Source organism: Pholis gunnellus (genome assembly GCF_910591455.1).
Source record: "Pholis gunnellus genome assembly, chromosome: 10".
Classification (NCBI taxonomy): Eukaryota; Metazoa; Chordata; class Actinopteri; order Perciformes; family Pholidae; genus Pholis; species Pholis gunnellus.
The window spans coordinates 9524541-9666215 of record NC_136537.1 but is presented as its reverse complement, the minus strand read 5'-3'; the positions used below and the strand labels follow the sequence as shown (position 1 = coordinate 9666215).

At 43.1% G+C, this 141675-nt stretch overlaps 8 protein-coding genes across 12 annotated transcripts; 5 read left to right on the top strand and 3 right to left on the bottom strand.

The window, feature by feature from the left end:
• Positions 1 to 22004: 22004 nt before the first annotated feature.
• On the bottom strand, positions 22005 to 23324 carry gpr151 (G protein-coupled receptor 151; the record flags this gene model as incomplete). Its single annotated transcript, XM_079167940.1, has 1 exon — positions 22005 to 23324. The coding sequence occupies one exon, from the start codon at positions 23322 to 23324 to the stop codon at positions 22005 to 22007; it is 1320 nt and encodes a 439-aa protein (XP_079024066.1).
• Positions 23325 to 26053: 2729 nt separating this feature from the next.
• On the bottom strand, positions 26054 to 62222 carry ppp2r2ba (protein phosphatase 2, regulatory subunit B, beta a; the record flags this gene model as incomplete). 2 transcript variants are annotated; one of them, XM_079167702.1, is made up of 10 exons in its annotated part: positions 26054 to 26209; positions 26591 to 26714; positions 26797 to 26888; positions 27450 to 27619; positions 29773 to 29937; positions 30145 to 30322; positions 32758 to 32870; positions 33809 to 33974; positions 34747 to 34844; positions 62091 to 62222. In XM_079167702.1, 10 exons carry the CDS (start codon positions 62167 to 62169, stop codon positions 26054 to 26056), a joined length of 1341 nt encoding a protein of 446 aa, XP_079023828.1. The 2 variants fall into 2 exon arrangements, with proteins under 2 accessions (XP_079023828.1, XP_079023829.1); XM_079167703.1 differs by lacking the exon at positions 62091 to 62222 and adding an exon at positions 42533 to 42602.
• Positions 62223 to 63242: 1020 nt separating this feature from the next.
• rpl26 (ribosomal protein L26) lies at positions 63243 to 67151 on the top strand. Its single transcript, XM_079167704.1, has 4 exons — positions 63243 to 63311; positions 64014 to 64185; positions 64278 to 64418; positions 66986 to 67151. The coding sequence occupies exons 2-4, from the start codon at positions 64018 to 64020 to the stop codon at positions 67112 to 67114; spliced, it is 438 nt and encodes a 145-aa protein (XP_079023830.1). The 5' UTR covers positions 63243 to 63311; positions 64014 to 64017; the 3' UTR covers positions 67115 to 67151.
• Positions 67152 to 68640: 1489 nt separating this feature from the next.
• On the top strand, positions 68641 to 70758 carry atp6v0e1 (ATPase H+ transporting V0 subunit e1). Of its 2 annotated transcripts, none has more exons than XM_079167036.1 (4): positions 68641 to 68849; positions 69327 to 69374; positions 70164 to 70279; positions 70397 to 70758. In XM_079167036.1, the coding sequence occupies exons 1-3, from the start codon at positions 68746 to 68748 to the stop codon at positions 70255 to 70257; spliced, it is 246 nt and encodes an 81-aa protein (XP_079023162.1). In that variant the 5' UTR covers positions 68641 to 68745; the 3' UTR covers positions 70258 to 70279; positions 70397 to 70758. The 2 variants fall into 2 exon arrangements, with proteins under 2 accessions (XP_079023162.1, XP_079023161.1); XM_079167035.1 differs by having other exon boundaries at positions 68642 to 68849; positions 70394 to 70758.
• A 387-nt stretch (positions 70759 to 71145) lies between these two features.
• On the top strand, positions 71146 to 73471 carry LOC306702292 (vesicle transport protein SEC20-like; the record flags this gene model as incomplete). Its single annotated transcript, XM_079167873.1, has 5 exons — positions 71146 to 71226; positions 72166 to 72258; positions 72383 to 72474; positions 72925 to 73043; positions 73183 to 73471. The coding sequence occupies 5 exons, from the start codon at positions 71146 to 71148 to the stop codon at positions 73377 to 73379; spliced, it is 582 nt and encodes a 193-aa protein (XP_079023999.1). The 3' UTR covers positions 73380 to 73471.
• Positions 73472 to 76252: 2781 nt separating this feature from the next.
• nkx2.5 (NK2 homeobox 5) lies at positions 76253 to 77729 on the bottom strand (the record flags this gene model as incomplete). The annotated part of the gene is made up of 2 exons (XM_079167094.1): positions 76253 to 76866; positions 77378 to 77729. The coding sequence occupies 2 exons, from the start codon at positions 77727 to 77729 to the stop codon at positions 76253 to 76255; spliced, it is 966 nt and encodes a 321-aa protein (XP_079023220.1).
• A 40339-nt stretch (positions 77730 to 118068) lies between these two features.
• Positions 118069 to 124407, top strand: stc2a (stanniocalcin 2a). Its single transcript, XM_079167747.1, has 4 exons — positions 118069 to 118357; positions 120214 to 120356; positions 120988 to 121199; positions 121438 to 124407. The coding sequence occupies exons 1-4, from the start codon at positions 118219 to 118221 to the stop codon at positions 121799 to 121801; spliced, it is 858 nt and encodes a 285-aa protein (XP_079023873.1). The 5' UTR covers positions 118069 to 118218; the 3' UTR covers positions 121802 to 124407.
• A 3878-nt stretch (positions 124408 to 128285) lies between these two features.
• Positions 128286 to 136756, top strand: LOC306701639 (cytoplasmic polyadenylation element-binding protein 4-like). 3 transcript variants are annotated; one of them, XM_079167002.1, is made up of 12 exons: positions 128286 to 128384; positions 129359 to 130478; positions 130585 to 130683; positions 131385 to 131478; positions 132924 to 132974; positions 134235 to 134258; positions 134630 to 134806; positions 135036 to 135125; positions 135235 to 135353; positions 135956 to 136070; positions 136159 to 136340; positions 136514 to 136756. In XM_079167002.1, the coding sequence occupies exons 2-12, from the start codon at positions 129414 to 129416 to the stop codon at positions 136739 to 136741; spliced, it is 2244 nt and encodes a 747-aa protein (XP_079023128.1). In that variant the 5' UTR covers positions 128286 to 128384; positions 129359 to 129413; the 3' UTR covers positions 136742 to 136756. The 3 variants fall into 3 exon arrangements, with proteins under 3 accessions (XP_079023128.1, XP_079023130.1, XP_079023129.1); XM_079167003.1 differs by lacking the exon at positions 128286 to 128384 and adding an exon at positions 128772 to 128861; XM_079167004.1 differs by lacking the exon at positions 134235 to 134258.
• The last annotated feature ends 4919 nt before the right edge of the window (positions 136757 to 141675 follow it).

Here is a 141675-nt window from a genome sequence, read left to right as displayed (position 1 = left end):
GAGTAATGAAAAAAATAATGTGTGCATTATAGAAGAGAACAGAGCTTTATTGTTCTGAGCCATAGCCTTAATGGAAATCTATTAGATACAACACAGCATTGTAAGTACTTAGGAATTAGTAGCTAGCAGATTGTCTTAGCTTACTCACTAACAAAAACATTTAAACTGGATGCTTGTACCAGAACAGAGCATGTTTCACTTTTTAAAACAAAAAAGCAATATACAGTATATCCTCAGATAACCATGACACCAGATCACAGGATGCATTAGTTACATTTCCTGAACTGGCCAATACTGTTTTCCAGTATTATGCTGAAGTTATAGACATTAATTCTTCTGAGGGACTTTGAGGGTCTACTGTGTAATATATTTAATAATACCTGTGACTGTTTTCATGAGTGTATGTGTGTGATGACTGCTTTGTGTGACTGAATTCTGTTGTTGTATCTTATATTTATGTAATTTGTACTCAGGTCTGCCTTTGAAAGGAATCTAGATCAGAGTCAGATGATCAGTTTCTTACTTGTATTTCCAGCACTCTTTCATCATTGTATACATTGGCTCTGGACATGCTGTTGGACACTCCATGCGGTTCCCACTGTCAATGAAGCGCATCACCTCCGGTCCTTTCATTTTCTAGACAAAATTGGGACACAAAAAGAGCTGCAATTCAAGCTAATATGTACAACTGATAGATGACTTTGATGGTGCTCTGCAGAAACACTTGGTACGTTGTAAGGTTTCAGAGAGACCTGTTGAAAAGAAACTTCTACAGGTTTTACTCCTCCGGGTACTCCGGGGACAAAGATAACATGTTGTGAGCGTGATGCCCACCAATGTGTTGTCACATGTGTGTTATGTATTTTTGTCTGTCTCCCCCCCTCTCCCTCCTATTTTCATTAAATAAATTTGAGACCTTGAAAATGTTCCTCGATTTGGGTCGCGGATTGTCATGAAGGCGTGATGGTGGGTCCCGCAGTCAGACCAGTTGAGAACCACTGATATAGAGCACTTCAGGGGTCAAGAGAGTTGAAATAAATGATGAGAGGTGAACAGCCAAAACAGAACCTGTTTCACTGCTGGCTGGCGATTATCCTGGCTGCCATGTCTCAGCCAGAATAGGCCCGTGTCTATAGTGCCAGATTTGGCCCAGATTCGGCATCCATCAACGGGCCAGATCCCGTTTCAGTGCTGGCTGCCGATTAACCCGGCTGACATGTCTCAGCCAGAATAGGCCCGCGTCGATAATGCCAGATTGGGCCCGGATTTGGCAAAAATGAAATGGGCCAAAGCTGGCTCACATTTGGCCGCATCGAGCCGGAACACAGCCGAGTCAGCCGACACTCAGCCGCATTACGGCCGAGTCCGCTGGCTACCTGGGTAGCTACAGTTAAAAAGTGAGAAATTAAGCCAGCTGTGTCTTGCACTATAGTACCTTTTTTTTTCTCTGCTCTATCGTTTCTGCTAACATGCTTGGTTAAAATAGGTAAATTGTTTGACCATAATAATTCCTTAACAGCTGAACAGGACTTTGTGGTTTGTGCATAATATTTTGGGAGAAAAAAACGTTTTCATTTTGAGTTAAATGTAATTCACATCCTGGCCACTTGGGAGCAGCGCAACAACCTGGAAGCACAACATGGACTCATCACATCATAATGTTGAGATGGCGAACATGCGAGCAAACTGTTGCTTATGTTCACATGCAGTCTTTGCACACGAGGCAGAAGCAGAGCGACATTGACATCCATTTGGAGTCGTGTTTTTGGCCACCTTGAGAATATAAGTCTATCAGTCACTCGACGTTTAGTTCTGTTTCAGTGTCCACCAACTACTGACCCTTTAGCAAGTTTAGCTGCTAAATGGTGACCCACTGTTCACCTGCTTGTTGCTAACTTGTTCCTGTCTGCTGGTTGGTGCCAGATAACAGGTGATGTGCAGTGGGTTTATCACAGCTTTTCCACTTAGACGGCAACCTTAAGACTGATCCACAGTAACTAACTAGTTGGCACACTAACTAAAAGAATGAGCTAAGAGATGTTAAAACGGTCTGTAAAGCTGAAGGCAACAGCAGAGTCTGATGTAACTAGTTCTCTTTGGCTTCATCACTAAACGTGAGACATTTATTTACCAAATGAGAGTGGTACATTCAAATCACTTCCTTGTTTATTTGTGGTTGTTTCGGAGGCCTTCGATAATCAACCGATAGTGTATAGTATGTGTAAATGACACCCCCTCTTAGCACTGCTGGAAATGCCGAAAGGTGCCTGCCCTTTAGATCTCCACATCCTTCACTGAGATGAAAGCTCTCTGATTTATTTTAATCAAAAGGCTGCTAAATACCAAGGCCAGACCCCCTGAACCAACCTTCCTCCAACACAACAGCCACACACACATACACACACACACACACACACACACACACTTTCTGGTTGACTCTCTGCAGAGCCAGGTGATCGTCCAAAGGGAGGGGAAGGTAGCTGTGACTCGGGCTACATCCACACCGATACGTTTTCGTTTAAAACCGGGGTTTACAAAAAAAATCCATACTAGCATGACTGGAAATGCGGGTGCCAGTGTAAACAGGTAGATGTGTTGCTAAATTACAAAAAAATACATTTGGAATTTAACTGCACAACAGCTGCTATTATAGACAACAAGGTCAGCAACGCCTGTAATCAGTTGTCCATGTTAAATCAACCACTGGTAGTTGAACGATAATCAAGGCTGTTGTTGGTTATTTTCTTCCAGAAAAGGGTCACGTGCTAGGGGCGTCACGAATCAGGGAAGGACACGTCAAAGACTGCAAAGTCTGGTCTGGTTTGATGAGTTTTATCATTTAAGTTTAACCTGAAACATGGAGCCTAATGAATTAATTCCAGTGTTCAAGAGAAACCATAATCATATTCTGGGTTATTTAATAATGATCACAATCACAATTTCAAAACGTACAGACACAAATAAATCATAAATAAGTAAAACGCATTCCGCCGGTAGAAATCGATCCTGCGTTTATAAACAGAACACAGTTTGTTAAAGAGAACACACCTCTACTCTGACAGTGATGATTACTGTGTGTATTTATTAGTTATTAGTATTATTAGTTACTATTATTAAGTACAGTGATAATTACTGTGTGTCTATTAGTTTTTAGTATTATTAGTTACTATTATTAAGTACAGTGATGATTAATGTGTGTCTATTAGTTTTTAGTATTATTAGTTACTATTATTAAGTACAGTGATGATTAATGTGTGTCTATTAGTTTTTAGTATTATTAGTTACTATTATTAAGTACAGTGATCATGTATACAGACACACACTTATCAAAAGGCTGATCAGCAGCCGCCGTCATCAGAAACAGTCGCTTCACGTGACGCAACTGAGGAAAGGACGTCTCATGTCTCTTAAAAAAATATTTCCTCGTTTCCTCTCTCCTCGCATGGTTTGCTTACGTCTCTCCATGCATCCCTGGTGGGAGGGACTAAGACGCAAGGAAAGGACGCAAGTGAGGGAGACGGGGATGCAATTAAGAGACTTGGGATGTACCCTACGTCATCGTTTCCAATCTTATGCAATTCGGCCTGTCCACACTACGAGGTTTTCAAACTTATCCATCCTTGGGAGCGTTTTAAACGTATCCATTTTCGGTGCTCTAAAACTCCACACTAGGCTCCTCACGACCTAGTGTGGACGCTCAGTGTAAACGTAGCAAAAGATATGCGTTTTAAATTGGAAACGTAGTAGTGTGGACATGGCCCCGGCGGGAGACGTGGCATTGGCAGGCAAAGGTTTTAGCAAGTGGCTTAATTGCAGCCAGCCTCTCCTGCTGAGTATAATTAGTGTTAGCTGGCATGTCACTTCCTGTGAAATTTCATTTATTAGAGATGACGATTGGCTGAGAGAGATAAAACACAGGGGTGACACCCCCGCCTCCCCTCCCAGCGGGAGGGGAGCACAGCCAGGAGGGCAGTGAGGAGAGGATCTCACCTGCTGAAAGCTCCCCTGCTTTGTATAATGACCTAATTAAGCCTGACTTGTTTTTCCACTTGTAATGTTGATTGCCACACTCGTTTCTTCACTAATTTTCTCTCAATCTGTCCCTCCTTTCTCCTAAGCTTTATTTTTATCGTGAGCTTCATCATCAGTCTCTTCATTATAACTTTTTTACAAGTAGACTTTTTATTGGAGATGCTAAATATTCTGTAGAAAAAAAATTTACCAATACCCGCAGTGTCAACTAAGAGCAAACATCAGCTGATGCATCAATGTATATGCATCTTAGCAGTACTATGCATTACTACTACTTCCTCCAGGGGGTTTAAGAATAAATATCTACATACTGATACAATGTAAAATATTGTGTTCCAACTATATAATTAGTTTTAATTAGTTAGTTAGTTAGAAGCGAGGACCTGCAACTTGCCCACAGAAAGTCGTGTTGTGGAATATTTCTATGTAGATGCGGGATAAGAGTTGATTAAATAAACAGAGTCTGATGAATGCTCAAAGTAGTAAGAGTCAATTTAATGCTTGCAAGCAGGAGAGCGAACACACAGACACGTATCTCAGTGAACTGTGCAAACACTGTCAACGAAGTACAAGGCACATCATATTTTATGCATACTAGAAATCAAGCCTTTAGTTACATGAAAGGAAAGGGAGTATAGGTTTTTGGACACGGGTTGATTTGTTCTGCTCATTATTTTGAGTCTTCAAGGTGCGTTCAACTGGGAGTCAGTTTCATACAGAGGTCAGAAACAATGTTTCCTTTCATCTTCTTCTCGTGTGTGCATATGGACAACCTTGGAAGATAGGACGTTGGTTTCATGAACTAATTAACTACCTCTGTAGGACTGCAGTGATCTTTTCCTGTATCTCTGTACTTTCCCATCAGTAGAACAACATCTTTCAAAACATCCCAAGATACTAAAATATATTTTACCATTATTATACTTAATACATATTTTACCATTACAGTCGTTAGTTGCACTTTGACCTAACGAGGTCCAGCTGTGAAAATGCCTTGTCACCCTGCACACCTGCATTCTGCTGATTACACTCAAGTTGTATCTGGGCAGAGCTGTGCTTCACTCACAAAACTACACAGAGGCTGTGGCTGAAATCAGTCCCTATTCTCAGGACCATGTTAACTTTCCATGAATGCACCAATTGTTTGTGAGTTCTATGGGTAAAATAGTGGAGCAAATAGTGAATTAGAGATTTCGGACACTGCCAGTGTGATACATTTGTAAGTTTTCCTGTCCTAACCGGTCAACTAAACTAAGAGGAAAGCATGAGGGAGCTGCCTGTCAGGCGGTCATGGTCGAATTAGACACAATAACCGAAAACAGTTATGGTCCTAGCAAGCAATTTTGCGTTTAAAAGACGTAGACCTGACGTCTAGGCTATAAGATATATAAGAAGGATACATTTGGGCTGTCAGTGAAAGTTTAGTAGACATCTAACCATAAACCAACTTGCCCCGATACAGATTGTTTTGTTTATTAGCACTCCAGCATAGCTGGGAGATAGATCAATTTAAACAGTTAATTTGAATTCATGGTTTAGCACGATGTTTAATAAATTAATGTAACATGGAACTTGGTGAAAGTTAATAATAATAATTACTTTGTTGTTTGTCATTTGTTTTAAAGGGGGGGGGGGGGGAAAACCCGATACAAATCGTAAATAGCATGTGATGTGAAAAAATCGGAGGGGTTTTATTTTTAAGCGATATTTCCTGTATCTTTTTAAGGGCACCCAACTCTACTCCTGTTTCCAGGATAATTTAATTAAACGCTTGCTTGCACTTCAGCTCATCACTTTTTCTCCTGACATTTTCTTGTGAGTGCACAATCGGTGCTGCAGGTGCAACTCTCCACAGAGATGAGAAGGACGCGAGATGTCTCACTCCTTAGCTTCTTCCATCGTCATCTCCAGAAAAAAATGTCTCCTTGCAGCTGCACGAAAATACAATTAATTAATTGTGGCAAGACTAAGAGAAACAAATACAAAAATTGGTTTTAAATCTTTGGCGAAACATTTCGGTTTGCCATTGTTAAGCTGAATTAAAAGTGTGATTACAAACTTGCAATCAAACAGTGTTGATGCGCATTCCCTTCATCTCGTCACTTTTTGGTTAATCCAGCAAAACCGTAACCTAAAAAGTTGTTTATGAACCTAGTCTTTACCTTAAGCCAAGATTAAACCTACAAGAGACCCAATTGCTGGCATGGCTGTAACCACGATTAGACTTCCATGAAGTTTTTCAAATGACTTTAGCCTATACTGTTAAATAAAGATGTACACCCATGATTAGGTCTATATCGCAATATACAGTATCATAATAATAATTGATAACTGATATGTATATCATTTTTTCAATAAATAAATAGTCTATATGAAATAGCCACATGGTAAAGCCACATTTTACATTCTGCATTTTGTGCAAAATGAACATAACGTAGTTTTTTCGTTCTGGTTTTAATCCTGCTGCTTTGTTTACATTTGGTGTCATTGCAATGTACAAGTAATGGACATGTAGTGTGATTCATACCAATCGAAAATATGCCTCTACCCATTTTATTATTGTCTGGGGGTGTGCATGGCTTCTCCACAGATCATTTTATTTATCTATTAACCGTTGGTCACGTTCAACAGAGAAACTGTTCCTACACAAGCAGCCACAAACAAAACATTGTGTTGACGCATATCTGTGTAGTCCGTCATTACGATGAATAACAAAAAAGGTACGTTGTGCTGGTTAATGACGACGGATAGCCTGCACTACAAATGTGCCTGTTGTGGGTACCGGCGTGTACTTTACAGAAGAATGTTTTCTGTTCAGTATCTAACTTTTTGTTGCCAAACCGGGTCCAAATGACAGAGATATCCTCCGTTTAGGTACAAGCTCTTCTTGTTTGGACCGTTTGCTTTCATGTGTAAGGATCAGAACTTAAAGCATCGCCCTAATTACGTAAATATTGCCGTAACGCAGATCGGCCCTAGATCCACAATAAAAAAACATTGAGAAAAATATTTTTTTATATTGTCATAACGCCCAGCCTTAGCCAGCACACATGTGTGTGTAAACCATATGGTACAAACAATGAAAAAGATGCTGCCGTATTTACACCGAGATGACGTTATGTTGAGTGTTGATGGAGCTGCTACAATGTTAGCATAGCATAGTACCGATCGATCCGAGCTCCATTGAGAAAACAAAACTACTTACCGACCTTAAGACTTACCGAAACTTGTTTTCTCATTGGACCTCGGATCAATCGGTGCTTGGCTATGCTAACATTGTAGCAGCTATTTATTTCATGATTCAACAACGGCAGGACGTCAGTGATGACAGGAGAAACATCTCAATGCTGATAGGCTATCACGCCACAGCGTTATGCCATTTTTTATCCGAAGTTCAACAATTTCAACTCATGTCGCCACGCCAAACGCGCCACGCCATCGCAAATTTGCGTCACTCCAGTCCCATTGGGGCGCTTTGGCGATTGACGCTGCAGCACGATAGCCTATCAGCGTTGAGATGCTACCCCTGTCATCACTGACGTCCTGCTGTTGTTGATTCAGGAAATAAATACTGTATCCCTCTGCTTTCACTCAGAGCTCTACGATACCTCCTATCAATAGAGAACGGACCAAACTATGTGTATAAATGTGTGTGTAAACAATATGGTACAAACAATGAAAAAGATGCTGCCGTATTTACACCGAGATGACGTTATGTTGAGTGTTGATAGAGCTGCTACAATGTTAGCATAGCATAGTACCAATCGATCCGAACTCCATTGAGAAAACAAAACTACTTACCGACCTTAAGACTTACCGAAACTTGTTTTCTCATTGGAGCTCGGATCGATCGGTGCTAGGCTATGCTAACATGGTAGCAGCTATTTATTTCATGATTCAACAACGGCAGGACGTCAGTGATGACAGGAGAAACATCTCAACGCTGATAGGCTGTCATGCCATTTTATATCCGAAGTTCAACAATTTCAACTCATGTCGCCACGCCAAACGCGCCACGCCATCGCAAATTTGCGTCACTCCAGTCCCATTGGGGCGCTTTGGCGATTGACGCTGCAGCACGATAGCCTATCAGCGTTGAGATGCTACCCCTGTCATCACTGACGTCCTGCCGTTGTTGAATCAGGAAATAAATACTGTATCCCTCTGCATTCACCCAGAAGCTTTACGATACCTCCTATCAATAGAGAACGGACCAAACTATGTGTATAAATGTGTGTGTAAACAATATGGTACAAACAATGAAAAAGATGCTGCCGTATTTACACCGAGATGACGTTATGTTGAGTGTTGATGGAGCTGCTACAATGTTAGCATAGCATAGTACCGATCGATCCGAGCTTCATTGAGGAAACAAAACTACTTACCGACCTTAAGACTTACCGAAACTTGTTTTCTCATTGGACCTCGGATCAATCGGTGCTAGTCTATGCTAACATTGTGGCAGCTATTTATTTCATGATTCAACAACGGCAGGACGTCAGTGATGACAGGAGAAACATCTCAATGCTGATAGGCTATCACGCCACAGCGTTATGCCATTTTTTATCCGAAGTTCAACAATTTCAACTCATGTCGCCACGCCAAACGCGCCACGCCATCGCAAATTTGCGTCACTCCAGTCCCATTGGGGCGCTTTGGCGATTGACGCTGCAGCACGATAGCCTATCAGCATTGAGATGCTACCCCTGTCATCACTGACGTCCTGCCGTTGTTGAATCAGGAAATAAATACTGTATCCCTCTGCGTTCACCTAGAGCTCTACGATACGTCCTAGCAATAGAGAACGGACCAAACTATGTGTATAAATGTGTGTGTAAACCATATGGTACCAACAATGAAAAAGATGCTGCCGTATTTACATCGAGATGACGTTATGATGAGTGTTGATGGAGCTGCTACAATGTTAGCATAGCATAGTACCAATCGATCCGAACTCCATTGAGGAAACAAAACTACTTACCGACCTTAAGACTTACCGAAACTTGTTTTCTCATTGGACCTCGGATCAATCGGTGCTAGTCTATGCTAACATTGTGGCAGCTATTTATTTCCTGATTCAACAACGGCAGGACGTCAGTGATGACAGGAGAAACATCTCAACGCTGATAGGCTATCACGCCACAGCGTCATGCCATTTTATATCCGAAGTTCAACAATTTCAACTCATGTCGCCACGCCAAACGCGCCACGCCATCGCAAATTTGCGTCACTCCAGTCCCATTGGGTCGCTTTGGCGATTGACGCTGCAGCACGATAGCCTATCAGCGTTGAGATGCTACCCCTGTCATCACTGACGTCCTGCCGTTGTTGAATCAGGAAATAAATACTGTATCCCTCTGCGTTCACCTAGAGCTCTACGATACGTCCTAGCAATAGAGAACGGACCAAACTATGTCTATAAATGTGTGTGTAAACCATATGGTACAAACAATGAAAAAGATGCTGCCGTATTTACATCGAGATGACGTTATGTTGAGTGTTGATGGAGCTGCTACAATGTTAGCATAGCATAGTACCGATCGATCCGAGCTTCATTGAGGAAACAAAACTACTTACCGACCTTAAGACTTACCGAAACTTGTTTTCTCATTGGACCTCGGATCAATCGGTGCTAGTCTATGCTAACATTGTGGCAGCTATTTATTTCCTGATTCAACAACGGCAGGACGTCAGTGATGACAGGAGAAACATCTCAACGCTGATAGGCTATCACGCCACAGCGTTATGCCATTTTTTATCCGAAGTTCAACAATTTCAACTCATGTCGCCACGCCAAACGCGCCACGCCATCGCAAATTTGCGTCACTCCAGTCCCATTGGGGCGCTTTGGCGATTGACGCTGCAGCACGATAGCCTATCAGCGTTGAGATGCTACCCCTGTCATCACTGACGTCCTGCCGTTGTTGATTCAGGAAATAAATACTGTATCCCTCTGCGTTCACCCAGAGCTCTACGATACCTCCTATCAATAGAGAACGGACCAAACTATGTGTATAAATGTGTGTTTAAACAATATGGTACAAACAATGAAAAAGATGCTGCCGTATTTACACCGAGATGACGTTATGTTGAGTGTTGATAGAGCTGCTACAATGTTAGCATAGCATAGTACCAATCGATCCGAACTCCATTGAGAAAACAAAACTACTTACCGACCTTAAGACTTACCGAAACTTGTTTTCTCATTGGAGCTCGGATCGATCGGTGCTAGGCTATGCTAACATGGTAGCAGCTATTTATTTCATGATTCAACAACGGCAGGACGTCAGTGATGACAGGAGAAACATCTCAACGCTGATAGGCTGTCATGCCATTTTATATCCGAAGTTCAACAATTTCAACTCATGTCGCCACGCCAAACGCGCCACGCCATCGCAAATTTGCGTCACTCCAGTCCCATTGGGGCGCTTTGGCGATTGACGCTGCAGCACGATAGCCTATCAGCGTTGAGATGCTACCCCTGTCATCACTGACGTCCTGCCGTTGTTGAATCAGGAAATAAATACTGTATCCCTCTGCATTCACCCAGAAGCTTTACGATACCTCCTATCAATAGAGAACGGACCAAACTATGTGTATAAATGTGTGTGTAAACAATATGGTACAAACAATGAAAAAGATGCTGCCGTATTTACACCGAGATGACGTTATGTTGAGTGTTGATGGAGCTGCTACAATGTTAGCATAGCATAGTACCGATCGATCCGAGCTTCATTGAGGAAACAAAACTACTTACCGACCTTAAGACTTACCGAAACTTGTTTTCTCATTGGACCTCGGATCAATCGGTGCTAGTCTATGCTAACATTGTGGCAGCTATTTATTTCATGATTCAACAACGGCAGGACGTCAGTGATGACAGGAGAAACATCTCAATGCTGATAGGCTATCACGCCACAGCGTTATGCCATTTTTTATCCGAAGTTCAACAATTTCAACTCATGTCGCCACGCCAAACGCGCCACGCCATCGCAAATTTGCGTCACTCCAGTCCCATTGGGGCGCTTTGGCGATTGACGCTGCAGCACGATAGCCTATCAGCATTGAGATGCTACCCCTGTCATCACTGACGTCCTGCCGTTGTTGAATCAGGAAATAAATACTGTATCCCTCTGCGTTCACCTAGAGCTCTACGATACGTCCTAGCAATAGAGAACGGACCAAACTATGTGTATAAATGTGTGTGTAAACCATATGGTACCAACAATGAAAAAGATGCTGCCGTATTTACATCGAGATGACGTTATGATGAGTGTTGATGGAGCTGCTACAATGTTAGCATAGCATAGTACCAATCGATCCGAACTCCATTGAGGAAACAAAACTACTTACCGACCTTAAGACTTACCGAAACTTGTTTTCTCATTGGACCTCGGATCAATCGGTGCTAGTCTATGCTAACATTGTGGCAGCTATTTATTTCCTGATTCAACAACGGCAGGACGTCAGTGATGACAGGAGAAACATCTCAACGCTGATAGGCTATCACGCCACAGCGTCATGCCATTTTATATCCGAAGTTCAACAATTTCAACTCATGTCGCCACGCCAAACGCGCCACGCCATCGCAAATTTGCGTCACTCCAGTCCCATTGGGTCGCTTTGGCGATTGACGCTGCAGCACGATAGCCTATCAGCGTTGAGATGCTACCCCTGTCATCACTGACGTCCTGCCGTTGTTGAATCAGGAAATAAATACTGTATCCCTCTGCGTTCACCTAGAGCTCTACGATACGTCCTAGCAATAGAGAACGGACCAAACTATGTCTATAAATGTGTGTGTAAACCATATGGTACAAACAATGAAAAAGATGCTGCCGTATTTACATCGAGATGACGTTATGTTGAGTGTTGATGGAGCTGCTACAATGTTAGCATAGCATAGTACCGATCGATCCGAGCTTCATTGAGGAAACAAAACTACTTACCGACCTTAAGACTTACCGAAACTTGTTTTCTCATTGGACCTCGGATCAATCGGTGCTAGTCTATGCTAACATTGTGGCAGCTATTTATTTCCTGATTCAACAACGGCAGGACGTCAGTGATGACAGGAGAAACATCTCAACGCTGATAGGCTATCACGCCACAGCGTTATGCCATTTTTTATCCGAAGTTCAACAATTTCAACTCCTGTCGCCACGCCAAACGCGCCACGCCATCGCAAATTTGCGTCACTCCAGTCCCATTGGGGCGCTTTGGCGATTGACGCTGCAGCACGATAGCCTATCAGCGTTGAGATGCTACCCCTGTCATCACTGACGTCCTGCCGTTGTTGATTCAGGAAATAAATACTGTATCCCTCTGCGTTCACCCAGAGCTCTACGATACCTCCTATCAATAGAGAACGGACCAAACTATGTGTATAAATGTGTGTTTAAACAATATGGTACAAACAATGAAAAAGATGCTGCCGTATTTACACCGAGATGACGTTATGTTGAGTGTTGATAGAGCTGCTACAATGTTAGCATAGCATAGTACCAATCGATCCGAACTCCATTGAGAAAACAAAACTACTTACCGACCTTAAGACTTACCGAAACATGTTTTCTCATTGGAGCTCGGATCGATCGGTGCTAGTCTATGCTAACATGGTAGCAGCTATTTATTTCATGATTCAACAACGGCAGGACGTCAGTGATGACAGGAGAAACATCTCAATGCTGATAGGCTATCACGCCACAGCATTATGCCATTTTTTATCCGAAGTTCAACAATTTCAACTCATGTCGCCACGCCAAACACGCCACGCCATCGCAAATTTGCGTCACTCCAGTCCCATTGGGGCGCTTTGGCGATTGACGCTGCAGCACGATAGCCTATCAGCGTTGAGATGCTACCCCTGTCATCACTGACGTCCTGCCGTTGTTGAATCAGGAAATAAATACTGTATCCCTCTGCGTTCACCTAGAGCTCTACGATACGTCCTAGCAATAGAGAACGGACCAAACTATGTGTATAAATGTGTGTGTAAACCATATGGTACCAACAATGAAAAAGATGCTGCCGTATTTACATCGAGATGACGTTATGATGAGTGTTGATGGAGCTGCTACAATGTTAGCATAGCATAGTACCAATCAATCCGAACTCCATTGAGGAAACAAAGCTACTTACCGACCTTAAGACTTACCGAAACTTGTTTTCTCATTGGACCTCGGATCAATCGGTGCTAGTCTATGCTAACATTGTGGCAGCTATTTATTTCCTGATTCAACAACGGCAGGACGTCAGTGATGACAGGAGAAACATCTCAACGCTGATAGGCTATCACGCCACAGCGTCATGCCATTTTATATCCGAAGTTCAACAATTTCAACTTATGTCGCCACGCCAAACGCGCCACGCCATCGCAAATTTGCGTCACTCCAGTCCCATTGGGGCGCTTTGGCGATTGACGCTGCAGCACGATAGCCTATCAGCGTTGAGATGCTACCCCTGTCATCACTGACGTCCTGCCGTTGTTGAATCAGGAAATAAATACTGTATCCCTCTGCGTTCACCTAGAGCTCTACGATACCTCCTAGCAATAGAGAACGGACCAAACTATGTGTATAAATGTGTGTGTAAACAATATGGTACAAACAATGAAAAAGATGCTGCCGTATTTACACCAAGATGACGTTATGTTGAGTGTTGATAGAGCTGCTACAATGTTAGCATAGCATAGTACCAATCGATCCGAACTCCATTGAGAAACAAAACTACTTACCGACCTTAAGACTTACCGAAACTTGTTTTCTCATTGGACCTCAGATCGATCGGTGCTAGGCTATGCTAACATTGTAGCAGCTATTTATTTCATGATTCAACAACGGCAGGACGTCAGTGATGACAGGAGAAACATCTCAACGCTGATAGGCTATCACGCCACAGCGTCATGCCATTTTATATCCGAAGTTCAACAATTTCAACTCATGTCGCCACGCCAAACGCGCCACGCCATCGCAAATTTGCGTCACTCCAGTCCCATTGGGGCGCTTTGGCGATTGACGCTGCAGCACGATAGCCTATCAGCGTTGAGATGCTACCCCTGTCATCACTGACGTCCTGCCGTTGTTGAATCAGGAAATAAATGCTGTATCCCTCTGCGTTCACCTAGAGCTCTATGATACGTCCTAGCAATAGAGAACGGACCAAACTATGTGTATAAATGTGTGTGTAAACCATATGGTACAAACAATGAAAAAGATGCTGCCGTATTTACATCGAGATGACGTTATGTTGAGTGTTGATGGAGCTGCTACAATGTTAGCATAGCATAGTACCGATCGATCCGAGCTTCATTGAGGAAACAAAACTACTTACCGACCTTAAGACTTACCGAAACTTGTTTTCTCATTGGACCTCGGATCAATCGGTGCTAGTCTATGCAAACATTGTGGCAGCTATTTATTTCATGATTCAACAACGGCAGGACGTCAGTGATGACAGGAGAAACATCTCAACGCTGATAGGCTATCACGCCACAGCGTTATGCCATTTTTTATCCAAAGTTCAACAATTTCAACTCATGTCGCCACGCCAAACGCGCCACGCCATCGCAAATTTGCGTCACTCCAGTCCCATTGGGGCGCTTTGGCGATTGACGCTGCAGCACGATAGCCTATCAGCGTTGAGATGCTACCCCTGTCATCACTGACGTCCTGCCGTTGTTGAATCAGGAAATAAATACTGTATCCCTCTGCGTTCACCTAGAGCTCTACGATACCTCCTAGCAATAGAGAACGGACCAAACTATGTGTATAAATGTGTGTGTAAACAATATGGTACAAACAATGAAAAAGATGCTGCCGTATTTACACCAAGATGACGTTATGTTGAGTGTTGATAGAGCTGCTACAATGTTAGCATAGCATAGTACCAATCGATCCGAACTCCATTGAGAAAACAAAACTACTAACCGACCTTAAGACTTACCGAAACTTGTTTTCTCATTGGAGCTCGGATCAATCGGTGCTAGGCTATGCTAACATGGTAGCAGCTATTTATTTCATGATTCAACAACGGCAGGACGTCAGTGATGACAGGAGAAACATCTCAACGCTGATAGGCTATCACGCCACAGCGTCATGCCATTTTATATCCGAAGTTCAACAATTTCAACTCATGTCGCCACGCCAAACGCGCCACGCCATCGCAAATTTGCGTCACTCCAGTCCCATTGGGGCGCTTTGGCGATTGACGCTGCAGCACGATAGCCTATCAGCGTTGAGATGCTACCCCTGTCATCACTGACGTCCTGCCGTTGTTGATTCAGGAAATAAATACTGTATCCCTCTGCGTTCACCCAGAGCTCTACGATACCTCCTATCAATAGAGAACGGACCAAACTATGTGTATAAATGTGTGTTTAAACAATATGGTACAAACAATGAAAAAGATGCTGCCGTATTTACACCGAGATGACGTTATGTTGAGTGTTGATAGAGCTGCTACAATGTTAGCATAGCATAGTACCAATCGATCCGAACTCCATTGAGAAAACAAAACTACTTACCGACCTTAAGACTTACCGAAACTTGTTTTCTCATTGGACCTCGGATCGATCGGTGCTAGGCTATGCTAACATGGTAGCAGCTATTTATTTCATGATTCAACAACGGCAGGACGTCAGTGATGACAGGAGAAACATCTCAACGCTGATAGGCTATCACGCCACAGCGTCATGCCATTTTATATCCGAAGTTCAACAATTTCAACTCATGTCGCCACGCCAAACGCGCCACGCCATCGCAAATTTGCGTCACTCCAGTCCCATTGGGGCGCTTTGGCGATTGACGCTGCAGCACGATAGCCTATCAGCGTTGAGATGCTACCCCTGTCATCACTGACGTCCTGCCGTTGTTGAATCAGGAAATAAATACTGTATCCCTCTGCGTTCACCCACAATGTTAGCATAGCATAGTACCGATCGATCCGAGCTCCATTCAACAGTTGAAAAGTTCAACAATTTCAACTCATGTCGCCACTATACACAACTATTACAAGCAATTAGAAGATGTACCACAATATCACGTATTTTTACGCACTCCGCTTCGATATACCAACACAAAGCTACAAGCTAACACGGACCACCAATACATTGCAGAGCATGAGAATCCGACACAGAAACCAGAGATATCTTCAGAATTTCTCTCCGTGAAACCAGTACACCAGCCTTAAGACTTTCCAAAGAAATAAAAATAGTACTTAACGAGTTTGAGAGTGGGTCCGGTTTGGTCCTTGAGAGTGGGTCCGGCTTGGTCCTCCTGCCTTGCTGTCCTGTGGTCTTCTGAGATCTGCTCTGGTCTGTGCACTGTCTTTTGCAACTGCAGGGCTATGTGACGCTCAGAACGTTACAGGGGGCTTTGTGACGCTGAGAACGCTGCGAAAGGGCTTTATGACCTCAGGTGTTCTAGAATGTTGCTTGCGCAACTGTCACGAGACACAGAAATGCAAGCACGCACACAAAAAACACACAAGCACGCGCACACGATTAGTGCATGCGCGCATGCTAAAATACGTACACGAAATGGATTGTAATGCTCGTTCGACATAAATCAGGCGTGCGCTGAATCGATCACCGTCATATCACGTTACCATGAAAACGACAACAAATATGATGTATAACTGTGGGTATATTTGAACGTCTTCCAGGCTCTTTCCTCACAAGATGAGAGGTGATTTAATATCATCTATTTACTCGTTTTTGTCAAAACAGCTTCAATAACAAAATCAAATATTTGATGAATAAATAAATAAATATCCTCTTATGTTTTGTTCCACCTTTAACCCTTAATGTTTCTGTGTACATGTAATATGACGGGCTGAACACACGTGAGTCGTCCTCTTTGTTTACCTTTTTTTGTACGTCTCCATGCGTCCACCGGTGTTTAACGTCACATTGCAATGATTTGTGGGTAATTTCCTTAGGCTAAGTACGGAAAGGGTTCATAAAGGGCTCAAGATGTCTGCAAGAGAGCCCTCAAACACTCGATGATTTGACAGTGGGACATGTCTCAGCAGAGCTGGGGCGCTGGAGAAAGCGCCCACAGGAGGCGGGTCTAGGAAGCAATTTAGCCAATTGCTGATTAAAGATGTAAATGTGTGACATACAATTTAGCCAATCAGCGTCCTCAAATAGATTCCGCTTTGTGCAAAATCTGTAGCGCCCCAAATTGCGCATTCTCGTCAGGAGTAGTCTAGTTTCCTGAAATTGATCGGATTGCCCTACCTAGAAAATGTTCCACCAGCCGCCACTGCCTAATACAAAGGTTCACCATAGACAACAGTGCATTCAGTCAAGCAATACATTATGTCTTACAATTAACAGTATATATGGATAATTAAATATGGCTGAATAAATTAAATGAATAAATCAATCAATGCTGAAATAAGTGCATAAATAGATACATATTAAATAGATAATAAAAGATATCAAAGCTCGAAGAAATTCATATTTAGAATTTCCTTTGTTGTACTCCTGTTTTAATATATTGTTTTAAATAGAACTAAAACGAATAACTCAGTAATTGTATAATGGATATTAGTATGGCATGAATAAATGTCAATAATAGATTACAAATTTGCAAGGACTAAACACAGTAATGCACAATGTATTTTACACTGACAGATTATTTTATTCATTCGATGCACAAACATAGACATTTTTTATGTAATTTATCAAGATGACAAATTGTCACTGGGATTGTAATTTGTTATCGAGCCAGAACAAGATTAAAACGTTATGCAAAAATGTAAATAGGCAACTTTACAGATCAACTTTTAAACATGATACATTCGTTATATTACACCGATTTTGTCTCAGTAGATGTTATCCCAGCTGAAGTCACAATTATCCTTAAAAAAAAGCTTATCAAACTCCTCTTGGTCTTACTTCTCCACAGCAGGGCCAAGAAGGACTGACCAGGACCAGATTCCAGAGTATCAATGTGACCATAAAGCTCACATGGTCAATAATCTGATGCCCGAAGGAGGAAATAAGGCAACCTGAGGGCTACTGACAAACGACGTCTCACCACACATGTAGAAAACAAAGACCTAGAGTTACGAACAAACCAGGACTGGCTACCCCACATGCTGAAGAAGAGAGAGTGGAGGGATATCTTTTTAAAGTGCTGTGCTTTGTCAGGTCAACTCCTCCTGCATGTTCCTCAGTAAACACACCTGTCTTTTCTGTGTATAATTGTACAATTTAAAAGGATACTTTAAAATGAGCAACCACTCCACCTGGTGTTTTTTTATTTACAAGGATAAATCATATTTAATTATTCATATCTTGGACACAGCTTTAAAATTGAAAACATAGCCACTTATTCATTTCAATCAGGAGAGACAAGTCAGATGAAGAAAAGATAATTGTTTATTATTAACAGATGATATGTGGTGAAGTCTTGACAGTCTTTGTCTTTGACTCTGCAGGGAGATTTGTAATCGAGGGGCGTCTGCCCTGAGCAGCAGCAGGATAAATCCCCCCTTGGAGTCCAGACACTGGTGGTGGTGGCTGAAGAGGCTGATAGAATGATGAGTTGATGAAGATGATGAATCTGTGAGGGCTGATTGGAGATGGCGAGGTGGAGGCGTGCGTAACAGCAGCATGAACGTACTGAAGGTAGAGAGACAATCATATTTAAAAGAGACAACAGCAAGATGATAGGCTAACAATGTAAATGTTTCGTTGTGCCATTGGATAGAGGAGACCAGCTGATCTAAACAGCTGATATGATGATTGACAGCCCGACCAATGACAGCAAGGAAATAATGAGTGAGCATGCGTGAGGAGGGATTGGCAGATGTAGGCCCTATGAGAAATAAACTACGGTCTTAGGCATGCAAGAGTATAGTCTTCCTGACTGAACTTAAGCTAGAGCTTCATTTGTGCTACCACATGCGATGTCTTACTGGAATCCTTTGTGATACATCAAATATAAAATAACTAGTAGAGCACTCGGAGAGGGCAAACCTCTGCTCAAGGTCATTTCCACAAGTGAAAAATAATGCCTATATCCTGTGATTCGAATCCGGTCCAAAACTTAATGGCTTCCTCCTTCGCCCATGCTACATCCTTCCACCAAGTTTCATGAGAATCATTACTCGGCTGACAAACAGACACACACATACTGAGCCGAAAACATAACCTCCTTGGCTGTGGTCATTATAATTGTTTCAGCTCTAAACTAGTGAACAGCTGTTTACAAATCTGTGCCAACATTTTTTTTTATTTGTGGAAAGTGTCTAAACTCTGTCACAAATCAGGATTATGTTCTACTTGCACCATTTATAAATGCAGAAATGCGTATATGCTTGTTTCAGTGCATGCGCACGTTATAAATGCGCGCCATCTTGTTTTTCTGCAATCAGAAGTGATGGGGTGGGGCTAAGAACAACCTAATGAAAAACATTTTTAATCAACCAAAATGTTTGACTTTTCATAAACTAAAAACACTCCGTCAACGGGTTAAAGTTCTAACATCAAATCAGGGACAACGTTCAGACTGGACAATGCCGTGACCTGTCAATCACAAAGTAGCCCCGCCCTCAAGCATACCCTGCTTTATTGTCTATTTTACTAAACAAAATTCAGATTAATTTTATTTTATTTTAATGTTATCATTTACACCTGTTCTGTTCCTACTGTGAGAGATGTCTTGTGTGTCTTATGTGCATGATGGTACAAAGTGAGCAAAGGATTTGCCAGTCAAGCGCTTGCCCACTGTTCCTGGTTTAATCAGGCAAAACAAGTGAAAACACTGGGGCTGCTGGACCAGAGGCATGCAGCTTTTAATATGTCTTAAATACAGGATGGCCTGGATTGCTCCAGTTGTTTACCAGTGATTAGGAGCTTCAGGCCTTTACACTTAAATTGGATAAAATCCCACAACTGCGGATTTACTGGCTCATTTAACAGAGTAAATGCCAGAGGTGCCAAACAGTACCGGCTGTATGTAGTGGCCACATAGTGTATTTAAACATAGTACCATTAATGTTCACAGTTGCTGTTTTTTGTGGTATTCCTGTACAATAACCTTTCATCATTTCTCTATTTAAACAGGGAAGGTTAAAACTGCAGTCCAACAATGAGTGCATATTTTTTTGCCTTCAGTGTTTAAGGCCGGGTCACAACCCGAGGGATTGATGGGCGTTGATATAGTTAAGTGTTGCTCTGATTGAGGTACTTGCCTCTGGCAATAAAAGGTCAACATAAATGATTAATGAAAGGAAAATGTCACAAGGGAGGGGAGGGAGTAAAAAGAGGTGTACGGTAACTTGGGAATGACTCATATCTTCTCATTTAATTTTATACTTTTACATTTTATTATGCCAGCCTTATACATTTTACACCATGTCATGCAGTATTGGTCTTTGATTAGATTGAAAAGTAGCACTGTTTACATGTGGCTTCATTGTTCATCAAAGACGGGCTGCTGTTACATCACACAGTAAAATCGATCCCAGATCAGCTCAGGCACAGTTTCCTCTATGTTGACGATCCCTTTAATTGTGAGGTTTTGACCTGTTATGCGTATTCAGATCAATGCTTGGAGAATTCCTTATGAGACTCCTACAGAGGTGAGTTCACTGACAGTACTCTGTCTGAGTTCAGACAAAAGCTCCTTTCCTCTAATTAGAACCCTTGGCAATTGTAATGAATGCCCTTATGAAAATATATTCAATGACCTAATGCCAGCAGGAGACCATCCGTTAAAGTCTGATCCATCTTATTAAGACTCTACTGCACTGGTGTGTCTATGTACAGGACTGTCTCAGAAAATTAGAATATTGTGATAATCCCCATACGTGTGATTTAGTTTACTGAACCAAGCTGAGTGTTTTTCAAGGCTCAGGAAACCCTTGCAGGTGTTTCGAGTTAATTAGACGATTCAAGTGATTAGTTGAATACCCTACTAGTATACTTTTTCATGATATTCTAATATTTAGAGATAGGATATTTGAGTTTTCTTAAGCTGTAAGCCATAATCAGCAATATTAAAAGAATAAAAGGCTTGCAATATTTCAGTTGATTTGTAATGAATCCAGAATGCATGACATTTTTGTTTTTTTAATTGCATTACACAAAATAAAGAACTTTATCACAATATTCTAATTTTCTGAGACAGTCCTGTATGTGTGTGTCATTGATTGAAACAATTACACGAAAATTCCAGACTGAACTGAACACGGATACATTAAAAAAAAGCTGTTGTTTTTCTATATCTCCCTCCCAATCTATATAATCTTTGACACCACAGAACAATGTCATCACACACAGGCAACATTTATAGAATTGTCTTTATTGTAAACACTGGTCATTGATGCACAATGAATACAAAACACAGACTCGCTCACTGTGACATAAAAAACCTGCCTACTCCAACATCTCTAACATCCAAAGGGTATACGTAAACAATGACTGCACATGAGTGTAAAATACATTTAGGTGTTAACATCTACCTCCAATTAAGATGCAAATTTGAGATTTTTCCCAGAGGATTTCTTGCAGCACACACCAGTCGTTAAGAACATAAATTAAAAGGTGTGTCCGAGTAATTCAATATATCTGTAATTGCCAATGTTAATTCACACACTACACTGAAAACATATACATAATACTGTGTATTCACATCGCCATACTTACCAGAGGCTTTCATTTACAGCCACCAAAAGCCACCTTGCACTATAATCTAGTTCTTCCTCGTAAAAACACAATCGAAAGACAATATTATATAATGTTCATCATATATACAGATGATACTGCTCTATTTATAGCCCACTCTGGGTTTTCACTCTGATTGCACGTCTTACCTTTGAACAATATAAACACAGTTGACAGAATACAAATGATTTACAGCGCAGCACTCAGCAGCAGCCTCAATTCTTAAATTAAGGTCTGTTGATGAAGCTGCTGCTGTCTGCTGGATTGTATTGAAGATCAGCTGAAAGGTGGTTTATTTTTCCCCCTCTTTCTTCTGGTGCTCCCACGGCACAGGGTCATTTTCCTCTGTGTGCAATCCAGACTCCCTCTCGTGCCAGAACTGCTCCACATCAGGCAAAACGATCCCATCTTTGAGGCTCATCCTGTCTACGTCTATCTCTCCTCCTTGCTCCGGCTGAGGCTGAGCCTCTCTGCTGGGACCCTGGCTGGTGTTTGACCGAAGGCTCCTCTCCCCCCCAAGTTGGCCAGAAGTCTCCGGTCTGGGGCAAGGCGACTGGAGAGATGTAGGGGTGTGAGGTCCGGGTTTTGGCTTTGGTGGAGGTTGCTTGCGCAGGGTGAGGCGCCTCCACAGCCCCCTGTAGCCCTCTCTGAACTCCTCGGAGAGGAAGAGGACGATGAGCGGGTTCACCAGGGACAGAGAGAAGGTGAGCAGCTGGGCAGAGAGGGTTAGAAGAGGGGGAAGAGAGGAGATGAGGGGCTGAGCTCCTTCGATTGCCTTCTCTGCGATATGACGCTCCCAAACCCACACCACCCATTGCGGAAGCCAGAGAATAGCCATGGCCACAGTCAGGCTAAACAACATCAAGGTGAGCTTCTTGGATCTGATCTGTGTGCGCAGGTTCTGAGTCTTACTGGAGCGGCGCTGGCACTGGCTGTAAGCCCTCAAGAAATACAACAGGGCAAAGCTGAGTGGTGCACAGTAGACCCCCAGGGGGTATGCTTTGACATACACAGCCATGAAGTCCCGGGCTTCAGGAGGAACCATCAGCATACAAACCAGCCCGCGGGCTTCTCTCTGCAGCGTGGCAAACAGCCAGTGAGGGACGGTGACTGAGCAGGCGGACAGCCAGATGAAGAAGAACACCACCAGGATGGAGCCCAGTCGGATGCTCACCTGCTTGGTGGGGTTGGACACATATTGGTAGCACGCTTTGGCCATGACAGCCAATGTGAAGCTCTTCGCTGCCATGCAGGACTGGAGGAACCAGTCGGCCGTCTTGCAGACCACCCAGCCCAGATTCCAGCTGGCTTTGGAGTAGGAGGCAGCCCTGAAGGGAACCGTGAACAACAGGACCAGTCCGTCAGCAAACATCAGGTTGAAGATGAGGGAGTTGATGAGAGACAGTTTGCCCCTATGAGCGTTGGAGAACAAGATGACCATCGCAGTGAGATTACAAGCCACACCCAAGACACAGATGACTCCTAGAATAGCCGGCACCAGGACCCTCAGCTCCTCAGGCTCCAGGTGTTGCTGTGAGCCTCGTTCATTGAATGACCACTTGTCTATGGAGCTGTTCACCACTGTCACATTGTTTCCACTCAACTTATCCATCTTTTCCAAAAAAGACAGTCAGCTAATATGAGAAGAAATAATAGGAATAGCCTAAGGCAGCCAGTAGAAGAAGAAGATTTCCCCAAATTGAAGGGCTCAAAAGTGAGATTTGATACATCTAGCAATACTAGCACTCTGAATTTAAACCTGTTACTGTAATCGCATCAGAGAAGGTATCGATTGTCGATCAATTATCACAGCAGAGCTCCTGTCTGTCCCCTGGATTATCCTGAGACACAGTGATGCAGCTTCTGCAGCTGGTTATAAAGATGCTGTTTGATTGACAGCTGCTGTCCCCAGCTGACAAACTGTGCGTCGACGACAGCCTCTCGGGGCCAATTAGAAAAACTCGGCATAGTGTGCACCGTACGGCAGATGAACGTGTCTGATTTCTAATTTGTGTTAATGTTTGTGAATTAGTCATCATTAGAGTGCATTTTTCTTATAGTTAAGCGATACTAATGCTTAAGTGCTGATTACATACATTTTTGTTATTATAGCAATGGCATTTTAAAATTTGTTACAGGCAGTACGTGAAATATATCATCTGAAGCATCCACCAACAATCCAGATGGATTCTGTCATTTGAGTTTGTTAAATGAGCTGTTAACGTTGGTCAGCAACCTGCATTTGGAAGCTGCATTTCTGTTCTTATAATGGTAAATTGGTATAATATGAATAAACATGAATAAGCTAAAGAAATTAAGACAATTGTGACAGTGGCTAGTAATTTGAAATCAACCACCAACTGTGTCCAGTTGATGAAAACCGTTTTCTCTCTTTTTTTGGAACAGCCAGACTGCCTTTATGTGTCTTACTCTTCATCCATAAGAGGGCGCTGTTGCACCACAAGCAGCAATGAATCATTTGATGTACTCAGCAGCATTAACACAGGAAGTGAAACAACGCAGGCTTTCAACTTGCACATCTTTATTCTTTTTTATTCAAAGAAAGTCCAGTAAGCATAAAGACTGCATGGTAATTAATTGCATTTCAATACATTCTGAGCTATAAAAGTTTTTTCAATTAGAAGTGTCACAAAGGAGGCCGTTTAGAAGACATCACCGTTTAAAGGAATCACACTTAATAATTCCCTGATTTCACAGAGTTCATTTAGACCTTTGACTGCTTTTCTTTATGGGAGTTGGCTCTTAAAACAAATCTGAGACAAATGAGGATCTCCAAAACCGACAAGAGCCGAGTGCTGAAATACAAACCTGCTACTGTTCCACGTTACCCTTCGTCAACATGAAGAGGAACGTGGACAGACACCGCAGCAATCTGAAATCAAACATTTTTAAACTGGCTTCTTGTGGACAAAGCCAAATATTTTACCTGCATAGTGCCTCAAATGATCTGTAGATGTTACATATCTATATGCAGGTGGTCAGTGTCATCAGAATCAGATCTAACAAATGCAAAGAGAGCGATACCTGCTAGCATTAGGTCGCTCCAGGAAATCTCAATATTTTGACATGAAGAGTTTACGGTTCTACCTTCTACAGATCATTTTCGGTACAATCCAAATAAGGTAAAAATGTGATGTGTTTTTTTTTTTTCCAATAGGGATTTTGCTAAACAAAATGTAATGTGGCTTTGTCGTGTCTCTTGCAAACTGACATCAGACTGACTGCAATGTGATAAGAGCAACAATTACTTTGTACAAATCACAGCGTCCTCCCTCTGAACTCACAAGCGTGTAGCCGGTGCTATAACGTAATCATGACTACATCGCTTCAAGCACTTTTTCCCCCCACTTTTTTTTCCACTTAGGACCTCAGTGGAGCTTTTGTTTTTATTTTTTTTAAAGAGAAAGAGAAAAAAAACAAAACAAAAGAAAAAAATCCTAAGTTAACATTTCATTTGAAACATTCACTCTCCTGCCTTGTTTCTCAGTCCCCCCCCCCCCCCCCCCCCCTCCCACTCCCACTACATCAAACACCCACATACCAAAAGAAGGCACCACAGCTTCTAGACAGACTCATTGACCGAGCGAAGGACTCAATAAAACAACAGCATTAAATAAAACCATTGACACGGCCCAGAAGGGCTTCATTCACATTACAGACTACAGCAGTCTCACCAGGGAGACACAGAATTGGTACTTGAAAGACTGACCATGTTGTGTCACGGCTCACAACTCAGTTTCTGGGGTCAGACATTAACAGTCTCTTTTGTAGGAACTCTGCAGCAGGTTGCACTGTCCAAAACGCAGGGTTGATCACATGCACTGTAGCATGAGCAGGTTGAAAGAGAGGGGGCACTGTTGCTACATGACAACGAGCCACCATCATGTAAACTAGGTTCCTGTCCTGTGTGCTCTACTTAATGTTCAGTGTACCCACATCCAACCCCTCTCTCTGGGGGGTCCGGAGGGCTGCTACATCGTGTCATTCATGCAGCAATCCTCTTGTTGCATTAATGCACAGGATTCCCTTCTCCAGGTGTCCGCACGGCTAAATAAATTAAATTAGAAGTCAAATTGAAGAATGAAAGTCCATTCTCGAATTTTCGAGGAACCGTTTTCCTCACGCTATATCCAGGTTGTATCAATTTCCCCCACTTCCCAAAATTCACACCGTCCGCAATTTCACTCACTGGATTATTATCTCTGCTGTTCTTCAGCAGAGCGGCACAATTCAAGACATAGGGAGAGGAGAAGGATGCATGTAAGGGCTCCATCCCTCTTTCTCCAACCCAGCAGGGGGTCAGCAGGGGCAGACTGCTCTTTAGTTGACCTTGTCTTGGAAGATGTAGAGGTTGTTGGTGGCCGCTACTGCGATGATGTTCTCATGGGGGTGCCATGTAGTGTGAAGGATCTTCTTGCTGAAGTCTAGGCTGTCTACACTGATCTCATCCTTACGACGCTTCCCGCCGACGCACACCTGGAGGACAACAGTAGGGAGAGAGATGCTTTAGGTTATGAGTGTGCACCCATTTTTAACGCATAAGTTCACAAAGATTTCAGTGATTTTTAAAGCAGTATTTATTTATGTTTGCCCACTTGGGGGCACCAGAACGCGCTGTGAAACACAACACTGATATAATATCACCTCATAAAGTAGATGTGGCAAAGAAGTTGGCAAACCGTTGCTAGGATAGGATTGGATATAATCATAATTATACAGTAGCTTATCTATGAAGATTCACAGTCATCAGGATATCTAAACAACACTCATTTGAAGCCAAGTTGAGGCCCTGGCAATATAGAACAAATCCAGATGTCTTAGGCATCAGGTAACTTGTATTGATGAGCGGTGCTGTACCTTGCGAGGCTTCAGAATGGCTCTGGGTTTGCTGTTCTCCCTGGACGCCTCCAGTGTGACGTCCCGTTTAGTGTTCCGGTCAAACATTCTGAAGAAATTGTTGTAGGAGCCGGTCATTATGACGCTGAGGAGGAGCAGAGGAGAGCGGAGGGTTATTGAGATGGTTGGATGCATGGATGCATGGATGGATAAGAAATAAATCTCACCTGTCTGATCCGTTCCAGACACACTCAAACTTGTCAAAGATGCAGTCATTCTCATACAGAGAACAGAGTTTGCCACGTAAATAGTCATGCACCTGAAAAACAAATCAGAACATGAAGTGGCTGCTGGATCAGGATCACGCTTTCCCAGCACCCAAAGTTCGTCACATTACCTTTTTTAAGAGAACAACCACACAACCTTAAGCTGCACTGCCATATGCTCTAGTTTCAATAATCCCTCCAGACCTGGTGACCCACGCTAAGATGCTAGGTAGCAGGTGGAACTGGACAGAGAATCCCTTGAGCCCAGCTGATAGCCTTATCAATCATGACCTGCCCTAAGATGGCTTCCCCTGATCACACAGGGTGGATCTGACCCCGGTGACCACGCAGTGGGAGGTTTTGCCCTTCAGGTTGCATCAGCGCCACCACTATCTGTCTTTTTGAGAACAGTCGGCTCAATAAGCCCTCCCGGGGTAATTGCAGAAGATGACACGGTTACGGATTGGCAGGGGTGACAGTGAAACAGGATTATGTTGAGTGATTACTCTGAAATCAATACGTTTTGATTTGATCCCGGCCTAGCTGTTATTTAGGATTATCTGTGGAGCCTTCGAACTGTCCAACAGGCACATTAAAGCAAGACGAAGGCTTACCTGGTACGTCTCTAGTGGTTTGTTCTCCATTTGAAGGTCCCACACCTTGACAGTGAGGTAGTCTCTTGTCATCAGGTAGCGCCCGTTGTGGCTGAACTTCACGTCAGAGATGGACGAGATGATTTCAGAGAAAAAGGAGCGAGTGGAGGGATCCTCTGGTTCCTCAAAGTCTACGAGAGAAAAAAAACAAAAGGGGGTCATCATCTGACAGAGAAAACACGTTCTACACCGCGGGAGGTCGCTGCTTAAAAAGAGATGTTTTTTTTCCTCCCGCAAGACTTTTTCATCCTTCGCAGCGAGAATAAAACAAAGTTGTGTTTGGGTGGTGGGGGCCATCATTAGCGAACAATAACAGCCACAACAATGTGGGGTTTTTGTGCAGCAGCTGCATCTCTTCACTGTATTATTTCTCTGTGTGTTTAGGGAGAGAGTCGTGGGTCAGCATGCTGGGTAAATATTGGTTATGATTCATATTGATTCTGGCAGCTGCTGATCTGTGTGCAGGCCAACACGCTGGGGATAAGAGCCAGGCATTCCATCGTTAGCTGTCAAGTTATTGTCCCCCCCTCCTCTCCATTGCTCCAAAAATGCCCCCACCATTCTCCCCCACCCCTCCCCTCCTCCTCAGCTGAGGCCTGGAGAATGGCTCTGTGATGTGTCAATGGGGGAGTCTACCGAGGGATGCGGTGGGAGAGATGAAAAAATGGGGGGGATGAGGAAGAGATAAGAAAAACAAATCAATGTCAAAGTGCTGGGCCCATTTGGGCCCTGCTGGATTTGTGTGTGTGTGTGTGAGTGTTTGTGTATAAGCAGGTGTGTGTGCAATATGTGCATGTATTTATGCATGTGTGTGTGTCCCTGCCCTCCCTCCCGTCCCACTCCAGGGGTGTATAATAGGGTCCCCGGGGAGTCGGCATGGTCCCTCTCTTTCTGTCCTGGGGCTCAGCGCTTTGGCAGTCCTCCCCTATCCCTCCATCCATCCTCAATCTAACGCTGACTGATCCCAGCAGCCTCTCAGGTTTACAGGTATGGGAGGGGATGTGATATGATTGTGTATTTTATGTGGAAGGTTCAGGAAGTTTTGTGTGTGTATATGTGTGTGTCTGTGTGTACGTCAAGGGAAGGAGAAGCTGTGTTTTTGAGTGCATGCGTGGGAGGGATGCGTACATCGCTCTGAGCTAAAACAGCGTTCATGCAGTGAGACAGTAGGTCGGTATCAGCAGACCGTGTCCTGAGGCTAACGAGAGCACCTGCCTGCTCAGCGTGTGTGTGTGTGTGTGTGTGTGTGTGCATGTGTGTGTGTGCGCACTGCAAGCACCTAATGGCACGTACATGTCGATATGAAAACAGCCGTGAATACCACAACTTAAAATTAACCCCAATATATACTCATTTCGCCTGCAAATAACTGCTCATGTGAAATTCAACAGGCCGGGTTAGCGCATGGTCCAGTGAACGCATCGATATGTCTGAGGACGTGACTGACGTTATTGATTAACAAGGTGTGTCCATGAGGGACTAATGCGATTGCTCTTAAGCCATTGATTTTCCAGAGAAAATGTCAATGTATTCATTATTCATTTGGCTTTAGAAAAGGCCATTCATTGTTTGAAACAGAGAGAATTATTGATGGGTTTTCAATCCTGGCATATTGAGCCACACAAAGGTGGAGCTGAAGCAGAAACAAATGAGTGGGATTTCGCAACCGGGGTGCCACCGTGTTGAAACATGTTACAAGTCTTTCTGTTCTCCCACTTCCATCATTGTCATGAATTTAAAGATTTAGATGAACCTGCAGCACTCTCTTCTGTTCTTCTTGAGTTAATCATCCTTATACTACTCAGCTTCACTGAGGTCAAGTTCTTTGTATTGTTTTAGGGAATTTAATGGCCAGGAACATTACAATAAAACAAATTACACACAGTGGGTTTCAGAAGACTGGCTCTAATGTCTTTTTGACTGAATGTGACCGTCATTAAAATAAATTAAAGGGATTCTATAGTTCTATTTGATGCAGTTCAACTATTTATCCCAGTAAGGGATATTCTATGCAGACACTTGCTAGATAGAAGGCTTTGAAGCAACATTTAGGTGATACAGAATATAAAACAGTTAAATGAATAAAGCAACTGTAAAAAAGAAATCCAATAATCATGCTCATGCTTGAGTTGAGTTGCCACAGAATACACAATGAAGCACCATACGATAAAGATAATACATTATAGAATATTTTCACATGAAAGAAAATCTATAAAGAAATCTTTTTGATCTTTCTTGTCACTCTTTTATCATTTTTCCCATGATGCACTCTACTTGTACTCACATTTGCAGTGTTTGTCGCAGAGCGCGGCCTCCCTCATGTCACAGAGGCGTATTGAGCCCTTGCTGCTGCTGTAGGCAAAGGTGTGACACTGCTGGGGATGAAACTCTGCTGAGGTGATCACCTCCGTCAGCTCCTCCATGTTGGCTGGCTTGATGTCCACAATGTCTGAGAGACAGGCACTAAGGAACAACTACAATCTTAAGACAGCTACTGTGGGCATTTAGACCAACACTGTGTATACCCTCAGTATTTAGCTCTGAAAAAAAGGGACACGTTTTCTGTACAAACACATTTGAATTACATGGTTACTTTTCGTCCCTTTTTTCCCACATTTCCAGTTCCCAAACACCGATGACCCGAGTGAGAGGATACTGAAGCTGCGATCGGTGATCTCCAGGTTCCACAGGTTCACCCTGAGGTCGTCGGTGGAGATGTATGTCTGAAAGTCGGAGTTGACAGAGATGGAGTTGATGTGGTAAGTGTGAGCATTGCTGAATACACGCCTGGCTGTAGCCTCAACCATCAAGTCCATTGGCTGCAGCACCGGCACCTATTGGTAAAGACAGGTCAGTTAGGTGGGGGGGGGGGAAGCACATGTAAAGAAACACAGAAAGAATATGCAAGAAATTAATCTCAAAAGCTTTGATGGGTTTTATAACACTGATCCAGTATCTTTTGTTCATTGAGGCTGGTTTCCTCGAGGCCTTCCTATTTATTTATCTGCAGATGTGCAAATGTAAATGCACATGGTGGGCATGAATCTTGTGTGTGTGAATATGAGGAATATCTTCGTGTGTGTGTGTGTGTGTGTGTGTGTGTGTGTGTGTGTGTGTGTGTGTGTGTGTGTGTGTGTGTGTGTGTGTGTGTGTGTGTGTGTGAAACACAAACAGATGACTCCAGGGATTTACATGACATTTACTCCACAAATCTTAATGAAACAGAGGCAGTGACTGAGGGGCTCAGAGGCTGTTTGATGAGCCGGTTCAATCAGACTCTGAATATCTGTTTGCTACACCGGCTACTCGGAGATCACGCCTGCCTCCCTCTCTTTCTCCCTCCCTCCCTCTTGCTCTGCCGCGTGAAACTGCTGAAGAAGTCACTCCTGCTCTCATGTTTGCATGTAAGAGAAAGCAAGAAAACAGAGAAAGTGAAGGAGGTGGAAGGAGAGATGGCCCGGGGGCATCGCTAGGCCCTGCTGAGGAATGATAACTGAACTCTGCAGAATTAAGATGAGCTCACACTCACACACACACACTCACACACACACACACACACACACACACACACACACACACACACACACACACACACACACACACACACACACACACACACACACACACACACACACATACATACACAGTGCTGCTCGGGCTTCAAAGCCACCCAGCCCCAGTCTGCATGCAGCCCCCCGTTGGCCAGATAAAACACAGACAAAGAGAGAAGGGAGGGGAGCGAGAGAGGAGAACAAATCGACTGCTTCTTCTCTTTTTCTCTCGTCCGTTGCTGGCACTGACAGAAAGACATGGCAGCCCAGCAGGCTGCTGTATCTCCATGGGTGTCACTTCATTTCCATGTCTTTCACCAGCCGTCCAGAGAGACACGGACCGTATTAACCCATAACCCTGAACACTGACAGTTACACTGTTCAGCTGGCTCCTGCACCTTTCGAGAGATTCATAGATTCTCCTCCTCGCAAAATGTAAAGCCGAATATTTTAGTATTAGATATTTCTGCTTTAAAAAGAAATAAATATTCCCTAGAAATCTATTCGCAGCATCATTTTAAAGCGCTTTCCTCTTTTAAAGCAGCAATCGGATAAAACGCGAAAAGTACATCCTTTGTGTTTTAAGGAGATACTGAATCATAGACTTTACACAATGCAAACAAAGAGTTTTTTTTACTGTTTGTTCTTTTGGCTACATTTTGGAATAATTTTTTCGAGGCTCTTCCCTTTCCTCCTCCCCTTCTCTCCCCCCCAATGCGCAGATTTCACAGCCTCTAAACAGGATTGCCACAGTCCCGGCCTGTCCTCCAGGTTGCTATGATCCCCTGGCCAGCCAGACAAAGAGGGACAGACACGCTGAACACAGCACTAATCTACTATGGCAGACACACAAACACACACATACACACACACACTGTGCTACGTGCCTGCCTGCTTTGTGTGAAAATTAAAGAGGTAGGGGAGTGATAAGACTGAGGGGGGGGGGGGGGGGGGGGGGCAGAGAGGATGATCCCTTCATGGTCTTCACCTCAGTGAACATATCGATCACTCATTCTCACTTTCTTCTGCCAGTGTAAGTTCAAAATTGTCCAACGATTGTGTGTTTTGCTGGTGTGAGTGTCATTTATCAGTGTTGAAGGTGAGCATATATTAGAGGGAAAACTGTGTCAGCTTTGACAGATGCGGTGCAGTCATACAGAATGCTTTGCTAAGAAGTTTATGTAGGCTTAAAGGCCATCATAGCATTATGACCCAATGCTACACTTTTATTTAATCAGCTTATCTGAGCTGTACGTATTTGGACTAATCAATGTGCAAACATATGATAGATCTTTTGTCACAGAAAACAAATTTCACATGTCCCAGTCGGACAAGCAGGTGTTAATTATAAAATGAATGATGGCAGTCAGTTATCTTAGCTTAGCATAAAGACTTGAAACGAGGGAAACAGCCAGCGAGGCTCTTTCCAAAGGTAACAAAATTCGAGGCTGGCTGTCTCCCTGTTTTCAGTCGTGATGCTAAGCTAAGATACCCAGGTGTCTCTTCAGGAGGCCATCAGACTGTCGCTTGATTTAGTTTTTCTTTCCATTTAAGGTTAATCTGGAATTTTCTGAAATGTTCCCCTTCTTCACATCATAACCTGATATTTGACTCAGAACATTATACACACCAGCAAGGCATGACTTGAAGCCATTTCCCTTACTCCATGTGACATTTAGGGTGGCGTTAGACCTGATAGTCTTGTGTGACCCCTTTACCCGTAGCGAGGTGATTGTCGACGGGTCTCTGATCCGTCCATCGTCATCCTTCAGGTTGTAGCCCTCCGGACGCTTGTCTCTCTCGCTGATTTTCCACAGCTTCACCGTCTTGTCTGGAATGGATACATCACACAAACACACACAGAGACACACACAATCACAAAACACAGTTAGATCGTGGCCCCACTACAGTGAATCTCAGACACAAGATGGATGCAGGGGGTTGGGCGGCCAATCTGGCATGTATCTGGTCAGGAGCCAGCGGGAATGATGAATGGCGGCTCCTGTGTACATTCGGATGTCACTGATATCAATCTACATGTTGACTACATTTCCAGGCTGCGGTATACGCTCCCCCCTGAAAAAAGCCATCTGGGCGCTTTTTCAGTTCTGCGCCACTCAAACACCAGTTACATCCCATCTTCTCTGTCTGTCTGGAGAGGGGGATGGCGGCAGCAGTCAGGTTGTTGCCTTCTCTTTTTTTTTTCTTTTAATTTCCGCTGTGAATATTGGTGTCAGAGCAGCGAGGCCATCGCCACAGGACCCTCCTCCATCTGCTCCAGCCACCGCTAGCACTTCTGCAGCAGCCATGCATGAAGCCCACAATCTGCAAGACATCTCTCTCGCTGATGTGTGTGTGTGTGTCTGTTTGAGCTGGCGTGCATGTATGGCGTGTGGTGGCACATGCTTTGATATGTGTGTGTGTGTGTGTGTGTGTGTATGTGTGTGTGTGTGTGTGTGTGTGTGTGTTCCTGCTGTGGCAGTCATGCATGAAGTTCTCAATCTGAAACGCTTCTGCTGGTGGCACTTGCTCAGTCAAGCGAAAACACGGTTAAAAAGACATTTTTATGTGATATTAATAACGTCTCTTACATCAGCTGTATATCTGACCATTCTGCAAAGTGAGAAATGAATCGTGCCTTTCCTTGACACCGTTATTGAGTAACAACAACACTCTGCCCACATCTGAACACGCTCTCATGACAGATTAATGGTCTCGTTGACCATTTTCTCCCACAGCAGCGGGGGCCGCCTTCGCTAACTGACTGACCGTTGGTGGAGAGCAGGAAGTAGGCGGCGTTCTGCTGAGGAAGCCATTTGATCTTGTTGATCTTCTCCTCAATCTCCAAACTCTTCAGGTAGTCAAACTCTGGCTCGTGGCTCTGGAATGTGCTGTAAACATTGTACTCCCCTCGACGCTGGGGCTGGCTCTTACTCTGCAAGAAGAGAAACATGGTAAGAGACTGACCTGTTTGCTGTTGACTACACAAGATTAAATTGTTGTTTCCCACAAATTTATTATAAGGACTTTAATTCCTCAACAAGATGTGCAACGTTTGAGAAAAAGAAAGCATTGCTGGTTGGTATGAATAAACATTCTTGTCTCCTTAAACTTCCCGTTAAGTCGCAAAGCTCTGATGTGTACCTAGTACAGCCCCATAGAGCCGCTAGCGTAAAGACATATATACTGTTTATATGCTTAGTTTTGTTATCGTTATTTGCTTGTTCTAGCACGGCATAGCAGCTACAGTGTTTTTGCACATTCATATTGAATTAATAGCCAGTTCCAAGATGATTTATCTTCATGGCTTCTCCATTTAATGAAATGTAAAATTCTAGATGTACAGTGCACCATCTGCACACATTTCTCTGTAATTCAGCATGACGTATTTGGTATTATTGGAAACCTTGCCATCTTAACTGGAATTCAGAATACATTCAGGTGGTTTTAAACAATGCCACTCCATGTAACATGAGTTTATAATGATAATGATTATGTTATATAATGATTATCATGATGATTAGCTTTCAGATTTTTGTTGTTTGTGGTTTTTAGATATTTGCTGTTGAATTTACAGCTAGCTATCCTTTTCTTTTTTGCTAGCTAGTTATCTAAAAGTAAACACATCAACTTCAATGTTTCAAGGCTGTCAAACCCTCTCAGCAGAAGGGCAGCATAATTAGTGTTGCATTGTTGGCATTTCCTACCTCCTGCTCCCTCTGGAAGACAACCACTCTGCCTCCTTTATCCCCGGTGGCCAACAGCTCCCCCGATGAGTTAAACTCAACCGTTGAGATAATGTCAGCTGCAACACAGGAAGCAGAGCAGAGAGGGGGAGAAAATGTCAGTGTGGAAGTATATACACAAAGCTGTCAAGGTATCAGTCAGACAGAAAGAAAGACCTTTGAGTGAGATTTGGTAGAGTGACTTCTAGAAAAAGCATGTGAGGGGAAGGGAGGGGGGAATCTCGTGACGAAATCACAGAGGACTCTCCGGCACAGATAACCTAGTTTGGTGTAATATAGGTTAGGAGACGCCACTGAATGAGTCACTGCATGATATCAACTAATTCAGCCCCTCGTCTGACTGAAGTGAGCCAATTTGTGTCATATAATTGAACTCCTGCTTTTTAAAGGATGCTGCCGCCACACTAATAACGCCATTCAACTCTCTCCTCCCGGCTGCGAGACCCCGTGCTGCTCAGCGACTCTCCTGCTCCTTCATTAAAAAACATAAACCTTGAAGCCGTTCACTTTTTGCAGCTGATATATGTCTATGCATGTGTAGCACACTTTTTTTTCTTTCTCCTTTCAATCTATGCAGTGCAGTCAAAAGGGGAGCAAAAATATAGGAGCAATATGATATATTTGCTATATAAATATACAATATATGTCTCTGCATAGCTCCAGTTCCTCCAGATGCAAATAGCAGACACCTACCCTTAAGGAAGCTCTTCCTCTCCTCCTCAAAGACATACATCTGCCTGGATTTAGGAGAGGCTAATGGTGACTGTAATTATTATACAGCCCCGGGCTAAAAAGGCATAGCATAATGTCTGTCACACACACACACACACACACAAACACACACGCCACAGCAGAGGCTAGCCCTCTGTTTAACAGTGACAATAATATTAGACAGACAGAGAGAGAAAGAGAAAGAGCTTGTTGTTTTGTACCCCCCCCCCACGCCCTCAGTGGACCTGCTACTGGCGGAGCGCTGAACAGGAGAGGGGAATGTTGCCATGGAGACCGTTTCCATCTCTAGCGGCAGTCGGAGGGGTGTGTGTGTGTGTGTGCGCGTGTGCCAATAGCTCTCAGACTTAGTTGCTGATGCTAGCTGTAATTCAGCAGACAGAGCGGATGCTGCAATAGAGTGAAAACCTGCTACTGTATCTGGGGGAGTGTGCGCTGTTCAATGCAGCACACAACTTCAGACAATAGAGTCCCTGTAGACGGGCTCATCTCTTCACATCAAGCTGCTGTGCATGGTGGGAATGACTAAGTGTCTTCGAACGTATGAGTGTGTGTGTGTGTGTGTGTGTGTGTCTTTCCCTTGTTTCATTTAATTGTTGACGTGAAAGACACCAGAGGGATTCTTATGTCTATGTGTTGATAATAGCTTGAGGTGTGTGTGTGGGTGGGTGTGTGTGTGTGTGTGTGTGTGTGTGTGTGTGTGTGGGATCCTAATCGTATTTGAATCTAGAAACTAATTAATGTTTCACAGACAAGACACACTCTGACCTAATTACATCCACGGAGTACTCCACTGACACACCATATCATTGTTGCACACACAGATGCCGTAGTTATCTCTCTTTCTGTATCTGCATGCACAGATATGTGGATTACCCCTCCACACACTCACACACACACACACACACACACACACACTGGTCACCAACACCATCAGACCAAAGCCACTGCTGTGAATTGAATGGAATCAGCGTTGCAGTCAGCGTTCTCGAATCTTCTCTTCTCTTTCTCTCACTCTCTCTTTTTGCCCTCTATACTTTTTTTCTGCCTCCCCCTCTCTCCTCCCCTCATCATCAACCCATTAAGTCGCTGAGGAGAAACAGCAATTGATGGGCGCCATTTAACGAGTTTACACACGAACATGTCCTTCAATCATCTCGCTGAATGAAGAATCGGTGGGAGCCAGTGAAGCTGAAACTCCCGAGTAACGTGATGGAATGCTTCGCCAAATGAGTTTTTCCTCATGCAAATGTATTCAAAGCAGACCAGGCAATCTATTAACACCTCAGTCACTGATGGAACTGTGTCAAAATGGCAACGTACAGTGTTTTCAAATAAACTTTCATTAAAGGAAGCGAGCTGACTAGCAGGTGGGCGTGGTCTGTCGTGATTTCCCCTCGCCACCAGATCCGATTTCTATTACGTGAGCATCAGCAGGTTCCAAGTGAACTGGTAGTAGTAGTAGCAGCAGGTTGGCGATCCGGCTGATCACATGTGTACTTACACATACAGACACACACACACTATCTCTCACGCACAGCTTCATCAGCCGACCATAACCAGATGAGGCCCATAAATCCTGTGGCAAGCCAGGTCTGACACAGACAGGTCAGCGCTTCTTGATGCATCAGAGGGATGCTCGAGATAACACACATCCATCACCAGTAATAACACAGACAAAGCCGGCTGTACTGTGATGTGTGTGTGTGTGTGTGTGTGTGTGTGTGTGTGTGCAACTGTGTATATGACTGAAATAACACAGGCTCCTATCTGTTTCTGTCCACAGATCTGACCCTCAATAACTCCCCTTCGGCATGCAATATAGAATCGAGACTCAAACCCGTTGGATGGAAACATAGATATGCATTGATTCTGGAATGAAAAGCGTGCACGTGGAGCCAGAAACGCAGGGCGGGGAGCGAGGATATTGAATGTATTTATAGACGCCCGTGCATGCAACATCTATCACGCATAACAGAGAGGGCCACTAAAAGAAAAGAGGGGGGAAGTCTGGGGAGGTAAGTAGGTCGATAAAAGATCGTACAGTGCGTCTCATCAGTACAGACTACAGCAAAGACCAAAATAGGAGCACCCTGGCTAACCTCTAGACAACATGTAATCCTGTCAGGGGTGGAAAAAAAAACAAATAAACAAACTGAGGGCTTGATCCTGTGGCATTGGCGGGTTGTGTAAGACAGTCAGACTCAAAATGGTGTAGCTGCATGGAAAGCTAGCTTGCGTAAGTGGTGTGCAATAATTCCAGGTTAAGGGAGGGACGTGAGCAACATGGTGTCGTGTAAATGCTTTGTTAGCGGTAGACGTGGAGAGGAGAGGAGAGGATTACGGCTCTTGTGCTGAGCTGCCTGCGTCAAAGGATCAGGCCGGGGGATAATTCAGGTCTGTTCTCGCGCTCTCTTTCCCTCGCCGCTCTTGTCCCTCCGATATGAATCAATCTGCACTTTGTCTTTTTTTCAGAACCATGAACACACACAATTCGATTCACCATTTCCGTGCCGAATAGGCGACTGGTAACAGCTTCTTTCACGCCACAAACAAGGTATATCAATCGAAATGCTTAATAAACCCTGTTACCTACTGGTCCGGTGCCCGACCATATGATTAAGGCTTTATTAGGCTTTAATAGCTGCACACAAAGCAACAGAGCACAATGCAGCTCTCTTCATCTGAAGAGCATGAGTCTTTGTAAGATCTGGAGTGAACAAGCTAATTAACCTGATTTCTCCAGGATCAGCCCCTTGAGAATGAGACAGAATGTGTGTGTGTGTGTGTGTGTGTGTGTAGTCTTTCTTTTGTGTGTGCGCGTGTGTGCTTGCTTTTCTGTATCCCCACACTCCAGGGAGTTGAGGGTGAAATGGGCGAGACGTGTTACTGCTTCACTTCTCACACTTCATTAACACGTCGGCGTGGCACACACCTGACTACGGACACAGGACAGGACAGGGCGGAACGAGAAGAAGTGGGGGAAAGCGGTGAACTCGCCGATCGATTCCTGAATGCGCTCACATGAATACCAAGCGAGATCGTTTGAAATGCTTGTTATTTGGTATTCTCTTAGAAATTGAAGATGCAGGAGGGGGATGGTGGGGAAGTGGGGGGTGCATAGAATTATAATACGACACCAAAACAAAAGCTGTCTCTACCCTCTCTATCTGTCTGCGTTGCTTTGGTGTGATCCCTTTCATCTTCCTGTTGTCAAGGCTGGAGGGAATCAAACATTAGATGGCTGCTGAACAGACTGAAACCCTGTATCTGCAGTGACCTTATCACCAAAGCATGAAAGGGTCCGAGTGACGCTGCTTCCTCGACAGGACACAGGAATTAGCCATCACAACTTACAAATGTATCCCATTATGAAGTCCAGAAAGGTCCAACAGTGCTTGACCCTCCAGGCTAGCACTGCGCCGAATGACTCGCGTACAGTACATCTATCACAGTTGAGAAATAGGATGTTTTTTCGTGATCGTCCTACAGTAGCAACACCGCGGGTATTCTTTAATAAATTCTCATTAAATTTTCATCGAGCTGCAGACTTAATAAGAAGCTAATCAGGGGGATGAAAGCAGCTGCTGAATAAGGAGTGTGACTCGCCCCAACTTCACAGCTTGCCATTAAGCACCCGCCCCCCCCTCTGCCCCCAGACAAACCCCCATACACACACAAGGACATTATCTTTCTTGCGCTATGTGCCGAGGCGGTGTTCGGGCGTTTTGAGTGTTTCGCAGTGAATAATGGATGGGACCTGGGGGTATGCTGGGCTAAATCTTTTTATGCCGGGGTCCTAAAGTGTGGCCCCAGGCCGTTTGCCTTGGCACAGGCAACCGTAGGCGGTGCTCTGCTCTCATCAGCAGCTGCAGTTAAAGGCTGTGAGCTCTATGTTGCGGGACTGCATCAGTATTCGGCGGGTCTAGAGGGGTCACATCACACACAAGCTTGTACTCGCATCAGACAGACACATAAGCAATCAGGGAAAATGAGAGAAACGAGGGGGAAGGGGGAGAGAAGGTGGAAGGGATTACATGTCCTACCAATAGATCTTTAGGTCATTGTTCCGGTAGCTAAATTGTAAAGGACCAGAAATCAATACCAAAGCAGACATTAGGTTAGGTGCCCTGCCTCACAGCGAGGAAGCCATTTACATTTCTACACCCCAAGTGGTGTTGTGCTCTGTGACAATTTCATCCATTAAAGGAACATCCAAGGCGCAGATTATGAAAATTAGCTGAGACTCATGTTGTAGCAGCGTAACAGTCCATTGACTTAACACACACTGATATACACAGCTGCAGTGAGACACACACCATTCATTTTATCACCATTAGCAATGTGTCATCTGCAGGCTGCTGGCGAATGCAAATCAGACTGTAATGCCATTTTCTTTCATCTAGACAACAATGATGAATCTGGACATTTTTGCATTACGGTTGAGAAGACTTTTTTTATTTATTAATTCAAACTATGGAGGAGCAGCACAGCTTTCCTCACAGTGTGCGGACATACATATCAACTCAATGTAGCCGCCCACTGACCCACTGAGGCGTGGGATTGGTGCAAACCAAAGGTCAGCGCAAGTGACATCATTAAAATGTGACATCATTAAAGTGTCCTGCTGCTGTGGGCAAGCACGGCCTGAGGGAAATCCCATACCAGCCCGCCACCACTGGGACCTGTGTATGTATGTGAGACTGTGTGTTTGTGTGTGGTCTGAACGGACCGAACCTGATGGAGCATGTGCACTTTGGTGAATTTATGAGGACCCAGACACTGGGATGTATGATCTTTGGCTTCAGACTGACTTCATACCACTTTAGGAGACACGGATGCGACCATGTGAATGGACACACACACACACACACACACACACACACACACACACACACACTCATTCATGGTATATGAGGTGTGACGATCAGTCGTAAATTACAGCAATAAAAAATAACAAAAGTAGACGTTCCTTGTTTGAAAAGCACAGATGGGTCGCAGACCAGACAGTCCTCTGGTTTTAGGGGACACATTTTACACCCTGGGCAACTCTCAGCCACTTTCTCCTGCTCAGATGAATGGAAGAGTGAAACAGAGAGACAGGAAGAAGCTGGAAGAGGAAGTTCCCCTCCTGTTTTTCATCTCAGCGCCCACATCAAACAAAGCTATCCATCACACCCAAACCCCCCCCCCCCACACTTCACTTCTTCTCGCTCTGAACCGGTGACAGTGTGTTTAGCAGTGACAGGGACTCATCTGTAAGAGCAGGAGCGGAGCAAATGATGATGCTCTCCCATATTTAAATTAAGAGGGGAAAAAAAACACTGAGGAAAGGAGCAGGATGTGAAAATGAGACTTACTGTCTTCTGAGCTTTGACTTTGTCTCTCCTCTGACCTGCAGTGGCATCAGTAACCTGAGCCCCCCCCCCCTTGCAGCCACACATAACCCTCCCACAGCCCATTCTGTACCCTCCACACCCCTCTATTTATTCAATTCTATCAAAATACTTGGATCATTTGTGAAGACGTGCTATTTGGTTGTTTAATTATGGGCTGCTCCTTCATATTTTAAACTGAAATATGTTTCTGTTTGGTCAGATTTTCAAACCTTACGGTTGGGAGCTGAAATGAAAGAATAGATGGCTCCCCCAGTGCTGCATAGACTATTATTAAAAATGATTAAAACTGTGCTTTTGTGGATCAATAAAGACCACTAAATGTACTTATTCCAAATGCAGCACAACACCTAAAAATCAACTATTTACAGTACAATTAATGGAAAGAAAATAGACATCAACATATACACGACAGAAGTTGATTGAAATCTTGTATTAATCTGGAAAAATAAGTATTGGTGTGTAATTTAGAGGCAACGTACCACGTACCACATGCCAGTATGTTTGGCCTGTAAAGCAAGTCAGTTTTTCACTCAGTTGAATTTATTACCAGCATTTCTAATCAGCACATCAGTTAACATTTAGAACCAATCTGCATAATTAAATAAAGTTATTAGAATCAGTGAATGGGGACCCACATATAATTGATGTATGACAGTGTTATATTGGTAAATCAATGTTTTATGTTGACCAGTGATCTAAGCAGCTTGTGGGGCAGAGGTGGAGCTGATTGGTGGAACTGACATAAGGGAACTATTTTGCATCAATGCATCAAGGGGCTGATGTGTGGTCAATGAAGAGGAAACACACATGTGGGCAGGAGCAGTTTAGAGCTGTGCTGCTGCAGAAAAAAAAAGCTATTGTTCAAAGCTCCAGTTATAAGCATGTACAGTAAAAAAAAAACATTGTGTGTGTGTGAGAGAGAGAGAGGGAGAGAGAGAGAGAGAGAGAGAGAGGGAGAGAGATACATCATTTACTGTACTGCTTCTTGAAATTAGGGCACCTTCTCTGACTAATTATTTCAACAAGTGAACACAGAAGGAGGAAAACACGTTTCTTTCAGCAATAATGCATAATTTTGAACTGATCACATACTACACAGCCCGCAGACGCCGAGGCAGCAGTAGCCTACAGGAGGCTTTATTCCATTGCTGCTCATAGTCCACACAGATTAAAGCCCTGATTCCCCTCGGTCAGGATGGTCATCCCAAAATAGCAGGCGTGACGAGAAGCCACCTCATCATCTCCTGCTATTAACACCACACGCTATGTTACAAGCTCCATGTTGATGACACATGACCGGAATATTCCTTTAATACCCTGATAGCAGATTACAGTGTATTTGAGGTGATTAAATGCGCATTTACGCACATTATGGGCCAAACAGCGTTGCTATAACGCCTAATGTAATATATTTATTTTATCACCCAAACCATTTATATAGGCCTATACGAGATATTTGCCCAATATTATTTTTTTTCTGATTCCTTTAATCTTCCTTTGCAGTGACTTCTTTTTGCCGTGATATTAGCATCCTTCTAGCTGCAGCCTCAGGTTATTGTACGTGACGGTAAAAGAGCTTAAAAATGAGTCCCAACTCCCAACATCATCTGTTTAAATACCTTCGGTTGCATAGTTGTGGTCGCGAAGGAAGCTGTTGTTGATTTTCCGGGTGTCACTCTCCTCCTCCATTGATAAATCGGCTCGTTCGGGATCCTGAAAGCGGCAGACCTGCTCCCATCCTGCCCGGTACCGTCAGCAGGCGGGCTGTGGTACCAGCGGGGGGCCTGTCATGGCTCCAGATCTCCGGTGTAATCAACACAGTCACGATCAAATACCTGTGATGATGATGATGATGATGATGATGATGATGTACGGGCAGGTCCTGTCCACACCTCAGGGCGCATCCAACCGCCCACCGTCCGCGGCGCAGTGACAGTGCCGATTCCAGCAGTGGATTTAATACTCTAATAACGATAGCGCATTAGGTCCCCTGCTTCAGAGACATATCCATCTCCCCGAAATATTAAAACTATGCGGATTTTCACTACACAACTGGTCAAAGAGAGAAAAAGAAATGTCCTGAAGGTGGCTGAACCCGCAGCAGCAGCGCACTTCGTAAATCTCTCGTGGAGGATTTGAGTTTAGGAAGGGTAGATTTGCCCCCTCCCAGCGCCAGCGGGGCGGGCGGGATTATGCGTCAACAAGCTTGCTCCGATCACTTCACTATTTCCATGTCAGCCTCTCAGCTCCGCGCATCGTCCCCAGAGTGTAGCACTGTTCGCCTTCTCCGTATCCAAACACTGCAGGGTCTCCTCTCTCGCTCTCTCTCTCCTCCAGTCATTCATTCACCGGCGGTTGTGATCCTGGCTGCTCAGCTGACTCACAGTGCACAGAGCAGAGAGCTGTACTGTAGTTACCCACTGTGCTGCTTCTGCTGCTGTGCTTCAGCGATTGAGGGCCCCTCCCATGCTGCCTGGCGGCTGGCTCTTTAAAAAGCACAAGCAGCAAATATGACGCTCTCTCGATCCACAGACACAGAGGAAGAGTTCATATTCTGCTCGCTCACAGCTTGATTACCACCTACAAGGTTTGGTGCGTGTAAAGCCGACAGCTTCCTTCTGGTCTGGTAGCAGGTTGCCTCTTAAGCCCGGTAGATCCTGCATCACCATCCCTCCATCCTGCTGCAGAGGCATCCATACATCCTCGCAGCCAGCAGATTGAGCACTGGGCCTATACTTTCTATATATGCCTCCCAAAGAGCAGCCGCTAACGGGTAGAGAGAGGACATCAGAGGCTTTATAAGATGTGTTTTATAGGAAGCGCATGATGTGGCACATTTCTGCCCCAACGCTTGAGATTGGGGCGTGAAGTTCGGATTCGGAGAAATCCGGGCAGAGAGGGACACAAAGGAGAGAGGCGAAGAGGATGAGTTGTGTAAGGGAGAAGCCTGGTGAGCAACAACGAGGGACAGAAACGAGGGCAGAAGAAAATGAGAAATCCCAGACGCTGATTAATTAGATTAGCAGGGCCGCCGTCTGCGCCTCTTACTGGAAAGATCTCATCGAGTTTTATTAACCGCACACACAACAAGCCTTCTTCTGGTCAAGCCATAAGCTTTGATGAGTGTGTGTGTGTGTGTGTTGCATCTGTGTGGCTGTGCGCACAGTGCATCCCTGCCCATCCCTGCCCTTATCTACTCACTTTACCCTAAATCTCTCAGGGTCCACAAAGGGACAGGGTATCTCCCCTGCACGAGCCTCAACACACACAGTCACACACACACACACACACACACAGAGATTGTGAAGCCCCCTCTCCTAAATGCATTAGCTCTCTAATCCATGGGACCATTTGCACATCCAATCCTCTGCTCCTGTGCTAATGGGTATCTGGCTGTGAGGGCGGCAGGCTGCTCGTAGCTGAAAAACAGGGCCTTCCTACACATGCTATTTTACACCCCATCACCCTCCAACCTCCATCTCCATCGGAATACATTACAGGGCGGTATCCATGCAGCGGGATAATGAAGTTTGCTCGAGCGTCTGCGAGGGCCTGTGATTCACATGCTTCCATATTTACAGTCCTCTGCCCCCTTAATGAAATCTGCAGAGAAACTCTGCCATCCTTGACCCTCTCAGATCTGACTGAGTGGTCAGCGGTGCTTCACATCTCTATCAATATTTAAATAGGCTTTACAAGGACAAAAGAAGCACAGAGCGTTCCTCTTCCGCAAAAGACTAAGTTACAGCTGAGCAGCAAGACCGGATGAAATTGAAATGAAATCAGTGAAAACAATGGATTTAGTAGAATGAAGACGCATGGATGAGAGGCTCAGGTTCATCAGATTTTGTTGGGAGGCGTGGGGGAAAATATGAGGCGGAGAGACAGACAGATGAAGGGCCGGGGTGGCAGCTAAAGGCACCGAGATATTTGACTGTATAATGAGGGAATAAGTGGCAAATGCTGCTCGGAGCTAGAGCCTGGGATCAATCGCCATCTCCCTCCCTGCCTCTGTCCCATTCCCTGTGCATATATGCCAATCTCCTCTCCCCTTAACCCCTTCCACTTCTCTCCCCCCTCTTTCCTGCCAAGTCCAAATGTGACCACCCCGGCTCATATACCTATGGAAAGCATCTCGGAGAAACAACCGGGACCGGAAAACCACTCGCTCTCAAATCGATTCACGTGACCTCGCAAGTGAGTCGATACAGGCATAGTCTAAGACCCCTCACACCAAATGCCTCGAGTTTCTGCCCCCCCATGGCTCATTTAATGCTCCCTTCCTCTTCCTCCTGCCACTTGTACTCCTCTGCTACCTCACTCCTCTTGCTCATTACACCCCGTCTCCCACTCCGCTGGGTAGGAGACCAGTCACGGCGCGTCTACAGCCCAGCGGCTGCGTGTCAGGCATGCAGTAAATGCTCGGGGGGCCACCGGAATTGGAGAGCGTGTCCTCAATTCTCCTCGATCGTATGGACAAAGTGGGTTAAATTAGTCTCTAGCAGCCCAAACATAGGGACACGATCACATGGCAATGATATTTTAGTCATGCCCAATTGCTTTGCTTGATGTGTGGTAATTGCTTGACCTGGGGATGCCGTTGTGGGGCTACAGGCAGCAAAGACGCTGTCTGCATACCAAGCAGCATACACGCACACACATGTACACATGGGTATAGATATTTCACCACACAGCACAGTTGTACTCCACCTTCACTGCATTTCCATCATAGTTCGAGATTGCAGTCATTGGCTATATCGACCTCGGGAAAATGTCCGGTTTAAATAGGTTAAACTATTGATTATTTTCCTCCAGTTAATCCAACAAATATGAGATAAAGATAAATCAATACAATATCTATTTAAGAGTCATACTTAATCATATTTTGAGATGCATATGGTATAACTAATGGAGTTAAACAGTTAAATAAATCACATTTGTTACGCAAATCAGTCCCTGACATTGTATCAGATACCATTGAACACGAGAGATGCTACTAAATTTGCCCAAAAAGATATGTTTTGTAATGTTTTGTAATGATTGAACGTTTGATTTTCAATTGTTTTCCAGACAAAAATAGACCATAAACATATATAGTACGTCTTCTGTAGCATGTTTGACAGTGTCTATGGGTAGGACTAGGGGTGGGTGATATGTGGAAATGTAATCTTATATTATTAACAATCAATTTTGCAGGTATTTGGTCATAAACTTTGAAGAAGTCAGTATCCTCTGGGGACCAAGAATGTGTGTGCACAATCTCATACCAATCCATTCAATAGTTGTTGAGTTATTTCAGTCTGGACCAAAGTGGTGGATTGACGAACCAACCAATATTGCCATTCATAGAGCTGCTTGCATGGCTAAATAATCCATACTGTCATAAATAAAGCATTCCCGCTATTTGATTTACAATGTAGAGATTAAAATGAATAGCTGCCACAATGTAAAGCTCTGACAGCAGACAAATATATATTATCTCATGACATATACAATAGTGCCCAGCTCAATATGAGAGGCACAAAAAGATGAAATTGAGGAGCATTTTGACTGCAGGTCAGTGGTTTTGGGGGGGGGGGGGCAGTCAGTCTTCAGATTCAATCGAAAGCTGTCTTTAGCTCCCTTTATTTCCAGGTTTATTGTACAGTCACTAAATGTCAATATTACTATCTTCAGGATAGGTCAGGGTACTCGTAAATGCCACAATATGGCATGTGAGTTGTGTGATACTGTGCTGTGAAATAATACGGTTTATGAAAAAGGTATTTCAACTCAATTTGAGTCCAGATTGTTGAAGCTAGTGATGGGACTTTTAAAAAGTCACTTTCTTCATCTTTGCTGGACAAGGATGGATGGAAGCCTATTTAGTGGCTGAGCTGACTTAATATGACATCCCTCAGTGAGACAAGCTAGCTGAGCTACAAAAGTCATCGTGGTTGTAATTTTTACTGCCTGTCCACAGCTTTTAGATCTCCTCAGTTATTTAAAGAAATGGGGATCATTCAGCAGAATGAGATTCTCACTTCAACCATCCATTGCCTTCCATTAGCCATGCAACCCACCCTGGCATTAAGAGGAGCTAAACACATGGGGGGTAATAGGATTGCCCTGGCCGTCCATCTGTCAGGGGACTGAGCAGCAGCAAACCCCGGGGATGCAGCACCCATGGCCTGGATACACCTGCTTAGTCTGCCCTTTCTTTTGCACTCTCCTCTCTGGAGATATTAATTCAGTAATAAAACATAACCTCTGTGAAAGTAAAACACATCCATTCAAGTGTATAAATGCCATACGGAGTAAGTAAAATGCTTAAGAAATACGCGCTCTGTGAGAGTCTATAACCTTCTGGCTTAAAATATTGTAAAATGCAGCTACTGTTCTGTTAATAGAGTACAGATGGAGATGCATGGCAGTAGCTGGTGAATGAGGAGCGCGGGGGTGGGGGAGGAACACAGAAGAGAGTGGAGGGGCCTGCGAGAGGGTAAGGAGAGAAAGATAAAAAGATGGCTGTATAGTTTTGGTAGGGGGCATTAAATCAAGCCTAGAGGCTGTCCCGAAATCAGCGGGCTTTACTCTTATTGTCATTCCAATTACAGGATGAGACTAATGCTCCATTGCTCGGAGACTTCAGACCAGCAGGATTGGATTTTCTGTTTCCCCCTGACTCTCCTTTCCCCTCCCCCAGCCTTCCCCCTCTCTCTACCTCCCTTGATAATTAATTAATTGAAAAGAATGCATGTACAATGATTAGCTCAGGACGGAGCATTTTGGATGAACATTAATCAACTGAAATGATTTTTGTTTGCAGAAACGCGGCTATTTTATTAGGCACTGACACACCTCGAGGGTATACCAACGACACATATGGATGTCTATATAAGCGGGCGCCCTATCACAAAACACACACACTTGCGATTTCTTCTGCTGTATTACAGTGTTAGCAGTAAAGCGTCGGAGACATTAGCATAAAAGGTGAAGAAGCATGCACACGTGGCGGATTTAGATTTGTTTTGTGAATATACAGTCTAGTCTCGCTGAGAGGAAATGATGCCACTTAACAGAAAATCATTGAATTGTACCTCTCTGGTTGCTAGGAAACTGCAATTGAACTGGCATTGCAATGCAGCACAACAGCTGTCAACATAATTGGACAATTAAGATCTTAAAATGTCATTATTTTGGTCATATTCATCTCAATGAAGGTTCAAGCGCGTCCCGACACGTTTTCTACCAGTTGGGTTAATGGGCCGAACATGAGGAGTTCATGTTCGGAGTGAGGCTGGATTTCATTGGGGGAAATGATCAGTGATGCATTAAGGGTAAGGATACTGAAATACAACAAAGCATGGTACCGTCCGTGCTGCTTGGAAAGCTTGGACGGACACTGTGTGCGTTGGGAAGTATGCCGTATTTGTCCTACAGCACTTTCCTCTCTGTGGACAGATGAAAGACCGGCAAGAAGAAAGTAGGTTAAGCAGGTTAGCGAGCGACCACAAAGCCACCTCCCCATACATGACCAGGGATCCATGCACAGCTTATGTTCAGGACCGCGGACAGCTCTTCACAGAGCAGACGCTGAGGCAAACAGAAAATGAGGTTAAAGGGAAAATCCACCCCAAAAAATGTGACTAATAATTTATAATATAGCACAGCTCAGTTTGAACTGCTTCATAGACTGCAGAAAGATTGAATAAAATAATGGGAACACTCTTATGATAACAGCACCAATAAGCATCCATAGGAGCTTTTACAGTCCATAGCTATAAGCCCTACATTTAAATAGTGTCTTATCTCAAACAAAAACTCATTTAATGTTTCTATCAGTGTCAGGAAGTGGACCAATTCCAAAAGTCATGTCATCAATTCAAACGTGATGCTTGGTGAGACACGACATTGTCTTTATTTGCAGATATTGGTATATACTGTCAGAAATGATTGTAAAAGCACATTGGAAATTTTAAGGATTTTATAAATGTCCCCTTTAAATATTTTGTGTTACATATTATATGACTCTAGACTGAATTAAAATGATAAAATCCATGGAGACTGCAGATTTTGTGCACTTGGAGCTAAATGCTAACGCCAACATGCTCACAATTAAATTATAACATGCTGATGTTTTTACAGACATCATGTCAGCGTGCTAATATTTACTAATTAGCACACAAAGCACAGATGAGGCTGATGGACATGTCATTAGATTTGCAGGTATTTTGGTCATGAACCATGACCATGGCATTCAAATACAATTCAATACAAAATGTATACATTGAACAGTAAAATCATCTTGTTCTCCACCATCCACAGGCCCTCGCTATATTCACAAGATAGATCTATTCAACAAGGGTTTATGGTGCTAATGACAGCAGCAGCAGTGTGGATCTGACCACACTTCTGAACATGTCCACTCCCTTTTCCTGCGTACAGCGTGCCAGAGGGAGTTCAGTCATGTCCCAACCAGCCCCATGTGACCACAGAACATGTTCTCTGGGCACCTCGGCTCAAGACACACACACACCTAAACACAAGCGCACACAGCTTTATTACAATAGTCCTCACACGCACTCCGTCAACAACAAAGACATGCAAGACATGCAAGCGTGTCACACTTAAAGGCTGTAATCTCCAGGAAAATCCCATTTTGCAGAGCAGCTGCCAGCGTGGATCACAGATAGACTGTTGTCGTGGTGCCCACGGGGTGGCAAGCTGTCCATCCACGCTATTCAACTAAACACACACACACACACACACACATTTGAAGAAGAGCTTAAGGTGGGATCAGGCCCTACCACTGTGATGATAAATTCATGCAACTTGTTTTAATAGGGACATGTCGCTTGGCTCACCCAGACAGTTTCTCATTTGAACAGGGCTTAATTTGTATTGCTCAATGTATTGATCTGGCATGAGGGATATCTGTTGCAAAGTAGCCTCAGGGACTCGCCATTTCTGACATGTGTGAGGAGACCGACTGGCAAAAGTGATCGATCCATCTGTGTGTTAATCGTGCTGCGAGATGATACACAGGTAATATCAAACAATGAAATAACATGCATTATAAAGTCTTAATGGGATCTAATGTATTCTCATACCATCTACATTATGAAGTATACAGATGTGTAGTATAAAGTAAGTCCCGTTATGTATCTATGCGTTGTATGGTACAGCATACATACACATAGAGTAAATGAAATTGAGCGTACTGACATGAACCTCCCTTCAGCTTTAAAAGAGCTGATCTTAGAGCACCACCATCTGGCAAAATGGAAGATTACATGTTTAAACCTGGGTAATATGATCAACGTTCTGTGTCTGGTGCATGAAAAACATGCGTTAACCTTGGCCAAGAGGTAGCTGTCAGCCTGTCAAACTTACAGAACTACTCACAAGCTGTCATGGTTCCTGTCTTTGTTGGGGTTAGATTCAAATGACATTTTAGGCGTATTTGGAAAACTCCAGGGAATAAATCAATCAAATCAAAAGCAAGGCAACGTATAGAACTGCAAAAACACTGGACTTTTGATGCAGATACCAATGTGGATGTGCAATAGTAAGAGCTTGGGAACCCCTGTTACATGTCTTTGCACTTCTCTCTCTAAAACCTGAAAGGGCTACCACTGTACGTATCTGATTCATCTGAGATAAACAAATATCAGCTGTAATATAGTATCTGCTTTCTGTTTTTTGGTCGGACTCTCATGGAATGTCCCCAAAAATAAACCATTCTGTGTGTGTGTGTGTGTGTGTGTGTGTGTGTGTGTGTGTGTGTGTGTGTCAGGACAAGGCTCAGTTCACATTTCAATCAATGCATCAACAGTTTTTTCTGCATCCCGAGACAATCTTTAGCTATTATATCATACATGAAGGACCACCAGAGGAGGATGCGGAAGGTTGTTATTTATGTATGCGGGAACAAGCTGTGCATGTGTCCTTAGTGAGCATTGTAGATGTGCTCTCCCTGCATGTGATGTGACAGCATCAATATGGGGATCCATATTTTGTCCACCCCTGGCCTAAGACACCGAGCAGAACTAATTACACCGGCAACAACCTGCCAGATGAGGGCCTGCAGGAGAGCTCTGAGCTGAGCAATCAATGGGAAGTGGAGATGTGGGAGCAGCCCCGCAATCCGAGTATTCCACGCAGACGTATGACGTGGTACACGTGGGCACAAGAGCGAGCAGATGAACACATGTACATTTCCGAGGGGAGTGGTGCTAAGGAGGCGCCCATCTCCTCAGACGGACGAGCCAGTGAAGCAGCCATAAAAAAAAACGAGGAGCGAGGCGGGGAGTCGCGCTGGGAGTTGTGCTCCACAGACACGCTTCATCATACAGTGAGCCAGCAGACAGAGGAGATGTTTCTTCATGAAACAGCCATTTCCACCATGCCAAGCTTCTCCCTGGTGCAATTCCAGCTCCTGGAACCGCACCACGGCGCTTCACACCGAGAGCTTTTTCATCAGACAAATCACAAATGAACCACTTTTTTTTTTCCTATTGTTGCCTAGTCATCGTTATCCATCCCTATCTGAATGTGAAATAGAACAATTAGATAGACTGAATTCTGATGTCACACACACACACACACACACACACACACACACACATGCACACACACACACATGCACAGACACACAGGAATCTCACAGTGAATGGTTTAAGTTTGGGGTAAACAGTAAACATCCCCTGTGCCAGGACAGCTTGGCCTAGCTGCACACCATCAATACTAATGACATCAGGATACAAAGTATCACTATGGAAACCTGGAGGCTCTGGCCCTGACCCACACACCTCTCTGTACTACCGGAAAGCTAAGGGGGGGGGGGGGTCAAACTGGGGGTGAAGAAAAAGAGAGTGAAGGTAAGAAAAATCTAAAAGAACGAGGGCAAGGAAGGAAGTTGTGAATGAGAATCAGAAAGATGGAGAGGGGGAAGAGAGGGGGGAGCCAAAATGTCAGGGAGAGGAAGAGAGTGTGCGGGGTGCATTGGATGCGGGGTTCAGAAGCATTTCGCTGGTCGATGCTGGTTAGGAGCCAGAGCCGAGTGCTTCGTATGAAAACAGGCAGAGCACTGTGCCGCAGCCAAGCCTGAGATTCAACTCTGCCGGAAAAGAGCTCCTTTCCCCCCCAAATCTGCACTCTCATCTTCTCCCCTCCCCCCGCATCCATCACCCCATCCATCACGCTCTCTATTCTACCGCCTGACTGCCTCTCTTAGACTCAGCAACACTTTCAAACAGGCCAGATGGGCTCAATGAAATTCACCTAAATGTTTGCAGCCGTCTAAATCTCCGTAGTGACACTGCTGTCCTGAGCTGCTTTATTTCTGAGTACAGTTTTTACAAAACCATCTTAGCACAACGTCACTTTGAGCAGGCCTGGTATGAGGCAATGTGTAGGTCATTACAAACCATAGGGAAAAAAAAACATAATGCTTCTCATGATAGATTGGCCTGGTCAAGCCAAGCCGTGTCCCCCAAAAACATCTACTGTAAGTAATTTCCGAGCATTAAATTGGCTGCTGGTGGGAAACCTAATTTACGCTCAGTGTTGTACTTTGTCACACACCAGGCCTCCAAACACATTTCATGCTATTGGGTCACAGAGCCATTTGGATCAATGGCAGCTAATCACTGAGAGCCAAGGTTGAGAACAAACTGAACAAATTATTTTTATATAACAGAATGGGATCAAAGCTCTTCGTACCGCCTCATTTTGAAGTTACAATGAGACTACATCTGTTAGAGGTAATTTAATGCCAGGTTATTGTTGTACGGAGTAACCGTATTTTATCAGCCTTCAGTATCCAATCATAATTTAGCTGCACAAAATCATGGCACTCTAAAATCATAATTATTTTTGTAACGTTTGACTTTTTATTTGAATGGCTGTTTAATGTTGATGGATAACTATCCTTAGTCCGGATGATAGCTGTAGCTCTCTATGTATTTCAACAATTGCGCCCAGACTAAGATCACACATTGTTGATCCAAAGTATTTATTAGACTTATTAGATTTCATTTGTGATCGAAAGTGACAAAAATCTGCAATCCTCTGACTGAAATTAGCAGAAGGAGTCTCTGTCTCTGGAGCCTGTCTGTGAATATGTTGAGTACTGATCCCACAGTCTCATTCAGTCACGTCTGCATAATCCCTCTGGAGAAGAGGGAGACGCTGTTGTTTACAGTATCATTGGTGGGATTTAAAACCTGGTTAAATTCCACTGAGACAAAGCTGGTCAACGGGGCTCCTTGCCAAATCAATTTGCTTAATTCAATTCAGTTGTTATGTTTGCGAGCCGCACACCTAGCCTTGATGTTTTTTATCATCACAGCTTGTAAAATTCACGTGTGAATTGTGTACAAAATGAAACTTTGAGGCATGGGCCTGGATTCTAAACAATGAAGACCATGCCTTTCATTCTATGGAAATATGAACATTAAATTGGATAAGTTTAGTATCAGTTATAAGGAAACATTTTTGAGTGGCTGCAGTACATACATGGTGGTGTTGTTGTGAGGAGCAGGTCTGCAGGGGGGAGCTGTCTGAGGGGGAGCATGAAGTGGGAGGAGCGCGGCTTGATCACAGCCTTTATACACAGGATTGAGTTCAGGTGTGAGAGCTTTGCACTACCTGCAGCAGGACCAAACACTTGTTTGTCTGAGTGAGAATGTGAGTTTCCTTGCTTTTAGGCCTATTTGTGTTTGCGGTACCTTGATGCTTGAGTTACTTCTTTTAAGTCAGAATGATTGTACATTGTGTTAATTCTTGTCAGTTATAGGCTGGCAAGATATTTGCTCCCTATGTATTACATGTAGAGTCTCATTGTAGCTGACCGCACATCCATAGTGATAATCACAGTACCTGGTAATCAGACTACCCCTCCTACAGTCCTGATTGTGGAATATTCTACAAGTAGTATACCAAAAGTAAAATATTGCAGACAAAACATTCAAAAGAAATTTCTTCAGCCACACTAGTGGCTCTGTGAGGCTGTAGAGTGGTGCTTTGATTTAAATACAACATGCTCAAAATGATAATGCTAACATGCCGTTTTGTTTGTATGATCACCATCGTAGTTAGCATGTCAACATTTGTTAATTAGCAGTACAGCTAAAGATGACTGTAGTCAGCTTTATAGGCATTTGGGCATAAACCAAAGTAGTGGACACAATGTAATTTGAATCGATGATGGATGGCATAGAGAAGTCAGGGAATCAACACATTTATTACAATTCATTCTGGTGGGACCATGAATGTCTGTACCATATTTCATAGCAATACATCAAATAGTTGAGATATTTTAGTCTGGACCAGAGGAGTCTCTTGTTTAAAGAATCTACATTGTCAAGTCACGTATGATTGTTTGCATACTGTATAGCTTGAATATATCTGGATTAGAGTTCATGATTAAAACTATTTCTTACAAAAAATAGTAGATAAAAATGGAAGCTTGGTAAAAGAGATGTCGTGTAACATGTGGCGATGTGAAACTCTATGGGCACCACTTCCTGAATCTTACAGGGAGTTTACCGTCTATTATACTGTTTTTGGCCTAGTTGATGACTCATCAGGTTCACACAGGGGAACTTCACCAGCTTCCTTTCCTGCATAAGAATACCGACTGAAAATAAGGTGAGGCTCGCAGTTTGAATCAGTATAAATGTGCTGCAGGTAGATGCTGTTTATCACAAATTGTGGCTAAAACTGGAGACGCGCATCAATATAAAAAGACGAGACAGACAGAGACACGGTTTGCTGATTTATGACTCATCATGTGGCATCCATCCATTCAGAGTTTTATACTGTGTGTGCGCACACAGGGTTAAGGGGTGTCAGAGACAGACTGGTACTTCATGTACTGCTGCTGCCTCGTACAGTAGCATTAGGCTACATTATTTATCCAGTGCCATTACTTGTGTGTGAAACACCATTCAGGCAGAACAGTAAAAGCCTTCATCACAGTGTGGCCTGAGGAGTGATGTAGCATCTCTAGTCTCTCACACGCCAATGTACTCTGCCCACGGTGCTGATGACAAATCAGAAAACACAACAAACACCTCACAAACGGCTTTCTATGTATAGCCATCTTTGCTCCAGACTGTTTTGGTTTGATCCCTGCTCCGTATCGACCGTATTACTCAGGTTATTCTGTGCAAACAGGGCTGTGATGACTCTGCAACAACGGACAGCTATTTTCAGAGGGATATTGAAAAACTATGCTGGGAAACTATAAAAGGGCACCTAAAGCGAGACCTAATTGGATCACTGCCAACGCCCCTGTGGACATGGTTGGGTTTCTACAGGCAGCTGAGCTACACCCCCCAGCAAATCTGTTTCTCCACTCTCCTGAAAGCACATGACATGCTATACTTCAATGCGCTACTCTTGTGCTTGATCAGGAACATCCTGCATCATGTTCCCAACTTAAGTTTTACATCTGGGACCTGACCAGTACAACCACAGTTCTCACTGATTCCGGGAAGAGTTACTAATTCATTCTCACACCCAAAAAGCGTTGTGGACTTCCTCAATGCCTCCTTCTGTCTTCAGCTTCTATCTTCCATGGAATATGGACAAATGTTATTGAGCAAGGGATCGCAACCTTTTTAGCTCTATAGGCATGGGGGCTGTGTAGTTGGCCTATCATAACTCTCTTATTGGTTCTTATCAGTAATTAAAGATCAACGCCATCTTGTAATCCATTTATTTTCCTCCTAAACACAAAGAGCTACTCCTCAATCTTTCCACTTCCACAAAGTCAAAGTATGCTGGATCATTCTGTATAAATGCTCTATCAGCGCACATGAGGATCTAAATACAGTGGCAATACATACAGATTAAGTCAAATCGGCCTAACGTTACAACATTTGTTTTAATCTTTCTATTACATTATTTCAAATATGTAAAGTTGCTGTAACACTTTGTTTTATTATCTCCAGCATCATTTGTTCTTTTCCACTGTATATCCTCTCTGCTGCTGCTGCACAAACTCATTAAAGTTTCATCCAAGCTATAGTCTGTTCTTTGAAATTCACACAACTTAAAAAGGCTGAGATACAAATGAAAAAAAGCCTTTTATGCATGTGTCACCTGTGTATGCAGAGCACTTGTTATACCTCAGACTGTGTTAGTCTAATTCTCATCAATTAGGTTTTATATGAAAAGCAAAATAAGAATAGAGATCAACATAAAAGCGCAGAGTGCTCAAACCATTGTTGCCTCTAAACTAATAGGTTGGTTCAACACATCTATGAATTCATCACATTGAAATAATATTCTGTCAGTTGCTCTATATTCCATTGCTATATTATTATTTTTTTAGAGGCGATTAATACAAGATGCAGTTCAGGATTTAATGAAAGGCTTTTATTGCACCAGTGCAAACCTGTCTCACTCGTCCCATCAGGATCCTTTATGAAAACCACAGAGACAGATGGGCGGAGAGTGAGAGTGAGAGAGAGAGAGAGAGGAAGCCCATCCTGATCTATATATATATATATACCCCAATCCCAATAGTAGTGTCTGTCTCTGTGCTGCAGCCTGCCAGCACGAGCATAGGCCCAGTCCGGCTCGATAAGGAGCCTCTTTGTCTGCCTCTATAGCTCCCAAAAGGAGTATAGTCGGTGGCGTATAACATAAGGGGCTCGAATACTGAGGCTTATCCGTTGAGTTACAGGCCACAGGTGAAACGTTGGCACTGGTGCTAACATATTGTGAAACGGTGATAAAGGAGTGAATGAGACCTGCGTCACTGTGCTGTAATGATACACTGCCTCCTGTGAGGCCGTAGGCGTGAAGGGAGTCTCAGTAATACTTTACTGATGCTTGTTTCCTTGCTTTCGCGTAGACTTACTGTGGAGACCTGGCAGGAAGTGTTTGATGGTAAAGTGAGACTGCGGATGAGTGCTGTGTGAGAAAGCAGCCGGGCTGTTATGGTGTTTTCGTCTCGCAGTGTAAGAGAACGTCCCCCGAGGCCCCAGATATCCAACTAGTGTCCATTTTCCCAAGCATACATCGGCTTTGATGTTGACGTCCTTCCTTAGAGTTGGCCATTTGTTTCCCTTCATTTAATTTCTGTATGAAAATGTTTGAGCAGCACAGAGGTATGTAATTCACCAATATGAACATTGTTGTTTGTGAAACTTGCATCATAATCACGTGGTAATACAGATGAATGAAGGGGAGTAGTCTAACTCCTGGGAATTATTCCCCTATGTCCTTAGTTTGACCGTAACCACACTAAACCCTACTTAGATTTAAAGAAGCTAGGCTATATCTAAACTCAACCACCTCTAACCGTATGTCTATACATAACCATGTCTAATCTTACACCTAACCATGTGACTAAACATGCCAGTTTGTTTGCATTCCTCTCCCTTTTGCCCCGATGTGGACTGGGCAATCCCCACGTCACTGCCCAACTCGCCCTGTTAGCCTCGGGAGTGTACACGCTGTATTGCAGACCATGCATCGCGAACGTCTGATGCAATACGCACGTAGTCGCCAAACCGCTGCTTTTCACAGACCAGTGAGAAGCTTCACCACCGGGGCATAGCAATTGCTAATGTCCAACCACACGAACAACCATGACAAACAGAAGGAGTCTGTTGATGCCCATACCAGCGTATTACACCTGCATTCTTTTTAGGATCACAAACATTTTATTAACGTTGTTTTGTTCCAATCTTATGACCACTGTGAGTAGAAAACATCACTTAAAGTGAACTGGACGGGTCACATCTGGCTGATAAATGATCTTTTTAGTCAGGTCAATACCGGCATCGATACCAGTCCGGTTTATTGGATTAGTGCTTCACTTAGTGAAAACATGACCATTATGGTAATTTAAAATGACATTCATTGATAATCTGACCAATTGGGGGCATCACAACAAGCTGTAAACACAATGCACATTATCATTTTATAAAGTTGATGTGGCATGGCAGCCCTGCGATAGATGCAATAGATAGTTGCTGGTCGGAAAACCAAAACAATTAACTGAAAGATGCTAAAGTCCCCCATAGAGCTCCGGGTGATGGAGTCATGTGATCATTCCTTGTGTGTTTGTCACTACAAAGGAAACCTTTTCATACTACACAGTTATTGATCTGTTAATATAAAATGATTGATTCATGCAGCTTTAAACTTTACTGCATTATGTGGCTTAGTTTATATGAAAGTATTTGCAGATCAACCTACGCGCCTCATGTGGCTCCTTGACATACTGTCGTATTATAACCCTTTTTCATCAATGCCAAAAGAAATACGTTTTTGAAATGTATAAATAAATATCAAAATACAAAAACAGAAACACATTTCTTATTTTGTTATTCTAATTTTTGAAAGGAACCCTTTTTTCTTCAGACTACACCACAAGCTCTGCAGCAGAAGTCCTGAGGCAAGTAGGCATGAAAGTGTCTTGCTCTAGGGCACTTCGGCAGAGCAGATGTTTGTCGTCACAGGAGCTTATGTATTCCACTTTAGCGAGGCAATCCACCAATCGTACACATCGAGTTAACTATTCAGCCTGTGAAAACAGTTGAATGATATCTACTGTGGCTCTGGAGACGCTTTCTAAAGTCTGAGGAAACGGCCCTAGTGATGTCATAGTAATGTCATCTCAGTGTTTTTTGGAGCTTGTCCCATACTAGAGATTAAAAGTCAGGATATCTCTGCCTGTGCTGCTTCGAGTTAATAATCCCTCTCTTGCAAATCCACCGATTTTAGGGAGTACAATACTACAACATCAAGAGCAGCCAACCCCTTTCAGGATATTCTATTTCTCAACGTTTTACTGTGCTTGTCAGGTTGGTAAAATATAAAGAGGAGGACCGGGTTGCACCGACAACTTCTCTCCCTCCCTCTCTCTGGTATACTTGTTTGCATCCTTTTGTTCGGTGTTCTCCCATCTTTCTGCCCTCTGCAGAGAAAAGCTGACCAAACTGAAACAGAACAGTCACGTGTACGAGTGTGTGGGTGTCTCATGTGCGTGTTGGTGGGGGTGTATGTAGGGTGTTTGTCCCCGGCGGCATGTGAGAACGGGACGACTACGAGGAGTGTGTTCTGAGCTGTGAAGTGGGTGACTGTCAGGATAACAACAACACAGCAGGATGTATGATAACGGCACACATACACACCAGCATGCGCTGCGTTCCTCACACAAAAAAACTCCTCAACTCAATGTCATGCTTTGACTAAATGCCGACAGAAATCCCCCTCAGGCGCTGCCATGACAAGCTCACTGCTCTTCTTATAAATAATACAGCCGGGTAAAACTGCAAAATGCAAAGACATACACACCGCAAGACAATTGCCGACGATGGCGCTTAATCAGGGACTTTCTTGTCACACATCTAATCTTAAATATTCACAACTCTGTTCTGCTTTTCCCTGTCACACTCAAACAAATGATGTATCGCAGAGTTTCCCTCAGACACTACAGGAACAAGACGGAGGAAGACGAGGAAGCTGAGGCAGGACTTGGCTGATTGATGGCAGCGTGAGATGTGGCGAGGTGTCAGTTGGGGACTCATATTTTTGTCCCCTGACAGCAGAAGGGAGACACACAAACACAATCACACCCATCAGAAACCTTTAAGACTTAATCCATCACACATGAACTGACAGATCGATGTGAAATGGGGGGAAAAGAGCAGAAAAAAAACACACTGGGACTCAAACTTACACAGGGACCCAACCACACACACACATATATAAAACACAAAGGCAGCAAAAAGCTGGCTGTGTGTCCCTCAGAGACTGGACCCAGGTGAATCTGACTGATACTGGCACACCGCTCTCAACAATGGTCCAGATAAACAAAGAGAACACACACACACGCAATATGGTCCAGTACGGGGCTTATATAATGTATTTTTCCACTAACATGGTAACTGCATACTCATCTTCCCTGGGGGGGATCTTGGCTCAGCTGGGCCGGACATGAATGCTGGGAAATATTGACGAAAGGAAGGGTGGGCCGCTTGAGAGGAAAAACAAGGGCTACAGCGGCCCACGGAGAAGCCTCCTCAAGGACCAGGAGGTCTTATGGAAAGACGAAGACCGGCAGCAAGGTCAAGGCAGGAAGTGCAACTACGAGCGTAAACAAACCGACATTTACTGGCTTCTACTTTTTCGTATTTTTTAACACAATCAGTAGATAACGTGCAGAGGAGATGGCCTCTGTTATTTTTACACATCATGTTTCCAAGGTCATCTGCTGTGTCACCACACCCCGCTGGCCTCCAGCGCATGAGATTCATCGTCTCTCACTCGCTTTCTTAGTTCAACTGTTTCACATTTCTCCACACAGAGAGCAAGGCGGGATCATGTATCACACTGTGGCGGAGCATTGCAGCTCCATGTTTACTGATCTATCACTTCCTCTATTATACCACTTCCTTATCTCAGGCAGAAGGAATGAGAGTCTGAGGAGAGAGCGAGGAGAGCGCGAGGAGAGAGCGAGGAGAGGAAGATTGTGTTTGCTGACCTCATGCTTATGACTTAGACGATCCTATCTCAACATTTGACATGGCAAAGAATCTTTTTGGCCACGTATATAAAAAGGGTGGTGTATTCATCGTTCAAATATCACATTTCAACAAAGCAGACGCAGCTGTTAACATGGGAAAATTTTTTAACAAGACATGAACAAAAAACGTAAAAAAAATCTTAACTCAAGATGCGCTTACTCACGTTTTCCAGAACTTTCAACCACATCTCAATTTTAGATTTTGCTACGATGATTACGCCATGTCATCATGACAATTTGTCACAAGTAACTCGAAAAACAAAGACCAGTTTCTTAAATGTATTACACTTTTGCTTCATGAATAAGTGTTTTGAGTGCATTGTCATTTTTTACACTTTGTTGGCTGAATCTCAAAATGTGTTAATCCCTGAAAAGTTTGCCTTTCCTTCTTTAGACCACAACCCCAAAATGTCCTCGTGATTGATACATAGCATTAACTCATGTAAAAGAAATCTTTCTATATTTATTTTCATAGTGTCGTTTAGAATGTATTTTCTCTTTTGCTGTAATTCCAAGTTCTGTGTAAAGCTCATGTTATCTTACGTACACTGAATTCAATATTTTGTCAATAAATAATCGTTCACTCTTAAACCTTGAGGCCTCAATTCCTACAAATCAAGAGCAATTTCATCATATTTTAAATGGCTAATTAATGTAAAATTGCTCAGGAGGATAGTGGAAGTGAGTGAGTGCATAAATTACTTCCACGTCTTCCTCCTGTTTACTAAATATATACAGTATATAGGTCAGCTCTACAGGCTGTGAAGGGCCTTGACTTTGGCCACCACATACTTTACTGTACACTATCTTCCCTCCTGTGCCAGAGGGGCTGAGGGGCAGAGCGTGCACAGGAAGGAGGGCAACCATGCAAAGCTAAATAATGCAGTGGCTCAGTCCCCACATTATGACCTAGTAAATGACTGGTTATACACACACTCAGACCCTCTTGGGCCCAGTCTGACAGCACAATCAGAAGGATGAATGGACCCGCTCTTATGAACTCATTTATTGCTGTCACGACGTTGGTCAGTTCAGAAAATTCAACATGCACTCATGTACATTTTCAGCACAATGACTGTGTATACACTGGGTGTATTTACATGGTAAGGCTTTTGGCATTTGGAGGAAATTCCCTCTGAACTGAGTGAATTGCAGATGAATTAAGTCTGATCCTGTCTCAGAAAGGCCTATTGCCACCCATGTTGCCGATAGGAGTTGGAAGCAAAGTGTGAAAGGGTGATACACTTGTCATGCAACTCCACAAACTGAGTGCCTCTGTTGGCGTGCTGCAGGCCTGTGTGTCGACAGCTCTGAGGAAAGCAAAATTAGTTAAACGAGGAGGGCTATTTGCCCCAGACGGACACACAATCACACAAATCCTCTCAGTCATTTGCATCTTTCTTTTCCTCACATCTACATTTGTGAATGGCTCCAACAACTTCGTGCACTGTGACAACATCTGCAGTGGGTTAGCAGCCCCACAGCTGGACAATCTAACTTCTGACAACACACAGGTAAAGGCCCGCTGTATGTGTCAGGGACGGAGGAGCAGCCTAAACATTCATGTCACACGCACAAAGTAAGCATTAACTCACAGCCCGTGGCAGCCCCCCCCCCCCCCCCCCTTCGGCGTCCCACCCTACCTTCGGTGTGGCAAGTGGAGGACAGGATGGTGCTCGGAGGGCGGAAGAGGTACGGGAGGTAACGGGAAAAACATTTCATCTTCTTTTCCGATGCTTGCCGACGGGTGAAGAGCGTTGCGTTGCGGGCTCCACATCCGCACTGCCGCCGCGACAGCAAGCCAGAGAGGAACCAAGGGGGTGGGGGGTGGTGCGGGAGGGGAAAGAGGCTCTCTGTCCGCGGCGCAGGGGGCTATGACAGCATCACTTTTCGCAGGCAGACAGCGCAGCCAGGCAGGCAGGCAGGCTCCGGTAAAACTGCGCGCTGCCCGGGGAGCAAACGGCGCACAATGTCAGCGCACCTCCGCATCCGTGTCGGCAGTTCACTCCGTGAATATAGTTGTTGGAGTGACGGCAGCGCAGGGGGGGTCGTTTTCTGTCCGCTCAGATGGGAGGTCAATGTACGTGTGGTCTACCGGTGTAAACACCCCCACCCCTTCGTGTTTGTGTGTCAGCTTATTGGAGTGAAACGAGCAATTATAGGGATGATTATGTTGTTCGCACGATGTCCCCACGTGAATGTGGACCGCTGTTAAATCTATCATCCATGAAAGCCTGCCTGATTTACACATTTCCTGGTTTCGCTGAGATGTGCCGGTAGCATCTGTGTTTGTAGAGTACTACATTATAACTACATTACATAAAGTGGTAGGAAAATCCCTGAGAGTAAAGGTAAAATACGCGATAGTTTATTGTGTGTGATGAACATTGGACAGAACTTGATGAATCATAGACAAAACTTGTTTCCAACTGACCAGGTTATTGATTAATTGGGGTTGGCGCCATCTTGTGGTAATCTGCGTGGACAGCAAACTAGAGTTATAATGATGCAAACATACAACCAGGTATAAAACTAGTGAAAGATGTTTAAAAAATGGGTCTCTCAAAATGCATGCTTTAAACTTTTCAACGTACGATAATAATGCAAGACCATAACAATTAAAAACAAAACATAATCATAATGTAAGAAAATCACACCTCGAATTCAACTATTAAAAATACACGCAACATTTTATTAAATGCTAATATGATATTATGTAAGAGCTTGTGTTGTATATTTATTGTGAATCATGTGTATTTTATTCCCATTTTAAGTGCATCTCGCGAGACTTGAGTGTGAACTAATGCCAGCGGAAGTACTATGTGACTCTCTTTTCCGCCGGCCATAGAGGAGCAAACGGCAGGGTAAGAATTCCTGGCAGATTATTTCACTAAAGTTATCACCATCCATCCTCCCTTTAGTGTCACCGTGTATCCATATAAACGTCTGAACACTTCGTGGACATTTTCACTATTAAAATACGGCCAATATTGAACCCATGTTGATGATAGATTGCTTGTTTAAACCTCTCACTGTTTGCTGCCCCGGTTGGGTCCACCAGTCTCCGCATGTCGGCTACGGCTAGTGAAGGTGCTTGATTCCCGGTGCTAGCGACTGATATTCGGCTCCTTAACCGTTAATGGGTTTTCTGTTTTGTTTGCAACTCGCTCGGTTATGTTTCTCAGTTACTGTTGGCACAGACATGCTAACGCTCCAGTCCAGTTATATTATGCTAACTAAGTAGCATCCTCTTGCTAGTTTAGCATCTGAAGTCGAGCCATGACCTAGCTAGCCAGCTAAATTACTGTTTTAATATCGTTCGCTGAGGTGTTGGAGTAGCTGCAATGCTAGTCGCGTTACGGTACTTTTTGTTGTTGTGCAGAGGAACTAAAGTTTCCCAAAGTACTCAAACGTTTGTAGATTAGCATCTTTTTGCTAACTTGCCTCCATATTGTGTAACTCGACGTTTTCAGCAGTTTTTGAGTGACTTGTCAACAGCCGCATGTTTTAAATCCTGTGAACGTGGTCAACTGTTTAATAACCCGTCTAATCTTGTTTGTGCTCAGCATCATGAAGCTGAATCCATTTGTAACGTCCTCCCGCCGCAAGAACCGCAAGAGGCACTTCAATGCCCCCTCACACATCAGGAGGAAGATCATGTCTTCCCCCCTGTCCAAGGAGCTCCGCCAGAAGTACAACGTGAGGTCCATGCCCATCCGCAAAGATGACGAAGTCCAGGTATTGTACTTTTGGATTGCTGAAAGTTTGTCATAGTTGTCTTACAAGAGTAAGCTGCACATGCTTGACTCGACTGTGTTGTTCACAAACAGGTTGTCCGTGGACACTACAAAGGCCAGCAGATTGGCAAAGTGGTGCAGGTCTACAGGAAAAAGTACGTCATCTACATTGAGCGTGTGCAGAGAGAGAAGGCCAACGGAACCACAGTCCATGTCGGTATCCACCCGAGCAAGGTGAGACACGGTTGTGTACATCCTCAAATTCGTGTGCTTCCCTCAGAGGAACAAGAAATCTGCGTAATTGTGTTATTCAAAGTCGATGAATCTCAACCTGTTTAGCCGTGTGTTAAGACGCACACTTTTGAGATGTGTCCCTGTTTGGCAGTTCATTGAGTGAAGTAATTAATAAGTGTTACACAAAGGAGGATACAAGTGTTACTCCTGAGGAGAATTGTATCCTACTTTCCTTCTATTGTTCCTGGAAGTAACAGAAATGTTTTTTATTATGCTTCAGAAGTTGTATGGCTCAGGTGGGATCAGTAGAACAATTGTGAACAATTTAGACAAAAATTGCAGGCCCACACTTTATTTAATTTTTTAACCCAATGTATATCAGGTGAAAGGCTTGCAGTACACAGGGATTATTCGGTTCTTAACACTGTGAAAGAGGTGCAGATTTAAGTTTGTGGCGTTCTGTGAGGCAATTGTGGTGGAGTTGCATTGGACTGCTTAATATTGAGAAGTGTTTCTGATGTTTTACACCACATTTACATCCATAATGTGAGGCGGCTACTTCAGCAATACAAAGTTCTCTTCAACAATAAAATGGTACGTCTCTTACCAGTAGTTGTCGACTATTTCGACACCTTCAACCTCCGATAGGTCCATCGTATAATCCAGATTCGAGCTCTCTTGTTATCAACCTTTAATTTTTGTGTACGTAACTACGAAGTGTTTGTTAAAATGAAAATCCAGTTTAAATGAAGGTAGTGTTTATTACAGGGTTCTTTTAGAAGCCCATTTCACACAGGACATCCTGACTCGTCACAGCAGAAAAGACACAGGTGTCAATTAAATTATTGATGGCTGCATTCCATTTGCTTCAGGTTGTAGGTATTATTATGCTTGTTGGCTTACTGAGAGACTTGGACAGACTTTAACCCACACAGTAACGTGTGCTTTTCCTCCTACTTTGCAAAAGGCCTGTTGGATGTTTTTTCCGTATTTGATGCAAGGGTCTAAGAACAGAGGGTGTTGTATTCCTAACAGATTGTAAAGCCCCCTGAGGCAGATGTACAGGACTGTCTCAGAAACTTAGAATATTGTGATAATCCCCATACGTGTGATTTAGTTTACTGAACCAAGCTGAGTGTTTTTCAAGGCTCAGGAAACCCTTGCAGGTGTTTCGAGTTAATTAAGACGATTCAAGTGATTAGTTGAATACCCTACTAGTATACTTTTTCATGATATTCTAATATTTAGAGATAGGATATTTGAGTTTTCTTAAGCTGTAAGCCATAATCAGCAATATTAAAAGAATAAAAGGCTTGCAATATTTCAGTTGATTTGTAATGAATCCAGAATGCATGACATTTTTGTTTTTTTAATTGCATTACACAAAATAAAGAACTTTATCACAATATTCTAATTTTCTGAGACAGTCCTGTATATTGGGTCATTTATACAAAGTTGACTTGACTAACGGGATGAACTGTTGCCCTGTGACAGTCTTATTGTTCAACCCACTGCAGCAAACCTGTTTGTCCTTTTTCACCGTGCTGCTGTGGTGTTTATTTGACCCCACCACAGCGTTTCCTTGTATTTAATTAAGTACAAATGTGTGTTCAGTACAGTGCGCAGATATTTTTGTAATCATGATCAAATTTTAAAAGTGTTGCGCTGTCAGAAAGATGGCAATATATCTGACATCTTAACATGAAAAATTGGGCGTCAGGGAAATGATGTCCGTTAGCTTTGACTGTTTGAGCACCAAGCATCATTGCAGTAAATAGTCCACCTCTTGTGCCACTGGATGGTCACCGACCTCCCGGTGTTGGTTAGCCTGAATATTCCTGCTAACGGACATTAGCCAGGAGCAGATTGGGTGGCGGAATAGCCTTAGGTCCTAGCTGGGTTAGCTTAGCTTCCATCTTTGTTCTCCTCCCTTTTACCCCGCTCTAAGTCTGGCTACGTTGAGCGTGGCCGGTGATCGTCTCATGGTCTGCTCCCCACATATTATATTCAATCCAGACACATTCCGCAATATGCCAGAACTGCAGAAAATTGAGACTAAATTGTAGTGAACTACAATGCAATGCAGCCATAATTGTTATTAATGACACCTCCACTTTTCTGGTTGTGGCATCTTTAGCTGCAGTGAAAAGGTTTACTTGACATTAGTGTGTAACTCTATTGACAGCAGTATGTAATGTTGTGACCTAAATATACATATCTTTGTAGTGTTCATGCACATTATGAGCAAACAATTAAAGCCCAACATCTATCAAACATGTCAGACCTTTGAAACTCCTCCTGGTCTGAATGCTAGGTTGTGGGTGCCGTTTGTGTTGCATTTGATTTAAAGTTGTGTATTTGTAGTGGTTGATCAACAGACTGCAGAATGCCCACTGATAACTCGTCCAGTTGTTAGAATATGTGTTGACATAACTTTATTGTTAAAAGGAGTTGTGAAGTCACCGGATTAGTTTCAGCCATTCTTTGTTTTTCTTTATTACTGATATTACCGCCAAAGAGGCATCCTATGACCTGCTCACCAACCTACTATGTTTTTTCTTTTGCAGGTGGTCATCACCAGGCTAAAGCTGGACAAGGACCGCAAGAAGATCCTGGAGCGCAAGGCCAAGTCTCGCGCCGATGGAAAGGAGAAGGGCAAATACAAGGAGGAGACCATTGAGAAGATGCAGGAGTGAAAATGATCTTTCGTATCAATAAACTGTATAAATGGAACATACTTTGTCTGTCTTGTTTTAGTTGTGGAGGTGGGAATGTTTTCTTTGCACTCAAATATATATATTTGTAGGTCAAAGAATTTCTATTTAAATTGTGCACATCTTGTTCAAGGTATTTTTTATTACCTGTCATAGATTTGATCATTATGAACGGTCTGTACGTAGCCCACAAACACCACACTGGTGCGCTGCTGTTCATCCAGTGCTCAAATGATTGTTGCGCCAGCCGCAGGTGTAGGGAACTGTTTCTATTTATAAATTTCTGCCGGCAGATGTTTGCTCTCCAGAGAATCTAATTGAAAGGTGATGAATTGTGCTCCTCTGTTTGAGGTGTGCATGTATAGATGCAGAGGTGTCAAAACTGAGCTGACAAGATGATGCAAAGGCCCAGGTGTGATATTTGCATAGAAATGATATTTCATTGAAATTGGCCTCTTGTCAGAAATGGGTAAACAAGGAAGTTGTCTGAATGAAATGCTCCTGGTGGATTCATGAATGTATCGCTGAATTGCTCATATTATTTATATACGAAAAGGGAGTATCGATCTAAAACTATAGTGGGCTATTTTGCTTCCGTAACATGTTTTTCAGGTTAGTGAAAAGACAACATTCAAAATACATATTTAGGTGTTTACTTTAACACGTCTATTTCTCCTAGATTATCTAAACAAATTAACAATACAGATAAGGCCTCATTTGCATTTTCCAAATCTATTAACATTTTTGTATCCAAATCACTTGGAAGTGTTTTTCAAAATATATATAATTTTATAATCAATATATTTATAGACTGTTCTCTCTAAATGACAAATCTCCACTTCATTACTTACAAAACCTTCAAGCTTCATTCCTATCTATAGCACATATTTAATAAAATTGTCTTATCTGTACATTTAAACATTCCATTTCAGAAAACCTGTAATACATAAAAGTAGCCGTCTTAATGTAAGTAATCAACTGGGGAAGTTCATTCATATTTATTAGTTCAAATGTTTTCGCTATTAACATTTGAAGGTAAAGTTTCTATTAAAAGTAGAAGTAAATCAGATTTAAGTCATCCTTTGCCACAGTGTTATTAACAGCAGGGGCCTGTGTGGTACGAATCATTCTGTAATTCTATTAAATGAACGACAGGTGGCACTTTTTTACCGCAGACTGAACCTTCCCAAATTCTAGGAACTCTGATATGAAATACTACGTGACAGAAATGTCCGAGTGAAGTGTCCAAGCAACATACCTTACCAAGTTTGTTTAACAAATTCTGCTACTTCTCCAAGAAAAATATGAATGATATTGATATAGTACAAGCTAATTTACTACTTTCTCGTCACTGTTGAATGTCATAATACATCAAATACTTCGCTGATCTACTGGGGGAACTGTTAGATTGTCATTGTTGCATCTTTAAGCAGATGTTTTCCATGTCTAGCACTTGACAGAAAGACTCATTTTACTTCCGCCCTCTGTGGTTAACGGTCACGTGATACGTGCTCGCTGTCGCACTGTGGATCCTGTCTGGCAGCTGGACTCTACTGAACTCGTCTAAAGTTTGTGCTTCGGAGTTATTGTTGGTTTTAAAGAAAAACACCACCATGGTGGCCCTCGGCTTTGTGATCGCTATGTCCGTGGTGACTCTGTTTTGGGGCATTGTTGGAGGAGTGGTGCCCTGGTTTATCCCCAAAGGACCCAACAGAGGGTGAGTTTGTTAGCTTCACTTCAGCTAGTTAGCTAAGTAAAGTTTGTAATGTTGTCCCGTGACTCTTTGGATACAAGTAGCTGCACCGTGTACACAGCGGAGACACTTTTTAGAAACGATTTCTGAACGTTACTTGAACAATTGTATGAAATGTAAACCAATTGTGGGCGAACTGAACTCGCTAAAGTAAGCGTTAGCTAACTGAAGCCAATTTGACAGCCACTTGTTCCCTCTTTTATTCTGGGGTTATTGACACATGGCTAATACAAATATATTCTGTCTATTCACACATATTTAGATCAAGAGTAAGTACACTCCATCTCTGGAAAATGAGCAGAATGAAACTTCCCTTATTTGCCTGTTGGTCACTCGCATCACGAGATCAAGCCGTTAACAGCCCTGTGATGTGTTTCAGACCCATGTATAGTCGCTAGATGTTAAGTTTACCACTTTTAAATGTTCCTCCTATTCCCACAGAGTGGTTGTCACGATGCTGGTGCTGACTGCAGTCTGCTGCTACCTGTTGTGAGTATCATCATCCTGGAAATGTACCAGGAGTTCTTTAACACTATGTTGTGACACATGTTCACCAATTACACACATTTAATCAGGTTCATAATGTATATCTCTGAAATGATCACGATTAATCCAATTTATATACAAGTTATTGACATTTGTTTGGATAATCAATTAACATTAATAATTTAAGTAGTTTGATAAGCAAAAATTACTTTATAAATGAATATAAATGTAACGACTTGCTGCTTTTCTTTGTCTTATTGATTCATTTTGGACTGTTGAAGATGTTGCCTTTAGAAAATTGTACTGGGCATTATTTTCTAACATGATTTTTGTCTGCAACATTAATAATGTGCACCATAAATAATAAAACAGAGTACACAAGTGGACGTTCATTTGTATAGCTGACACCGTGGAGATAAATGTTTCTCCTCCCTTACTTTTTATTAATGTGTGCATTAGTGTCATAATGCAACAAAGCTCGTCATTGCGGTTCGTACATCCATTTAGTAGTTCTGTCTTGTGATGAATTATTTATATTCACAATAATGGTGAACTGTGGTGTCATGTTGCACGTGAGATGGACAAAAGAGCACAGCAGACACAAAGTAGTGTTGGAGCCAAGTGAAGTTATTTCAGTTTGATGTTGAAAATGAGCCTAAATTCAGAATTAGCTTCTTTTTTTTTTTAGAATAAGAAATTAAGCTTTAAAATGTCTGTTTTCAATTGCACAGTTTTGTTGCAGAGTTGTTTTGTATTGACACACGTGATCTTAATATCCTGTCTGTCCATCAGCTGGTTGATAGCGATTCTGGCCCAGCTGAACCCACTGTTTGGACCCACTCTGTCCAATGACACCATCTGGTACCTGAACTATCACTGGCAGTAATGTACTCTTCCTGACCATGCAGGTAAACTTCCTCCTCTGAAAGACGTTTGATGCTGTGCCTTTTCTACCGCTCATAGAGACTGTATATGATTATTGTTTGTTTTTCTAAATCTTTGTTTGTTGTAACTTCTGCCAGCAGGTGGGGGACCTCACATGGCTGCAGACCAATAGATGTTTCTTCTAATTTCATGCAGAGATCATTTCCTTCTGAATCGCCTTAAACTCAGACCCCTGTGTGATTACTGAGTGACGCCCACACTGGTGCCTTGTACAAAAAACCTTTTCCCAAAGGACTTCTGAGAGATCTCACTGAATGTGCTTTATGTTAAATTAAAACAACCTTGTTGTTTGGATTATATGTTGTGTATATCCTGTTTATTGTTATTGTTAATATGAATGACCGTGCCTCATGATGTGTGTTTGATGTGATCTCGTTTTGTCTCATAATATTAGTGATGGATGTAATACATTTAGTGGTTGTTAATAATAAACCAATAATCAACTCCATTGGTCCGTAACTTTTGTAATTTGTGTTTCCTATTTTATGTTTACCTTTTAAGTGTTGACTGTTAGGACTTCATTTTCCTAGTCAGTAATGTCATTGTAGATATAATTTGTCCTCATTATGTTGACATGTAAAGATGTATGCATTTTATTACCATATATGTCATTATTAGGCTGTTGAAAGTTATTTATTTCAGACTGCATATAAAAAACATTTAATTATTTATTGTTTTATATAGAGAATGTTATTTATTTATTTTATTCAGGCTGGTTTGTTTTTAATAGCATTATTTGTAACGGTTCGGTTTGTATGGACAAAGTTGACAGTCGACGTTCAAAACGGGCTTCCCGCTTTCCGTAGTTTGAGTCGACTACCTTGGCAAAATGGCGTCCTCAGATGTCCACGTCCGAATATGTGAACAAGAAATACTCAAATATGACCTGGAAATCAAAGCGCTCATCCAGGTGCGAGTATATATTTGGTAAGACTACTTAGCGCCATATCGAGACACGCTGGTGTTTGAGCTTGTCATTCAAAGGAATCGTGTTGTTGTCTGACAGCGTTCGTGCTACCCGGTCCCCGCTGCAGACAGCCGGTGCACCGGCAGCTCGAGCCGCTCTGTCAGGATGAGCTGCCGCTATCAGCAGAGCAAAAGTGCTGCAGCAGTATCTCTGAAATGTGCCTAATGTCCTCACTGATAAGCTAATTGGACCAAGTGGGAAATCAAAACTGCCAGTAAAAGAAGAGGAAAACCGGACTAACGTCACCAGTGTCGTAAATTGGCTATAATGAAAGTTTACGTTATTTAATTCTGTCAGTGAGAGACTATTCATATTTAAACTGATCTCCAGTAGGATCGATAACACTAATATTTACCAAGCTTGATTAGCCTTTTCCCACTAATCATTATTATATTATATATATATTTTGTATATTTAATAATTGAGTTCCCACTGATGCTTTTCTTGACTGATTTAGCCACTTAACGGCAATCGATTTAATATAATTAAGACACATTTTGATAATCAGTTAATGGTTGAAAGTAATTATTTAAGCAAAAATACAAAATATTTACTCACCCTTTTCTCTATATTTATCAAATACCTTTTGTGTTTTACCTGTTCTTTAGGGGAAGAAACAAGGCCTCTTTGGACTGTGGGAAATTGCGATTAATTGATAATGTAAATGATAATTACAGGCCTAGAGTTGCTTTATTTTCTGAGCACATTTGGTGGACAGATTATTGCCACCTAGCAGAATGATGCACCTCTTGCCTACAAAGTCCCAATGGTAGTTCACTGTAACTGTGCAGCATGTCGATACCACTAACCTCACCTTATTACAGTGACAATACAAACACATCTGCACGTGTCTTTTTCATCCTTGTCTTGATGTCTCACCAGGACGTCACTGAGTGCTCAGGCCCTGAAAGCAAGCTGACCGAACTGAACGCAGATGTGAAAAAGAGTTTCCACAATCTCAGGTTGTGTATTCAGGTGAGAAACACACTTTTTTTTAAATGTCTCTGCAAACATGACAGAACCCCCATTATGGGCTGTGCATCAACCACTTTCAATGACTGTAAATGACTTTCAGAAAACATTTGTGCCACTTTGACAGGATTTTGAGCAGATAGCTATGGAGCAGGACAAAGAGTCAGACAAGCAAGCGCTGATCAGTCAGGTAGAGGGACACAGGAAACAGATGCTGAGGTAATGGCTATACATTTTAAAATGTGTTGCTACTCCCTGGCTTGTATAAATGTGAACTGTTGTCCAAGCATGTGCAAATCGCCAGCTTAAACTTGCATAACGTCTACTTTAATGAAAATAGTCATACATATTATCTATGTCTGTTTTTGCAGTAACCAGACAGGATGGAGGAAAGCCAACCTGGCCAGCAAACTGTCCATAGACAATATGGAAAAGCAGGCACTTCTTAATGGAGCAGATAGTGGTGTGAGGCAGAGGTGAGCTGATGTGTGCTATACTTCCTCTTAAATGAGATGATCAGCTTAATGTCTTGGCAAAGTATTTTGGGAACAACAAACCAAATCCTCTCAAAGTTGTATTTAGAAAAGTGCATTGTTTGTACATCCTTCTATAGAATACATTAGTTTAGTTTTGGGACTTCTATAGTTGTGTCTGCTGTCTTGTTCTCAGGAAGATGACCAAAGAGGGCCTGGCCCAGACCACCAGTGACATTACAGAGAATCTCATGAGCATCAGCCGGATGATGGCGCAGCAGGTTCAGCAGAGCGAGGAGACCATGACGTCACTAGGTTGGTGAAGGGAACACCTGATGTAAAGACTGTGTTAACACTGTGGTGCCTGCAGTGGATACATACTCTAGGTTGAGGTAAAAACGTCATGGCATCAATGTCTATCCGTTTATGTTAACTGTGTATCTCTTCTTCGCAGCAACCTCCTCGAGGACAATCCAAGAGACCAATGAGGATTTTAAGACCATGACGGGGACCATCCAGCTCGGGAGGAAACTCATCACCAAGTACAACCGCAGAGAGCTCACTGATAAACTGCTCATCTTCCTGGCGATCGCCCTCTTCCTCGCCACAGTTCTCTACATCCTCAAGAAGAGACTGTTCCCCTTCCTATAGACCAGGTACCTTTCTGAGGAGCTCTACCATTACCACATACTGTACTCTCCAGCGCAATTGATTTTAAACAACCCTGACTGCTGCGTGTCATATTACACACACATTTACACACACCAGCGTCTGCCCGGTGGAATGTGGACTGCTCACTCTGCTGAACTTTGACGCTGCCGAGGGTGAAATATTGTCCACAAAGGGTGAAGATAAACCTCTAGTTCCATGCGCTCGTTTTTTTATTTATGGAGGTTTTGGTTCAACATACAAAGGGAATCATTCATTTTCGTGAGGGGAAAAAAAACCCGTACGTGTTGTAGACACAAAATGTGTCAGACGTCCATCCTTGGTTGGTGTGACAGTGATGCTGTGCATTGCTTTGAATGAAGTCAATTGTGAAAGGAATGGACGACGCATAATGATCATTTATTTTTTACATTCCTGTGGAAGATATCGGTACGGTTTTGTTTTAATTGCCATACAGTGTGTGTTTGTGTGTGTCTGTTTGTTAGTACTGAAATTAATTCTTAGACACCTAAAATACTCTCTTACCTTACTTCAGATGTTCAACAAGCTTTTATTGGCCTGCATGTCATTTAAGCCACGTTATCGTACTATATTATTATTAATCAACAGTACTGGTAAATGTCACAATATTGAGGACGTATATTGTGGGAAAAATATTAGGAGATATTCCTATATATTCCTTACTAACAGATGTTTTAACTGTTTTTCATCACCTGATATTAACTGTGCAAATGATGTACAAGCACTATGTTTAATTGTTATTTATGAGGTTTAGTGTGAAGTATAATTTATTACAGCATTATAGTGACTTAATGCTACTTATTACAAATAGAATATTAAAACAGCTTTTAACTTTGAAAACAAGCCCTTCTGCAGTCGCTCAGTTTGTGTTTCACCAGCTGGATAATCAGAGCAGTGTTTCTACTTCACATTGTCTATATATGTTTTATTCATTTAGCGCACAAACAAAAAAGAAAAAAACATCAAAAATCGAGTGTGCACACCTCCCTCCATCTCCGCCCGCGTCAGCTTGGCTCTGGTCTGCATGCAGCGGAGCAGAAAAGCTCAGAGGAGCAGCCGTGTTCATCACACTGGCAGAGATAGAGCAGCATGCACCCCTGCCTTTCTTCAGATAAGACCCGGAAAAGCAGATTATTCCGACCCGTTTCCCCTCTCCCTTTTCCAGTGTGGGTGGAGGGTGAGGGGGGGGGGATATTTTTAGGCCTGTGTGGTGCTGTTATCTGACATCGCCTTTTCAACACCTCGGAGGAGAGGGTGGCCAGAGGAGCTATACATGACCTTGCTACCCTCTCTGCAATTGCCTGGCATTGCCATTTTTGTTTGATATGTGTTCATGTTGTCCGTATTGATCATCAATAAACATAAAGTCCTCTGGCTTGGATGTTTGACATGTTTCTCGACCGTGTGTTGTTTAAAAAGAGATGGGACGACAGAGTGTGTGTGGAGAGACCTGAGAGATGGCTAAGCGTCTCTTACTCCTGTAAAGTGGTGGCAGTTGGGCACAGCCAGCCTGTTTATAACTGCACACTTAGACAAGGCCTCTGGCTCTCTGTCAAGCAAATTGGACTATTCTTGCATTTAGCACTGTGATAGTGTCAATCAAGTGGACTGGGGTTGTATCTGGACAAGTGGACTGCGGTCTCAGGGGGAGCGTAAACTGCACCACACTGATGCCATAAACAACCAGACGGAATCCCTCCAGCTCCGCATTCATGTAGTCATTTCTAGAGCTGAAGTTGTTCAGTTATTTATCTGTTATATTCATTATCTGTACGTTCTCACTGTTAAACTTGGTCAATTCTCAAATACATCACAGTAACGATTTAGCAAAGACAGATTTTTCAAAACAGGATTCTTTAATAATCAAGTATACTGTTCAACAATAGATTAATATGTTGGATCAGGTAACATCTTCAATTTGTACAGAGAAAAAGGTCGCTGACTTTCAGGATGGCTTTTGCCAGATTGTATATAAAATGTTTGTACACAAAATACAGTAAATGAAAATCAAAACGTTTGTGGTTTCACTGAGTTAAAAACAGCATTTCCTCAGCAGAGCTTCATTTAATAACATGTATAGCAGGTCAAGGTCACGGCTCACAGCCATCTCTGTCCCAGCAGCTTTAAACATGCGTGGAGAGCGAACACGCGGCTGACAGCGGCTTGTTAAAAGTGTAAACGTTTTACAACCTTTTAACCTTGTTTAAGCATATTGAAGGAAGCTTCCTAATAGCCACTTGAACATTTTAACCATGACACAAACCACATGAGGGCCGACAGATTTTATGGTCCAGTTCAACCATTATGTGACAATAGTTCACTATGACATATTATATACTTTTGTTTTATATTTTTTATATTTTCTTTTATGATTTAGGGATTGAAAGTCGGAGGCAAATTATTACGTTAAACAACTTAAAGCATTAGGATTAAATAGTTGCATGTCAGCAATATTGACAAATAATAATAATAATAGCCTTGTAGAATTAATTATTTTAGATCATCTTAATTTACAATTGGTTGAATTTTTCATCTTAGCCCACTGAAAATACTTTCTCATTTTTAAAAGTAAAATATTTAGTCATTGATTGAAGGGAGGGGGGAAGCATTAATAAAATGAGAATAAAAAATAACTTTATTTAAGTTTGCCGAATAGTTTTTTTTATTTTGCTCATGTCACTGAAATAAATATAAATGTAGATCATTCAACGGTGCTGATAACTAAAACAAACAAACTACAAACAGTAAATAGTTAAATATGAGTAGTTACAAAAATGCATGCAGTCATAAAATAATCCCGTTAAACTGAATAGGGAACACACGTGTTTAATAGGTTACCATGTCCTAATGCCATGTAACGAAGACACCCCATTGCTGGAGGAAAATGTGTTCTGCACATTATTCAGGTCCCCTACCCCAAAGTTCATGTAATTCCCGTTGCTGGACGATCCTTGCATAGTTTGCATTGTGCCTGCAGGATAATTACACGCATAGTTTGTGTTGCAGCTGGGGCCGGTGTAATTACTGAAAGCTGGATAGTTGTTATAAGAGAAGTGGCTGATGTGACCCATACTGTAGGAGGGGTTGTACGCGGCTGTGTCTCCCGCCAGGCAAGGCTTCCCGTCCCGCACCAGCACGGGCACCGACACCCTCCTGGGCGGCGGCAGGGACACCATCTCCAGGCTCTGGTCCTGCCTCTGCCGCTTGCACTTGTACCTCCTGTTCTGGAACCAGATCTTCACCTGGGTCGGGGTGAGTTTGAGCGCCCCGGCTAAGTGGTCCCTCTCCGGGGCGGACAGGTATCGTTGCTGCTTGAAGCGGCGCTCCAGCTCGTACACCTGCGCCTGCGAAAAGAGCACGCGCGGTTTCCTGCGTCTCCGGGGCTTGGCTCGGTCTGGGTCGTCGGTTTTTATGTCCTCCGCGGCCTCGGTCGGAGGACTGAACTCCTCTGATCACACCAGACAGAAAGAAAGGATGAACAAAATATATGCATATATCTGCAAAAGTTACTTGTTAAGAAAGAGGCTGGATGGATATTTATTTTCATCACTCGGCCTAGAGCTATGTTTACTATACTGCTGACCAATAATAATAATATTAGTAGTAGCCTATATAATATGTTGTAACATATTACTTAGCCTATGGTTAATTTGTGCCAATGTTAGTAATTCAGTTCCCTTGGCCGCCCATGATGCATTCAATGTGCTTTGGAAAATAAATCTAGCAGGCCTACAAGAAAATGATAACCATAAACTCAACTTTTATATATTTTGTAACTTTGAAAACATCCGGTTTAAAGCCTGTTTTATATAAGAGTTTCTCCTTTATGAATTCTTATTGCTTTAGTGGAGTTGTTGCATCTGATGCGTTTCGCACAAATCAAAAGAGCACGAGCCTGTCTGTGGGCCTCATTTCTGCACACAGGCCTGCAAAAATAAATTGTGTCCTCCTCAGCTCACCTTTTCTACGTTTCGCCTCGAACGCGTCTGATTCCCCATCCTTAACTATATCCATCTCCATGAGGGATTTCCCATAAAAGGCAGTGGCGAAGTTGAGTGCATTGCCTCTGCCGGCTCTGGAGTCGTGGAGGTCTTCTGCAAACAGCGAGGCGGCGGCGGACGACATGTCCCGGAAAGGCTCCTGCTTCAGGCGGGCCAGCATGCAGGAGGAGGAAGAGGAGGTCGGCACGGTGCAGCAGTCCATACGAGAAGAACCGTCCAGAGAAGACACCGTAACGTCATGACTCTGCTCCAGGTTTAATATATCCTTTACAGAGAAGGGAGTGGACGTGCTGCTGGGACTGGGAAACATTGCCAAGAACTGGAAAAAAAAAATCTATTAACCTGTCATATGGACGTAACAAAGAATACGTCAACAAACTCCCTCTCCTTCCTGGCAATATTTACTGGATTTAAGTATTAGTTTGGTGGAGCAGACTGATCTTGAGTGAAGTGTGCATTTTGAATGTCAACTCTGTCTCCAAACTTTTTTCTTGGCCTCCCTCTCCTCCTGGTGACGCAGGGAGGGAGGGGTGAGCCAGTGGGACACTCTGCATGGAGCCACTGGTACTACTCCCATTTCGTGACGTAAAGTAATGTCTGGTACATATACATCTACATCTACAATCACCAAATGTACCAGCCCAGACCAAATTACTCTCTTTCCAAAGCAAATTAACTTGTTAGAAGCATTTTCTAAACCAGCTTGATCCTGGTGGAATATAATCATGCATTGTTTGAGGATAGACTTGTTTCCAAAACTTCATAAATTGAGTGAAACTTAATAAATATCTTTTTACATTAATATATTTCAGTTTTCCAGTCATTACGCACAATGTAAATGCGTTTACAGTCAATTCTACAAGCCCAGCCTTTAGACGGATGTTTACACACACATTCAAGTAGCAAGATAAATGATTTATCCAACTCCGTGAGCATCAACGATCTATAATAGCGACCAATGAGTCATAACGTGCATCATTTAGGGCACTGGGAAGAATTATAAAACTGCTTGATGCGTCTGATAAGCTTGGTCGTGCGCGCGCCTGCGTGCGTGTGTTTGGGGGGTGTCGGCCCGTCCCTCATCCGATGGGAAACGGAGCAGACGAGCGCCAAGAAAGAGGGGAGCAGACAACAGGTTTTAGGTCCCTCAACACGGAACCTGAAACCAGGAGCGACACACTCTGCTGTCTGCCTCCAAGAGATTCTGGAGCCACTGTCTGCGTTATCAGGACTTGATAACAGACGACAACAAACCTGCACACACACACACACACACACACACACACACACTCCCACCCACGCTGCAGGCCCTAAAGCGGTGTCATATATGACACCCACGTTTTTAACCGATAAAACAGCCCAATTGTATTTGCTTTTACGCTTTTGATTTAGCAAATTTCACTGACTTCTTGTTCAATTCCAAGACCAGCAATCAGGTGTAAATTCCACTGAAAAAAAAGAGACTTCTCTCGCCTCCTTGCATTCGTGCATTCTTCATAGTTAAATGAGATGTTGTCAAATTTAACATGCAATCAATAAAGTATGGATTAGAAATGACAAAGCACAACTAATTTCGCCGGACGGTATTACAATGGAGACAACTGTGCGTAATGACGCGTAACCGACACGTGTTTCTCCCTGCACGGTTGGCACTAAACCTGCTATTAATGCCTGTGGAGACGGTCACAGGAGACAGACACTATTATCGTTTGTTTTATCTACAGCGTTTAGCACAGCCACGGGGTAAATGGGTCCCCCTGTCTCCAACCCAGCGATGGTGTTTATAGTTTTAAAGACTATTTGTGCGCCTCGAGAGCTGATGAATGGCTGGACAATCCTTCTCAGGCGCAGCGAGAGTCAACACTGGCCCGGCTCTTGCTGTAATAATTGGCGAAATAAAGTAAACGCACAGGGGAAGGGGCGGAGGGGGTGGGGGGTGGGGGGACAAAAGACATGAGGAAAATGTGTTCATCGTGATTGATTTCCACTGCTTTGAGCGGGTTGACTGTAAAGTTTCATTGTGTGAGAAATTCAAAAAGATGAATTGTCTGGAATGATAAATTGTCCACCAAATTGAACACGTCCTCGGTTCTACGGAGAGTTAACTATTCAGTCAACTGTAAATTGAACATGACAGGTCTGGCATGTGTTTCATATCCCTAATGCTTCGTCCGGCTACAGCCCCGCGGTCCCCTTTGACCTGTCTTTCTGCAGCACATCTCCAACTCAGATAAAGCTTCAGATAAGGTTGCTTAAAAACTTCCGCTGCACGAACGTGTGGGTATTTTGAGGGTCGGATTTGGGAGCCTCTCCGTGTGTGCGTGTACGCGTGCGCGCGCGTGTGTGCGTGTGTGACCTAAATTAAAATGTTTGTCTCTTGCCTAAACCTTCCTGGTGGCGCAAAACGCCTCTTTAAAAAGGTCTCTCTCTCTCTGTCCTGGAGGCCTTTTAGTGATTTAGATCCATTAACTGTTTGGTGATTAGACTCATTTGGATGTAATCTGGTGAAGAATGACATAGCAAAGATTTTACACTTTCTCCACAAAAATCTTTACCTTTTCAAAATACCAGTAGGTAGCAGTGGCCTATGTAAAACGTTTGATATAAAAAGGTATAGAATTATAAATTGTGAAATGTTTAATTCTACAAAGCTGAAGGATGACTGTGTGTTGAGTTGTGGATGTATTGTATGCTGCTTGTTAATGTTTTAGGTCCTTCAGTTGGCCTTGTTCTATTGGCTTTACCTCATATTTTATGAGGTGCACTAATATATGAATAAAAAAATAATACACATTATGTGTAATTGTATTTGACAGCATCATACCAATGTATAAATTAACACACAGACATACAAATAAAAAAATGGCTCCATCCATAACCCAGTGAAATAATGTATAAAACATTTGAATAAAGTGAAATCAAATACAACTTTTCACAAATGAAGAAAGAAAGTGAGTTTTCAGAATTTAAACGAGGACACACAATGAACTCACCTGACCAGACAGGCTCTTCCAAAGTCTCCAGGCTCGAAAAGAAAAAGCCTGCTCCCGATGCCTTTAATCTGGAGCTCTGGACAGCCAGACGGACCTGTTTGAGGATGTTACAATACACCCAGGTTCATATAGAGTTACAAGATCTGTGATGTCGAAATCTGTAAAATCTAAAAACCACTGAAAGCAGTGATGTGCTCCGTTCTTTTGGATATAACAGGAGTCTGGCTGCTGCCTTCTGATGAGGCAATAATCTAGATAAGAGAAAATACCACCTTCTCTTAAATCTGTAGAAATAATAAAGACATCTGTAGAATTTTTTTTTTTAACTCCGGTGGACAGTACGATTGCTTTCTATTTAAAAAATTGCATCAGATCGATTTGTCATATTTTCTAGACATTCAAATTTTCTGTCAAATGGAAACTTTTATAGTTTAAGAAGATAAAAAGTAGAGCACCAATCTTGATACAACACATACATTGTTTTGCTAAATCTGACATTAAATCATAAGAAAAACTACAAACATACAACACAAACAAACAAAATGAGATTGTTAGGAGAATCCAACAATTCAATAATGCAAACTTGTGGACCAATAGAATGATTCAGACGGATCATATTCTGTGTTAGAGTCCAAATGGGAACTATGTTGCACTGTTACGGCCAATATAGTGTGCCTATAGGGGTACACTGGAAGTAACATAAAAGGTGGTGGAAAACCTTGGCAAAAGTTTGACAAAAACCAAGAGGATAAGGCAGCGGCAATTAGATACATTTATTAACAGTATAGAGGAACAGGGAGACACCAACTAAGTAAGGAAGCGTGGCCGTCAGGGTCTCTAAGGCCAACATAATAAACAAAACCCCCATGCTAAAAGAAGAAGTCAGCTGGCCTACGAACAAACAAAACAATACTGAACTCCCTAACTAGTCACAAAAACAGGAGAAAACGTTACAAAATAAAAAGGCAGAGAACTCTTACAAAGCTTCCATTAAGTTTGAACCCCAGGTATGGCAGCACAAATGCTCTTGGCAACAGCAACAGCAAACCCACAGCGCCACAGGCCCAGAGTGAACAAACGGGGGCCGGGAAACACTGGAGTCGGGGTTGATATGCAGCTCCACTGATGTGGACTCTCAGGTGTGGGTGCTTCAGTGATCGTCAAGGGGCGTGGCAGACCTGAAAGACAAACAGAGCTCTCTACTAGAAAAGAGGCATCGTTAAGCCAGGGGGCGTAACGTGCACCAATCTTCAAAAGAAAATATGAATATATAATAAATACAATTGGAAATTGAATAGTGGGATATTATCTATTTTTGGATGAATTGTCTGATGTGACAAATACATTTCTATAGAGAATTTGGTAAAAAAAATAAAATGTATGTATATATATACATGTGTATGTATGTATTTATGTAATTTTGAGGTTATCAGTCAGCTTTCTTCCTGCCAGTAATTATCCTGAATTTTGATGTAAACATATTAAATTATAAAAAAAGATGTTTCCTATTAATTTTTTCAACTACATGTTAATGCAATCAGCTCCAGTCTGACCTATTCTCACAATAATACAAATTAAAAGTTAAACTTACATAACACAACATGAATACTGACTCGACCTGACATCCATTCCCTTCAAATTAAACATAAACCCTTAGCTGTAGCTGATTCCCTTTACGGTCACACATCATAACACCAGACAGCTCTTGTGTGACCCTGATACGTTGTAAATCCATATCACCACCTGTTGTTCCCTCTTTTGTTGAAGAGATCATCATATATTATATTTCCCAGTATGCCTCCTTATTACCTCACGTGTCAGTTAATGGTTGATACTGTCCAATTTGCTTTCAGTTCAAGGTCAGGCCTTGGCAACTGCAGTCTGACGCTGTGTCTCCATCACCCTGGATGTTTCATATGACTGATTTAGACGTGACTGATGTGGTTTACTAGCCGATGAGTTCAATCTTTGGCCCCTTGGCTTGGCCCTTTGTTCTCTCCACCCCTCCCTCGTGAGTTACACCACCACCATGTGGCCGTTGAAAGAACACACCTAAACTGTGACTTAATCCATAACCCATATTCTGTTTATGATGAAAATGTGGATTTTAAATCATACGAATGATTGTGGCGGAGGTTATGTTGTGGCAAAGGTCGCTCACCGGTCAGGGCGCTGTATCATTTATTGCGTGACCTAAGCATCCGCTGATCCAGAGTCAGCGTGTTGTAACTGGAAACTAACTGAATGTGGCAGCAATGTCAAGTGCCATCTGTCTGTGCGTCGTTTGTCTTGTCTGTGATGGAGGCAGCAGCATCCCCTTCATCTTCGCTCCATCCTCTGCCTCCTCCCGCCCAGCCCTGTCGAGTACTCCCCAGGTCATGTTCATAGGCCTGGCAAGGCTTCACACAGTCCTCTGCTGAGTTCAAGGTGATGTTAGAGCCCCCCACGGGGGAAATACGAGGACGCTTTCTCCTCTGGGGCTGCTTTAGTTTTGTCTACAGCTGATGTTTGAGGTCAGGGGTAGGATACTGCTGTGTTGTAGCTCATGAGCTGATGAATGGATTTTAAGGGACAGGTTGTGCCCTGTTGACATTTGCAAACTTGATACGAAACCGGGATTTTAAAAAGGGGTACTCCAGTGATTTAGCATTGCACTCAAAATGGAAGCAGCCGAGGCCGAGAGAGCCTGAATTTTACTCATTTGTATGAGTCAAGCTTCAGAACTACTAGAGGCTATTTCCTATAATTCAATAGCACGTTTTATCAGACCTTCTCATCCTGTCCCTGCCCTTAATCTAAACGTTTTGAGTAATAGGACACCTGAGTTGTATCTGTCTGATACAAGATTTCCTCAAAAGATTATTTCCATTCTCACTTTAAACGCCTCCGAGAACCCTCCGCAGCGGGACATCCTTCATGATCGAGCAGATCAATTTCCGGGTCACACGAGGAGCGAGGAGACATGCGGCGGTGGCTCGCGAGGTAGAGTGGGTCATCCATTAAGCCCACGAGGTTGACGGTTGGATTTCCGGCTCCCCCTGTCCGTATGTTGAAGTGCCCTTGAGCACACACTAAACCCCAAGCAGCTCCGCTAAATCGCTTTGTAAATGTAGAAAAGCACTGTAATGTAATGCTGTCCATCTATTTATATGAGAACCAATGAAGTCTCGAGTCCAACCCGAGATTACCCCGATGACATCGCCGGAGTTACTTCCTCAGACTTTAGAAAGCTCCCTCGAGAGCAACCGAAAAGATTATACAACTAATGCAACGTCAAAATGATATTGTTTCATATTTTAGCTTGCACAGTATTTGCAACGTTCCGTTCAACCGGTTGCCGTTTCATTTCACTGTATTTGTATACTGTAGGAGTGTTGCTCGAAACTGTGGTATTTTGGGGATCTTCTCCACCTGTGAACCCCCAGTACAGTCTCTACTTTTCTTTACTTTTCTTTGCAAGTGCCATGTGATCTACTGCACACTTAGTACACAGCGTGGCCAGAGGAGGGCGGCATCACACAGTCGTTTATTAACGCTCCAAAAATAGTACCTCAAACTGAACATGTCTTTTTGGATAAAGGAACCATCATTGAATATTTTATCGCATCGTTATATCATATTCAGATTGCAATTGTACTCCTGTTTTCACAGCAGGTGAGACGAACCTACGCATTGTCTCCTAAAAGTGTTGAAGTGATCTGTTCATTTGAGCTTTTCCAAGTCTAAATTACACTTGTCTGGTGTAGAAGCTATGTAATTTTCCCTAATGCTCAGCCTATTTGTAAATATACAGTATAGCTCCATGTCCTGCCTTGTCCCCTCTTTAAATATTAGTTTTCATGATCATGAGCTCATCGTACCAGAGTTGTGCAGTGACCCAGGACCGACTATGTGCCCTGAGGTTTACAGCGTCTCTCCGCGAGCCTGCGTGTGCTGTATCAGCTGCTGTCACTTTATGGCCCTTAACTCACCCAGCCTTCCCTGAGCCCATTTAACATGCTGACTGCTCTGTTTTCCATGCAATCTGAGTTGACCAAGAAATGAGGTAAGAGCATTGCTAATAGGCTAAATGACCAACATTGTAATAAGGCTCGCCGGAGCAGCTTGATTACCACTCTTGGCCTTGATGGATAATTCATGTGGAGATAAAGGTGGCGTGGAAAGAGCACTGGTCTCCGTGCACGTCTCTTTTCAACTGTGAGCCCTGTGCCGCATGACACACACACACACACACACACACACTGTCATCAGCCTTGACGCACATATATTGCCATGGAGGCCACCAAGTCGTTGGCATCATACTTCATGTGCAAAAACTCATCATTCAATGACTCTGAACCCATTTTTGTCACCTCTAATTGTGTGGCAAGTTCTGCGGGATTTAGAGCAGCGATCATTATGTCGTCATCTTGGCACAGAGATTGTGTCTGGATAGATCGGACGCCGCTTCACCCAACTCCAGCCCATTATTCTCAGTATTTGACAGTGGAGTTCTTAGACACACATGGCAAACATGGCGGCTTGACCTATGGGCACTCACTAAGAAGGATGAAATTATGCCAAGTCACAGTAGCAAGCGCAGGGCTGCGTAAGGTTACTGTATGGGCACTCTGTTTGTGTGTGTGTGTGTGTGTGTGTGTGAGAGAGCGAGAGACAGTATGTTAATGTGTGTCCTCTTCCTGTCTTTCCTCACTGCCTGTCTCTCCCTCTCTAATGGGGACAGTATGAGAAGAGAGCTTGTGCTCCGTCTGGACCTTTCTAATTGCCCCTGCCACAGAGGCCTGATACAGCAAGACCCTGTGTTCCCAGCAGGTCAGGCGTGTGTGTGTGTGTGTGTGTGTGTGTGTGTGTGTGTGTATATGTGCTTGTGTGAGAAAGAGAGAGAGAGAGAGAGAGAGAGAGAGAGAGACTTGGGCAGACAGAATCATCACTCAGGTGGTGCTCCCTCGGCTCCACCACACACATTCGGGCCCCACATAGAGAACACCATTCATTATAAATATCACGGGAGCAGAGCAGGAGCGGTGGGAAGAGATATGAGAGAGGGAGGTGAAGGTGAAGGAGGAGAGAGCAGGACAGAGAGATAAGCAGAGGAGATGCTGGGTATTTGTTAGATGACAGCTCAATACATTCTGCAGAAGTAAACTTTTCAATGTCTTTATCAGCCTGAAGTCAAACTCACTTTGTTGAGAAGAAGCTTCATAGGACACACACACACACACACACACACACACACACACACACACACACACACACACACACACACACACACACACACACACACACACACACACATACACTCGTGTATGCAGCTCCATGCTAGCACATATACTCTTCCTGCAGCCCTAAGGCTCTATGCTATACTGCCAGGCCAGGTTATGAAATCCACCCTGGGCCAGGTTACAAAAATCCTCTGTGGCATCTGCAGGGAAGGCAGCTCTGTGTTGACAGATGGGCACAGCATTCCTGGGTCCCGGGCCTCGCCAGCGCTCTGCCAGGAGCTGGACTGAAGGAGCCATGGAGAGGCCGACTGGCATTTCTTTGCACCTATGTGCTTAATTTCTGTGGCAACCTCGAGGCACGTACGACATGAGTAACATTCCCTGAATGCTGCTCCTTCAAACTGACACTTCGGGGGCAGTGATGGGTGTTAGTGGAGAATGAATAGGGTAGTGATGGAAGTGGGTCCTTGCGATGTGTCTGATTTAATTAAAACTGCGCTAAAATGCGATGGTAACTATGAGGGTCATCTTGACTTTGTCACTTCTTGTTGATTTCAGTTATGTGATCCATGTCCAGGCAGGGAAGAACAGTTTGACCCCTTTCCCCACGACTCATGCTGCTTCCACCGGGATAGTGTTTTACATGCTCAAGGTGAGTGGAATACCAGCGCAGCTCCTGTTAGCTCCTTGCTTTACTTGCTCAGGGTCCCCCCCATTTCTCTGCCCTATCTACCACTGACCACCTGCTCCAACACTGTCCCCTAACCAGGTCACACTAATGAAACCTGTATGGGGCCACTTAGCAGCCGCTCCGACTGCACACACACAGACAACTCAGATGAATATGAGGACAAGATGTAGTTTTTTACCAGCTGGAGCCAGTTCTTTTGTTTTCATGCGAAAAAATGTACAGTACATTCTGCTTTGTAATTCAGCAGAGCATTTGGAACACAAATATAGCTTTGGCATGGCTGAACTTAATAGGCTGGCATTCTGCAAAACCATGCCACATTCTCCACAATCACCACTCTTTAACATCTAGCACTGCATGGACACAATGTTCCAAGACGCAGTGCACAGAGGCCTGCCAACTCTTCAGACAGTGAGAAATTACAGTGATTACTCCTAAAGCAATCTCACTATGGACTGATGTATGCCCGGGGGTCAGAGAAGTTGGGGGTAATGGGGGGGGGGGGGGGGGGGGGGGCAAGAACATTGGAAAGTTTCACAGCCGAGAGCATAAAAGACCTGCAAACGTGAGTGAGTCGCTGTTAAAACACGGTGTCCCCATTTGGTAATTATCCTCCCCCAGAGATGAGGTCAGGCTGAAAATCAGCTGAAAACAAAGTGGGATGATGATGGCAGCGGTGACAACGGGAGCGAGCGAATGAAAAGGGAGAGTGGAAGAGGACATGACAGGGTGAAAATGAGAGACAGAGAGAGAGAGAGAAGAGTGAGAGAGTGTGGTGGAACTCACTGCTTGGTGTGAGTGAGCATGGGAAATGCGTGGGACTTTTGGACCATCACTGGCTCCGAGGGGATCTGTTTGGTGACTGACGGACACACACACACGGACGTACATGTATGCAAGGGTACACACACACACACACACACACACCTACACACACACACACACACACACACACACAACTGAGCGTAGAGCTATTCATTCACTTCACCCCTATCAACAACCCCTCATGTAATGCTTGACTGCAGCAGGCGTTCATCCAAGCTACTTACCTGCAGCTTTTCCCTAAGTGTGTCAACAAAATCCCCAAAATTTGAGCTAAAAGGTACACAAAAGTTTTTATTTGAAGCATGTTTCTTAGTTTGAACGTGGGAAAAATCACCATTCATCTGTGGTCCGCAGCTGTTGGTGATGCTTTTCACTTGTCGAGTGGTGATGCTGAAAACATTGCTGCCTAAATTGCACCACCAGAGGGCAAAATCTGGTCAAAAACAATAATGAAGAGTCTCTCGAGCTCACACGCATGTATGTAGGCAAATAAACATGTCTGTGCGCTTGTGTGTGACACGGACATACACAAGAGCACATACATGTTTATGTGCCTACATGCACAGATGTGCACACACTTCCCTCTTTTTGACACACATACAAGCCTTATGTCAGCATATACATTCTTCCACTCATGGTAACATATATAAACAACTCACAGTGCGAGCAGTTTATACTACACATTTAGTTGAGTGTATAGATCTGGATGTACAGCAGGCTTGCTGAGCACAGAGTAACCTGCTATCAAGGGAAATGTGTTGCATTGGCCCCAGAATTCATTTGAATGCCCATAAAGATCAAATCGACGCTCAGCACAGGTAGCTGTCGTCTTTGACCCCGGGAGGCTGACTCCCCCCTATGAGCTCAGCCCACTGTAGATTATCGCCCACTGGAGCATGTCTACGTTTAAGCCAAAAATCTGGCTTCAGGGTTCGGCATGATGCAGTCTTTTCTCATGTCTAGGTTATTTTTATGGCTGAGGTGGTGGTGGAGCCATTGGGAGGTCTGATTACCCTTTGGAATAAGCCAATACAATCAAATCTCCCCGCGGTGAAACTGTGAATCCAGCTTTGTTGAAGCAAGACTGGATTATTATTACGCAGCGTTTACTGGGCGCTGCACACTCAGCCCTGTCCAAACCAGCCGCGCGGCCCACGCCTGTGCGGCTTTTTTTATGCTACGTTTTTATGTTTCATATAAGTCTGTGCGGAGACGTTAGCCATAGGTGGTTTAGGTCAGCTGTTGTCAAGCCCATGCTGAGGGCTGAGGGAAACAGCCGCTGTGGGCCATGACGTGTGCCGTTACTGCATGCGTGTGCACTTTTATACGGCTTTAATTACAGACTGTGAACACAGACAGACTTGTTTATTCTGCTGCATAGTATACACTGAGGCCTGGTTGGCACCACAAACACACGTGCCACACACACACAAGCACACACACATCGCTTTGTAGTAGTAAAAGTATCTATCCTGGACAGCGCAGCAGGTTGTACCTGCCAGTTGAGTGAGTCACTTGTATTTAATGTCCATGAATTCAGTCATTTATGGGTATCGGGAGTGCAGAACATCATCACTAACAGGCAAGTTCCCCAGACAGTATGATGTTCTTCTTTTCAACATGTTTGTGATAAACAGCTCACATCTTTTTGTACTTTGCTGGCATTAAACAACATTAAATTATCACCACCATAAAGTTGTATTCCAATTCCTTCATCTTAAACAAACAGACTATTTAAAGGGCATCAGCCTAACATAGGCTGCTTTGTTTTGAGTAGACGAAGAAGGTATAAATAGACTTTGAGGAGTGCAACAAGCGAATGCTGTATATGAAATGGCTGGCGTTACATCATTGCTTGTGAGAGTGAAGTTCTGGAGAGGCGCTGGCCTCTCTGGGCCAGCCATTATGGTTTGTACTAATGTTCTGGTTTCACAATCCAAACATTCTAAGAGCTGTTATTTGCTCTCTTTTTCCCTTTTACTCAGTAATTCTGCTTCTTTTTTTTTCAGCCGAGCAAAGCTGTCAACAGAGAAGAGAAGCAGCTTTAAGTGGGAGACAGAAAAGGGATGGAGGTGGAGGAGGAGGAGGAGGAGGAGGAGGAGGTGGAGGAGGAGGAGAGAGACGGGAAGAAGAGAGTTGGATGGAGAGAGAGAACGAAATGTTAAACGACACAAACAGAATCAACCCCACTACCTGCGGGCAAAGAAAAGAAGGTCAGTTGATTAAAGGATGAAAATGGCTTCATGCTTTTTGGCACACTCCTGTATTCCCAACCACTGAAACAGCAAGGTGTATCTCTGTCCAGACAGTCTGAGGTCTGAGGAGGCAGCATCCACCATGTGGTCGGTATACTGTAGCTCATCATTACTGTTGGCTTCAGCTGACGCTACTGAAACGACTTGTATAAGTGAATCAGTGCCGCTGTGAGCAGTTCCAACTGGTAGTTATAAATCACAGGACAAACTGACGTCCCCCATCATGCATCTCTCCGCATTTATCCTCTGCCAGTAACAGAGCCTGTTCTCTTTCAAACACAGTATGATGAAGAATGGCTGAATCAGCACATTCTGACACCAGACTTGCGTCTCTAAGTTGGCCCGTACATGAGTCATTTCGTAGAAAATCATTTCATTTTTGAAGTGCAGAGATAATGAGATAAAAACATAATTTGTGGTGGAGACGTTTACGATGGCTACATAAACAGGTCTGGGATGTGTCCCAGTTGCATTCTGTGCGCTATACTGTTGTTTTCTTTGTATGCTTGTGCATGAAGGATTACAAGATATACAGTATGCAGTTGAAACCACTAAATGTATGAATGTAGACAGTACTGGTGAACACTATTGTCCCACAATGCAATGCACGATGGAAATGGCTCTGTCCGAAAGTGACCAAATCTGCCAACCAGGGTCTCTCAAACTCTCAAACTCTCAAACTCGTTGTCTCTCATTTGTTTAATCCCTACAAAAACGAAAGTGTCAACATGAATTGGTGACTCACTGCATAAATATTGTTTTTTCACTTCATTTTTTTGTATGGATTAATCAAAACTACATATAGCGTTAATTAGTTAGCTTTAGAGGTGCGGAAAGTCAGATTCGGTTACTTTTGGACAGAGCCAGGCCAGCTGTTTGCCCCTGTTTCCAGTAAAGGCTGGTACTACCTAAAACCCTCAACAGAGAGAAAGAGTGTAATTACCAAAAGCTGATGTTATCGATTGTTATATTGGTGAAGGTATTGTATGAACAATTGTGTTTTAGTAGTTAATTGAATGCAGCTTGGACTCTTTAACTCAGGTTGGCTGGCTGTCCCACCTGTATCGTATTCATTCATTTACTACCCGTGTCCGCTTGGGAAACGGATGTGCCAGGATTAGCATGTGTGCAATTGGCAAATAAAAGCCACTGTCTATTATTAAGTTGTGACCACCATCAGCCAAGTCAACCACTCTGCTAGACAGGGATTGTACAGACAGTCTTCATAGAACAAACAGAAATGTGATATTTTGACTAATAGTGTGCGAGTTGAAGGAAAGTCAAATCACCTCTGGTTCATTGAGAAAGTTGTTGGAACACAATTTGCTTAAGCCCCGGTCTTATCCCAAAGAGAAATGTTGGTTCATTACGAAGACAAATGTTGGAAAAATGAACCCAATGAGCTTGCTGGGTTCCTCTCAAGCTGGCTTGCTGTTAAACCCAACATGTGATCCTTCCCCAGCTGTTGGGCTGCTAAAGGCACATTTGTCGATGGGCTGCCATTATTTCATTGACACAAGTCGTGTTTTCTTAATCTATAAATACTCTGTAATTGCAAACCAGCTGTAAAATCACAAGGGTATAGCTGTTCTCTACATGCTATTGGTCTGAGCTGCTTAACTATACTGGCATTTTCTTTTTCCCAGATGTAATTGAAGTGAAGCTGCTGGAGAACATTCTCCTGGAATCCACATTTAAACAGATAATCTGCTGGGCAACAGTGAATAGGCCGACATAAACTGTCTCAATAGAAAATAGTAAAGCTTTGGCAAAAAGCCTGATTGTGCATGGCTGAGTCTTCCAGATGTTTGATTGCAGTTCCAGTGAAAACATTTCTTTGGGTAATTGTCCTGCCTTCTCCATACCTCCCCACTGACACTCTATCAGCGAGTGTGGCAGAGAGGATAGTGATGAGTGTAGCCTGGAAAGTATAGCAGGTAAATCAGACTGTTTATGCATGTACTTATCGCTCAGAGACAGAGATAGAAAACAAGAGTTGAGGGCTTAGAGTTTCTCTGTTATCATTCCTCAAGCAAGACACTATAACTTTGCACAGCCAACACAGGGCGCATGCTGCAAGAGGCACCGAGGGAGTGCCTGGCGTGGTTGGCATGGTGCCGCAGCCTGTGCTGTCTGGTGCATGCCACTCATTTCTGTGTGAAGCTGAAGCTGTCGCCACATGGACAGCTGGTTGTGAGCTGCAGAGCCCTGTGAGAGCACAAACCACCACATCCTTTTACACCAACAATAAGTTGGTGCATGATACCCCTAGATCCGCATCAGTACACCCGCTCTAAATCACTGCCAAAGACATTTGTCTGGAGGCCGTGAGACTGACCTTAGACAAGCGCCTGGAAACAAAATGACACCCTCCAGCGTCCCACAGCAGTGCAACAGCACCCTGTCCTGAGTTAGATGAGCCTGTTTTCAATCATCCCACATCAGGCTGTGTATCAGGTCTAATTAGTGCATGTGGGCCTGCAGCACAGAGCTTGGTGTGAGACATGAGCTTTCCGTGCACTGCGAGCTCGCCCCCGCACGGCACAGCCAGACCTCGTGCCTATATGGCTTGCATTGCGTGGGATATGACGCACAACATTTATGGGCTCGCTATTTCTCATCTTAACAGCACATGTGTCACAGTCTGAAAAAGAATCCACAACAACTGGATCAAAAACATAAAACGCGTACATCCGCATCCGTGCCCGCTTTGCACACATGCGCCGTGGCGCTCACCAGTGCCAAACGTCTTACAAGTGTTACAAGAGTGGATGGATTAAGGATTAAGGCCTCTAATAGATAACAGAGGGCTGTTGGGAAAAGACGTTGTAGGGAAAAGGTTGATTGATACAGTTTGGTTTGACGTGTGAGTGTAATAGTAAGGGGATGCAGGAAGATAAAAATGCTGCGACTGTGGAAAAACATGGAAATAAAGTTAATTCACAAGAGCTGAGATGAGAGGCAATCACAGGACAAATGAGAGGCAAAGATGTTTCCACGATAAACATCTTTGTGCACAAATGAACATAATAGAATAGTGACAAGGGAATTTACTTACTGGCTCTCGGGAGACATTTCTCAGTTACGTTGTGGCTGTTGAAAAACTAATCCTTGCAGTAAATCATGACATTATACATCCACACAGCTAAAATTATCCGATGAAGGTCAGGCAGAAATTGTGACCAGGGTTTGGCCGCATTCTGACAAAGTGCTAGCAATCCAGAAGTAGACAAACATCCAGATAAACATAGTTCTATCACAGCTTCGCACAGCTCCCTGACAATGTCCAAACAGTGCAATTTCAATTTGCACGCCCTGAATCATTACACAAAATGCAGGTATTTTAGGTAGGCCGAAATTGTTTTATTATTTTTAACACAGTAATTGCAAGGCAAATGGTCTTAATTGTAACCCCAGCCTTCGAAATAAACAAGGCTGAAAAACGAAAGTGGTGATTATGGTTTCTCTGGGCCTGATGTGGGATTTGTGAAGCTGCTGCCAACTGCGTTTTCATGTCACTGTTTCGAGTTCCTGCCCAATATAGACACACTGAATCACTCATCAGAACACATGCTTTAATGGAGGACAGTTCGAAGGCCCTGTCAAGCGCAGGAGAGATACTGAATCTGTCCACCCCCATCATTCCTCCCTTAGAGAAATGTTCCATAGGCTGTAACCTCCACAATTACTGCTGCCCCCGTGATGAATGGTGGAAAAACTGGATTTGACAAATAATATCCATCAGTGCTTCTATTTCCCAGAAAACAGTTAAATAGTTATGGTTCAACCATAAGAAATGTACAGATGTCATTATGACACACAGTAAGGATTTCAGTGCCTCAGTTTGAATAATGCTAAATGTCTGCGATATGATATGATGATCGGTGCCAGAGCCCTGTGAGAGGCCAGACCCAGCAGTCTGTCTGGGACCGCTGCTTCTCCTAATTTACATGTAGCTGTCTTTAGTAGATGCTTCTATCGCCGCATATTTTTTTTCGTGAAAGATTAGAGTGCAGTGGATGTTATGAGCATGAAACTAGTGTCATTAGACATCACCAGTTGCTGTAGAGGTACCTTAATCAATGCATTGGTGTTTTAATGGCAAATAGACTGAGATGCTAATTTGTTTGTCAAGCCTGTGTTGTATAGTAGTCTGGAGTGTATAGGGCAGAGGTGAGGGTTGTGCCCTTTTTTTACATAGACTTGATTATTGCCGCCTCAGCTTGGCATTCTCTTCCCGAATGCCGCTGCCAGGCGCTCGCTATTGCCATTTTGCTACCATGCCAGTGTTGTGCTTGGCCAGACAGTGTTGGCAGCACACGACCCTTCACACACACACACACACACACACACACACACACACACACACACACACACACACACACACACACACACACACACACACACACACACACACACACACACATACACTCACACACATTAATGCCTGGAGAGGCCCAAGCCAGCCACACACAGGTGTAATGATTTAAGACCCAAATTAGGCTGTAATTTGGCTTCTGTCTGTTTTAGGCTGTTTTTGGGCAAAGGCGACTCTAGGGCATCAGGTATTGGAAGGGCATCAGGTATTGGGAGGTTGAAGTTAAATGCATCAATCTGGTGCAATTTGGGAGCAAAATTAAGAGGCTGGATCTATGAAGAACATTGTGTTCTTGTAAACAATGTTGTGTTCTTGTCAAGCCACCTTCACTCCTTGCCTGATCGCGGCGCACCGCCATTGACGAAATGTACCCGGTGACGGTCAGCCACAATGGCTCAATTGCTCATCTACCATGGAAGAAAGGGCAATGATGTTATCTAGGAACGACAGGAGTGATTGGCGATGCTGAGCTGCAAACATCCTTTCTATTATGCAATGGAATGTACCTGGTGTTTTACACAACCCAAATGGCAGTCGGTTGAACGCAAATAGCCCAAAAGGTGTGCAAAAGGCAGTCTTTGGCTTGCCTTTGGCTGCTACTAGTACCTGGTTATAGCGGCTAACTAAGTTCATTATGGAGAACCACTTAGCTCTAGAGACTACACCTAAGGACTCCTCTTCTACTCTCTTTGACTCTCTCCTTCCCTGCTTGGGAGTTAACCATTACATTGACTTGTCCTGACTCACTCCCAACCTCATCAACCTCTATTGGTAGGCTAACTACCTCTGCCTTTGTCAAAAGCCCAGAGTGGGCAGTGGGGATGAAGCATGACTGCTTAAAGACCTGCATCAACAATCAATATGTAGGCTATTCCCAGAGCAACACAAACATCAGAAGGCATTAACAACCCTTCAGGTAGATGACATTGGTCAACGACTCTAATAAGACTGCACCGGAGCACACCCCACCTTGACATGGTTTTGCTGAACCTTTGGTTTTTCTGAGCTATTTGGAGTCAAATTCTGACTCCAAATAGGTTATGGTATACCTAACCTATTTGCAGCTCGTAATTGCAACCAATGACAAGACTGAAGTTTATCCTGATTGTTTTCCTGAAGGAAATTTCCATAATGGCGGATACCATAGACTCTGTGTCAAGCGAGCACTTTACTTCTACACCATGCTAACCATGTCCTGGCTGTAGCTTCACATTTAGCATACAGACATTAGAAAATGGTGTCAATCTTCTAATTTACAAACTAGTCAATTTCTCAAAACATCAAACCATTCCTTCAATATCTTTAGAAATTATTAATCTACATTAATCTCAAGACCTGGAACTAACTGTCCATCTGCCACTGGTTTCCATTGACCCTAACAGTAATAAGAGAGCTAAACAAAGAAAAGGCTACAGAAATAGACAAAGGCAGCTGTCAGTACTATCTGATGTGACCTGAGAGCTCAGATTCAGGTATGAAGCGATGAATGGAGTGAGGTAATCTTGGACCTCAGTGAGTAACAAACTCAGTGAGCTCATTCAAGGACTGTCCCCCAACTGAACTTTATTTGATCAATTAATTCCATTATGTTAATCTGGGATGCACTCCATGTTCTCTGTTGTTCTCAGTCCACCCATGGACCCGCGGCTGAGCCAAGACACAGAGGACGGGGAAACAAGTTCATTTCCCGCCGAACAGTGAATGATCTCTTTAAATGAGGAACCCGGGGGGCCATCCGTCTTTCTGCAAGTTCATCTCAGGGTCTGTCGCAGCCGGGAAATACAGCACATGTGCCATGAGTTACCACTTTGATGTCTTTTAAAGAAGACATACTTAAATGTAGATTTATCAGAGACTGTCCAGTCTATTTTTATTTGTTCTCATTTACCAAAGCTTTAATGGGGCCCAGATTTGTTTGTACAAGATACCATTTAGACCTGATGAACTGAGGGGCAGAGGCAAACATGCACTCACGACCCAACAGTCACACAAGAGCTAAAAAAGAGCTAAAAAAAACACAGATGCATCCTTGGTCCCACCTCATCTGGGTGAGTGGTAACATCTGTAGCTTTTATGAGGAACAAAGCAACACAAAGCAGTTTTTGTGTTGGTCAGAGAGGTTGTGACTGCACTATAGCATGCGTACCAAAGGTTCTTCATGACAGTTTAGTACTGAGAGTACATTTCTTTGAGCTGACGCACCAAATCAAGACCACTTCAATGACCCAGCGAAGCAGCCGTGACTAAAAATAACGTGGCAGAAAGGCCAAGAATAGCCTTGGCATGAGAGAAAGGAGTGAATTACTGCCGCGATAAGCCATGATTCCTACACATGCCGTTGGATCACAATGTGGCGGGGGCATGCAAATTGTAACCAGCTGTGTGGCCTTGGAGTGTGCTGTTGCGGACAGGAGACAGGGTCCAACTATGCAAATTAATCATTTACTCATATAACACAGCCACGTTGGAAACCTCAGGCACTCACTGCATTTATCTCTGTTCATGTGGTGTGGCTCTCATGCTTGTTATTGTGTGCCACAAAAGACAAAACAATGCCGGCCTCAGTGCCCAACACCTAGTCCATAAAGGTTGCAGAGGGAGAGTGCTCGCTCAATCGAGATCAATCATCTTAGCACTTGAATCATGAGCCACACGATCATTGCAGGACACCCACCTCGTCCTCCTCCCCTTGTGCCATCTCACCATCCCGTCACCCACTACAATGCTCTCTATTGATAGTCCAAAAAGACTTGGTGTCAATCTGTTTCCAAATTTGGCTTTTGCGGAAACCATTTGGCCCACATTTTGGTTTTAGATGCGTTCCTGAGATTGCAGTGAGATGCAGTGGGAGACGCAGCCAACACATAAAGTTTATGGCCATGAGAAAACCAGACATTATAAGGAATTATACCGTTGCCGACATGTCAGTAAATTCGTCGCTGCCGTTCTAAGGAGACTACATCCAGGCTGAACGCAATGAACGTGCAAAACCTACTGCCAGGTTTTATGAAATTCTGAGTTCACTTAAAAATAATCAAACACCTCATTTTACAGATGGGGGTTAAACACTCAACATCATGATGACAGAATTTTAACGGCTGCATACACAAACACATAAATCATTGCCTCTTTGAGTTGTTGGTTTACAGGACAAGACCCCCATGTGTAACTCAGTGAAGCCTGTGTTTATGGTGCTGTTTTTACAGGTCTATAAAATATTAGTCTGAACCACTCTGCTCTTGTGTGTGTGGAAAAGCCACATCTGAAGCCTCCTGGTTTGTCATGAGTGGCTGTGGGGAATAAGAGCTAATGCCGTGGCTTGGGACCCTTCCTATAACAACACTCCTTCAAGGGTCCCACCATGACAGCCAAGACCACTGCTCGCGCCTTGCCTGCTGTATATACTTCAAACATTGAGCATGCTACAGGGGACCCGTGCTGTGTTTACTGACCAACCTGTCTGGCCTGTTGCCAAGAGCAGCTCTGAGACACAAGTCGTTCCCCTGACATCACTGTACATCTCAGCCTGCGAGGGGATGGTAGGCAGACTTGTGTGGAGCTAAAAAAAATCCCATCTCAGACCAACGTAGCTTCCCATCTCCAGTCTCTAGAGAGACAGGACATCCAGAAAGAGAAGTTTGGTAAAACTGGCCTAATGTGTGCCTGTCTTGCATCACCTTCAGCTTGTCCCCGTCTGCCTTTCTTCTTGTCCCTTATGTCTCTCTTGTGCATTGTTTTCATTTGCATCATAACCGTTTCACAGGCTTCTTGAGCTCTTGGTAAAATAAGCTTTGTTAGCTAAATGGATTATGATAATCCCATAAATAAGATGTTGCAACTAAAGCTGCTCCCTCCTGAAACCAGAAACACCAGGAAAGAGAAAGGGAAACACACGTCATCATTAATCCTTCTTCATTTATTTATTGTTCCCTGCAGACTGAAGTAAAACAGAACAAACTGTTCAGTCGAGGCATAAAAAATGTTTTTGGTCACACCCAGGAAAATATAAACACAAAATATGTCCACAAGATAAAAACGTCACATTAACAGAACAAAGTCAAAAACAAAGACAACCGTCATCGCATTTCATACCAATGATGTAAAGCCTACAATCTCATATTTAAGTTGATTTAATCTGTTGACCAGGTAATTGCATTTGGGATATTCTTGCCGGGGGTATTCTATAGTGTCACACTTAGGGAGGCAACCCAAACTCAGGGGGGAGGGGATGTATTTGGTCATTGATGATTGGCAGTGCTTTCCTGTGTACAGCTGTGCAGTAGAGGTCATCTGATGGCTTTTATTGGTGACATATATCTTCCCTGCCTTCTTAACAATGCTGGTCAGCTTGTTTCTACTAAAGTCTGGTGCTCATAACGGACAGAAATATTAAAATCAGTTCTAAAACAAACTCTGTAGGAGGTTGTGGAGGTGAACCCAGCTCACACCATGACAGGTAGACTTAAAACCAACAGTGAAGACAAACTCAACCCCACAGATTTTCTTATTTGATTTGTCTTGGAAAGACTGCAGCTAACTATACAAACCAAAAATGCGGAAAAGGGTATTCATCCCCTCTTTCCTCAAACAGACATACTAATGCATCTAATTCTTTGCACATCATTACATGGAGAATGTTTGGAATCTAACATACAAACAGTTAAACAGACCAAGTTATATTTGTATATTCAATGAATAACTGGGTCTCTGAAAAATGTAAATAACTCAAAAAGACAAACTGAATCTCTAGAGGAGATATAAACCACAAGAAAATAAGAAAGGGAGGTGGGGACAATAACATAATAGAATGGAAGCTGGCCTGGGGCATAAAATCTGGTGTACGCACCATATGCACCACTTTGTGTACTGCATGCATGCATTTATCAGACACACACACACTGTACAAAGTGAATCCCATCCACCAAACCAGCAGGACGAATGCGGGCCCTGTAAATAACTAAACGGGGAGAATTGACAGATGGCAGTCCTGAACACAATAATTACCACATACTTCCCACCACAGTGCATGTCTGCTACATCTTCAGCTCCTCAGGCCAACTCCCTCGAACCCAAAGCAACCGTGCAAAGAGCCCAAACAGCAACTTCATCAAGGTCTCACAAAGAAGCCCGGCTTTGGGTTAACAGCTAAATCTAACTCGCAACACAAATTGGCTGGCTAGCTGTTAAACAAAAGGATGAGCCCACTGACATATAGGTTCAAGATAACTCAATTCATGTGATATCGCAGCCTAGATCAGCTCCAACCACAGAGGCTTATAACCACAGATGCACCAGAGGAGCCATTGTCTGCCCCTCTCACCAAACCTACCGTGACAGACTCCACTAAGACCATGTTTAGACCCCGGGGCTGCTTCTCACACCATAAACGCTCAACTTCAATTCACTAGCTGCCTGCAGCTCCCATCCAACCCACAGGTATGACTACGCATGCTAGGATGGCCAAGACAGCGTAATCAGCAGATTGGGGGTTGGAATCCGCAAACCATGAAGATGAGTGGCGCCCACCATCGCAATGTCATGAAAACTAAGCTGCAGCTCGCTGCGCTGAGGCTCCCTGGACCTTAAAAATGTCTCGCTATGCAATGTGGTCTCCCTTGATAGAGAGTTTAGAGCCAAACAAGAGGTTCACACTGGAGGAAGACGTCAACATTGCAACAAGTACTTAAGGGGTACAGTTTATTTCAACTTGTTGCACAAGAGCAGCAGGGCTTAAAAAGTTTACACCAGAGTTGTCAACCTTGGGTTCAAGATGCTATTTGTGGTTGCTTAATATGCAAACAGAATCACAGGAGATTCGTCAAACTCGTTCGTGAATGTTATGTAATATATTTAGATAGAACTGGTGAACCCGTTCAAAACATGCCTGTTCAGACAAATGCTTCGCCCGTGGTGTTTCTGCTTGCAGCTTTCTCTGGAACCACTCATACAAACTTCACACTCAACAATTTGCTTTCTTCGGTCTTGGGCTTTACACCTGCAATGACACAGTTGCATCACGCACCGAAGTCATGGCTATGCATGGTCAGAAACCCTGGAGAAACACATTGTGGTTCCAGGGAGAAAAACACCAGAGGCAGGCTTTGTAGTTAGGCAAGGTAGGCAACCTGGGCCTTGTGCCCCCAACTAAAAGTGCCCCAAACAGCGATAACTTCATAATGATGTTTAGATATGAAAAATATTGAATTATGTTACTTTTCTAACTCATTGTACCCTGAAATAACTTACAAACACCCGCCAAAGTATACTTAAAAAATATATAACGCAGCTGTATAGCCTACTATTTACGGTGTACTTTTACTTCAGGGGAAAACATTGTAGTACTACATTTACAGAGAATTGTTACCGGCTATGTTGCAGATTTGACTAAAAGAAAAGCAATTGAATAAATGCATTATTATTCATTAAACTATCAGGCATCATATTAGCATTGAAAGCTCCACCTTGAACAGATGTTAAGTACATTTAAGTACAATGTGCTGACAATGCCGCTCTATTACGCTTCACTTGAAATAAACATTTGAATGCAGGACTTTTACTGAGCTGTATTAATAGTTAATAGTTATAAATTAGAAATATTTTGAGTAGTTCTTCCACTGCCAACACCAATATTCCCAGTTAGAAAAAGGGTGAAAAGTAAAGCAAGACGGCAATTGTCAGGGGGCCCCAATCACTATAAATATGTTTTTTTTACTCACAGTCAGATACATTGGTTTTTGTTCAGATATTTCTGTTTGACATTATGAGCGACTGTAAATAATTCACTTTATTTACTCCATTCAGCCATGATTGGCAGTGGAGTTGAGCTAGCTGCTTGTAGCTTTCTTCAGTTAGTTACTTTTTTCACCAGACGTGCGTTTAGCGGGCCCGGGCTTATAGGGTCATCTGTTCTTCGTTTGGGGAGGTGCTGTGTGGGTGGGTAGGAAACGGTTTGTTTAAATGTGTTATTTTAGACTGTAGCGTGTGGTTTTTATGTGTTGTGTTTTATTATGTTCTGTGTTATATTGGGTGGATGCCAGACTGTTTACATCTCAGGGTCTATGTCAGTATCTGACAACATTGCACATAGCAGCATTAATAATAACGTCTCATTGGTCTCGTGGAATGTGCAGGGTCTTGATCGTGTAATTAAAAGGGGTCGCTTATTCTCACATCTGAAATCGTTGAAGTCAGACTTCATTTTTCTCCAGGAAACGCATAAATGAACAGCGCAGAATGAGAGCAAACTGGATTTTTTTCAGGTTTCCCAAGTGCCTTTTACACGCAAGGCCAGAGGTGTTATCCAATTTCGCCTTTCGACTCTATAATGGCCGACCCATATGGCGGGTACCTTATGATTTCAGGTCATATAAATTCTCTTCCAATAATAATGCCATATTATTTATGGCCCAAATATTGACAATACTGAGTCCTTTCTCAAGGCTTTTGATATGATGCCAGCTTCCAGCCCAGCCCCAATGTCATTATTGGAGGTGACTTTAATTGTTATCTGGATCTGTTCTTGGACAGACTCTCAACGAAATCGCCTCCTGCCATGGCCTCGGTCCAAATTTTGAACGATTTAATTAAAACAAGGAACATGGTTGACAGCTGCCGACTGCAGCATCCTTCTGACAAAGACTTTTCTTTTTACTCTCATGTCCATAAGTCTTACACAAGAGTGACTCTTTCCTCATATCTTCTGAATTACTACCCAGCATTACCAACTCTACTTATCACAATATCTTGATATCTGATCATAGCCCCGTCTCACTTCAATTTCAAAATATGCTGTCTAAACAAAAGTACAGCTAGCGTTTCAACCCTCTCTGGCTTGAAGACCACTCTTTCATTGAGCATATGACGGCACGTATAGATGAGTTTCTTGCCACGAATGACAATGGGGAGGTCTCTCATTCTACTCTGTGGGCCTTAAGGTTGTGATAAGGGGCCGTATCATCTCTCTGAATCATCAAACGTATGGTCGTCTTATGGATGTTGAAAAATAGCTCCCAGTACTTGAGGAAGCGTATAGATCCTCCTACAGTCTGACTACAATAATATTTTAAAACTGAAATATGACTATAATACTACCACTTGCAAATGTATCAGCCTTCTACTAAAACTCAAACAGAAACATTTTGAACTTGGGGATAAAGAAGAGAAATGAGTAGCGATTACTCAGAGGAGAACGGAGTACCAAGCCATCCATAAGATTAAATCTAGATCAGGTAAAGTGGTTACTAACCCAATGGAGGTAAATGCTTACTTCAAGGACTTATACGGAACTATATTCCAGTAAAGTAAAGGCTACTGAAGCAGATTTTTGTATTTCTTTTATTGACCTAGATTTTCCCCAACTAGATGGCGCTGCAAGTGATGACATAGACACCCAGATCTCTGAGGTTGACCTTTTGGATTCAATTCAAGCTTTCCCCTCCGGAAAAGCAGCAGGCCCAGATGGCTTTGGCTGTGAATTCTACAAGGCGTTCCATGGAAAAAAAGTTCCTCTCATGTTAAGGATGGTAAACGATTCAATGAAAAATACGAGGCTCCCCAGCTCACTTTACGAAGCAAATATTTGCTTGCATCTGAAAAAGGGAAAGGAAGAGGCCGACCGTGAAAGTTACAGACCCATTGCTCTTTTTTTTAATTGCGATCAGAAGGTAATAATTTAAATCCTGGCCATAAAATTGGGTAATCACATCTCTACAATTTTTCATCCTGATCAGACCGGTTTTATTCCTGGTAGGGTCTCATTTAGTAATGTTTGTCGGCTTTTAAATAGACTGTACTCAGTTCATGCAAAGGAAACACAAGATGCCATCTTATCTCTTGACGCCCAAAAGGCATTTGATCAGATAGAAAGGCTTTATATGTTTGAGACACTGAAACAATTTGGGTTTGGGGAGAACTTTTTAGAGTGGGTCAAAACAACGGGGCCACCCTCTTTCTCCCCTTCTTTTTGATATTGCTTTAAGTCCTCTTGCAATAGGAATTAGGAGTCACCTGTGTATCCATGGTGTAACATTTGATAATGAAATGAATAAAATGTATGTGCTAACGATTTATTGATTTGTTTATCTAACCCAGTAGTTTCCGTTCCCAATCTACTGAACTACATTAAATCAGTAATAGACTGTCAGAATGTACAATGAGCCAAGATAAAAGTAAGTTTATGGCTGCGATGAATAATCTGAGCCCTTCTTGAAATCTCTGCCATTTAAATTGGTAACCACCCACTTTACCAACCTTGGATTTAACATTTCCAACAAAAAAAAAACTTTTACTAAAAATTCCATTTTTTGGACATAGTAGAAAAACTAAAAGCTACCATCAGGAACTGGAAGTTGCTTCCCTCTCCATTATTGGCCGCATCAATGCTATAAAAATGGTTGCACTTCAAAGGTTCCTGTACCTTTTCCAAAACCTTCCTATCTATCTACCACTGTCTTTCTTTAAACAACTAGATTCAACTATCCTCTCGTTTGTCTGGGCAAATAAACCCCCTCGCATCTCTTAAGCCCACTTACAGAAGAATGTAAACAGGGTTGGCCTCGGCCTTCCTGTATTTAGGCATTATTACTGGGCTGCAAATGGGAGGGCTCTCCCTTTCTGGCAATGCGGTTCCACTGGCGATTGACTGGTCTGCTGTGTACCCACTCTGGTTTAAAATCAAATTCATGTCAGTCTCGAACACAGCCTTCCTACTAATTACTTGGTCAGAACTTCATCCTCATAAATTCCCTGAAGATTTTGAATCAAATCAAAAAATCCCTTGAACTGCCAATTCTCTTTGTACACACCAGCATACAATCACTTGTTCAAACCAGCGCTGATGGACAGAGTGTTTCTGGACTGTGCCGTATTGGGGATATTGTATATGACTAATATATATATATATATATATATATATATATATATATATAATTTGCCTCATTCCTTCAGCTCCAAACTAAATATCACCTTCCTCGACCACATATTTACCGCTACCTTTGAGTCAGGCTTATTCGTGTGGGAGTGTATCCCAGAATTCACAAGCAAATCAAAGTGCCACATATTTTATGATTTACTTCTCTCACAGCCAAACTCTAAACATTTGATCTCCCACTTCGTCACTGCTTTTATGGTACCAGTGAATGCCAGTCATCCCAGGGAGGCCTGGGCCCGAGGAATTGCTCCGTAACTCAGGGCTCTTGTCAGGTCTGCAGCAACAAGTTGACATGGCAGTATAGCCAGGTTAAAAGAGAGCCGCCTTCATAACATTGAAAACGGGCTTTAGGCTCAACACACACACACAGCACTGCTGTTGCTTTAGAGGTGCTGGTAGGCATATTTTTGAAGTTTCCCACTGCTGGTTTGAGCTTCATGTTGCACAGCTGCTTATCGATCCTGCCTTTTTTCTTTAACCGTGATATAAATCTTTTGCAAACTTTAACTGAGCAGTTTTAGGTTTTAACCTGTTAGAAAAAGTTAATAAATATATAAAATAGCAGATTCTTTAAAAACGAGTCCAGTTCAGACCCAACACAAGTGGAGTTCTTTGTCATCAACAAAACTGTACGGAAAAAAAATACAACAGAACAGGCAAGCATTTCAAATTATATTTGGTAATAGATTGTATTGTATTATATAAAATAGATTTTATTATATTATATGATATCAAGTATAGATTATATTATATTAAATTATATTACATTTTTTTCTTCCCTCAGAGTCTGTCAGCACCTCAGCATTTGGTAAATCAGGGAGGGTGTACTTGTCCTGCTTCCTGGTCTTGTCTTGCTTCTCTCCTTGAACTTGTCAATGTCAGTTTGGAGGCCTTGACTGACCTCCTCAGCCTGGAGCTTAGTGACCTGTTTTTCTTTCAGGTCCTCCAAGTCTTTCAAATACGTCTTCTCTTTCTCAGAAGCGTTGTCCTGCAGGGTCCTGATCTCCTCGTCCAGACTTTTCTTCACTGCCATCAGCTGCTTTATGGCCTCCAGGTCTTCTTTGGCCTTTTCAGCTTTGGACTGTGTCTCTTTCTCAGGCTGTTCCTGATGGCTGTCGCTCTTTACTCTTTCAGCCTCGAGCTCAGTTTCATACCACAGATTGATCGTATTTGAAAGTTTCAGCCTCTCAAGTTCTTGTTGGAGAGCTTCGCTTTTATCTTTCTCAACCTGGATCTCTGCTAAGAACTTTTCTTGACTGCTTGCTTGAGCCGCTTTGAGCTCCCTCACTTCTTTGTGCAGGGTGCTGTTTTTCTTCTGTAGGAGCTTATTTGTCTCCACTTGTTTCTGCAATACTGCATACAAACAGACAGACAGAGACTCATTGCTTTATAGTAAGATATAAGAAGCTTTGAATATATCACAATGACTATTTTATCTATTTGGAGCTTCCTCAATGATCTTTAAAACAGAATTATAACACAGAATTTGGGGACTTTCAATTCATTCATCAATTCAAAAGGTTAAGAATTTAGGATTCAGACATAGCAAATCACTTAAATGCATGCCTTGAAATCCAACCAACCACACACAGAACAGATTTATTACATGACTCAATAAAATGTACCAAGACGCAATGGATGAGTAAGGGTTTATGGGATAGATCAGGCATTGTGAGCTGGATTAAAGTGTGTTCTGTGTGTGTACAAACGGCAGAAGGCAGCCTGCTCCCTCTTTCTCCCTGTGATCTTTCAGCACAAGGTAATGATGACTTCCAGGGTTCACTGAGTTGGTCTACAAGCACTCCACTGACCCCCCTCTGTGCACTCAGCTCTGATACTTGGCCGTGCAAGGAATGTTCACACATACGGATACAAACACAAACACTCAGGCCTGGCCTGAAAGCTGGTAGCAGGCAATCTAACATTCCTGACCTGGAAGACATTGGCTAAATTTGGAGACCAGTCCCCACAAAAGACAGCACTGGTTGTTTGTTCAAATGCCTTAAAAGTTAACGATTTTCTGAGAAGGACCTCATGTGGCCATGCGAATTATGACTGTTGTCTGTCAGAAGCAGCGGTGGCAGCAGAGTGATGTTGTTAAGGTACCGCAAAAGCTGTTAGGGAAGAGGTCTGAATGGATGGTTGGGTGACACCAGCAACTACTTCTGCATCACCCTTTTACTACCAGCTGTCAACATTGTTTTATGACCACAATCCTCTCCTAAACTTATCCACAGTATGTTTTCTAACCCAAACCACAATATGTTATGTATATATGTGTAGTATGTTGTGTCTAATCTTGGCCAAGACATTTTTAGCCATGCTAGCGGCATTAGAGATGTACATGTCAGGGACATATCGGTCCACCACTTTGGTCCAGAATTAAACATCTCAAGAAATACAGAAAGGATTGTTATAACATTTTTTACAGACATTTATGGTCTCCAGAGGATAAAGCCATCTGGATTAGGTGAACCTTTAACTTTCAGTTATTGAAAGAATGATCTTAACCTCTACTAGATAGGTTGCAAGACACATCTCTTGGATGCACTGGGAAGCACCTCCAGTTTAGGGGTTGTGGAAGGTAGGCTCTGTCTTGCTTGTGGTAGTGAATGGGGCTTATCTCCAGCTTTGAGAATAGGGATGGATTTCTTCCTGGTGAGGTGTTTATTGGACTGAATGGCTATGGTAACCACTTTTGCAACTACCTCGAGCACCTCATCATGGGGCCAGCAGTAGAGGGCATTGGCCAAGGCTTTGGGGCAGCTGCTGATGAGATGTTGAAAAGACCCTCGCCCCAACACATAGAGAGCAGGAAGGCGTTTTATTCTTGCCCCATGTGTGAAGGTTTGCTGGGCTCGGTAAGGTCTCATAAACAGCTTGGATCTGGAATCTGACACAGTGGGGTGCAACTTGCCAGAAATCTTCTGCTGCAGTGTGTTTTCTCACCTTGTCCAGGCTCCTTGCTGACCCACGATCTTGCGGACCCATACCTACTCTACTCATGTGCACACCTCTTCCTGGAGATGTTGTCGCTCCTTTCCTTTGGCTTTGCCAATCTGGCGGCTTAGGAAGTAGCCTAGGCCTGAACGCTTTGTTACCACCGTCCCAACAAGAGCCTCCTCCCTTAACTGTGCCACTGCCACCTGCAACTCTATGGCAACACTCCACTTTTTTCCTGTACGGACCTCAATGCAAGTTACTGCCACTTTGGGGTCCCTGGAGTTTCTGTACTGTATGGCTTCTCTTGTTTGTGTCACCACAAATTCTTCAGAGAGGCTCCTGGAGGGGAGCTGTAGTGTTGGTGGACCCGTACAGCACTGTTTAAGCTCCTTGTCAGGCCAATCAACCTTTGCATGATTGCTGATGACTGATGATGTTCTTTCTTCTCCAGGGCTTCCACAATCGATATAGGAGCATCACATTGCTGTAACTGTTGTATTATGTTGTCCCTCCTGTTCTTGTTTTTCCTTGTTTCGACATGGCTGTATCTCTAGGACGCATAGCTGATAATGATAGTTGTCACTGCCTGAATAGAGTCTGTCAGCATCGACATTGGCTGTTGTGTGTAAGATTCCACACACATCCTCTTCAAACTGCTGTCATTCACTGCTGTTGTTTGATGGAGCGCATTTGATCCGCAGTTATTGGACAAACTAAACTCTTGGATAGTTTGCCAGGGAATTTGGACATTCAAGGTCCCTAGGGGGCGAACCTTACAATCGTTGGTGATCTTTTGTATACTTTATGTTTTGTGGCAATTAGAAAACTTAACAAGCTAATCTTGTCATTGTGAGTGTGCTGTCATGCTGATGTTAGCATCTCATTTAAAGCACTGCTATGCTCACTTTCACAGACCTGCTAACATAACTTTAGACAATTAGCCTTGTTTCAACTCAATCCATGATCTTCCCCTAACCATAACCAAAAGGATGAACCAAATCAAACCTTAGCCATCGAGGTGTCGGATCAGAAATGGAGATATGAATCGTATTTGTGGCGGCTGTATGCGTTCTTTATCTGGAAAGTGTTGACAAAGGATCATAAATCAGCATTTGGAATTGCTTTTTATATCACATTAATGAAATCAGCCAATACCTTGAATGTAGACTAATATAGCATTGGCTAAGAATGATTAGTAGTTTTTTTCTGCAAAAGCCCCTCAGAGCTTTTATATGAAGTTAAAAAAAAATCCAACTGCTTCTGTGTGTTTTTTTGGTCCAATATTTCTCGATTTTGATGTTCCCCTTTCTCCTTCTTCTGCTTTTATGTTTAGCCTGTCTGTTTCTTTCTCCCATTCTCTTTCTCTTGGTTGAAGAGCAGTGGAGAGGGGAGAGAAAGTGAGTAAAACCACACTCTCATATGCTTATGTCAGATGTTATAAAGTGCCCATGTGGGCCTTATGAAGGACCCCTGTGTGCCATCTCTAATAAAGGGCCCTTCTATCCTCACGGCGACTCACAGAGTGGTCTGGCCAGGGGCTCGGTCCTAAAAATAAAGAAACAAGCATATGCATTTTAGAAATTGGTATATTTGTGTCATAGCGAATTCATGCACACTCACTGATACTCACACAGAGATTTATTTAGAAGACAAATAAAAAAAGAAAGGGTACTTCATGGGTTTTAATTAAAACGATTCATTACAGTTTTATAGGCTGACAGCAGCACAAAAATATGCAGTCTTCTGACCCTTTTTTCAGACGGCATTGGGATGAGGTTGGGAACATGTTGGTCAGCAATGCTGTTTACAGAACTGGCAAGCACATACATTCATCTTCACTCCCTGTGAGTTGACATATTGTCAAAATAGTAACACTTAATCAGTGAGATTTCCCCTAGGAACAAAATGTACAGAGCAAACAGAAACACCCATGCACAGTTTGTACCTCCCACGACTCACACCAGAGAATTTGTGTCCCAAAGCACTTCTGGCACATGAAATGAGGGAGCTGTTTATAAAGCCAGGCTGACAACCCATTTAATCAGCCCTATATTGCTTGATTTGTTTAGGAAATATGGGCGCTTGATAGTTAGAACGAATATTTTTCCTACTTAAAGCCACTATTAGCAATATTCTTGTACTAACAATTGATCGCATGACTTCGTGTATGTGAAAGGGGTCACTCGTAGTGATGAACCCACAGATAATTATCACCAGCCTCTTCTACTCCCCTCATTTTTAGAGAGCATTATGACTATAGCATCTTTCAACTCATTGTTTTGGTTTTCTAGCCCCAACTCATGCCTCGCTCTCTCTCACTGCTTGGGCGCAATACCTCACTTTTTTATGAAAGAAGTACTAAAATCAGACTGTAAACTGGCAGACTGGCTGCCCGAAGGACTAGCTAGTGAACATAGTGGAGCATTTAGCAGCTAATGAGCCAGATATTCCCCTCAAGAGTTGGTAGAGGCCATAAACAGTGCTAAAAGGAGAGAATACCAGACTCGTTATAAGGTGACCAGAAACACAACTCCAAATGAATGCCAATGTTTCCAATCTGTTGGCCGGATGTGCAAATAGACAACTGTACTAACAAGTCCTTCATAGCAAGTTAAAAGGTGATAATATCTCAGTGTTGTGTTTAGAGCTTATTCCTGCTGCCCCCAAGTGGCAAAATATATTACTTATTGCAGGTTTAACTAAAGTAACAAAAACGTATGGATGTCTTTTAATTATTCCGCATGCAGTGTGCACTACATTGACAACTGAGATTAGCCTAGTTTAGCTCAATTTAGATCAGTTATTAAAGTATACTAACAATTTCATACTTTCAGTTACATCAACTCAATGCCGGATGAATGCAATTATGCTAGTTTAGAAAACGTTTCCAGCAATCACGTGTTCTAATTTTGTATGGTGCGAACTTGTGTAAGTTAATCAAATAAAAGCTGATCAGCTAATCGTACAAAGTATTAAACGCTGGTGAGGGTGTAATGTATTTCCTAAACTTTAACAAGGGCTGTTACGTGACCCAAAGACCTCCAGGAACTGGGCCAAACTGAGGTATGCTCACCATACCTTTAAAATGCCGCAGAGACAGGAAATAGCATGACACAACTATCCACTTAAAGCCATTTTCTCTGACATACAGACCAGCTCTTCCTCCTTTTTTGATTTCCTATCTTCCTCTTTATGCTCTGAGGCTCTTCATCCATTTCCTCCTCACTCACTCACTCACTCACTCACTCACTCACTCAGTTCTTTTGTCTGTGATGACGCTAGCAAAGGGGTAATTGGAATGTGTGCACGTCTTCACGCAAGTGTTGGGTGATGGGGGTGGGGGTGGTGGTTGTTGGGCCTCTGCGCCGCGGATGTCATAATTAGGAACTGGAATTCTGGGAATTCCTGGTAAGGTTGGACGGTCCTAGAACTTTTCATCTCCTGCAGCAGCCCAGCCCCCTCTCAGCCGCTGCCCTTCTACGGAAAAATACAACATGTTCCAACGCACATCATCACAGCAATCAATTACCGAACTGTAACCGTAACTAACCCTAACAGTAGAAAACACATTATAAACAACAAATATCCCAAAACATCAAATTGTAACCTCATGGCAGTGAGGTTCACAAGCATCTGTGACATGCTGGTTTGATCTGGACCCAACCACTAATTCATGGGCTGGCTAATTAACCTCAACTATTCTAAATATATCATGTGCTTTGTTTATACCACTATCAGAAAAGTTCTCTCCAAACAAGAAAAAAAATGCTAAATGTACTCCTCATCAGTACAATACAATTATGTATTCTTTACAAACAGGTAGTCTTATTTGAGGCTGTCCAATGGTGTTTTCTGTAGACACAGGCGCCAGTACAGAAACAATTATGACATGTCAAAAAACACTTTTCTAATGAGCTACCTAAAAGGTTTTATTGCTCACTAATGCATAGTCTTAGGGTCCAACATGTGTCTGAGGGGCACTGGATAATCACAGACACAAAAATACGAATTTCTTCTTCAGAATTTGACTTCTTAGAACTCCAAACAGCCACATGAAACAAAGTTGACGAGTTCGTAAAAAATACGTTTAATATTGTTATTTTTAGTTTTTGGTGCTAAAACAGAGACGTGGGTTAGCCTTTTTATGCCATTTTTAGCAGCTGGTTCACAATTTAAAAGTGCATGATGCAACCAAAAACATTTGGCTGTGAACACCCAAACATTTTAAACAGCCTCATTCACCATCCTACGAGTATTACTTCTTGTGTTGAGGAACTAAAGAGTGGTTTCTGCTCCCAACTTTACCCACGAAGTCTACCTTCTTATGTGGACACCTTTAAACAAGTAGACCTGGAATCACATCGCATAGAAGAGACCTCATGTGACAGAAATTTGAGAGCACTGCTAAATTTAATTTAGTTTGGCAGCCTTAGAGATGTGGGGGCATGCCACCTATTAGTTTTTCACAGGTTGGTCTCGCATTTGCTTTAATTGGTCGTGTTTATGCCAGTCTTGCTTTGTGGAGATAATCGCACAAGAAACACATTGAATAGCAGAAGCAGAAAGCAGATTTGCAAAACCACAAAACCATATTCAGAAATTCATTAACCTGGGGCTACAGCCAATGAATATATATATATATATATATATATATATATACACACACACAGACAGAAGGATTCATATCATATAGGGAAGAAGTTTTATGTTGTGTGTGTGTGTGTGTGTGTGTGTGTGTGTGTGTGTGTGTGTGTGTGTGTGTGTGTGTGTGTGTGTGTGTGTGTGTGTGTGTAAGGGAGGCAGTCAGTCACTTGTTTCTGTCATGGTTGGAGCGCTGCCAGGAGAAGTTGTGTACTCCCTTGGACAGGTGAATTGAGTGAAGCTAAAGAGCCATGTGGTCCAAAAATGCCTCGGAGGCTATATTGGGTCAAATGAGTTCACCTCAGAAGACATATACATTACACAGGCAGTTTATTCATTTATTTTCCATATTACCAGCGAGTGAATACATTAATGCATAAATGGATAAATGAGGCTGCCATATGCCCTCTCAAACACATTTACACACCAGAGCCCACGATTTGGTCTTACAGTGGAAAGGGGTATTGTTCCACTGCAGGAATACTGTGAGCCAGCTTGTCTTCTAACACAGTCTAATGAGGCAGGAACAAATGACTATCCACTCTAACACTCTTTCTCTACGTGCACTTCACTGAATATTGTCAATTATCCCCCATGTCTTGGCTGACCTGACTGAATGTGGGTCACGGGCTACACAATCACCTGGTAATTACCACAGAGTAAACAAGCCAAGCCAGGGGAGAAGTTTTAATGATTGTCAGGCTGCCACAAAGGACCCTTCATCTCTAATGAGGGGTAAGTGTGTCATATTATGTTGCACAATTGTTGGACCTGATCATCATGATAAATATAGCATCCCTGGATCCAATATTATGGGATTGAGGACATTTTAGGGCATCAGTGTGATCAAATATAAGTGTAACCCAGAAAGGCTCCCTTTGCCTCAAGGATGCTGTCCAAAATGACCTTACATAATAAGCCCTTTGCCCAGTTCTTGAATCAGATGATTAATTGCTCACCAGTCTTTTCAGCAGCTATGACACTATGTGCCACCCACGGAGTCCGCTCTGGCCTCATGTCTCACTCTCATTAAATGGGGCCTTTGTGTCCCAGCTGCTCTCTTTTGTTCCAGCATGCCCACCTATTCAGAGGGGTCGACCCCTGTGTCTCTAGCCATGATGACATCACCTCTGCCCTCATCGAGGCTAGAGCAGCCAAGGTGAGGGCTCTCATGGGCAGCTACGGGCCATCTCTTTCTCCTTATCACTCAATCACTCCTTTGTGCTGGCGAGGCCGGTGGGCTTATATGGACAGTAATGAGACGGAGCACTTTGTAATCTGCCAGTACTCTAGCAATATAACCCATACAGAGAAAATTCTATAATAGCACATTGTTTGAGGCAAGTTAAGTGAGGGTTTGAGATGTGGCGCTTTCACGCCGGTTGGAATCAGAGCCCAGAGTTTGCCTGCTGAGCTGGGCCAGTAAAACCTCTCTTTTCACAAGTCAGGTGAGTTAACACACCAAAGAGTGCATTAATAGGAGGGGGAGAGAAAGATTTTGCAGCTCAATGTTACAAAATTGCATATTTGTTTCACACTCGCAGTGCAAAACATCAAGTTTACATGCTCTTTAATGAGTTGAGACACTCTTTCAACTTCTTGGACTCTGTTGGATGAGGCCAAACATGCACTGTCATGCTGCTAAAAGAGCTTGTTTTTCTTAAATGTGGCTCCCAACATGTAGACATTTAGGAGACACAAGGTTTTCACCGGACACCATGCACACACACACACACACACACACACACACACACACACACACACACACACACACACAGTCAAACTGAGCCAAATTTAGAAACTAAGATATCATCTTCAGGTTCCTCGAAGACATTGGTATTTTATATTTCATGGCTTCTTCTCCTCACTGCCAAACCCTGCTCCCTTCTCATGTTCTTTCTCCCCGAGAGGTTTTATATAAGCTATGTGAATCTGTAATCAGCTTTGATTTCCTGCTCATATTTTTTTTAGACTTGTCTGTTTTTGTGGCCATGTCCTGCATCAGTCTAAATTAACCTCTAATGCCAAATATTGATGTTGTTATTAAGAATAAATACGTGGCATTCTTGAGAGAGTCAGTTTATTGCACACAATACAGTCGAGCTCAGTGTAAAACTGGCACGTATATTGAAGTTGCATATTTTCTCATTTTAAAGGAATAAGTCCACATATTGGAAAACATGTAATCATTTTCTTGCTGCCAACCTTCTCTTCTAACTCTCAGCAAGATAGGGAACAAGCATATTTCCCAGAGTATCAAACCGTTCTTCTTTACCTTGCATTGCTTACTCATCACTTTTTACACCAGTTACACCACTTGGAGCTGTTTTTGCGTGTTTGTTTGTTTTGTTTTTCTTTTTGGCATCGAGGCAAAATGCCGAATTCCATTCCAAGAATAATTATGCAGTCAGACACCTCCATTACAGCTATACTATGTTTGGCCAGTGCAGAATAATGACACATTTTCAAACATCAGAGTCACAATTTTCAACATGTAAGATATGTACCACATCAAGCACCACATAGAAAAAATGTATGGAGAAAATACCAGATAGGGGCCATTTTAGCCTGCAGTGTGATTATAGTCATATTCACACTGATTTGATAACAAAAAGCCAGTGTGTGAGTGTCAAATAAGAGGACACTATAAGTTTTCCAAGGCTTAAGTCCGAGACTTAAGTTTTTAAGTCTCTGTGGGGTCACTCAGGAGTTATTGTCCAGCAGTTTTCCGCAACTCAGCCTGAACTTTTAGCCGAATTACACCCACATGCTTCCTGCAAAGTACTATAAGGAGTCTGTAAACTAGTAACATTAATTGCTGTTACAGAAGCCTCCCTCCCAGTGAAGTGACCCCCACCCCCCTATTCACACACGCACACACACACACACAACCCAGCCTGGCCTCTTTGTTGTGGTTTCATTGGTTGATCACTTGCCAGGTCCCCAGGGGTCCCAACTTAGAACACATGTCTGCTTTCTGTATGTTTACAGTACAGCAGTCAAAGCGAATGAACGTTACTCCTGTCAAAGCATACTTGTCTATTCTGGACAGCATCACCAAAATGAGACAATGCCTTCACGCAACATAAACATGAAACACACTCTAATACCTCTGAAACAAGACAACAGATTAAATATAGAAATAAAAATATAAACATATCACACTCTGTCACGCGACCATCCGGGGCAACCAGACTGTGACAGTCATCACACTTTAGATGATACATCATTGTCATTACAGGCAGTGACGGCTCTGCATTGAGTTCAAATATTCGGCTGACCGTAACAGATGCAGCCAAGTTATGACTGACAAGTGTTTGGGGGAAGAAGGTCTTCATATAAAATGACACACTTTCATTACATTTTAAACATATACTGTAGTTAAACTATTAATCCAAAATGAAATATATTTCTTTGCTCCCTCTGCTACTGACAATTATCAGGTGATATGATTGAAAGCTCCAGAATAGCCTCTAACTGGAGGTTGAGAATTGAGAATTCTTTGTCAAATTTAAATGTAGTTCAAATATGTGTGTTATAGTTATCTTTCAAAATGTACAGTTGGCCGCTGCCTGCTCACTCCTTGCAAGTTGATCTGAAAAATGTGATTATTTTAAACCTTGTGAATAAAGTTTAAAATCAGGATGTTCATTCATTTGATCGGTCAAACCTCTGAATGTTCTTACTACTAGACGAGTTCTTACTCCCCAGCCTTAAAGGTGCCCTGTGGAGTTTTCTTGTGAACAAGCAAAAGTTATGTTCACACAGTGTTCACTGAATAAAATGCATTGTGTGTATCACTGAGCTCTAAAAAAAAAATGTGTTGAATGCGTTTCCTTCCTCGTGAAACTTTTGCAAAGACCATTTTTTTCTTTTCAGTTTGGATACAACATTACAGACATGTGAACTAGAAAGCAGTGTTCTTTCCTGCCTTTGTTGGTGCACAGGACAAACAAATTGGGGACCCACTCATAGAAAAAGTGCTCAGTGGCACTGCTAGTGATCAAAAACTCCACAAATTACCTTTTACCGAATCATAAATGTTGTAAACAAAGTAAAATGCTATCTGTTTAATAGTAAAGATTAGTTTCTGCATTGACATTTGATCTGCTGTTAACTCACTAATGTCTTCTAAGTGGCATAAAGTGCTGGAGAATCACATGTCTCTAAATAACTATAATGCTCGAATGCCTCCAGGTCGTTACTCTTGGTTTGAGGACCTCTTGCAGTTTTCCCATGTGACCTGAACGCAGCACCAGTAGGCAGCGGTGACGCACTCTTATAGGCCCGTGGTCCGCTGCGGCACACTGATTGGTCCAAATTGAGGGTGTGTTCACAGCGTGGGCAGCTTTTAACAGACGTGAATTGAGCAGGAGATTCCAGTTTGTGGTATAGGCACAACTGGAAGCGATCCAAGCCATCTCCAGACGCGCGCCACGGTGCGCCACATACACACCCTCCTGTGTGAGCGTGCTGGAAATCCAGTGGACTTTGAAAATACTGCTGCATTGCAATTTCCGCTCTGTGCTCGACAAGATTAATCCATTTTGTGGCACACAGAATGGAACAACTTGTTTTTATTGAGTACAAAGTGTATAATGATGCTATGTTACATTAAGATGAGGCCATACTATTTTTGTATTAGAGTAATATTACGAGGAGACAAAAGTAAGACAAGATCATCGTAAATTCGTGGCAGACAAAGTCTACCACATCCACCAAAGAATATAATGAGAATATTAAAATGTTGAGGTTTTCTGTGCTGCACCATCTCCTGGCCAAAATACCTCCCATTTCTCAGCTGTGGTGACTTCTCCAAAATTCATTCCACTGACTAAAACCTCAATTAAACCGATAGATACTGAAGTCTGATGATAATAATTATCTATATTTAGAGCTATAAGTGATCGTCATTTTGGTTAGATTAGAGCCGGAGTCCAATTCCTGCTCTAGGCTAATTTCATTGATGGTCTAAATATAACCCTGGGTTCTAAAGTTTTTTCCAGCAGTCAACCAGAGCTTCCTAGAAAAGGAGTTTATAAAAATGAATGAAATGTTATGATAAACACATTTCAAAGTCACTGATCTATGAAACTCGTCCGGCCACAATCAGATGCCTGTTTGTCTGTCTCTTCCTCTGTCTGTCTTCCACACACACCGCAGCCAATCGTTTCCCCATGTTCATCTATGGGGTGCCTGAGCGGTGCTGTACCGATTTTCACTCGGGGTCTGAGTTTTAGCCTGGTCCCCAAGCCCAGCCAATCACACGCAGACACTAAACCACATCACCGCTCTTCATTATTACTGACACACTATGAGGGAAGTTGAAGTGTGTTTCGAACCTCAGCATTTTAACAGCGTATTAACAGAGATGAGACAGCCACTGGCTGTGGTTTGTATGTCATCTATGTCTCCCTGGGTTTCCTCCAGGTGCTCCAGTTTCCTCCCACAAACCAAAGACCATGCCAGTTAGGTAAAAAGAAAAAATCTGAATTTCCTGTATTTATCTGTGTTTTGTCTGGAAGCCCAATATGGTGAAGTTGCTCTAGTGCGATGTTATAAAAAAGGAAGAAACTATTTGTATCACTGGGCCCCCTAGAGGCTTGGCACCCAAGTGCAGTTACCCATCCTGCACCCTGATGTCCTGCCATTGGTACCAAACAGCGACATGGTGGCCGGCATCATACCACTGTAGAGGCCTTGACCTGAAATTATTAACACCATTAGGTCACTGGAAATATTTCGAAGACAGAGACTTTATGTTGTTACTGCAAGCTCGGTCTTCTTGCAGTTATTCCACATGGCATCCTCAAGGGTTGCTCTTGAAAAAGATTCCTCAAAGGTCTCCAAATGCTCAACCATGCCAACGTTGGTCCTCTATTCTTAGATCTGTCCATCTGTCCCTGTAGTAGTGGTTAGAAGTCAACAAATGTTAATAATTTAGGACCTTTCAGTTGTAAGTATCCAGTAATTATAGAGTCATCTCAAAATCAATATAGACTATTGCCATAGTTCTCACATCCTGTTGTTAGAATATGATAATTATAAGAATATCGATGGCAAGATTAAGATATAATTCATTTTCATTGAGTGTTTCTGCAGACTTTTCACCTTCTCTCTGTGAAAGTAAAGTCCACAGACAGCTTTGAAGCTGTGCTGAATTTAATTACTACCTTACATTAATGACTTATGTTGAAAAACCCCACAAGTTAAGCCTATTTCATGTGGACTGCTTGAACATCATATGCTTCCATTTTCTCCAGTTTGTTGGCAAGCTTGATATTTCTTGATCCTCCCACCGCTCTCATACTTAGCCTAAATAAGTGCTCCACATTTATGGCAAAAACAGACTTTTCTGTTGACTCTGCACTGCTGCAGCAACAACAAGCAGGAACTGTAGGTTATTTTGCAATATATGCAAATCAGGAGGCATTACATATTGGACATTATATGATTGACCTTAGCCGATTGGTCTATAGAAACTCTGCTTGATCACCCCAAAGCCGTCACACTCAGTTTTCTCATGAATATTGCTTTATAGCGCCAGTTTTATTGCAAAAAGGGGACTTTCACTGGACACTCCCCTAAAGCCTTGGACGTGGATATCTGCGTCTCTGATTGGTTGTGAAGCCCCAACCGACAACACCTGCTTAACTCCTTCATCCAAATTGACACCCGGGGCTCTGAGAAATATAGGCAGCATCCCTTCCAGCTCATGCATTCAGTCCCACAGCTGCCCCACTAGACACCAAGCCGCAGCTGCGCTGATCACTGATCCAAGGTGAACCCTCACTCACACACACGCACACACAAACACGCACATACACACATACACACACATACACAGAGACACACACACACACGTATACGCACACACACTGCCGGATCTTTGCTGGAAATCGGAGCACACTACCGGGGACGCAATGATGGTCAAACTGGCCGTGGCGCTGCTGGTTTTGTCAGTGCTGGAGCAAGTGGTGGGATCGGATAATATCGATATCCATGACAGCCTCCCGGAGAAGCCCGTGAGCCAAAAAGGACGCCTGTCCCTGCAGAATACAGGTATGAACTAAGTGTCAACAGAGTTAAGAACGTGGAGATTCTCGGTTGGCGCAACTGCTCACACGTCTCCGTGGGTTTTGTCCCTACACGTGTTTCATTGGCTGCAAATTAAAACCATGCCGGGGACTCGTCCGGGCGATTTGAGCACAATCCGCCGCTTCTAACTTAAATCCCGGCGCCACGGTTCTCACGTATAGCCTTTTCGATCACTCAGAAAGACGATATCTTGTAAATACTCACAGACAGAAATCCAATATGTTAGTAAACTATTAATAGAATGGCACAAGGTAATAGGTAATGTATACGGCAGCGCATCTAGGTGTGCGTGCGTGCGCGCTGGTGTGCGTGTGTGAGCGCGTTCTAGGTAACAGTTTCAGTGGTTTTCTGTAAAGAAATCTGGGTTTTCGCGTGTATTTTTTCCCCAAGCTGTCTCTTCAAGTAATTGTTGAGTGATGTGTCCACGCAGGTTAGCGGGGCAGTAATGATTGTAGTAGCGTGGTTCAGCGCTGAAGGCGAGCAGGACTTTTATTTCTTGAACCAATCATCTGGGGGAAATACCGTAAAGACACAAGCGCATCTTGCCTAATAACAACAAAGCACATTGGACTGCTATCTCCAAAACAAGCATTGCTGACAGCGGCTCACTTTTCCTGCACACTAAAGTTAAACTCGGTGCCTACAAAACCCCGCAGCAGATCTTCCCCTAACCCCCCCCCCCTCTACTGCCCCCCCAAAACAGAGGCTCTTTGTTGACAAGCGTGATTTGTCAAAAGTCACATTCGTTCATTCTTTTCTCTCTTCTTTGCGCCACATGGCGCACTTCCGACTGAGGGGGGGAAATGCTCTTACGCCTGTAACTTATGAGCTTCAAGGCAAATCACGCGTATAATTATGTTTTTACTTAAGTCAACAGTTACGAACTGTGTGCGACCCGTTGGCTGCCAAGCTAACCTGCAATTTGCCATATTAACTGAAGAGTAAAACACTCCGCAACGCTGTCACATATAAGCAGCCGTTTCTGTGACAGGTTCCCTGCTTGTCAGATGTCTCATAATACAGGCTCTTGGACAGCAATTTGGGGCTAAAAGAGAGACCATCACTTTCACATGGTAATTTCTGTCCTCCAACGTCTGTTTTATTCCTGTCTTTCACGGCCACAGTAAAGAGAAAAGGGCACTGGAGAGCCTGCCAATGGTGTGCAGGAGCTGATATTATGTATTCACGTGACATACAGTATACTTGCATGTTCCCCCAAGTGCTTTTGCCTGCATTGCTGCTGTCGCCTAATGAGGGACCCTTTTTTTCCCCCTCTCGATGTTGTCATTTCATTATGCAATCTCAGTTTATATTTGAGTGCAATCATGCGGGACTTGCAGTTGCACATTCAGTTGACGGACAATAGAGATGACTGCATTTGTCTCCTCCAACAAGTAGTCATGGCTGTATCTGCAATGCACCATCCCATCTCAATGCTATAAGCAGTGCAGATGGATTGTGGTGCAGAATGACACAGTAATATCTGTCACAAAGTGTTCCTCTGCAGGAACCCCTCAGCTTGGGAAATTAGACCCCCCCCCCCCCCCCCCCCCCCCCTCCCCACACACTCCGACCCCCCCACCCCCCCTGCATCCCTTTTCTCTCTCAGTCTCTAGGTCATGAACAGGCGAGCGTCTGTGGGAATAGTTATAGGCCACATCAGCTTTGTGATTCGTGCAGCAATCTGAAGTGCCAAAAGTGGAGTTGTGCCTTGAAGCTGTGTGGACTTCATTGCCGACACGCCTGCAACAATCCGCCGCTGTCTCTGCTGTGAACAGATGATAAGGTCCCTCCCCCCCTAACCTGTTCTCTCTTTCCAGCTGAGATCCAGCACTGCCTGGTGAGTGCAGGGGATGTCGGCTGTGGTGTGTTTGAGTGCTTTGAGAATAACTCCTGCGAGATACGAGGGCTACAGGAAATCTGCATGACGTTCCTGCACAACGCTGGCAAATTTGACTCTCAGGTACTAAACTGGTCCGTCTGTGTGTTTTGCTAAAATGGTATAACCAGAGGCAACATTCCTTTTCTGTTTTTGCTGCTCCACACTCATCTATGGACAGGTTTCTTAACTTTTGCTTTTTTTTCTTCTTCTATAAAACTTAGAACTTTTCCTAGAAGTGCGATCTTACATACACTGATCTCCTCCTCATCTGTTTTCCTCTCTTGTGAAGTTCACTTGGTGTACAGTTTGCACCAAGGGTCGTGAGCCAGTTGGCCAGACGCCTAGTTTGCTCCCTTTTCGTACATAGCGAAGGCTGAAGCCCTGCCAAGCCGGGTCTGACTGGTGTCTTCACATTTCTATAGGGTCAACTTCTAGGAATCTTTGGCTGACAATTCCAGAAGATTTCAGCAGCAGAGTAACACAATTTATTGCTAATTGTGCAGAATTCCATTTCCCCAATCTGTATTAGAAGTGTATAGCTACACAAAGTTTCCTACAATGCATCCACACATACTCGCAAACATTACTGAAACCGATGCATATGAGTAAAAATACATTTTCTTTTGCGGATGTGTGTACTCTCAGGTTTCAACAACTTCCAAGGAACGTCGTCTTGAGTTCACTCAACAGTTGTGTCTCTTTATGTACATAGGGGAAGTCCTTCATCAAGGATGCTCTGAAATGTATGGCTCATGGGCTACGGCACAAGTTCAGCTGTATCAGCAGGAAGTGTGTGTCCATTAAAGAGATGGTGTTCCAGCTCCAGAGAGAGTGTTATATCAAACACAACCTGTGCTCTGCCGCTAAGGACAATGTGGCCGTCATGGTGGAGATGATCCATTTCCAAGATCTCTTCCCTAAAGGGTGAGTGGCTGCTCTGGACAGCATGTTTGGATACATTTTCACGAGCCTGTCCCTTCTCTTTTTATCCTGTGTGTTTACCTTCCCTGGACTCTTCTGCCACTTTAAGCCTGTTCTCTTCTTCCATGTATAGTAATAGCATCATGCCATTTACTCCTGTCATTTCCTAGACCTAGATCTATTGTGCTTCCAAACATGAATACACAAGCTTCATGTGGGTTATCTGCCTCTCTCTGCTCAGCCCATATGTGGAGCTGGTGAATATTCTCCTGAGCTGTGGCGAGGAGGTGAAGGAGGCACTGACACGGAGTGTCCGGCTACAGTGCGAGCAGAACTGGGGGGCTCTGTGCGACAGCCTGAGCCTCTGCTCCTCCCTCGCTCCGTCTCCCGCCGGCTCTGCCATCGAACACCACCGCCGCACCTTGCCCTCCCATCCTGAGCCGGAGCACACTCGCCCCCCGCGGCAAGGTGACAAGGAAAAACCCGCTAAGGCCGGCTTCAACGCTCACCCACGCAATCGCAGTCAGGGACCCCGCCGCCAGAGTCCAGAGGCCGGAGTTGTGGCTGAGCAGGAAGACCCCAGGGCCACCGACATCCGGAGGTGAAAGCGCAGGAGACGGTACCGACCTTTGACTCCCTACAACGAATAAAAACCACACTTGCAGACTTATGCACACTTTCACACAAAACCACATGCATACACACACACACACACACACACACACAATCCCAGACAGACTGAGCAAAAGGAAACCAGCCCCGACCTTTCCTGTCCTTATTCCGCCCTCTCCAGTCATTCCAACAATCCCACATAGTAAACTTGCAGGGTAATTGTGGTGTAGCGTGTACCGTTATGCCAGAACGTAGGCCTCGATTTTTAAATAATTGAATAATAATTGTTATTATCATGATTATTTCAACTGTTAGGATTATTTTTGGCTCTAATATAGCATTTCTCAAATCATACTTACTGTAAGATTTGATTGTATTTGTATTATTTATTTTATCCTGTATGCAATGTTGAAGTATCAAAATGTACATAGAAATATACTTATCTATATTTATATAAACATGTATAAATATAGTTACAATATGCAATACTGATATACTATAGATGACATAGTAGATGGTGTGCGGTCTGTTGTTCTCCTCGCAGTATTGCACCCATCACACATCGGTCTGTAGATATGTAACATACACCATTTGTTGTTTCAAAGTGGGAATGTGTATTATAATTATAGATACTTGATGATTAAATACATATTGTACAGGTTTCAAGTCCAGTTCTGGCACATATGAATTGTAGTGCATGATGGCCACGAAGCCAACAAACTTGTGCATTCTTAAAGTGAAAATCCACTCTAAAGAGGATGCAAAAGTAATACTATGAATATGGACGGTTATTTCACACATGTATGTATTGATAAGTCTTTCACAAAGCTAGAAACAAGTGAGCCAGGGCTGATGTCTGATGTCAACAAGCACTGCTGTCTGGGCAGAAATGACTGGGAGACAAACGCGGACTCTCTTGTTTCATACGTATTAGTGCAACTCTGACACGATGCTAAAAGTATCACGTCGCTCTCATTCATTGTTAATCGTACCTTAGAACGATGTCTCGGTGACAATCCAGATTAACGTCACGTTTATAGCTTCAGGAGACGTCGTTGTTCTTGTTCATGAATGATAATTGAACTGTCCAACGTTATGCATTCTCTCTCTTTGAATTGGTTTTCCCGTCTTACTGTCAGCTATCGGTGAACAGCAGCAAAGAGAGGATGTTCAATCAAGTCACACACATCAAGGTGCCTAAACTTGTTATTGTCCACAGTGACCGCTTCTCTGTGATTTTAAGTGAATGGATGATACTGTGTCGTGGGGAGATTTAATGTTGAGCTATTTTACGACGATGTTGAGCCACAGAAGTCTTTGATTTTGCACTTTGGATGATTGTCAGTTGTGTGTTGGGCTGCTGCAGGTTAGGAGAGAAGACCAGGTTACCAGAGCAGTCACCCTCTAAACCAGACCTTACTGTATAGGATGTTTCATTTGAGCAACCCTGGTTTCCCTTATCAAAAACGGCAGCAAGTTTTGTATCCCCCACGTGCTCCTTCGGACCAGATTGAGCCCCTTCCTCAGAAGATCAATGTTGCCTTTTTGTGGTGTCCCAGTGGGCAGTAAAGAGGCTTGACAGAAACCCTCCAGATCTCTGGCCCCTCTAAATTCGCCCTTATTCCACTCTGGTCCTTTACCAAGGTCAGGAGAGACATGAAGGCCTGTTATTCTACTCGTTAGAGCCGCAGGCAACGCAGCGAGGAACCAGGAACTGGTTTAAGTCCACACACGGGGGGCTCTGGCGCTGTTATTCTAAATGTTATATTTACTGAGGCCACCAGAGAATTCCTCTGGGCCACAGCCAAGAGCCAGCAACACAGAGGCAGAGGGGAGTGGAGCGAGAAGGAGAGAGACAACGTTTTTTGTTTTTTTTAAATCCATCTTTTACTTCTCCTAGTACTCTTCTTCTCTCCCACCTTTAGGTCACAGGCAGGCTTTCACCATTTCAGGCCGGTCACGTGCTCTTAGCTGTGGAAGTGCAGTTTGTGAACACATTACATCACATGCTGGGGAGCGATTGGTGCAAGAAAATAAATAAAACCTGCTTAGATTGTGTTGCTCAGTTAAGGGTTTCTTTCATCTTTCTATTTGATGTACTTACAGTAAGGTAATGCTTTTCCTCCCAATCATTTAGAGACCATTATATGCACAGAGGCTTTGAATCATCAGTGAGGCTTTTCTTTCCTTTTTTCTTTTTATTCTGTTGTGGAAGTTGGGATTCCTGTGACATCCCAGCACGAGACATAAGCTAATCCTATTGAGAATGTACTGTATGTGTGTGAAGTGACAATCTGTTCAGCTCTCTGTCATGAGGTTTGATATGGCTTTTTTTGTAATAATGTAGTGGCTTGAATGGCTTTTCTTTATGTGTTCAGAGGAAAATAAAACTAACCACGTTTCAGTTATTGTTAGTGCTCCATCACCATGTTACGTCTTTTCCTCCGTTAAGCACAAGGACTCTGCTCTCACCTTTGAAAATACAGGACATGGTCTAGAAGTTTGTAACCTGTAAGACATTGGGCATATTATCCTATCAATATCTTTGGACTCATGAAGTCAAATGTATCTTGTTACCATTAAAATATTTTTGTCTGTATTTGTGTGCATCAATATAGTTTTTTTTTTTTGAAGTAGTATAAAATCGTGGCATAAACACCATGACATTGTGCATCAGATGAAGAGTTCATACAAGAGGACGTGACATTCAGTGGTAAATCAATGATGTCTGAGCAGGTTAGCAGAGAGCACTCTGTCGTCTCAGGTATACACACACAAGTTAAAAGACAACCCGTTTGCCTTGTTGGACTTGTCGCCTCTGACGGGCTTTGTGAAATACGGGCTTTGTTTAGAGTTTCAAGGGCTGGAAATATCCGCCCCATTGAAAAGGCCTAAACATTTACGTCAGCTGCTCTGGATTGTATGCAATGCTTGGGATGGGTTCAGGGTGTCAGCTTTTATGAATTGTCCCAACAGTGTACAATGCCTCACTAAACATTTAGACAGTCCTCTGATTTGAAAGGTAGACTTTCAACTCTTGATTTGTCGCTTTGAGTCATTCAAGGGTCACGTTAAGTGTACTGAGGTGCATGTCTACTGGCCATATATGGGAATTTGACACACAAATCCTGCCCTCATTTTTTTTTTAAAGAATTTGTCCACAGAGTGGCCGGGCTTCACATGACACAAAACACATCCTAAAGCTTCTGTGATAACAGCACCTCTGCCGTTCAGTGGGAATCTGCCCTGCACATTCTGTCACAGCGACACCAGCTCTTAACAAGTCATCTCTGAGTGTGTAGTGATACGAAATGACCACTGGGTGGAGACATCTCTCTTTTTATTGACCTGAAGGAAGCTGGTGGGAGCAGGTGCAAGTGATTGATTTTTAATAGGAGCGAGTGAGTGAAGCTACACTTGCTTTTAAAGCTGAAATGAATCGTTGATTTACGTTTTTGATGTCTCGGTTTTTGATTTGAAATTTGAATCTAAAGTGTCTTCACTTCCTGTTGTATTCATTTCTCTTGGATAAGGAAGCACACATGAACAGCACATCTCCAAACAATCTAATAAGGAAAAACGGATGCACTTCAATCATGTTTCATATTAAAGGAGGACTGAGTTCAGTCATCACATAGAGTACCACCGTGCCTTCATTTCTTCTGTGGCTCTAGCAGAGATTTAGAACGTTTGAAAAAAAATGATCTAATTTATTATCTCATTTTGGGGGAAAACACGATCAAGTTGCATTATTGAAAGTCGAGCATTATCGCAGACTGACCCAGATTAGGATGTCAAAGTCAGGATATCTGGTTCTCTGCGGCTTCAGGTTTGACCCTTCTTTTAAAGATCTTTCTCTTGTGAGTCCCCCTTCTTTATCCCCTTTACCCCTTTAGCCTGTCTCCCTAGTATACACTTGATACATATAGCAAAAGAAATCAGTTTTGCTCGTTCAGGCAGAAATGACATTGCTGGGATGACCCTATTTTACGCCATTTGTAAAATAGAGTCTAATTTCTCAATATGTTCTTACACTTATCACACACAAATTATAATAACTGCAGTAAATCAACCGTCCCAGTGTAGACAGAAAGTGAAATATACATATATTATTCCCCCTGCCCCCATATGAAAAGGGCAATGTGAGCTGCTTGCTGACGTCATCGCCTGTACACTGCTGGTGTCACACATTATAGTCAGGGAGCTGATAAGAAAGGCTGGGATTACAGTGTGTGGCAGAACTTATGCTGTGTCACACTCAGCTTGTTGTAACAATGCATCGAGTCTGAGATGGATGACCTCCCGGCCCAAACAATGGGCTGCCGCCTGGACCAGAAATCTCCCGGTTTGCATGGTTGGTATGGCAACGTGGCGCTATCAATACGGAGGCAGAAGAAGTCACAAATGAGAGGAGGCTGAGCAGCAGAGAGAGAGAGAGAGAGACGGCGCTTCTGAGAAGAGAAACCCGAGATAGCCGGCCTCGGGTGCTTTGTGAACATCTGCCCCGTGCTCCAGTCTGAACTAATGAATTAATGACTGGGTGCCTAAGTTCCATGGATGAATCATTAAAGAACCACACAGGGTGAATGGGTGCACCCCGCTTCTATCTCCTGTTGGGCATCAGAAAGATCAGTGTCCTATATTTACCTAAAGTTGGAACAACAAACTGCATGAAATAAGTGGAACCTAATCAGCAAAGCTCAGTTTCACTGGGGAATACAGAGCGCGTTGCTCTCAGGGAAGAAAACGCTGACGCAACTCACTGTGCTCAAATTACTGTCAGCCTCAAAAGACGTACAGCAGGCAGCAGCACACATAAGATGGTGGAGCCCGACACACATTCAGACTCTCAACCTTCGGCATGCACACAGTGTACTAACTGTATTAAGTCAACAGAGTGCCCTAGCTGCCACTGGTTTGCTGAGTTGGTAGGTACTGGCCTGACAATATCAAACCAGTAATACGTGAACCAGCAGTCTGTTATTTTTAAAGAAGCTCAAGATACTCGGCTGTGTGTGTTGTTAAACCACCCCGACAGGCCCTGCTGCACATAGGAGAGGGGTGGGGTGGGGTGTGCTACTACAGTATACAAATGAAGGGTGGGTCTGCCTTGGGGGACAGGACGACTATGTTAACAAGACTAACTCAACAAGCACGCAGTAGATTATACTCCGACTGGGGTGGAAAGTGACAAGAACTGCGTAAAACCAGTATGTCAAGCTTTGTTCATTTTGATGAAGGATTGCAGTCAAATTGCATTTAGAGAAAAAAGTCTCCTGACAGCCTTCAGTTGTGGCGATGTGGCAAAATCATGAAGGTATTGTATTTGAACTGGCTTTGAAACTCCTTGTCTAAATAAGGCAACCTTTGCTCATGCTCTCACAGACAAAATGGTCGACAGTCAAAACAGCATTACTGACCTGCACAGGAATTTTGTTGCTCAAGTTCATGTTAATATGACACAGGACCCAGCAGTGTTTACCAGGACTGTTTAAAGGAGTCCCTTTTGCTTGGGTATAGCTTTAACACAAGTAATTGTACTCCCACCTGAGTAATGTATACTGTAGGTCTAGCAGTAGTACTTCTATTGAAAAGGATACTCTTTCCTCTCCTGGTGAAGGATCATTAAGCTTTTAATGAATTGGCTTCAACAAAAGGGAGAGCACATCTATTTGAGGTTCTGGCTTGCTAGAAGGCATCAGATGAGGAAGGCCATATTGTATGTCCTAAAGATACCATCTGTATTACACCATGTGATAGTGTGATATGATGGTATGATCAGAGCACTGCACAGATCTGACCAAAGTAAAATTAATCGAGCTTAAGAGCTCGATTATGTACTGAAAATAGCAGCAGCTTATTTTAATGAGATTGCTGTGCAATACTATGGACTCGGGTTATAACAGTTCAACCAAATCAAACATAAAGGTCTATCTGTCCTCCATCAATATCAATTTAATCCATTTCTTTTTCAGGGCCTGTCTGATACACAACACGGCACAACTAGACAACTGCTGTAGGCTGAGGTGGAGGGAAGAAAACAATTGCTTAGTCAAATGAACTCATCTGCATTTGGTTTCAATGCAAATACTAAACCTTGGGTTTTAACCCTTTGCTTTCCATTGGCATAAGGTACTCTTGTATTAAAACGGCTTTTTTTAAAGTCTTGGCTGAGGGTTTAGATAGACATTTCCCTGGATCTTTTAAGTGTTTTCCTTACGTTACATCAACTCCTCCCATTGATTTCAAGGCATCCTTATTTGGGAGGAGAAGGTTTGGACTGCATGTGCCATTCATTGAGAAGGAGTGCTATGGGCGTGACCTCACGGAAATCACCCAATCACATGTCAGACTTTGGTAAAGTGGGCGGGGCTTTTGAGGGAAATCCTGACACACAGTGGCTGGTGGCCGATGGAGAGGGCGGGGCTTGTAGACGGAAGTGTCTCCCGACTGGTCCAGCTGTCATCTAGAAGAGAGAAGAGACCATTTACACCGGCTGCCTAGGAAATGCAGAAAAAGGGAAAACGCTAAAATATGGCAACATCTAAACGATAAGGTCATGACGCCGAACTGAAGGTAGCTATGCCCGACATATTACTGATTACACATGTTCCTCGATGCATTAGAACAGCCGTCGAGGTTGCGTTACGGTATTTCCAGACGTATAAAATGATGACAAGGTTTGGTTAGGCTGTGTGACATTGAACATACAGGACACGAAACGGACGAGGTCGTCTAAAGAGCCACAACGCTACACCGTTTCTTAACCACACCAAGTCCTGGAAATTTCCACCGTCGTGTCGTTGGTAACGCTGTCGTGTACTTTATTGAAATGTCGATGACGTTGTAGCCGGTGAATTAATTTATTGCCTCCCAGCTGGTTTGCAAATATGCTACAGCGTCTCTGCGGTGTCGGCTATTATCCTAGCGTAGCGGCTCGGTGAAGGGAACTACCCTCGGTTCAGAGCAGACACGAGACGTCATCAACATTTCCCCGTGTTTTTTAAATGGTCGCGTATGAGGAGGTCATCGCTGAAAAAGGAGGATTATTCGGTAAGTGTCCGTGCTTGTGAGCCAACACAGCGCTTCGGTGCTTTTCACGGGTGCACTGTAACGCATACAGCAGTACATTTAAAAAAAAAAAGGGCTGCTGGGATCTGCATGATTTTTAATAGGACACATGGAAAGGGTGGCGGAGCAGCTGTTAGCTCGCTGCTAGCTGCGTAACGACCTTTAGAGACGTCAGCTCCACCGGCCCCGGCTGTTAGCTGCCTGCGCTGGTTCGGGTGGGTGTTTTCCGTGCTTGGCTGCCTGCTATTCGAGTGTAATATGTCGTCCAGGCCTCCCATGGCCCAGCGAGTCAATGATTTAATCTCATTGATTGCATCACAAGACCAGACAGGGTGCAGCCTAAGCACATTCACAGGGTATGGCGAGGCTTGTTTTTTTTTTGTAGGCCAGATCAACTTGAGCTGTAACAGCCTTATGCTTTCTGTCACCCATTCCTCCCCCCCCTCCCCTTCCCTGCCCCTCCTCAACCCACATTTTAGGATAAAGAAGACGGTGACAGCCAAAAGTGAATTGAAGATCTACTGGGTGTCCTAAATGGGGGACTACGGGTTTGGAGTTCTGGTGAAGAACAGCAGCGGTAACAAATCTGCTTTCCCTGTAAGGATCCCTCCTCACCTCCAACCACAGCACCCTCACCACCCCTCCAACCCCCCCAGCCCCCCTTCCTTCGTAAACAACACCTGCTCCACCAATGGGGGCAGCGCTTGGCTGTTCCCTGCCGTAGCCCAACACAGTAACATGCAAGATGAGATTCTTGAGTCAGACAAGTCCAAGGCCTTGGACCTCCAGGACATGCAGGAGAAGTCTCAGGTCCAGACCCAGCCTCAGGCCCTGTCCCCGGGCCACCAGGAGGCCGTGGGAGGCCTAGGAGAGCTTGAGGGAGCTCTTCCTGAAGATGGCCAATTGGAGAAGGGTTCCTTGGAGAGCAGCGGTGGAAAGGAGAAGCTAAGGATGGAGTCCCCTGTGCTAAGTGGGTTCGACTACCAGGACAGCCTGGGAATGGGTACAAGCTGTGCACAGTCCACCTCCTCCTCATCTTCGCTGACCAGTTTTAACAACTGGTCCCCTGCTGTCCCGTCCAACCAGTCTCCAGTGGTCGGGGAAGACGTCGGAGGGTTCTTCGGCCCAACTGGCTCCAACGCCAACGGACCTCCCATGCTGTTCCAGAACTTCTCCCACCACGCCGCGCCTGGCTTTGGAGGCGGAGGTAGTTTCTCCCCGCAGATTGGCCCAGTCTCGCAGCACCACCCACCCACACCTCACCCCCAGCACTACCACCCCCACGGTCAGGGGGTCCCACAGCAGCACCGACGCTCCCCAGCTAGCCCTCATCCAACCCAGCCCTCTTTCCCTCCGCACCCCCATCGCACTGGACCGTTCACCCAGCTGCCCCACCTCGCTCCTGCCCAGAGCAAACCCCCTTCACCATGGGGAAGCTACCAGAGTCCCTCCACTCCCACATCCACCTCTTGGAGCCCCGGTGGGTATGGTAGCTGGGGAGGCACGCAGGGTGTCCGGGAGTACAGGCGTGGGGTCGGTGGAGGGATGACGGGCCTTAACTCCATCTCCCCGCTGAAGAAGTCGTTCCCCAACAATCAGGTAGACATAATTGTCATGACTCACCTCATGCACTAATATATCTTAACAGATTTTTGCAATAACTGACATGATTGCTTGTATTAAAACTCATCCGACTGTCCTACAGGTTCCATCTCAGAAGTTCCCCAGAAATAGCTCTGGTTTCAATCACAAGGGCTGGGTGGAGGACAGCATGAGCCGCAGTGACAGCGTCTACCCTTTCCAGGTGAGCATATCGCAGGTAAAACTCAGTTCTATGAGGCATCAGACTAAAGCAAATCCCTAAAACACCAGCCTAAGTGTAGTTCAGTTTCAGTGTGTCCTCCAGGGGTAAATGATGTTGACTTAAAGGCGCTCGGCTGTATCAAATGCAATAAATATACCACCGAGCAAAACCGGACGCGTGACAGCGAAGCCAACTAAACGGATGAATTGAAACTTATTGTGTGTGCTCAGTTCTTATCTAGATCATTGCGTGTTATCGTCTGCTCTGATCACATGGCCTTCTGCTTGTCCTGATTTGAGAAGTCTTGTGCTCCTCTGCAGCTTTGCATGCTCGCAACCCATTTAGATTCCCTGGGAAGCACTCACTTGTGTTATGTATTACTCATCATAGGTTGTTTTTTTTTAAATACTCGTATCAGAATATTCAATTAGAATTTGTATTAATCTGAAATTGGTGAAAGTGGAAGGATGCATGTTTTAGCACCATGAGTGGCATATCTTCTATATTGCAGAGCTATGCAGGTGATTTTGTGTAACGTACTCTGGGCTCCATTTTCTGTTTACAGTGCTTTCCGCTGAAGGTCTCTACGGGGATATTCTCTGCAGTTTTTATTAGCATCATGGCAAACTGTCGGGGCTCCTGCTGCTTTAGATGGCGATGTGGGAAACGAGGAGGCTAATTGTTGTCTTCCTCTCTTTCAGCAGGAGAGAACACGCTCCTTTGATGGTTTCAGTATGCACTCTCTGGAGAACTCCCTGATTGACATTATGAGGGCTGAGCAGGATTCTTTGAAAGGTTAGTTCCCACACTAGCGATAGTGAGGAAAGGATACTATTCCTCACCGCCGGCTGTCGATAAATACAGCCGTTTGTTGCGCGTGTTTCCCAGCGAGAAGAAATGATGTGTTTTGTCACAATGCTTCCAACTGATTGTCTTGACAGCAGGACTTCGGTTTGAACAATGCATGCTGCTTATAGGGTCCCAACAACTGCGTGCGCTTGTGATTACACTTCTACTTTAAAAAAAACTAATATTAAAGAGCTTCATCGAATTTACATTTTGTGCAGTAATAGTAGTTTATGTAGGGCTGAGTATCATTCAAACTCTTTCAATACATTTGTGCCAATATGATACCTCAGCTCTGATGAGGATAAAAGGATGCTACACTGCTGAGGTTAGACTCCCAGCACCAGGTATACAATGTTACTTTTAATATTTATGATGGTCTCCCTCACACTGTGGCCACGGAAAATGTACAATATAAAATATATATTTTAATATTGGACACCACCTGTATATGTCCCTGTATATATTTGTTCCTCTTAACTTCAATAGAATGTGATTTTAAATGCAGCGTCAGCACACATGGACGTCAAAACATCAATACCTCTTAAGTGCCGACCAAAATGTGTACACAGCAGTTACAAAGTAGCAAAAGCTGGCATTGCATGTCTGGGTAGATTCTTTGATCATATAGTTCCTAATTTAAATAAAAATTCTTCCCGTTTTAGATCATGCAGGCAAATGTGTGCTTTGATGGCTGCTTCAGTTTAAACGAGTCATCTTGGATGAATATGGCTTCTCTTGTCCAGTGACAACGAGGGTTTTGTAGAGTAAGATGGTTGTACCTCTCAAAAAGTATTGTTTTTGTGTCGGTACACACGTGTTGTACTCAAATCGGGTGAACACGTTATGAATGAGACTCTCTCAGTCTTGCATTACAGTGCATTACTGTCTTTTTCTCCGTAACTCATGATAACAATCGCCTGCAGCTTTTCTGCTGTGGAGACTCTTTGATCTCATCTAACTCTCAATAATAAAACATGTTGGCCACTCTTACGAGGACTGATCTAGACCAGCTGATGCATGTACTTTCTTTTCTTTCTTTTTTTTTTTTTTTACAGCTGCAAATTTACATCTTCCTCAATAATAGAATGTCCTAATTATTTGCAAGTCAAACACGCACTCGGATGTATTCCAGTATTTTTCTAGCGTATGATATTGCACTAACGGGCACATGTAAGAATAAGCTGAGCTACATTTGAAGCACTAGTTGGTTTGTCTGTAGAGTTCTTCACCCAAATGTGTCTGTTTTCCTTTTCTTGTGGACACAGAAAGAAAATATCCATATCCAGAAAACAACATAACTTCAATGGGTTGGGGAGGAATCTAGACGTAAGGGACAGGAGTTAAATGTCATGACATGGTGTTCTGAGGTCTCTCCTGTTTTTGTCATGTAGGACGCTACAGCTTCTCTCACCAGGGTGGAGACGGGCCTCTGCCTATGAACGGTATGTAAATGACGTGCATACTAATATGCAGTGCTGTAGCAGCAGTCAGGGCTTGAAATTAATGATTTAAAACGCAAGTCGAGGTACAAAATTCGGTCCTTCGTTGATAGGAATTCGATGAGCTCACATAAAATAAAATAAAAAGGGGAAACCTCTCGATACGTAATCACACAGAGATAAAACGAGTGGTAAAAACACAAACTCACTTAAAGGCAGAATAAGTTGGATTTGTCGTTTTGAGGTTTGTAAACGCAACGTTTAAAGTTGGGCCTTCCTCCGAGCGCAGCGGCACCAGAAGAGCATGCCGCCCGACTGGTTTGGGTGATATTTGCGGGTTTTTTCCACGGCCGTGTCCACCATCTTCGTAGATTCCTCTGGGGTGCGTGCTTACAAAATGGCACCTGGTCAATACATTTTTTTTTTTTTTTCTTTTTCTTTTTTTTTTTTTTTGAGGTCAGTGCCCAGAAATGTCCTGAATAAAGCACAATAACAAAATACAGGCAGAGGGCATACGTGAGGACTGAGAGGAATTATTTTTGTATGAGTCTAGACATTGTTCTTTAGGAAAATCCTACTCATTCTGCCTTAAGTCATGTTACTTGTTTTTTACCCGTCTAAAGTGCTGTGGTAGTGGTAGTCGCTGTGACACACGACCAAAATGGCTGACTAAAATATGACCAGACAGGCTTCTTCAAGTAAGAAATAAGTATTGTTGTCAGAGAGGTTCAGATACAGCGAAGAGTAAACGCATGATACCGCAAGTATGTTGTCAGAGGCAGATCATGTACGACTGTAGTAGTGATAAGCCAGTCATTAATTTCTCCATGCATAGTAATGAGCATTTTATTTTCATAGACGGTGATTCAGTGTTTCTTCATACATATGTGGAGTAACTAGAAGAGTTTCACAATAAATCTTGAAGCATTGAATAACTGTGGGGTATATTCATGTGCCATGATGTTCCTGTCTCTAGTTCATACAATGTATAGATTTACTGATACCAATTTGGTATCCATTGTATTTTATGGATACTGGAGGAAATAGTTTAAATGGATTCATGTCTATTTTTCCGACTAAAGGTTTAAATGGATACGTTTGATAAAGTACTTTGGCTGGTGGTTATTACTTTAAAACACAGTCGCCATTTTGTTGGCTGATCTAACGGATCTAATTTCAAGCCCTGACGGTGTTTTACTTGCTCTTCTTATTTTGTGCGTTTTTCAAAAAGCCATATCAAAGTGTTTTGTGTTTTACATGCAGCAAGAAGTTATGGCCGAAGACGAGGTAAAGCTTGTGAATACGTCTTTGATTTCTTCAATGTGCTTTCTAGAAAAGCAGTGGTGACCCCTGAAATGTTAACTCTGTGGTTTTGCCTCTGTTTGTCTGCTCCGTTGCTCAGTGTCACTGATTATCCTGCTTTTGAATAATTCAGGGTTTGAGTCCCTTCTTCTGTAGCCTTCCAGAGTTGTAGTAGTGTTAATACTACGATTTCATCAGATATAGCAATCACGGCTGCTTTTTGTGTGCGTGTGTGTTTCTTTATATTAATTTATTTACGTCTAATTAAATTCCCTGCTCATTAATACTGCAATATTGTGGTTCAGCCTCCCTGGTGGTGAACCAATATGTGTAATCCAGATCGTTTCCTCCACCAGGCCATTCGTCTCTGTTCCCAATGGAGGATGAGCGCTCCTTTGGAGAGGACGAGTCCGGTGACCAGGGGCTCACTGGCCTCGGGTCAGCCCACTGTTTCCCCCACCTCAACGGTGAACGCGTGGAGCGCTATTCACGCAAAGTGTTTGTTGGAGGGCTGCCCCCAGACATAGATGAAGGTAAAGACATGTTATGGCTACAGAGGATGCTTTTAATGTACGTTGTTGTAGAGCAAAATCTATTTTTTTCTCACTCGTGAGAACTGATTGGAAAGTGATGTAAATGTCACACATTTTGTAATGGTACACCTTTTAGTGCCTCCATTCAGCTAAACTGTATATGAAACGTAATTTGATTTTAGGGCTACACAAAATGCCGTTACTGATGGTTTTGGGTTCATTATTTCAGATGAAATTACTGCCAGTTTCCGCCGATTCGGTCACTTGTTTGTTGACTGGCCTCACAAGGCAGAGAGCAAGTCCTATTTCCCACCGAAAGGTGAGTCAAACCAGTTGAACATTATGTTTTCTGCCAGCGTGTTGACTCTACAGCCAGGTGACGATGAGTATTTGTGCGCGCTCATTGTTCTGTCGTCCAACCTTTCCAGGATATGCGTTCCTGCTGTTTCAAGACGAGAGCTCTGTTCAGGCCCTGATTGACGCCTGCATTCAGGAGGACGGCAAGCTGTACCTGTGCGTCTCCAGCCCCACCATCAAAGACAAGCCTGTGAGTGTGCTGTTCCCTTTAGCTGCTACGTGCTTGCTATCCGTCGTGCCCGGCAAGTACAGAACTTTAACCCAAATGTTAAAGTCGTAGACTCGCACGGGCCTTCTTTGTTTAAGTGTGTCTGGTTATTGTATCTTAGAAAACTAGAAAGGGAAGTTCAGCTCCATTTGTTTTGTTTGCCCAAAGGACGGCGTTGGTGAGGTAATCCATCAGATGTATCCTGTAGGTTTAGTGCTCTGCTTATTTTCACTTCCAAACGTTATTGAAAAACACACTGGTAACCATGTAAATTACTAATCTTGAGTAACTGAAGGCTAATTTCAGTTTATTTCTTCAGTTATTATGTACTTTTATGTAGCTGTTGCAGTATACTTTCCCTTACCTCAACATCTTCAGTATTTCACCATCGTTCCAGAGGCTTTCTGTATAAATCCCCGGCCGCCGCCGCCGCCGCCAGCAACAACAACATCATCATCCTGCAAAAGCAGTCAAATGGAACCAAAGAAATGTGTTAATCCATATTACATGAGCAACAAGCTGCTTTTATTTTCACAATCCAATGTATGAGTAAGGCCTAACTGAGAGGAAATTTGTTTTTGCAGGTCCAGATCCGGCCCTGGAACCTAAACGACAGTGACTTTGTAATGGACGGCTCTCAGCCATTGGACCCCAGGAAAACTATCTTTGTCGGAGGTGTCCCTCGTCCCCTGCGTGCAGGTAAGCGTGTGTGCTGACCCACTAAAATGTGTTTCATTCAAAGGTGTTTTTTTGATCCCATTAATGGCATTGTGCATTGCTCTCCCAGTGGAGCTCGCCATGATCATGGACCGTCTGTATGGGGGAGTGTGTTACGCTGGGATCGACACAGACCCTGAACTCAAGTATCCTAAAGGGGCGGGGCGAGTAGCCTTCTCTAATCAGCAAAGCTACATTGCAGCCATCAGTGCCCGATTTGTTCAACTGCAGCACGGGGAGATTGATAAACGGGTGAGTCCCTCTGATGTTTGCAGCGTCCTATACTATCTTTAAAAATGCAGAGTGGATGTTCATAAAATATTCATTTAAACCTATCTGACATGCTGCCGTGTGTGCGTTCGAATTTTTCTCGAACCTCCATTTTAACAGTGTTGCCGTCGTCCATTTCGTCTCTTCTTTCTCAGGTGGAAGTGAAGCCATATGTCCTGGACGACCAGCTGTGTGATGAGTGCCAGGGCACCCGCTGTGGGGGGAAGTTCGCCCCCTTCTTCTGCGCCAACGTGACCTGTCTGCAGTACTACTGTGAGTACTGCTGGGCAGCCATCCACTCCCGGGCCGGACGCGAGTTCCACAAGCCGCTGGTGAAAGAGGGCGGGGACCGACCTCGGCACATCTCCTTCCGCTGGAACTGAGGCGAGAGGGCGAGGGAGGGAGACGATGCAGGATGGGGGAGGGATTGAAAGGAAGGGGGTAGTAAGGGAAGGGGTACGGGCTATGATATGAAAAATAAATGCACTTTTCTTTTAATTAAAAAACAAACAAACTTAATTTATTTTTTTATTTTATTTTAATTGGGCCTTCTAAAAGAAGTAAATGCTAAGAGAGTGAAATCCCATTTATGTTTTGACTTTAAGTGTGCATGAGCATATGGATGCATTAGATTTGGATTTAGATGTTTTCTGACTTGACTGTACTTTCTTTTCGTGTTAGCTGGCAAAGCTGCTTACATTTGTTGTCAAGAGTAACATAAAAATTTAAGTGAGGTTCATCATACCTAAATCAGTATACTAACTATGGAATTTGAGTTTAAGAAGGGTGCATTTTCTTACTTTTTTGCTTGCAGGATTAGAGAACAACTGTACCATTTACCAAAGGTTGAGTGCAAATGGTTGGGTTGAACAGAGGGACACCGTTTCAGACGGTGGGACGGTTGAGTTTCTCAAGAAGCTCAGTGTATAGCATCTGGCCACGTCACAAAACAAAATCTCCCCTCAGTCTGGCACATGCGTTTCGATTGCTGGCATGAGTTTTTAGGTTTTGGTTTAAAAGTCGACACTTTGTAACCAGAAAGGGCAAACCAAAGATTGGCCTAAAACACATCATCAAAAAAGCAGATGTTGATCTGAGGGTTTTCAGGATAATGTTGTGTCCTCTTGTCATGCGGCGGAGGACGAGGCTGTGGAGTTGTCTGGAGTTTCGGTTTGTGGGTGTCGGCTAATAAAGACACAGCCCTCAGGGCTCAGGTATTGGCAGTAGTATTTGCTCACTTTATATTGTCAGGGATATTAGCACTGGAAGCTAACATGCTAATGTAGTACAAACTAATGGGAATGCACAGTCCAGTCTCCCTGAGCTGTCCTCATGGTGTACCACTGCACGCTCTACCATGACTGGAGCTTCTATCACAAGTGTTGTGGTTGGATATGGTAGTAGCTAGAATTTGCTGTCACAGAGATAAAGATATTATTTTATACATGGCCTGCTGATTTTTGTACAGTGTTTTATAGCTGATTATTTTGTCATGAACATATATACATTTATTATGCACTACTTTTCTAAATATTTTTTTCAATAGTCATTTTAGGCACATTTTTCACAGATGGGAGAACTCCTTTTGCAATACCTCATTTTTTTCACTTGGTGAAAAATAATTTTGTACCTTTGTTACTAAGAGATCTGCATTTATGGTAAACTTAATTTAAAAAATAAAATGAATGATATTAATATAATTTTCAATTAGCTTTTATATATTTAAGTGCTGGTAAATCTGAAAATTGTCTGGTGCATTGGTGTGATTCTGTAGATATATTAAAAAAAAACAAAAAACCTGAGGCTATCATTAGCCAGTCATATATGGATTCTCCTCTGTCCTAATACACATAATTACAGGATCCTAAGGCATGACAAGACCTTTCTAAACTGATTTTGATAGTCTTGAAAGTATATTCTGATATTTCGCTCCTAGGTGTAGTCAATAAGATTATCAATAGGGTAAATGTTTTGGCTTTGGTCAATGTGAAATCTTCCCTTCTATCACCGGAGTGGGTATCAGCTGTTTGAATATTTAGATCCTCTTTCTGGGACTGCCTGTAAGTTCTACTTATTCTTGGCATGCATAATGTAATACAGAAATAACATGGCTAGTGTTAATGCAGGACCTAATGTAATGCACTAGATCTCCTTTTTCCTTTTTAACTTTCCTTTCCTTGTCTCTTTGAGATCACCTCTCTTGTAGCCTCTCTTTACATGATGGAGTCTGCCTTCCTTACACAGACATGATGTTTATGCAATCTACACAGTGACAACACTTTGGATGCGTTTTGTAACGTAGAGGACACTCAGTAGGACATAGGTGAGGAGACTTGATCACTTGACCCCCTTTGTGATGTGGCATGCTTTGGGACATAACCTGAATGTGATTTAATGTTGCAAGTTAACTTTGAGCCATTATGTGCAATACTTATTCTTTCCAGAAACAAGTCTCCGCAGTGTAAGTCATTTAATCCATAAAAACCCATGCAGTCATTTACACATTGTTTGTTTCCTATTGTTCATGCTGATGTCTGCAAGAAAAAAAAAATAATTTATACCTGAATTTATTTTTAAACATTAGTTTTGTGCTTATTTACTTATTTTGCTACTACCATGCTACTGTGATTGAAAACATTGTGTATATACTAGGTCGATAATGTATTTAGCATTTGCTATATTTTCAATTGAAATGTATAACTATCATTTTGATCAGATTTTTGTTATATTTTTTGGGTGATGTGTTAAACTCGTTGATGTGTCTAGTTTTTCTAATTGCTGTATTGTGCTCCACATTTTCAGATGAAAAAAATATTGATTATGTCTGTTAGTATTACTTGATTGCAAAATTTCAATAGTTTTTAATTGTATGCTGGGACGGTTATATTTATTAACTTTTTTTTTTTTTCTTTCTTTTTTTTACCTGATATCATTTTGATTTTTATTAAGTCATTTCACATTTATACGTAAGTTCCAACTTTTATATTTTCTTCCTGATTAATTTACGCTACAATACAGACGTCGGTTTTTATAGTTGGTTTGTAGTATTGAAGTGAAACAAAGATCTAATGTCATATATTCATTTGCTGCCAACTGTTTGTAACTGTATGCATACATTTGAAGTATTTGTAATGTGAGTTGTTGAACGAATAAAACAGCTGTGAGGAAGAATTCTATGCCTAATGTTGATTCACAAGAATTGAGGGTTTCCCCTTTTCATTTTCTGAGTGGCACTTATTAACTTGCCCCCTGAAGGTTTTCATAGTAATTGGGAATCTCACTCCTGATGCTATTGTTGCGCAATAACAGCATTTTTTGGCACATCTGGTGGGTTATTTTGAATCAGGTCAGAGGTATTTATAGGCAGCCTTAGGCTTATTTCAGGCCTTGGTGAGTAGTATTTAGCTCACCTAAACCTCCTGCATTTTGTCCCAACAAACCTGCTCGAGTCTCAAAAAAGCCAGTTTCTTTTCTAAATTAAAAGTATACACACGGGCCACAAAATGTCAACTACAATACATTTAAACATAATTCCACTTAACAATGGCTGAAATGCTTATAACAGGAAAGTCCTAAAATACATAGTGGTTTAGCCCTTCATCCAAACCTCAGCTCAGAATAAAACTACAAGAATTGTAGTATTGAGTATATAGAAAATAAAACTAAATGACATAAAAATACTGCTACAACTATGAGGGAACATTTTTACTCTACTATTTATTTATAGAGACAATTTACACAACTTCTAAAGGGCTATGAAATGTGTGCATTGTGAAAAGATTAAGCTAATGTAACAGTATAAACATTTGTTAAAAAAAGGCAACACCTTGAGCTACTACTATATTTTAATGCTACTTGCAATTTAAAGCATCCGCTATTATAATAGTACAATTAGTAACACTAATATGGGGCATTTTTCAGCACTTCTTCCATTTTGCTAATATCACTAACTTGCTTTTTACTAAACTGATGTGAATACTTCTATTAACGTCACTGCTTTGTGGGAAAGCTGCTGTAGTTTAGGCTTTAGGGTGTAATCGCACCTGCGTCACATTAACCGGATTACTGCCCCCTGCTGGCTCACAGCGGAACAACAGGCACAAATTAGGACCGCAGGAAAGAAACGACTCCCCGACGGTTGGCCACGGTGAGGAAAGATGTCTAAAAAGGTGTATGTTAACTGGTTTGACTCACTGCTGGGCTCTAGTCAAAGAGAAGAACCACAAACAGTAGACCGGACACCCCAGACCAAGTCCCCCTCTCGGCACCGGAGTGACAAGCGCGGGAATAAGATGGGTGACGTTAGAGGTGGAAAAAAACGGTTCCTTTTAACAGTCAAGTTACAAAAAGTCAACAGAACTTTGAACAAGAAGGTGGACAACACACCGGGAAGATGGACGGGTGAGCCCGCTGCAAATAACACCAAGACTACTGTGAGCCGACAAGGTAACTCTAACATTAACGCTAATGTTAATGATAGCTTAAATAAGTTAGCTCAAATGAGCTAACCGAGCTAGCTCTCCGTAATGCTAGCCGTGGACCGGAGTAAACCATCAAAATAAGCACGAGCTTGTCTTGAGTGGACATAAGAGAAACACAATACACTAAAGATAGCAACTTTAATAATATATAAAAACAAACATATTTTTATTTATATAAAAATAGATTTTGAAATAGTAAAAATAAGCCAAAATATAACAAACTCAGATGAAACATCACACTTTATTAAATTGTTCATAAGTAATGTTTACACTAAGGCCTTGACCTGTGATTTGGGGTCAAGTAGATATTTATTCATTGTATCCGGTCACAAGATTAATATGAAAATAAATGCTGCATTCCAGTACAGTATCCCTGTAGAAACACTTCTTTTGTGAAACACTATATGATTATAATTAAGTTTTTAGATCAGATTTTGTAAGAAGAAGAAGAAGCTTTTTTGTTTGTTGTGCTGTGCATAGGATTGCGTTAAATTGTTTTCATGAAACTGTTTTTGCGTCCACATCCCAAAATCTGTTTCACCTCAAGTTTACTTCCAAAGGTCAAAATCTAAAAACCCGATCACTTTGACTTAAAATATCTGGATACATAGTGTAGCTAGCTACACGATTAGATATCAAACAGAGACCTGCGTTATTCACGTTGGCTAAACTAAGTCACAATACGCTATGAACTAGTTTTGCATATTGTATTTTGAACTATCAGAAACCTCTTCATTTGTTTGTTTTTGTCAGGTGCTGCCACTGATTCTGACTCTGTTGTCAGAGATGTTTTCTTCTTCTCCCAAAGACCCACCAGCACAGCAAAAAACGAGAAG

Excerpts from the sequence above, each read along its gene's own strand:
- rpl26 (XM_079167704.1), top strand. The coding sequence starts at position 64,018 with ATGAAGCTGAATCCATTTGTAACGTCCTCCCGCCGCAAGAACCGCAAG. Across the intron at positions 64,186-64,277 it reads GCAAAGATGACGAAGTCCAG|GTTGTCCGTGGACACTACAA; the intron begins GTATTGTACTTT and ends GTTCACAAACAG. Across the intron at positions 64,419-66,985 it reads TCGGTATCCACCCGAGCAAG|GTGGTCATCACCAGGCTAAA; the intron begins GTGAGACACGGT and ends TTTCTTTTGCAG.
- atp6v0e1 (XM_079167036.1), top strand. The coding sequence starts at position 68,746 with ATGGTGGCCCTCGGCTTTGTGATCGCTATGTCCGTGGTGACTCTGTTT. Across the intron at positions 68,850-69,326 it reads CCCAAAGGACCCAACAGAGG|AGTGGTTGTCACGATGCTGG; the intron begins GTGAGTTTGTTA and ends CTATTCCCACAG. Across the intron at positions 69,375-70,163 it reads GCAGTCTGCTGCTACCTGTT|CTGGTTGATAGCGATTCTGG; the intron begins GTGAGTATCATC and ends TCTGTCCATCAG.
- stc2a (XM_079167747.1), top strand. The coding sequence starts at position 118,219 with ATGATGGTCAAACTGGCCGTGGCGCTGCTGGTTTTGTCAGTGCTGGAG. Across the intron at positions 120,357-120,987 it reads CTGGCAAATTTGACTCTCAG|GGGAAGTCCTTCATCAAGGA; the intron begins GTACTAAACTGG and ends TTATGTACATAG. Across the intron at positions 121,200-121,437 it reads CAAGATCTCTTCCCTAAAGG|CCCATATGTGGAGCTGGTGA; the intron begins GTGAGTGGCTGC and ends CTCTCTGCTCAG.
- LOC306701639 (XM_079167002.1), top strand. The coding sequence starts at position 129,414 with ATGGGGGACTACGGGTTTGGAGTTCTGGTGAAGAACAGCAGCGGTAAC. Across the intron at positions 131,479-132,923 it reads TGAGCAGGATTCTTTGAAAG|GACGCTACAGCTTCTCTCAC; the intron begins GTTAGTTCCCAC and ends TTTGTCATGTAG. Across the intron at positions 132,975-134,234 it reads CGGGCCTCTGCCTATGAACG|CAAGAAGTTATGGCCGAAGA; the intron begins GTATGTAAATGA and ends TTTTACATGCAG.